Here is a 144179-nt window from a genome sequence, read left to right on the forward strand (position 1 = left end):
GAACACAAGGCTTGAAAGTGGCAGAGTCAGGATTTGAACCCAGGTCTGTCTAGCTTCCTGCCCTGAACCCACAAAGGCAGTCTGGTGGGCAGGCCATGGCGGGCAGCCATTCCAGGGCCCAGGCATTTGGAGGGAACCCAGGAGGGTCCAAATCAAACATCCCACTTCACAAGGGGAAGAAGACTAGAAGCCTCATCAGGTGGGGAGCCTGCATTTCAAAAGTTGTGGAGGCTGCTGAGTGCCTCACGGACAACAAGCCCAGATTGGAAGGGTCAGTGGCAGGTCACTGTCACCATCAATCACCACAAGCCCTTTGGCAGGGTGAGTGGAAAGGGGCTGGGTTGGGCACCAAGCAGAGAAGGTGAACCAACAGAATTGAAGGGACTCTGCTGGTGGCAGGAGATGGGGAGGGGCATTCACAATTTTAAGGCAAATCTCCATGGTTTGGGGAGAGAATATGCTGTTTCTAGGTCCCAGAACTGTGATGATGACTGGCATTCCCATAACAACCTAGCTCATCCTGATGTTGAGTCACCCCTTAAGAAGACTAGATTTTTTTAATGTATCTCTCCATCCAGTTTTGAATGCTTCCTTGACCCACATCACCACAGATCTGGAAGTTATCAAGAAATACATTATGATGTTTGCATTCAGAGACACTTACTGTTGGGAAAAATATATACATGAAGCATAAAGTATAATAGTGTGTATATATATGTGCCAGGCACTGTTTTAAGTATATGCATGCATTAGATGGAACTCTAACAAGACTGGCTTAGGTGGGAGCTCCTATTATCCCCACTTCTCATATGAAGAAACTGAGGCACAGGGAGGCAAAGTAACTTGTCCATGTGTCTGGGGAGTGGTGGAGCCAGCATTCAACTCCACGTTGCTTGGAGAAGGTAGAGAGGTGGTGGTACCTTCAAGAATGGGGTGAGGCGTGACTCAGACACCTGGCCTGTGGGAGGTCAGGGAAGGAGGGCAGAGCTGTATGAGTGGGCAGCGCTGTGGGTGGGGGTGGGGGGGACTTGGGCCAGTTGCAGGGTGGGGATCTTTGTGAGCCAAAGCTGGGGTGAGACCGGTTCTGGGCTCTGTTGGGGAGAGACAGGGAGTCTGACTACAGAGTGGTGGGGTCATCAGGGGGCAGGAAGTGTGCAGGCTGGCGGGCCGGCTGTGGGCAGGTAGGTTTGGAGGGCCAGGCAAAGAACTTGGTCCGTTTCCTCTGAGGACGTGGGGATCCCTGGGAGATTTGGAGCCTCGAGCTGGCACAGCATAAAGAACAAGGTACTAGGAGGCCTGAAATCCAGGCCCAGCTCTGCCTTTAGGTGTCCTTGCTCAAGGTCATTCAGCTAAGTCATCTCTGGATTCCAGCTATCTCATTTTTTAAATACAAGGATTAGGCTAGATGAACCCTCTGGCTACAAAGTTGGCGGCAAAACCCAAAGACTCTAGTAGGGTTTTTGAGGAGGATTTTGGGGGGTGGTGGAAGAAACTGGAGGCAGTGAAAACTTGGAATCAGAGAATGTGGAACTAGACGGGATCTAAGAGCCCTTCCACTCACATTTTACAAGTGGGGAAACAGAGGCACAGAAAGGGTGGTTGGTTTTCTTAAGCCACAGAGATGATTATTGCCGAGCTGAGGTGCCAGCCCAGGCTCTGCTCTGTAGTCTGCTAGCCGGCCTGTGCCTGTTCCCTTCAGGTGGGAGCTCTGGGGAAACTTGGCTTGGATCTGGGATGGAAGGGGCTAGCAGGGAGGCTCAGCCCGCATACTATCCACCTGCATTCCTAGCTTGTTTTATCAGCACTGGCTGGGTGACTGTCCCCAAGGGAGCAGAGCTTAACAGAGCTGCTGATCTCTGGTTCCAGTCCTTGCTCTGCTATGGCAAGGCCCTGACTCTTTGGGGGTACTCTGACACGCTCATCTGTAAAATGCCCAGGACTGACCCTGCTCTGGGCTGTGAGCTGAGGCCATAATGTCACAAGAGTGGGGGAAATTGAAGTCTGACGTGGGGCCAAAGCCAGTGGCCAGTGTGGAGGCAGACTCCCAGGCCCAGCGCTCCATTTTTGCTTTTCTGGGCCCAGGGCTCTGTGCCTTGAATGTCCTGTGGCGGGGTGAAGGGGTAGGTATTCTGGCCTGGAGCTGCAGGGCTGGGTGCAGGTGATGAGGCTGTGGAGGGCTGTCTGAGCCTCTGACACTTGAATGAACCTCCCTCCTAGGTTCTTATTAGCGCTGCTCCATGTCAAAGGAGTCTGGTAAAAGTTAACAGGCCTCCCTGCCTCCAGGAGATCAGAGGGACAACTGGAGCTTACTGGGGTCAGGGAGAGGTCATTGAAACCTGCTTGATTGGGTAGTCAGGGAGCTGACCCTGGTCTGTGGGCTTGTCCTGTCCCCTCCCCTGATCCAGCACCCAGGGCTCCTTCCAGAGGGACTGACCTGACCCCTCCTTTGTCTAAAGGCCCCTTGGAAGGTGTCCTGGGCCTTCCGTAAGGCCCCCTCTCTGTTGGCCTGGGACACAGGACGTGTGGGAGGGAAAGGGATGCAGTGGGGAGAGAGTAGTCCAGCTCTGAGGATGAGGTGCTGGGCTGAACTGGGACTGGGCTAAGCCTGGCCAGGTGTGACCCGGCTCCCTGACCCCTGGTGGCCCAGAGGGGGAGGAGGTGAGCTTTGGGGCCTGGAAGGAGGCTGTTGGCTTACATTTACCAGGACCTTTGAAGATGTAAATGCTTCCCCAGGCCCTGTTTGGATTGATGGGGTCAGAGTTCACAGGCATGGTCGCCTGCTTCTCCAAGTAGGCTAGAAATCTTGCAGACAGATGGGTTAGTGTCCCATGTGATAGGACTTTCCCCAGGGCTGGAGGGCTCATGGGAAATGCCATTTCTGGGGCTCTCCTGGATGAGGCCCCCTGGTCTGGAGGCCTTGGGAGGGGCTGACAGAAGCTGTCTTTTCCAAAAGCTCACATTTCAGTATGTTTTCCAGGGCATACTTAGCCCCACTAAGGTCAGTCACTGGGAGAAGGGCTTCCATCTCCTGCCGGTTTCCCTGATTTGTACTTTTGATTGTACAAATACTAGATTGCTTGAGGTTTTCCGTTCACATCCGGCTCTTTTAGGCCTGGTACCCCTCCTGTGCTAGTTTCTCTGCCGGCATGTCCTTCCCCACCTTCTCAGCCTGGTTAACTTCTATTCACCCTTCTGCATCACCTCCTGCAGGAAGCCTTCTGGGAATGGAATCTGCCCACTGTTCTGTTCTCCTGTAGCATTCAATGACTCGTTCAATCAACTACTATTTATGTGATATTGCCAGGCCCTGTTCTATTGGTAATGCATCAGTGCATAAAATAGACCCAAATCTTCCCTCAGGGAACTTACATTTTAGATGGTAATGATAGTGAACCATTGTATGACCCTATTTTAAGTGCTTTACACATGTTAACAAATTTAATCCTCAGAACATCCTTATGATTAGGTCAAGTATTAGCTGCATTTTAAGTATGAGGTTACATAGGTGATAAGGAACATATTTAATTTAATTTAATCCTTACAGCAGCCCTATGAAATAGATATTATTTCCTCATTTTACAGACGAGGAAACCAAGAGAGAAGGAATTGGCCCGAGGTCATCTAACCAGTAAACAGCTGCCAAGAAGGATGGCTCGAAGCCTGTGAAGGATCATATTGCCTCCCTACAATAAGAGTACTCTGTGTTTCTGTAGTGAGCAGCTTCTTTCCCTGTTTAAGTGATCTGCTCATCTTCTCCATTATCCTGGGAGCTCCCCCAAGGCAGTGACCTTGGCTTATTTATCTGTATTTTGAACTGTTGTGTTGGGCACTTAATTGGCTTCCAACAAATAACTTGTCTATTGATTGACAGCTGTATGTGGGTGGAGATGAGAATAAAGCAGCTGACATTTATTGCACATACCCCTGGCTGGGCTGTGCATTGGTCCTTGCTAAGCATGATCTCTTCCAGTCCTTGTAAGAGTTATGTGAATGAGGGGCGCCTGGGTGGCTAAGCCGTTAAGCATCTGCCTTCAGCTCAGGTCATGATCCCAGGGTCCTGGGATCGAGCCCTGCATTGGGCTCCCTCCTCAGCCTGGAGTCTGCTTCTCCCTCTCCCTCTGCCCCTCCTCCCTTCTTGTGTGCTCGCACGCTCTCTCTCTCTCTCTCTGTCTCAAATAAATAAATAAAATCTAAAAAAAAAAGTCATGTGAATGAGCTGTCACTACCCTGAGGCTGGCAGCCAGCACATGTGGGAGATGGGACCCTTTCCTCTGTGCCACGGGAGGCTGATCAAAGGAAAGGTGCCCAGTCTGAAGTCATGGAGCCTGAGTCTCGTGGCCCTTGCTGTTTCGGTGTCCACCTGGCTAGGAGGCCTTGGGGATGTGAAGAAGTGTGGGCCCGCGGTGCTAGGGGCTGCCTCCATGGCAGGTTGAAAGGTATCTGGTGAAGCTGAGGCCTTTGGTTCCAAGATGATTCCTACCTGTTAAGATGTTTGAAGTGGTTAAGGGAGTGATTCGACACATTGAAGGTGTTCAGTGAATTTTTACTGATTGTTGTAGAATTGTTCTCTGTTCCAGAGAAACATCCAGATGCAGACTAAACTGGCAGATATACTGCAAGCGTTTTGCTGTGGAGGGAGGAGGATTATTGCAGAGCCGACTTCTGTCTTCAGGCCTGGAGCAGATATGGGAATATTCCTGCTCTACATACGTTTGGTTCCTTTCTTCTGACATCTGTTTTTTGGTTTTGTTTTTGTTCTTTTTGCTTTTCCAGTTAGGAGACTAGAGTCAAATCTTCTGACTCACCTGCCCACATCATAGGGCTTTGCAGAGTGGCCAACTGGGTATATGTATGGGGAGGGGAGTGCAAGGGATGGACTCAGGGTTACCCAGCTGAACAGGGGCCCAGAGCCTGCACTCAGGCCTCCCACCCTCTCACTCATGCCATCAGCCTCGTTCCCTTCCGGAGCCCTGTCTCCCATGGCAGGTAGCGGCCTCAGGTCCCCCCAGCCCCCTTTGATGAATCCCCTATTTTGCTTGACTAAGAGTCAAAATGCAGGACTGCACCCAAAAGAACTAAGCTCACTTAAATCCCTGGCAGGTAATTTGATAGATGAGTTGGCTGGCGCCCACTGTGGGAATTAAGCAAAGCCCGAGCTGTGGAGACAGTGGGAAACAAGCTTGAGCGACTGGTAAGCGGGTGGCCTCATTTCACCTGGGGACAGCCCCAGCCCCAGCCCCACAGCTCAAGTTGGAAGGCTTGTGTGTGCCACGAGGATGGTTGCCATGTCTCTCTCAGCCTCTTCCTCCAAAATTCGGGACCAACGACCCTGGGTCCTCGCTGACTCACCTGGCGTTTGGGTCTCTAACTGAGTGTCCAGGAAGGAGTGAGTACCAATGTGTTCTTAAAGCCCATGTCTCATCTCCTAGAACCCATAGGGTAAGAACACCAGCAAATGATCTCGTTTGGTGAGTTCACTTGTTTGTTGAGCGAACTCAGAGGGAACAAGGGTCTTTCAGCAGATGGAGCCGTGTTATACAAATGGGTGTCTCCTGGGCCACGTGCGGGAAACTGACCGCTTGCCGAAAGCTGCAAGCCCCCCCCCCCCCCCCTCTGCAGAGGGGCCAGTTGCAAGGGGGAAACTTGTAGATCCTTTCATCATGATGGGGATTGCTAGCTCTGACTTCAGATAAGCAGAACAAACAAGCCTCAGCCCAAGTGGGAACTGGTTCTGCCCCCTGTCTTTGCTTTTCTAAGTCATCAAAGCCAAGTTCCTAAAGCCTGACTGTCTCACGGTACTTTCTGATGGTTTCATTGTTTTGTTTATTGTGCTTATGACAAGTGCTAACAGACTGCTTTCAAAGTGTGTTGATATTTCGGTTGTTTTTGAATGGACCTTCTGTTTTTCTGCATCTGGACAGCATTAGAGTCTGGCCCCAGGGAACCACAGGTTCCTATAAAAGTGTACCAGGTCCCCTTCTGCAGAAAACCTTGGCCATGGCAAGATCAGACACCCCATCTGGGCAGGAACAAACACCAAAATGGAGAGCAGACTCATGAGACAGGATTCAGCAGCCAGGGAAGACAGGCCTCTGCTGGCAGTGCTCGCTGGCCCATGGGTGTTCTGTCCACGGCCGCACCGTGATGTTCCCGCTGGAGGACGTGGCCTAGCGGAGGGCCTGGCGTAGGGCAATACCACTAAACGCTGGTGGTCATCGATGGGTTCCCACTCTGCCTTCTCCGGGCTTGCCTGCTCAGTCACCAGCAGAGTGTCTGACAGGGGACTCCTGGGGACTGGACAGGGAAGAAGGAAGAGTGAGAACAGCATGAAGTCCTGGGGAAAACCAGAGGAAGCACCACTTCTCACAGCTCTCCTGGGGCATCTTTGCTACACTGTCCACGGGTGCTGAAGTGGGGAGAAGGTGGAAGAGTCCTCCTAAGACTTGTCTTCAGTTTTCTTTTTTTTTTTTTTTAAAGATTTTATTTATTTATTTTAGAGAGAGAGAATGAGAGACAGAGAGCATGAGAGGGAGGAGAGTCAGAGGGAGAAGCAGACTCCCCGCCGAGCAGGGAGCCTGATGCGGGACTCGATCCCGGGACTCCAGGATCATGACCTGAGCTGAAGGCAGTCGCTTAACCAACTGAGCCACCCAGGCGCCCCACTTGTCTTCAGTTTTCATGGACTTTCCCTTCCTACTTGTCCTGCTCTGTCCTGTCCCCAGGCCCCGCGCCATCCCGCATTAGAACCAGCTTCCTCCAGCGTGAGGGCACCTGGGGGTACAGACGGGCTCAGAGGAAGTAAGTCCCACATACAATCTCATGTGAGTTTAGCGCAGACTCAAATTCATTTCTTCAAGGTCATCTCTGATTTCCTCCTTCAAGCCGGCTGAGATTTTCTGGAACCCACGTACTTTACCGGCCTGTAAATGGTGCTCTCTTGTTTGGTGTCAGGAGTGAAAGGGCTCCTTTCTGCCTGACCTCCAGTGACTCTGGGGCTCCATGCGTGGCCCTGCCTTCACTCCCAGATATAGCAAGCCCCTGGACCTTGCTCTCAATGTCAAATGGGGTGGAGATTGAGAGGAGCAACAGTGAGCCCTGGTGCCTCAGTGCTACAGTTCCAGGGGCCCCAGCATTGCCGGGGAGGGGAAGAGTTAGCTCTGTTGGTTAGATCTCAGATGGAACCATGGGAGGCCTGTGTGTGTTCATGCACACACCTTGGGGGTGGTGGTCAGGGGCTGCACAATCTGATCGACTGGTGATGATTGGTCTCTACCCGTGGTATTAGGGCTGGACACACACTAGGCCTCAAAGTTCCTGACTTTATGACAACAATCCCTAGCATTTCCTTCTAGGTATACACCATCAAGTGAAAAATTCTCATTGATACTACTTGTCCTGACCTGGATCTTTCCCTTGAAGTTTTAGCATCCTTAGAATTGCATATGTTTACCACACTTCGCTTAGTGGGGATGTCTGATAAATCCCTCAGTGGCACCATTTTGTTTCTCAGGAACTGCACTGGCCCTTGATTCCAGCAAAGAGACAGAGAGCGACTCTGGGTCCAGGGCTGGGCACATCCCAATGGGCTGGGCTGATTGGCCTCTGAGAAGCTGAACGTGCCCTCCACCAAGGCAAGAATATTCCCTAAGGATGCTTGCTGGTTCCCAGTGTGATTCTCTGGGTAGGTGAGAAAGAGAACTGGGGCCTTTTGTCTGCCATACAGTATGTGTGTGTGATTGTGAGTGTGCGTGTGTATGTATGTATGAGGGTGTGTGCCTATGTGAGAGTGTGTGTGTGGATGTGAGTGTATATGTGTGTGTACGTGTGAGTGTGTGTGTGCGCGCGTATGTGTGTGAATGCTTGTCAGTTTGAAAAATTTCAAACTTTATGTAGCAGTTTCTTTCTCACCAGGGTCTCTGCTTGTGTGAAACTTTAATTTTATAGCTTTGGCTGTTAATTCATCATGGGCACCGCCATTAATAAATATTTATTGAGCTTTCACTGAGCATAGCATGTTGAAATAAGAACTATATATTTGACTTAAGAGGAGTCAATAGCAGGTGGGGGTAGATTTGCGGAGGGGTGGGAGAAACAATCTTTGAGGTTTCTTTCAACCTTGAGATTTTATGACCTTATAACTAAAGCGACAGGATCCACTTGACACCCGTGGGGCAGCCAGCTCGGACAAGAGAATGGGCTACCAGAAGCCAGGCGCCTTCAGAAATCCCACCCAATACTGACAGCACACATCTGCAAGCCTCATGTCTGTTTTGGAATTCAGGGCTGCAAAGGGATGAAGTGAATCTTCTTGGCCTTTCCCATGGTGCCCTATAGAAGTAAATATTTGCTGATCGAGTGATGGTTTGCCATTTGTCTTTGGAATTTACAAGAAGCATAGACTTCGGGGGAAGTTTGGAGCCCACTGATGTTTTGGCAGGAAAGGACCAGTTTTCTCCCGTTTTACGGGGTGTCAGTGGCAGCCTGGGGAAAGTCTCCATTGGAGAGAACTCCAGAATGGTGGGGGCTGAGAGCAAGTCTGGAGGGAGGGTGCGTGCCTCTCATGGAGCTCAGTTAATCAGACCAGAAGCAGTCTGCCTGCCACAGCAGTGACTCAGGCCTCCTGGGGGGTTTTCTTCAACATTATGAAGATGAACATGGCTCCGAGAATTCCCTTCGGACCTGGGCTTCGTGCTAATTGCCTCCATATTTATGGGAAGATGGGCGGCCCATGATGGGAACCTCCGGCATGGCGTCTGGGGGTGTGCTCAGGAGAGTGGCCGGGCTCTAGAGGAGTTGGGAAAAGGTAGATCTGAGCCTGACAGGGTTAAGGCGCTCCTGCTGTCAGGTGGGTAAGCTACTATGATGATGATCACTACTCCCTTTTCCCCAAAGAGAAACTGAAACAGAAACCAGGAGTGGTTCCGTGCCCAAGGTAACACTGTCAGAAGGGGCCTCAGAGTCAAGGTAAATAGCAGATGTAGAGTCCAGATCCGTCACCTCCCAGTTCACAGATTTCCCCTGCCATGCGTGAGGGGTGGTGGGGGGGGAGGCAATCCAGCATTGCTGAGTCACATAAAAGGTGATGTTCAGTGTCTTGCAAGCTGCTTTTCTCCTGAGTTAAACTGGTGGTATTCGGGGTGGAGACAGCTCATAGAGAAGTGAGAAACTAGGGAGTATTGCCTGCTTTTACTTTTACTAGCAGTTTAACTGTATGGCATCAGTTTCCCTGTCTGTAAAGTGAAGATAATAGTGGTAACTATCTCATAAGATTATTGGGGGGTTAATAAATGAAATAATACATGTAAGGAGATTTGCATCATGCCTGGAATACAAGTGGGTGCTTACTATCAGGTGCCATGATATGGAGGTAGTCTAGTAGTTAAAGATGCAGACTCAGGGCCCGAAGACCTGAGCACAGAGAGGTTTAGGGACCCACCAGGTCACACAGCTGGTGAGGAATACAGTCGTGGCGAGCTCCCTAGTTCAGTACAGGCAAACCTCGGGATGTTCCGGGTGTGGTTCCAGACCACAACAATAAAGCAAGTATTACAACAAAGCAAGTCAGATGAATTTTTTGGTCTTCCAGTGCATATAAAAGTTACGTTTATACTCTACTGTAGTCTATTAAGTGTGCAATAGTATTGTGTCTAAAACAAGTACAGAGCTTTATCGCTAGAAAATGCTAATCATCACCTGAGCTTTCAGTGAGCTGTGATCAGTGATCACAGATCACCATAACAAATATAATAATGATGCAAAAATTTGAGATATGGCGATAAAATGTGACACAAAACACAAAGTGAGCAAATGCTGTTGGACAAATGGTGCCGAAAGACTTGTTTGACACAGGGTCGCCACAAACCTGTGGTTTGTGAAAAATGCTATATCTGAGAAGTGCAATAAAATGAGGTACGCCTGTACTCTTTCCAGACTTCTCCATGCTAGAACCTTTGGTCTGGGCACTGGGATGGGGCTCTCTGAGCACTAGTGCTGGTCACAGGAGCTGCCTATCTTGGAGGCTGGGGTGATAGGACTCCCGGGTTCCCCTGGACAGCTGCTACCTGGTGAGGGGCAAAGCACTGCAGGGACTCCAAGGGACTGCTCCTTGCCTCCCTCCCAAGACAGCTCTGGGGTAAGCTTAAGCAGCTGCCCTTGTCTACCCACAATCCAGTGGGGGTAGGTGCCTCCAGGCAGAGCGGAAGCCACACGGTCCAGGCAGGGTGGGGGTGCCCCCGGCGCCCTGGGGATCTCAGTGTGGCTTTCTGTCAAGCCTCTGTTGGTGCCTGGTTCCCCCATAAAGCCATTATGTACTGGGAGAATTAATCATGCCGTTAGGTAAGCATTATGGCACTTTTATGGCAGCTTTGAAGCTAATCTGTCATTAATGCCTGCTGGATTATCATGATTTCTTGCAGTTGTGATTCATTAACTCGAAGCCTAATAGTAATTCTATTAAACATCTCCCATCACCGTTTGCCCCAACATGTCCCCACTCTGTTCTATTGTGCCGCTGCAGCGGTGTGACTGGCAACCTGTGTGGTCTCCAAAGAGACGGACAGGTCCCCCTGCCAGCGAGAAACTGCCCAGCCAGGCATCCATGCCCTCCCCAACCTCGGAGCACGTCTCCTCCCACGCCAGCTGGACTCTTCGGTCCATTCTCGCTTTTCTCCCAGAGGTCGCCGCGATGCCTTTTCTGAACCACCCATGACTGCATTCCAGAGGCCAGACTGGGCAGAGTAAGACAAGCACCCCACGACTCCACAGGTGACTGTCCGGGCCGCGGGGCCAACCGGTGGCGGAAGTGGGTTTGGGGTCAGGAGAGAAACCGGGGTGCTGCGAAAGAAATGTGTTCAGGCGCCCCTTTCCCTCCTTGCTCAGAGCTCATGAAACTCACAAGCGGAGGAGGCAGGCGGCGGGGCCAGGAAGCAGGGGTGGCGCACCGTTGACTGTGGGCCTGCCCGCATGAATAAAAGCCCCTGGTGAGGTTTTTTTGAAAGAAATGGTTCTCTTAGGCTGGCTGTTCTCTGCAAAAGGTCAGCTTCGGGGCACGGTTTGACGGATGGGCTGTGAGTAGGCAAGAAAAAGGAAGTGGGGAGAACGGGCCGCTGGGGGTGGGTCAGGAGGAAGCCGGTGGAGGACTGGAGCTCGGGCTCGTCCCGGTGCCAGCATCTTGCCCCTCGTTTGGCGCCATCAATCAAGCCCGGCACCGATATCTCCGCAATTTGTAATGCCCCGACCCCCTCCGACCTGCCCAAGTGCGCACCGCGCTGACCCTTCTCGCCCTCATTCAGGCTTGTGCTGCTGCCCGGGTGATGGATGGCTTCTCCTCCCCCAGGGCTCGCCTCGCCACAGCTGGGGGAGCACGGGCAGGTAACCGAGGTCAAACCCGGGGCAGCCACAGTGACCCAGTCACCCAGGCCAAGGGACTGTGTGTTCCCAGAGGCAGCAGGTGATGCCAGGGATAGAGAAATAGAGCTGAGAGAGGAAGCAAGAGAAAATTCCAACTATATAAGGAAAGGGGGTGGGGGGAACCAAACCAAAAAACCTCTCTGTATCCTAAGGTCTTCCAAGACTTCTAAAAATCTCCAGCATGGTGTGATGTCTTCTGCGTACAGCTACAACATTGCCTGTTCCACTCCATCTGTGTTTTCTCACGCCTGTGCGCTTTAAGAACCACTGAAATGGAAAACAAGTTAAAAAATACATAGATGTATATATAGTGAGACGGAGAAAGAGAGGGCAGTACTCTGCAGCCTGCACTCGTTTTTCTCTTTCTTTCTCTCCCTCTTTTTTTTTTTTTTTTTTTGCCAGTGTTTGTTGTAGGAAAAAGTGTATAAAAACAAACCCTAGACAACTGGAGTAAATATTCTCAACACATCAGCCGAGGAGAAGTCAGGATCCAATGTTTCCATCCTTCCTCATTCTGGGCAGAGCTGGAAGGAAAAGAAAGGATCTCTGCCCGTTTTCTAACTTGTAGGTGGTGTTCCCTGTCTTTTGTTCACGGGTGAAATGGTTCTTGCGGTGGAGACTTGCAAATTGTGCGAAGTAAGGTGTGGACTGACCAGCTGGCCCGCGGAGGGCTGCCTTGGGAGGCTCCCGCCGAAGGCTTGGAGGGGTTGGCGCATGCGCGTGTGCTTGTGCGTGCAGGTGCGGGAGACGCCTGCGTCCGCTGCCAAGAGCAGCAGGTGAATTGAGTTTCGTGTCGGTGGACCCATCCTTGGCCTTGAGGACCGGGGAAATAGCTCTCGGACAGGCTTCCTCTTGGAACTTCAGGGGCTGAGTAGAGGGTCCAGGAGAGGAGTCTGGGGACCGTGGACTTCCGAGCGAGTGGAACAGAGACTGCGGAGCGGGACTGCCCGGCATGCGATGGAGGGGTTGGGCCTGGGGCTGGCGAAGCCAGGAAATGGAGGAAAACACAAACTGATAGGCGGTGGAAGGAGAGAGGAAGGGACAGGAAAAGCGCTGAGAGAGATCCAAGAGATAGATGATCACGGGACAGGAGTCAGCAGGGAGAAGAGAGGGAGAGCAAATTTAATGAGGGCAACTTGAAGGCCAGCTTTAACCAACAGCTGGCGGGGGGCCGGGTTTGATCTCCTTGTGAGTCAGGCGGCTTGATTAATTGTGGCCTGTGGAGGAGGATGGACACCTGGCCCTGCTGCTGAGCTCTTTGATCTCAGGGTTTCTCAGGGCCTGTGGGAGGGGAGTTGCTCGCCTGACTGGGGGCTCCCTGAGAAGGAAGCCAGGCGGCCCTGGAGAGGCTGGGAGAGTCAGGGCGGTGGGGGTAGGGATGGGGGAGACGGGAAGGCAGAGAGGCAAGCAGTACAAAGGGCAGGCGGGTCTGGAACTGTGAACAAAGCCCCCGGGGGGAAGGTGAGCTGAGGGAATGTAGAAGGAGGCAGCCTTTGAAGGTGAAGTTTCACCCATAATCTCGGGGTGATTCTGTGGTGAGGGTTCCTTCACCCTCTGTTTTACACCACTGTGTAGAGTTAGCTGAACTGTGAGGGAGGATCAGGCAGAGGAGAGAGCCATTTGCACAAAATTGTGTTCTGTTGCTTCTGGCTATGCGGCTAGCTAGTTTAATCAAGGAGTGAGCTCTACAAGGGGCAAAAGGAGAAGGGAGGTGTAGGGCTCCCTGGAACTGGCTCCATTTTATGCATGTTGGATGGAAACAGATTTGAGAGAAGAAAGCGACATATTGCCAAAAAAAAAAAAAAAAAAAAAACCAACCCACCAACCCTCAAAGAAGAAGGAAAAAAGGAACTAAAACCCTAATGCCCTTAAAAAAGAAAACCAAAAAAAAAAAAAAAAAAGTCATATATTATGTCTTTGGACTAAATCCATTGGTGTTCTGCCAATTTCAAATAATAGTGTAACTTGATTAAGAAACTTTACAGGATTTAAAGTTGTTGGCTTTTCTGACTCCTCTCTGAGACTTCTCCGTAAGTCACTGTCTACACCAGGCTAATTTGTTCCCAGATTCCTTAATCTTTTGCAAGTTGGTGATGACGTTTATAACTTGGTAGCCATATTGGAAGTGTTCATGATTTCTTTCGCTCACAACTTCCACGCAGAATTTTTGGGTGACTTAAAACATTACCGTGAAATGTCCTGCTGTTGAAACACTGTGTATGTGTGTGTATCTGTGTGTGTGTGAATGTGTGCTCATAAGCTCTTCAAGCTTTATGTGGCCCCACTCTCCTCCTGGGCGCCAAACTCCTGCTCATAGCTGTTTTAAGTCTGAGACACAAGAATGAGGACAATAAGAATGGCCCCCTAGAGTTCAGCCTGGGACATAGGACTCCAGAGCCTCTGAAGACCAGCTGCAAAGGGAATTCCAGAAGTGAAGGAGGACGATTTTTCTGGCGGGATTCGAGTTTTGACCGGATGACATTAGTGTGGTTGGGAAGGCACTGGCCTCGCCTATGAACTAACGCCCAGCTCTGTACCCAGTCACCAGCAATGCACCTTGGGCCTGCCACTTCATCTCCCTGGGGCTTCAGCTTCCTCATCTGTAACATGGGATAAAAGCATGTTTTTGGGGATGTGAAAGCACCCGGTAAAGGATGAAGCCTTCAATTAACAGCAGACATTAGAATTACTGCTTACATTACAGAAGCCCGGGTCTCTTTAAACACTCGTGTTGACAGCAAGGATGTTTTAATTTCAAACAGGGTTTGCTCATGGAGGACATTAGAAAATGAAATCCCATGTTACCTGCTCTCCCCGGGGCACCTGCTCTCCTATAATTATTATTTACTAATAAGTACATTTTGTTCATAAATGTCCCATAAAACCAGCTGAAATCCTTTCCCCGGCTGGCCTGGTTTTTCTGGGTAGGACTAGGCAGGAACCACTGGCAGTGCCCTCCGGGTGGTGGGGCTCTTGGTCTGTGAGTTGCTGTACCTGGCCCTTCCAGGGAAGGTCTGGCCAGTTTGACCTGGAGGTCTCCACGGTGTGGCGTCATCTGTCAAATCTTGCTCTTCCCGCTTCAGCCTGTTTTGCCTGTTTGTGAGAGGAACATTGTGTTCCTTGAGCCTGGGCTTCCTGGACCTTCACAGCTGTTTCTGTTTGTGGGGCTCTTGCTACCATTGACAGGCTAGGTGCATGGTGCCTGGAGCTCAGGCTCTGGTTTGAATGTGGTTTCTGATGTGAGACCTATGGGACATGGGACAAGATGGGGAGGGCCATGCTTACCCTTCAGTGGTTGCGATGAGGATAAAGACGGTCTATGTAAAACTCCTAATCAACATCTGGCACCTAGCCAATGCTCAGTAAATGATTATTCTTGTAGACCAGTGGTCTCAACCCTGGCTATATATTGAAATGATGAGGGATCGTTTCAAAGCCTGGGCCCCACCTCTAGAAATCCTAACTGGTGTCAGGTTAAACCTTAGCATTAAAACCCTGGTGATTCTAATGTGTAGCCAGGGTTCAGAAATAGTAGTGCTATTTCTGAGATCATGACCTGAGCCGAAGGCAGACGCTTAACCGACTGAGCCACCCAGGCGCCCCTAAAATGCAGCTTCTGAGTCAGTACATGTGGGGCAGCAGAGCCTTTGCATTGCTGACAGGCGTGCCAATGCCTATGCGGGGACTACACTTTGGGTGGCAAGGCTCTAGCCTTCCCCGATCCTCATAGCTCATGCACGTGGCCATGGCCATGGATGGGAGACCTGGGAAGCAGGTGCAAGTGAACACAGGAAGAAATCTGAGAGGCAGTTCCGGAGGCTTGGTGAAGAGTGTTCCCACCAGGTACTGTCCTGGAATCCACAGTCCTCCTCAGTACACACACACGCATGCATGCATGCATGCACGCCTCCTTCTGAATCCAGTCTTGAACACCCATGTGAGTAGCAACCAGATGATGTTTTCCAATATTTCAGTATCTTTTCAGGTTGCCTATTCTGTGAAGACAACCAAATGAATGGAAACATTTGCCATGGAATATTTAGGGCTCAGGTCATGAGTTTAAATACCCATTTATAATACCCAACTGGAAGAGTAATCCCTAACCTGGCCTTGTAAATAGTCAGCCCAAGATGCTTACATGGCCAAATGAAATCCCCATAGGTGAGTATAATCATAGAGCAGATCCCAGTGAGGCTGCAAGTAAACAGCTACTGGTACTAGCCCATGAAACAGGGTATGTATTGGTGGGAGAGACAGAACTGATTAGAACAAAGGGCTTCTGAGTAGTGGGAAAGGGTCTTCCAGATAGCACTCAGCCTGGAAGACTTTTTTCCCCTAATGACAGGCATATATATAAACTACCACCTTCTCCCAACACAGTTGCAGATGATTGGGGTGTTTGGGGGCAGACACTTTTGCAAAAGACCCTGACAGAATGGGTTTTCCATGGGGGTATTAAGCTTACGCCATATTTCATGAGTTTATGGAATAAAGGAATAACCAGAGTTATATGGTTGATGAAGACTCTTCATGAAAGAATGCACTTTGAGCAATTGAGAGTCCTCTCCAGTTAGACTACCAGCTCAGGGCCAGGAAGCGAGCCAGCTGACATGCCCACAGTGGCGTGGGTCTGGGTGTATCAGCCTGGGACCACCCTTGGTGGCATGCATGATCTCATCATCAGAGGCTGAGCACGTAGGACCGCATGGAAGAAGGAAGCCCTAACCTGACCCCTGTTGGAGGATTTCACTAGTCACCAAGGAAAAGAATTTCGCCACATGGCTGAGGGCTGGTGGTTGATGCCAGAACCACATCGTAGCCACCCCTATATTTTTGGTTGGATCGTTCAATTGGCTTAAGTTCACTGTTGAGCAAATAGCATAGAGTGTTTCTGTGGTTTAGGTCAGGACCTTCTCGCAGTCCCTTTCCTGGTCTTTCTAAAGCCAGGTGTTTTTGGAGACCTATGTCAGGACAAGATGAACCCAGCTGCCAATCACTGTTGAGATCCTGGTGCATTGGGCAGTCAGGTAAGGAGCCCCTTTTAGGGGAAGGTGCCTGCACACAGTTTACTCTTGCTTTCAGGTGACACTCATTCCCAGAAATCCAAAGGCTGAGCCCCAGACAAGCTTTAGTGGGCTTACCTGAGCACATCCGCCTCCAAGACGTCTGGGGCCCACTTGCACGCAGAAATCGACATGCACCGTTCCGGAAATCTTATTTTACTGCTCCTTTCCCCGCCAATAGTCCCCCTCCTCTGTCACCTCCTTGTTCACTCCTCTGGAATCCTAGTCCCAGATGTGACTTCTCTGTTTCCTTTGGCTGGGAATTTGCCGTTTTCCCATAACCCAGACGGGTTGCCTGTTAGAGAAACCAAAAAACTCCAACTTTCTGGGAAGACATCTAATTAAATTCCCAAAGAGGGAAGAGGAAAGCCCCCTGTGAAACAGACAGCTAGAACCTCACAAGACATAATCATCCCAGCAGAGAAAGTGCCCGGGATAAGCCTGGTGAACCGGTAACATGGTGTTCTGTTTCTTAATGTCCTCTGCAAAGAAGCTGGCCCTGGGTTTAAAATAGCCCTCTGGTAAAAAGCAACTATTTAAAGAGTATTGGGGTCTGAGAAATGCAAAACAAAGTGTTGTTGATTAAAAACACATGGTTTGTTCTCGAGACGCGAGTAGCCAGCAAAATCAAACGTGACAGTGTTTTGGCTTTTTCTATCCCACAAGACATGATGGTGATTTATTAGAGTGATGTCAGCTGTGGTTAAAAAGAGTTTGCTGTGTTGTCTTAATAAAAAGAGGCTTTACCTTGGCGCTGTCAAACTCCCTCTTCCCCTGGGCTTGAGGCAATGGCTGCTCGGCCCTTGGCCCCTCCTGCAGGGGCTTCACCCCCAAGGGACAATCCTCTGCCTTGGGAAGTTTGTGAGGCCACAGGGCACCAAGTGCTCTTTGATGGAGATGCGGGATGGCCTCGAGGGGCTGCCTGCTCTGGGTTTGTTCAGCTTGTGCAGAGTGCAGATGCTGCACCCAGCTTGGAGCTGGAGTATGGCCTGACTTGGTTGGGTGGTGGGGCCTTTGGTTGGAGGGACCCCCGTGGAAGGGAAGAGACCCTTAGCCCCATGGCCTTCTGCAGGTAACCTGGGCAGAAGCTGGATGATCAGCAGGGTAGATGATCTGCTGAAAACGATGAGAAATTGGGCTCTTAACTCAACATGAAGGAATTTCTTAGTGGAAACTCTTTGGCTATAAGGAAGAGAAGCCCCTCGAACAAAGTCAAATGACCAGGATGCACTGAAAGGACACAACAGTCCTTCTCATAGACATGTAAGAAGAGACAAGGCTATCTGGGGAATAAGGTGGGCAGCCAGGACTGGAGCCTCTTCTTTACCTTCCGTGAAGCCTTGCACCCTGGGGGCCTCCTCTCTCTTCCTTTTGTTCCCAAGGAAACCTCTGAGAAGGGAAGGGAGCTTCTCCATTTTTTACTTCTTCATGGCCTTGGCTTGTAACAGCCGTGCCCAATGCTACATGACCACATTTTTGTTCAAATACCATCATCTTTCTCCACTCAGTCTCGTGTCAATTCCAAATTCCTGAGAGAGTGAATCCAGTTGGTGTAACTTGAATCAGATGTCTATCTCTGGTGCAGGCGGCAGCAGCTTGGGAGCCAGGGCCTGGGTGGTGTGGTTCCAGGGAGCCCGTGGAGAGGCTGGGCTGGGAGGCAACGTTAGGGGGTCAGCCCCAGAGAGGAGTGTGGTACCAGGGCAGTTGAAGAAAGCAATTACAGGTACGTGCTTTTGTCCTAAGATCCGGGACTTTGTGGGAGAATTTGATACTGCGATTTCTGAATGCTTCTGGCTCTTTCTTCTGTAGGAAGGAGAACCATCCCAACGGGAGGATGGAATCCCAGCAGACACCTTTAATTCTTTCCTGGAGACACACCCAGGAAGTGAGAAGATGACATTATTATTTCTTAATATCTGGATTTTTTTTTCTAATTACAAAGAAACGCATAAACGACTGTAGAAAATTTGGAAAACAGAAACAGACAAAGATGGATGTAAAAAGCCCCCGTAATCCAAGTTAACGGCTGTTAACATACTGGTGTATTTCCTTCTATCCTTTTTTTCTTTAAGTAGTAGCCTGAGGCCATGTGAACGATTGGAGCTTAAGATCTATCTTTTGACTTTAATTACGTGTCATCAGACTCTTTAAGACTTTAGGATTGCTTTAAATTTATTCCCATAGTTTTCCTGGAGCGCATCCTTTTCCCCCTGCTCTTTTCCCCTTTCCTGCAGGGGGCAGCGCAAATAGAATCAATGTTTGCTAGTACCTCTGTGCTGCACCCACTTTTGGGCACGGCAGCCCCCACCCCAGCCCCCCACCAGCTTTTCAACCGTCCCTTCCACTCCCTTCTTCCCCAGGGGTGGGAGTGAGGGTTGTGATCTTCTAAAGCCACATATCTGACCTCCTCCGTCCTCGCCCAACATCCTTTACTGGCCGTCCTTTGCATTTAGGGTAAGACAGACACAGCCTTTACCGTGTCCCTCCGGCCCACCTGCTCGCCGTTTGCAGCTGTAACACACCTTCTCTCCGCTCCTGCACTGTCTCAGTCACGTTCCCACCTCCGGCCTTCGCTGACTCGCTGCCTCTTCCCCCTCTTCGGCTGGCTGTCCCGGACTCCGCCTCCAGGCTGAGTTCAATGTCGCTTTTTTCAGAGAAGACTTTTCTCTCTGTGGCACCCTTAGGGTCCCTCAACATCCCCTTTTACCTTTTCTTCACGGCGGATCACACTTCGCAGTTGTACGTGTGTTTGCTCGGTTATTACATAATGTCTGTCTCCCGGATAGCTACGAACGCGCCCTGGGGCAGAGCAAATCTGTTATATACCCTCCGCCCGCTGTCAGCCCCCCACTCGGCTGCCACCCCCACCTCCCCACCCTCTGATCATCCCTGTCCTGGATGAGGGGCTCAATCCGTGCCTGCTGAACGAGTGAATCCAGTGCTCATCTGGTGCATATGCGTCAGTGAAGCGTCACTGTGTTGTAATATATTGGATCGGGAGGTCTGGTTTTCGACAAAGCCTCGGCGTGCCCCGCTTTCACAACCCCAGTCCTTTGTGAGTGCCCCAGAGTCCTCTGAGTGTGCCCGGCACACAGGGATGGGGGCTGTGGTGAGGCCAGATTTTGACTTGTGTGCACTGAGATGCTGATGCGTCAGGTGGGTTCGTGGGCTGGTGAGCGAAGTGGATTTCCAGTGAAGTATCTATACCTTGGCGTGGCTCTGCCACCCTCTGTGACCCACATTCTGTGGGGGGAGAGATCATTCTAGAGCACCTCTAAAGGCTGTTAAACCTCCTGGAATTGAACGCCTCCGTGGGGCAGAGCAGTCTGCCTCTGAATCAGCCCGGCGGACGGCTCCGGCAGTTCCATAGGTCTTGCCTAAGTTAAAGATGGATTTAGCTTCCTTAGAACCTTTATTGCTTGCCTCCTGAGATGTTTCTCCAGAGAATTCAGTGGACGTTTACTGAACACTGGCGCACCGGGCCAGGGAGGGACCCGGCACTGGGTGTACAGAGCTGCTTCTGACACGTGGGAAGCTAAGCCGGGGGGGCAGTGGTGGACAGCACTGCAGTCCGCCATGTGCTGTCACATCGTTATCTTAGTTCATCACAACACCCCTATGACGTGCATGCTAAAGAAATGGAAGCTCCGGGTTTGCACCACTTGCCTGACATGCCACAGTTCGTGCGTGAGGGAGCCACGGATCCAGCTGGTCTTTTGCCTCCAGCCCAGTGGTCCCTTTTACTACCCTAGGCTGAAAATATGAATGTACTTTTGCTTCGTGCAGTCCCTTGGACATGTGAGGGTAGCTAATGTACTCCCTGAATTCTCTCTTTCCCGGGATCTACTTGATCCCCCCTGAACTGGTCTTCCTTGGACTCCATCACACGGTAATGTCCTTGTAATTTGCAGAAGGTCGTGGCTACTCCTGTATGACACTCTTCCATCTGCAAATAGGAGGGTCTCAACCTTGAAAGCTAGATTCCCAAGGGGAACTCGGGGTGGTTACCCCCCACCCCAGGCAATGAAGCCAGTTGCTAAGCCTGGCACCTTTTTCTAGGGCAACTCAGGAGGTGCTTTCCCAGCAAGAATTGTGTAGTGAGAGATGACAGACATACAGACTTCCAGGGCAGTGTCTGACACCTGGGGCATCTTCTTCCCGACCTCCCTGTCTTAGTGACTGTTAAGTCGGGTACCACCCGACTTAAACGGTTCATGTTACGGGACACTCATGACCACCTGAGGAATGTCATTTTACCTACTGACAGATCCATTCGATTTTTGGCTCAACATATAAGGCAAAAAAAAAAAAAAAATCTGGCTCTTTGTAGCTTCCAACGTTGGTCTTCTTGTGGCTGGGAAGCCGGAGGGCAGTGCCTCTCTCACATGGCGGGCTGGCACACACACGAGGTGCCCAGGGAGTCCCAGCCTGAGCCCAGGCCCGGTCAGGCCCGGCTGAGCAGGCCCCGTGATCGGCTGGGGTGGGCCCGTTCAGCCTCCTGGGAAGGAGCTTATCTCGACGGCAGAAGAAGGAACCAGCACAAACAGCTGACCTGAGACCTGAGCTTTGACTGTAGCAGGGCGGGAATAATTCTGAGCCTGGTCTGGTGAATGGCTCACAGCTGGGTTTGGCTCACAACTCAGCCCCCATTGGGCTTCTTTACAAAACCCCTGGAGAGCTGAGAGGCCACACATACAAACGGGAAGCATGTGTAAAGTAACACGTGCTGGTCCCTGGGGAGTCAGCTTTGGGACTTGCCCTCAGAGTAAAATGCACAATGGGGGGGAGACGCTCTCTCCTTCACCGTGGAACCCAGCAGGTTTTGGCCTCAGGGGGCCTCCGGCACCTCTGTGGTGGCAGTGACAGCAGGGCCCAGCGAGAGGTGGCGGTGTCCGGGGTCCTGGTAGAGGGCCTAGAGCAGGCCAAAGGGAATACAGCAGTGGGTGGTCAGAAGACTGTGTCTTGCGCACACATGGGGCAACTCCTAGGGACCTAGACATATGGGGGGGGGTAATTATGGAAGGGCTGACGCCCGGGTGAGCCATTGTTCCTAATAGGATTGTATCCAAGTAGGCCCAGGAGGCCAGGGTCCCGGGCCCCGAACGCCAGCTTCTCTTCCTGCTTGAGCATCCCCGTGTCCTCTGTCCCTTTTCAGAACCATGGTTCCAAGGCCCCCACTGCTCTCCTTACACCTTTCTGGAACCACTCCAGGCTGTGAGAGCCAAAACTGTTTGTGATAAGAATTTTCAGAAATCCTAGAATTAATATGGCCTCGTCTTTTTTTGACTCGATGAAATGAAAGCTCATACAGAAATGAAGTGACTTGCCCCGACTCTGTGTTCCCAGCCAGTAGAAGAGCAAGGACGGTCCCCAAGTCACATAACTATACTTCCCTCTCTGTTTCAACAAAGACCTCCCGCCCCGGGTTGGGGTCTGAGCCGGGGACTGGGAGCACGGGCGCAAACGCACCTTCTCTCGGTTGGACATGGCAGAGCTTTGTCCTCCAGCTGTGAGTCACATCTGGTCCTAACCCTCTAGGAGGGAGGGAAACAGGAACTGTTTTTCACTGTGCAAACCGGGTTGATGGAGGCGACCCCAGTGGGCAGTGCCAGTACATTTCTCGAAGCTAGCAGTGAGGACTCCCTTGTGGAAAGAGCACTAGCCTCCCTGTAAAGAGCAAGGGCTCTGCAAGCAGCTCGAGGCAGATGTGGAAAGTGACTGAAGAGGGTGGGCCTGTGATCCTAAAACAAGGTCCCCCATGGGACAAATGGGACAACTTAATAGTCCTCAGACAGAAAATCCCCCAAGAAAACCTGCCCCGGAAAATGTCCTGCCATCAGCTGAGACCCCCCATGGCTGGGAGGGAGGGGCCCACGAAGCCCCTGGATTTGCTGGGATGTCAGAAATAGCAGTCTGCAAATGTCTGTCTTTTTTGGGGACTGCACCCAAACCCCGAGATGGCCTGCAAATGTCAACATTTCATCCACCATCTTGCCCTTTCTCTAGCGTTTACATCTGTAGTCAGGGTTAGCAAGTAGATTTTGCTTCGAAGCCAAGTCCAGTTGATTCATGTCCGACTGCCAGAAGCATTGTTAAGAAGGGTTTTGAGGCAGACATTGGGATTAGCTGGCCATGTCTTCTGTCACCCCGGCAGGGAGGAGGGCAGGGAGGAGGTTCGAGTACTGTGGGAGGCAGAGTAATGGTCCCCTCAAGATTAGGTCCACATGCTAATCACTGCAGCCTGCAGACAGGTTATAATACGTGGCCGAGGGGAGTGAAGGTTGCAGACAGGCCGACCTTGAGATAAGAAGATTATCCTGATTAAGGATCTGAGTGAGTCCAAAGTAATCCCAAGGGTCCTCATAAGTGAAGGAGGAGATGGGGACTCAGAGTCAGTGATGTGATGTGAAAAAGACTAGTGGATATCACTGGCTTTGAAGATGGAAGAGACCACAAGCCCACAAATGCAGGCAGCCTCTAGGAACTAGAAAAGACATGGAAAAAGATTCTCCCCTGGAGGCTCCAGAAAGGAACACAGTACTGCCAACACCTTGACTTTGGCCCTGTGAGAACCATTTTGGACTTGGGGCCTCCAGAACTATAAGATAACAAATTTGTGTTATTTTAAACTATTAAATCTATGGTATTTTGTTACAGCAGCAAAAGGAAACCCATGCAATCTCTCCCTCCCCCTTCCCCCATTTCCCCTACCCCCTCCCTGTCCCCCTCCCTCTCGCCCCCTCCTTTCCCCTTCCTTCTTCCTTTTCCTTCCTTCCTCCCACTCTTCCTCCCTCCCTTCCTTCCTAGAAGGACTCTGGCCCTGGATTATGCTGAGGACACAATCCAGGTGGCCACAACCACAGGCTAAGTCCAGGAATGATGCTCTTGGGGTGAAGCTTTTTCGTATACCAGGAGCCCGTTGGTGAAACAAGAATAATTCTTCTAGAACACAAGTATCTGTGATTTTGTTTCTTTTCCTGGCTCTCCTGGGGACCACTTCTGTGATTGTGGGTGAGTCTCTTTATTTCTCTCTTGGCCTGTGAAATGGGGAGGATGGACTAGAATCAGTGTTTTCCAACCAGTTCTTTTTAAAATTCATGCCACCTCAGCTAGGGAGATTTTGTTGAGCATTCCTCGCTGACATTTATATGATGAAAGCAATCTATTGTATTTTTAAATTTTGAGGTAAATCATAACTCATTTTCAAATCACACATTCCTCTTTCCCTCTACCCCCTTTCTGGTGTTTTGGGCAAAGCGCTGCTCCCTCCATCCTGCCATCTTGCACACAGTTGAGAATCCTTCCATTTGATGGTTTGGAATTTTGTTCTGGGTATAAGATTATTGGGGTCTAAGGGTATATATATTCTGGAAGAGAGATGGGGCAGGCTTACTGTGTTGCACATCTCTCTTCCTGGGGACCCCCCAACCCATTTTTCTCTGCCCGGGCCAGTTCTCTCTCTGCGCCCCCCATAGGCGGCCCCTTGGCTCTCCTGGGCTCTGAGGCAGCAGGTCGGCGGCCCTCCTGAGCGAGCAGACTGTCTCTCCGCAAGATTGCCAGCATGGTTATCTTTTATTTCTGCCTGGTGCAGTAACACAGTGATCTCAACTTCAGAGATTATCACCTCTCATCTTTTATTCTCTCTTTTCTCCTCTCCCTTTTCTTCCTGCAAGATGATAAAATTACCAGACAAGCCCTCCCTTCCTCCCGGCCCAGTCAGAGCTCAGAGATATTTACTTCTCGGGTAAACAGCTGTAATCTCCCTAACCAGACTTTATCGCAGTTAAGCAAGTTAAATTCTCCTGGTTTAATCCCCCAAGTGCTGTGGTTTTTTTGAGTATAAAGCTTTTGACATCTTCTGATATAATATGGCAACTCTGGGCCGCTGGATATGATTAGGCACCAGGCAAAGAGGTTTCAATGTACCTGAACTAGAAAAGAAGGGAACCTCTGCAGAACAGCTATGGACAGAAAAAAGTATGTGGAAAAGCACATTTGCTTGCGAGAGGAAAGGAGGGGGGTATGCAGGTGTTTTGCAGGGCTTGGGGACTCTCTCTAGTTATGCCAGCCTTTGGTGGCCAGTCAGTAACATGAGGTCCAAGCTGAGTCAGCCCCGGCGTCCATGTCTTTCCGCCTTGTCCCTAAACCACGTGCTGGGCACAGTGGCCGGAAGATGGGAGAAGCAAATGGCACCGTGCCTGAACTTGGAGAACGTGCCATTTCTAGTGGGAGAGACATGATGTACTTGCACCTCTAGAAAGCCTTACAAGGGCAGATGAAGACCAAAGGCTACATCGGACTTGGCTCTAATTATCAAAAATTCCAGGGCGTGGGGAATGGTGAGAGGACAGAAGATCAGTGTTTGACTGAAAGGTGTCTGAACTCCAGTGGAGACTGGAGCGAGCCTGGGAGACTGGTGGGGCTCTGCGTGGGTAGCTGGTGGCGGCAGGGGCTGGGGTGGGGGTGGGAGAGCAGCAGAACCCGGGGCTCGGGAGTAGGGATGTGCCTGCAGAGCGTCGCATCCAGTAGGGAGACCACAGCCCGTTCTTTCTGCCCAGAGGCCACTGTGGCCGCCTCGAAAGTGCCAGAGCCGTGCTCAGAAGCGCTTCTCGTTTCTATGTATATATGCTGCGTGTTGGCTTTTCTTTCTTGTCGACCTTCCAGTCACTCCTAAATTCGGTTCCCGTTCGTTCTCTGCCTCTCCCTGCCTGCCAGTGCCACCCATGCTCTCAGCCAAGCGGTGACATTTTCCCCAAGCACAGCCTGTGCATGTTTAAAGCCTGAGATGTGCTTAGGGGTTTGACTCCTCCTGCCACCCTCCCTTTGAATGTGTGTGTGTGTGTGTGAGAGAGAGAGAGAGAGAGAGAGTGTGTGTGTGTGTGTGTGTGTGTGAGTGAGAGAGAGAGAGAGAGAGAGAGAGTATTTTTGGCCTTGAATCCCCATTAAAAAGAAAAAGAGAGAAAACTGCCGGGGCCAAGGATGGAGAGGCAATTCGTGGATCCTAATAACCTGCCCTCCTATCCCCACTGCAGGCAACACTTTGATGGAGGCAGATCCACCACCAAGTTGGTTGCCCCCCCTGAGAAGTTAGGGAGCTGCAGGGGCTTCTCCTGCCCATCCCCCCCACTTAGGGAAAGACAGGCCCCAGGCGGCCGCTCCCTTCCCTCTGGGTGGCATCTCCCTGGAGGGCCACGGAAGTGTGTCCTACGTGCCATCCTGTTCTCCCGTCTTCCGCTTCCGGCACCTTCCCCTCTCCCAGCAGCCAGGCGCCCTGGGGTCTCTGCAGGGTCAGGACAGTGAAGGGCTACCCAGCCCAGTCTGAACCTGGTACTTGCTCCCGAGGGTCAGAAGCACCCATCAGCTGCAGGAAGGGTTGCAGACCCCTCAGCACGTGTCCTGCGTGTGCTGCTTGTCGCTCCCCACTGCCTGCCTGGGCTCTTCAGCCCTTAAATCTCCATCTCTGTGTCTCTCCTGAGCAGGAGTCCCTGTTGCCATTTGTCAGGGTGTGTGTGAGTGAATGAATGAATGAATGAAGAGCAAGGGTAGGGTGCTTGCTTTAGATACCTGCCCCTGAAGTACCAGTGGCCCCTCAAATTCATCCGTTCACCTCTTTTCCACATTTTGGGGGGGCGGGTTAGGGCTGTGACCTCTTTTGCTCTGAGTGCTTATAAGCTGTTGGGCATTAGCACAAGTGAATTGTCATCTTCAGGGGCAGCTGGGGAGAGCTGAGCTTGATGGAACTGTTGGGGGAGGAAAGAGGAAAACCTGGGGAATCTTGGGGAGGTGCTCTGAATGGCTAAAGGGGTCCCACCACTGGCCTTCTAGGTGATAAGAAGGAAAGCAGGGAGGACACAGTGAGACTGAGAAGGAAGAGACCCTCCTTCCATGGAGTGGCCTTGGGCCAGGGTAATGGGTGTCAGAGGGTGGTGTTTGGGACAGGGCCCCTATTCCATCAGCACCAGCTGAGCTGTCGGCTGGGCCGAGTCCCGTATCCCCCTGTAGGGAGGAGAAGGTGAGGCTTAGCACGTCTTACTCTACCCTGTGGTTGTCTGGCTTGCTTCTGGAATTCTTAACCCTGGTTTGGAGATGCTCCATCAGAAGCATGTACATTTGTTCTAAATGTGGTGAGATACATGTAATAATTTTAAGATTATAAGAGTAAATACTGACAATGCTGTATATAGCTGTTGAAATGACGGAGAAATCAAGTGGCAGACTATTCATAGAGCACCTACTACATCCAAAGCTTTGGACATAACATTGCCCATCATGAGACTATTAACAAAAACAACAGTCATCATACTGATAGATACCATTCTTTGAGTATGTTTTATGTGCCAGGCATTCTGCCATATGATCCTGACAGTAACCCTTTTACTAAGGAAACAGATTGAAAGAGGTTGAGTAACTTGCCCATGGCTACACAACTAGTTAAGAAGCAAGGCTAGGATTCAGGCTCAGCTCCAGTGCCAGGCCCCCAAACCAGGAAATAGGTGAACATAGGAACAGACTAAGTCAACAGAAAAAGGTGTGAGATTAGATGCTCAGGGCTGTGGTTCTGACAATAAATCTTAGAGGAGGTGGTGAAGAGAGAAGGTCTGTGGAAGCTCAGGTGGTGACAGGTTTCTGGAAGGAGTTGAGGCTTGAGCGGGATTTAGGTAAGTAAAGGGGCGTACAGAAGGCATTTCAGAATGGATTTAGATACAGGAGTGAGCATGCCGTGTGTGGGGGTCAGTGAGAAGATGAGTAAGACAGGATGGAGGCTTGGTTTAGGGAAGAAGACACATCAGATTAGCGTGGTTAAAGTCCCCAGCCATTCTGTGTGAATTTGGGCAAACTAATAAACCTTCCCAAGCCCCAGCTCCTCCTCAGTACAACAGGGATCACGATAGTACCTGCTCTGTCATTCTGTGGTGAGGGTCCTGAGGTATTTCATGGGAGGCTCTTAGCACTGTGTCTGGCACATGCCACACACATGCCATCTGAGTGGAGAATGTTCTCTCCACCTGTTAAACTCCCGGGTTTTTGTGTTCTCTTAACTCTTCCCCCTTCTTCGGGGTCCTCCAGCCACTGAGTCATCAAGTTCAATTGATTTTATCTTCATAATATTTGTTCTTTCTTGTCCTCATTCATTGCCACCACACTGTTCCAGAGCCCTGTCATGACATGCCTGAATTATTGCAACAGACTCCTTCCTACTGTCTTCTGCCTACACTTTCTCCACGTCAGTCAACCTCATACATCAACACTGGATTATTCCCCCTGAAACACTGCACTCTCCATCTTACTTCCTTGCTCAGAACCTTCCAGTGACTCATTCTTGCCTTTGAAATTAAATCCAGGCTTTTTAGCTGAATCACCTACAGCCTACTTTCTCATCTGCCTCTGTTTCTCAACATGGTTGCTCTTACTGCTCTACGAACATGCTATGTTCTTTGCCATCAATGAGCCTTCAGCCCAATTTCCTCCTCCAGGAACCTACTCTTCCTCTCCATCTGGCCAAACGCTAATCTCCCAGGCTGGCTCGTCCGAAACCCACCTCCTCTGTGCAGATGTTCTGACTGGTCCAGCTCATGAGATCTCTCTCCTCAGTGGGCAGCTATTACACTCTCCCTGAGCCGTGCTCATTTGTGGCCAAGGGCTGTCTTGCTAACGATCTACTGTCACAAACAACAAAAAAGTCCCCCCAGATGGGCTGCAAATTCTCAAGGGAAGACCGCTTTATCCACCTCTTCTGTCCCCTGTGATTCCCAGCATAGAGCAGGGCTGAACACATAGAAGGCACTGAACACAATTTTTTAAAATTAAGTTTGTTGAATAAAGGTGGAAGTGAGAACCATGATAATGAAGAATGGAAGGTGGGAGAGAAGAGACTCTTCCCCAGGGAAGAAAGGGTGATTTGGGTGCTGCATTAGAAGCTTGTGGCTCAGCTTGGCCAGTCATTCATGTCGCTGGAGACGAGCAGCCTCTCTCTCTGTGCTTCCCCCTGGGCTACACACCACCCCACCCCCGGCCTTCTCCAGCCTTGCTTTCTGCCCTTAGAAGCTGTTCTTTGCCCACATCTCTGCTCTTGGGCTTCCTGGTAGAGCTCACAGCCCTCGCAGAAGGTAAACTGCGCTGGGATTGGTGCTTCGGTGGACATCTTGTAGCTGATACACCAGCCTTGGCCCTGCTGGTAGTTCACCATTGGCTGGGAGGGTTTATTTAATGTCTCAACAGATGAGTCAAGAGTGTATGAATGAAGAATAGCACGCAGCGGAATAGAATGCCAAGTCTTTAACAATAATATGTGGCCCTTTGTTGTATCCTTAATGACAATAACAGCAATAATGGTGATAATCTGATGGGGAGAACAGGGCAGAGTGAATGATGGGTGGGACATAAGAGAACCTGATTCTCATCCTGGGGACTTGGGGTTTCAAGCCAGGCTTTCAATTTTGTTGGGTTTGTGTTCCATGCCCAGCTGGCAGGATGCCTCCCTCTGATTCAAAGGGGAAGAAGAATCCCTCACCCGGGGATCTTGGGGACGTCAAACCACTCCTTACGCAACAGCCTCCTAATGAGTTAAGTGTAAATGAATCAGAAGCAGATGGATTGGATTGTTCTGGAAATACACCCGAGGTTTGAAAATTAAGGGAAAAAGCATTTGGCAAAAGACATTTTGGGGTTTGCCAAGACCCAGAACATTTGAAAAACAGTTCAGGATTTTTTTTCTTTTTCTTTTTCTTTTCCTTCTTTTCTTTTCCTCTTTGGTTGTAAAACCCAAAATGCTGCCTGGAGGCAGCAGAAGAGATGGGCCTTGTTCTCTCAAAGTGAAGTTCCTCCTGCCGCGCGGGTAATGGACCCCTGACAGGAGGCAATGGGCTATAGAATTGTTGTGTCCGGGGCAAAGCACCCTGCCTCCCTTTGCAGGGGAAGGCAGCCCCTTGGGCCTGCAGCTCTCAGGCTGGGCCTCAGTCCCCCGGACCTGCCTGGGGCTGCTACCTCTGCCCTACAGTGAGCCTCTAGCCTTTCGTAAGACTTGCCTCACCTCATCCAAACATAAGGAAGCTCATTATATAAGGGAAATGGTCTCCAATTTGCTAGGCAAGAAACTTTGGAGGTTAGCAAACACTAATCCAATAAAATAGAAAATGAAGTGTTTATTCTAGAAAAAAACCCTTTAAACAATTTTTTTTTTATTAGTCACATTTGGCATCGTCGAACCTTTCCCTGGAGAGACTGTCTTGCTGAGGGAAAAGAGAGAAAGCAACTGTTTCAGCAGAAAACTCAACCCAGCAGTTCCTAGATTTGCTGCTGGCTGGCTGTGTGTGGTACACAAGAACCAGACCTCTCTGTGCTTTGCTTTCCTAATAACCGCCTCTGAAGATTTTCTCTGATCAAAGGCGAATATATGAATGAAAGAGGTCAGGCTCATTCATGCAAGAAAATGAATCCTGGATCACCACATCAAAAACTAATGATGTATTGTATGGTGACTAACATAACATAATAAAATTTAAAAAATTAAAAAAAAAAATTAAAAAAAAGAAAATGAATCCTAATGTCACCGGGGCACGAGTATCACGGGCGTGTCTGACACAGGCATTTACCTGTGGGCCCTGACACACCTGCACACTTTCAGCATCCTGGGCCTTCTAAGCTTGGGGGTGGGGGGGAGCTGGCCCTGCTCTGTGCCATGACTGCCGTGGGGTCCCACCGCAGGATGTCTAGTCACTGCTCCAGAGTCTCCCACTTGCAAGAAGTGCGGTCCTCATCGGTGGCTTTGCCCCAGCACAGTCTGGAAAAAGCAGTATCGCTGTTCCCCTGTGAGCTGTTCTTGTGCGCTTACCTCCCCGGGCTGCTGACTCATCAGCGGTGTTCCTGCTGGATCCTAACCTAGCCCTTGGTCGCCCCGCCCCGAACTGTTCACTGTTTATAAAGAGCTTTCACACATGGGATCCCACAATGCCTCTTCTCCAAAGCCCACAGAGAACGCAGGGGCCTTCATTTCATCTTGTCACCGATATTTTAGAGAGGACAGGTTCTTAACCATAGTCCCACAGCCAGTGGGTGGCAGGGCTGGTCCGGTGCCTTCACTCACCGCCCTGCTTCCTTTTTGTCCTCGAAATCCCTTTGTTCCTGATCAGGATCTATTTTGTTACGTCATCTTGTTACATCACCCCATATGGACTGCAAAGGCCTTTGGGACAAGGATCATGTTTTGCACTTCTTCGTAACTCCCGTAGTGGTCAACTGAGCGTCTTGTGCGTGGAATCCACCTAACCAAAATCTAATGGGCAGGGAAAAAGATGGAGTTGGGTAGAACTGGGGGTAACCCAACCCCAGTTCAGGGCAGACAGACTGGCGTTGGTGCTCTGGGTCTTGGGGATCATCCCCAATTGCTGCCAGACCCCCCTCCACCCCACCCTGCAGTCTGGACCCAGTCTCCTAGTCCTCAGCTGCAAGACAATTATCCTGACTGTCACCATGGTCCCACACAGAGTTCCTAGCGTGGGCCAAGAAGTGTGAAAGAAGGTGTTCACTTCTAGATATTGTCCCAGCCAAATAAATACCAAGCAGAAGCTCTGGAATTGGAGGGAGGAGACAGCCATGTGGGGAGGAAGCAGAAGGACCACGTGATCTACCAACGGCCGGGGGTGGGGGGTGGGGGGTGGGGGTGGGGGGTGGGGCTGGCCCCGCCCCGAAATGCTGGGTTCCATCCTGCCTGGCTGGGTGACCTCAGCGCACTGCCCCTGGCTGAACTGGAGAACAAAGATCCTCTCTGTCCCGCCTACTTGCTTCTGAACCATTTTGAACTCGGGGAGAAAAGACAGCAGTAATAGTAACAATTATCTGGAGGTTACAGCCATCAAACAGAAAACAGCTCCCCGCTAAGGGCAACTGGGGGCCACTTCTAGGAGCCGGAGCAGTCTATCCTCCTGTCGGGCTCCGGGGGTGCGGGAGGCCGAGGGAAGGACAGAGAAACACCAGGGATTCTGCTTCAGATGCATTCATGTTCTTGGCTTCTCTAGGTGCATGGGAACCCTGAGAAGGCCTCCCCGCGCCCCCCGGTTTCTTCCTCCGATCTGTGAATTCTGGCTTCTTCGTGTGACGTGATGATTCAGGGCAAAAGTGGACTTGTCAGAAACAGGAAGGGAAGATAAGATAAAAACAAAACAAAACAAAATAAAAAATTAGCCAGACATAACTTCTTCCCCCCGTCCCCCAACATTCACATCCTTAAAACAGAAATCCCACAGCAAAGCCCAGAATGGGGGGCCAGACTTCGGGCTCCAGGTCAAGGCTGGAGAGCAGTGGGGGAAGCGATTCAGCACCCTGCGCCTGCCCAGATGGAGGAGCAGAGTACCAGGAGGCCCGGCCAGGACGCAGGGCTGTGGGTAGCGGGGCCTGCCTCAGCCTCAGCCCCGCCCACGGTGCTCGGCCCCCATTCACCCCAGGAGCCAGAGAGCTGGGGAGCTGCAGTGTGATTGATGGGCCCCAGCTTGAACTGAAAGTCCAGATCCCAGGGAGACAGCTTAAGAGGTAGGAGGAGAGACACTTCTCACATCTGCAACAAAATTAAAAATTAAATAAATAAAATTTGGTAGTTTACAAATAGAACTGTTACTTGTTACTCATGGTATTAATCTCCTATTTCAATTAAAAAATTTTTATTAAATTTTTTTTTTTTTTTGGGAACACCCGTGAAAGACGTTTGTTTCATGCCAACATTTCTGCAGAACTAATGTGGGTGGATTGTGACAGATATAATTTCTCCGTCCTACAGTTTCATCAACTTGAGTTCTGTTAAACTATACCCGCTGGGCTTAGCTCCTTTTAAAGTTTCCGCTTTGACAGGTAGATTTATTAGTCTTGAAATTTGTACAAATCAGATGTCACTCGTGGCAACTTGTCAAAATGTCAGTCTGGCAAGGCAGCATGAAAGGCTTTCTGGAGAGAGACAGACGCGAGGCAGGCTTTAAAGAACTCCAGCGCGAGCCGGAGGAAGGAATGGGAGGGCTTGCAGCCTCTTGATCCTGAGGGCTTTACTTTATTAAATATCTCAGGCTGTACAGGGGGAAGGGCCCTCGGATCCCGGGCCTCTGAGACATCGCGTCTGACAGCTCCCAAACGATGGCTCCTGTCGGTTACAGCCTCAAATTTCTGGCTTGTTATGTGCACTTAGTGGGGGAAGGCACGGGATGCTTGCATGGGGGGTGGGGGGGGGGGAGAGCAAATCCAGGTCTTTTAGTTTCAAAAACTGCTTGGGTGGGGCTGTGCAGTCAGATGGGTGTTCCAGGGTGGGCACCCTTGGCCAGAAGTACGGGGCGCCTCCTGGCTCACCAGTGCGAATTCTTCTATTCCCCCTGGGGAGAGAAGGAAGCCCGACGGAGAGGGAAGCTCTCAGGTGCAGACCCGTGGAAACAGGTCTGGTCTTTCCTGGCAGAGCAGAGCTGGGGGAGGCAGCGGTCCCACACCAGTCCCAGGAGCCCAGGGCTCCCTTTCCCAGTCTGTGGGCTTCTCAAACTTCCCAGACTTCCCTGTCCGGGGTCAGTTAATCAGGGATCCTGCGATCTGGTAAGCTCCATAATTATCTTAGTTTGACATAGCAGGAAATGTTATTCATAGCCCAAAAATTATCTGAAATTTTTTTCCCCTGGGGAAGGGGGGGCAGTGCTATAGAAAGAACCCAGCCAGGGTCCTGGATGCAGCTTTCTCCAACGGCAGACTGGGGGGGTGCCCTGGTGGGGGCCGTGGGTGGTGTATTCAGGGCTCCCTCTCGGGGACGGGTGGGGCTAGTGCTTCTGCACTGGTGTGTGTGTGTGCGCGCGCATGCTCCGTCTCTCTCACTGGATTATTGCACTGCTTGCTCATCTGTTTGTCTGTCTGTTCTGGAAAGTTGGAAGATACCAAACAAAGCTGTAGTTCTCTGTATTCCTGCCACCTTCCTCTCCCACTCCCCAAGGAGTTCTGGCAGGCTTCACAGTGTTGTCTTCCGAGAGGAGGGGCAAGGGCTCTAGGAGGTGAGGGCACGCTTCCATGGATATGTGCCCACACTCACCGCCCTATAACAGGGTCTTCCCTCCTCCTGCCTCAGGTCGGGGTTGGGGGGCCACCAGGCTGGCCTCCTCGGTGTCGCCTTCCCAACTACCCCCACCCGCTCTGGTCCATCTGTCTGCTTGCAAGATGTCTCCTGGGCATCAGGAGCAGGCACGATTTGCTTTGGGAAGTGTGAAGCATGCTCTCTTCGCCCCATCCATTCCTTCCTCTCCTTTTCATGGTTTTCCACGTGGAATGATTGAAGGCCTTTTTCTTCCTAAGTTCCCAGAAACTCCCGCTAAGATGCAAACACCTCCTTGAGGGGTGACACCCCTCCCCTCACTGGGGATTAGGCGGCACTGCTGAAAGCAAGGGAGTGTTCTGTGGAAAGGAAGCGGGGCCAGGATCAGGGGAGGAGAAGCATGGGGACCTGAAGGGACCTGCCTTACCTTGTTATATATATATATTTTTAAGGATTTTATTTATTTATTTGACAGAGAGAGACAGCAAGAGAGGGAACACAGCAGGGGGAGTGAGAGAGGGAGAAGCAGGCTTCCCGTCGAGCAGGGAGCCCGATGTGGGGCTCGATCCCAGGACCCTGGGATCATGACCTGAGCCACCCAGGCACCTCTACCTTGTTATATTTTTGAGAGTCCAACCTGCTTGATGCATCTTGGTCCTGTCCCCAGAGTGGGGAGCGGGGGAGATCCAGGGGGGCGGGGTGGGGGGGGCAGCCGGCGCTGTCCCAGTCCTCTCATCTGCCTTGCTCTCTGGGGAAGGGAAGGGACGTCCTCTTGGCCCCTCTGTCCCCCTACAGCACAAGTGCTGGTGTTTGTCAGTGGCTGAGTCCTTCTCGGCCAGCAGCAGGGAGTCTGAGGTGTCAGGTGCGGCAGCTTCCTTTCTGTGGCCCGGGGAGGTGTTCTGTTGGCATTCTTCCCGAGGAGGAAAAGAACCAAGCCCACTGTTTGGAGCCTGGCACCGTGAGGAACTCCACTGACCTTGCGAGTGAGTGAGATTATCCCAGGTGAAAAATCTCAGACATTAAGAGGCATGTTAATGATACTGGTCATGATGATATAATAATAGCGGTAATTATCCTAATAATCCCTTAGGATGTGTGCATGTCTTTCCAAGTACTCAGAGCACTTTCCCATTTGTGATCTCACATAACCTTAACCTACTTCTGGTAGAGAGACTGGGTGGAGCAGGCCATCATAGCTACACGGGGAAACTGAGGTACCCAGCTCATGCCTTCCACTCAGGTCTCTTACTTAGCTGCACAAATCCTGCAAAGAGGAATTTTCATTTTTGCTGTCACCCGTCCTGTCCCTGAGAATGAAACACACACACACACATCTGTGGCTTCCAACCCCCAAATGTGCCATTAACTGAAAAGCACTGTGGCTTTGGGAGTTGAGAGACTTAATAGCCAGCTTCCACCCCTGCTCATTCCTCCTGTGCTGTGCATGGGGTTGCTCATCAAAAGGGAGCAGGGAGGAGGCAGATCTGAGGAGCACTTCACAGGGGAAGACTCTTTAGAAGAAATCACTCTGTGTCATAGTGCAGGGTGACTTACTTTCATGTGGCAAATGCATTCTGGCAGCTCCCTGCTCTCACACGCCATAGATCATTAAAGGAGGGGTGGGTCCGGGGAATTTTCCCAGCCCCTCCTCCGAGGACAGCTCTGCCAGTCACCGGGAGGCGCCCTGGGGTCACTTTCAAAGGGAGAGCATGGGGTCCTGAGAGGCTAAGCAGTAGAAAGCAGAGAACAAGCCGTGGGTGCTCACAGCTAGCTGGAGTCCTGTGATTCCATTTACTAAATGTGTCTCTGCTTAGTAATTTCAGGGCAGCCAGCAGGGAGAGAGAATGCGGAGTTGCGGGGATGGGGGAGGCGACGGAGGGGGGAAGGCAAGCAAGAAGAAGAAGAAAAAAAACCCACCAGCCCGTCTGGCATCAGTTCAGAAAGCTCTCCAACTCACACATCTGGTTCTTATATTTCAAAGTTAATTAGTCATATTGAGGCTGTCTGAAGATAAATTTATCATCCAGAAAAAACACAAACAGTTTGAAAAATGAAAGGAAGTGAGGTGACATGGCTTGACGTTTAAATAAATCATTTTAACATGATTAAAAAACTTGTCCTGTCTGACACCTAGCACTTGGGTACTTTGTAAAGACTTTTTGACAAAGACAAGTCCCTGTTTGGTATACAAAAAACCCTTGCCATTAAATTACTCAGAATAATCTTTGGCCAATTACTTTTCTGAGTGACTACCGGGTAGGAAGGCCTGCAGCCGGGCCCGCTCTCTGGGGTGGCAGCCGGGAGCTTGGCGTGGTCAGTGATTATCCCAGTGGAAAACAACAACAACAACAACAAAACAACAACTCAGACGTTAAGAGGTTTGGGTAACTGGAGCGTTTTTCTGAGAGAGGAGCACGCATAAAGTGAATTCGTAATCTGGCTCTCTCTGGATGCCTTGAGTTTGAGCAGGAAATCCTTCCCCAGCCCAAAGAGGAAAGATCCTCTTCAGATGCCCGGGCAAATCCTTCCAAGAACCAGGTGTGTCCTGTTCTTTACACCTCCCGGGGCTTAGGGGACAGTTTGAACTTTGTGACGAATGAAATTAAGAACTGGGGCTCTCTCTGGCCCAGCTAGAATGGGCAGTGGCCAGATGGGGGTGGTAGAAATGTAAATAATCGTGAGCGCGGATGTGTTGGTTTGTTCTTGGAGCAGATGGAAGTGAGCTGGAGTCCAACACTCTACGAACGCAGACGCACCACCGCCACTTGTCCCCCCGCCCCCGCCCCCCCCCAGCCCTGCCAGTGCACCCTGTGTACTTTATAAAGGTCACTGGTTCTTTTTCTTTGTCATGACCCACAGCCCTTCCCCGCCTGGCTCGGCAATGGGAACAGATACCAGAGCGGTGGTTGATCATCAAGGTGCTGGTGGCGTCTGTGGGTGTTTCTAGATGCAATGGAAGGAGGCGGCAGCTGCGGGGGGGGAGGGGGGGTGCATTCCAGGGCTTTCTCCACCCCTGTCCAAGGTAAAATGGCTCTTGGGAGATTTCGATGTGCCTTCTGGTTTGCCCTTTGCTTGCATTCAGGACAGGAGCAATATAATCCAACATGAACGTTTTCTCTGATTAGCAATTTGGTCTCATCGGTTTTGTTAATGGGATAACAAGAGGTGCTGGTTATGGTGCAAAAGTCTCATCATGTTGGTAATTTTCACTGTAACATGTTAGCAATCTGTCACTATTTGTTTCCAGCAATACTGGCAAGAGTCTGCTTACATCAGGGGCTCTAATTCTCTCTCCACACCGCCAGACTGTTCCTCCTTTCTCTGGCTGGGGAGCTTCCCCTGCTTCGATCTGTCTCTGTCCATCTTGCTGGGCCTTTGTTTCTCCCTTCCTATGCTTCTCTCTCTGCCACCTGCCCAGCTCGGATAACTCAGTGCGGTGTTTGTGTGGGAGGGAAACACCGCCCTGCGCAGCCTGCCATGGCAGAGTCCTAGGGCCCGAAACCCCACGCTGCCATTGCCCTCACCCTCTCACCGGTCAGGTGGAGAACCTGAGGCACAGACTGGAGCAATGACTTGCCCAAGGTAGCAGTCCCTTCATTAAAGTCTGAGCAAGGTCAGGCCTCAGGCTCTGGTTTGTGATTTCAAATCCACGGTGCCTTTTACTACGGGATGAACAGTGTCATGTGAAGAAATCGTCCAGTCTCAGAAACCAACTTTCCTGCATATGGGAAAAGTCATCCCAGGGAAGTTAATAAGGTTACAGGGAGGAGAGAGTCTCCTTCACCAGCCTAATGGGGCCTTTCCCAGCATCATGGGGCTGAGCCTTCAAACCAGGTGGTTGGCCGAGGTGAGTCATCCTACCAGCTGCGATGTCTCGGTCTCAGGATCCCTGCTCTGGAATCAGGAAAGGGCATGCTCTCCTTAGTGAATCCTGGCCGGCAGTAGGGTGGATGCAGCTTTCGGCCCCAGCCTTGGTCACCAGCTGTCCAGGACAGAAGCTCTGGCCATAAATAGTCTTTCCTCTGCCAGGTGAGATGCTCCTGCCCGCCTCCGGGCCCTATTCCTCGGCTGAAGCTCCAAGAGACCTTCACCTCGCCCTTGTGCACTTGCTGGGGTGGCCAGGATTCATTCCTCCTGGAAGCGTTCAGTTCCACATGGTTCCACAGCTGGTGCCTTGCGGTGTGGAGGCCGAGAAAAGCCAGAAGCACCACCCTGTTGTACCCAGATAACCAGATTTCCAGTCGGACGGACTGGAGTTCGAATCTTAGCTCTGCTACTTAGTGGCCGTGTGACCTTCCTAGATACAGCAACTGTTAGTCTCCGTTAGTTTCTCTACCAATCACATGGGGATTCCTAATAGTTTGCTGGTAGGTTCGTAGTGGGGAGTAGAGAAAACGTATGCAAAGACCCAGAAGGCTCCAAGGCACAGGGTAAGTCTGCCTCTTCCTCGCGGTGTGGCCCACGTGGCGCAGACACCTGCCTTGGCCATCTTTTGAATTCATCCCTAGCTGCTGTCAAGCTCACAGTTCAGGGTGAGGACCAAGCACGTTGTTGTGGATGTGTCCATGAAAGGGTGCCGGGTTGCTGGAGAAGTGTTCCATTGCCAGGGTCAAGGAGACTTTCCAAGGCAAAGGGATCTGGAACCTGAATAAAGCATCTGTGGAGGGAGCGGAGGGAGAGAACCGAGTGACCCCTGAGTCACCGGAGGTGTTGAAGTTTAGGGGAAAGAATGAGTATTCAAGTTTCTGCCCTGGGGTGGGGGTGTGGGGCAAGGGATGGAAAGAGAAGTTTGAGCTCTGACTTGGTGCTGGGGAGAGCCACCAGGCTTCTCCACATTCTCTCTGTCAAAACCTTCCCACGAATTATCTAAAGCTTCCTTGATTGCTTCTAATGAAACCACCAGCTGACTTTGAAATCTCCGAACAGGCTCAACGTGCCTGATGAATAATAAACACTGTTCATGGGGGCGGCCACTTGGCCACAGGGGCGGGGGGGCAGTGCACTCCCCAGAGAGGCGCCCCCGGAGAGCAGAGCCTGGGCTGGGGCCTGCGGGTGCTCTGGCTGTCTGTTCTGACCATGTGTTCTGACCGTCTGCGTGTCTGTCTGCTGCTTCCTCTGGAGGGGTGTGTGCGTGCGTGCATTCGCCTTTCCTGTGACTCAGGTCTCCTCTTGGGAAATGGAAGGGGAGGGGAGTCACAGCAGGAACAGTTTAAAAAGATGGGTAGGTCTGGTGCAGACCTCGAGACCTGCCATCCTCTGGCTGCAGGAGATAGGCCACGTTTTGACCCTCTTTGGGTCTTGATGTCTATCCGTAGCTCTTCACATGACCAGATCATGCTCCTTCGGAACGTCTGTGGGGAGGGTTCCCAGAGCACAGGGTCTAAAATACCTCTGTCATTTACTCTGCTTTTTGTTTTCTCTTAGCATGGATCAGAATGGTGCCTGTCTTGTTATTTGTGTCCTCTCTGGGGAGGGAAAGCCAGAAGGCGGCAGGGCCTTGGCCATCCTGTTCACCTGTCTTCTAGTGCTAGAACACCACCCTGCCGAGGCCACCAGGCTCAGGTACCTGTTGACTGAATGAGGGAACCTGCAAAGAGCAGCCGTTAAGGACTTCCTCTACCTGCCTCCTAGGGTTTTTGGAAGGGTCAAATGACAGTAGCTGTGAAAATAATTTGAAAAAGCGAAGAGAAATATGCTAAGTGTAAGCCATTCACATTACTCTCCTGGGGTGGGGCAGGGGGACGGGGGAGGAGGGGGTGAGGCAGAGGACATTCCTTTGCCAAAATCTCTCAGTAGCCCTGAGGGGAGCCTGGCAGAAACCGGACATCTTCCAAATTCGTCACTCCCACCTTCACAGGGGTCCTTCAAGCAGACCTCAGATCACAAAACAACTGAACGCAGATTTATTCCCATTCATTGAGTGCCCATGGCCTTGCTGCTCTGGGTGCTAGGAGGCCGAGGAGCCCAAGAGCATAATTCAGCTTCCGCCTGCAGGCAACTCCCCATCTAGGGGGCAGGCCCGCCTTGTAAACCAGTAAATTTCCATACTGGGACACGTGCAAGTTTAGGTACTCATGGTGCTGGAAGGAGTGATTAGTGTAATGTTCTCAGGTCCCAGCATCCTGGAGCATCATCTTGAGAGGCAGGTGGCTCCCCAAGGCTTGAACCCCAGTTTCTCAGGAGCTGAGCAAGACACCTGCCAGGGGTCACATCCTGCCACAAGGTGAGTTTACTCCGTTGTGGAGCCAAGTCTCAAAGCTGTGCTTTCTAGATTCTGTCCTGGGCACTCTCAGAGGCTCCTTTTTTTTAGAGCAGCCTCTGGTTGGGTTGGATTAGCAGAGACATTTAGGCATTCTTCTTTGCACATTACCGGAGAAATTATATCCCTGTCATATTTGAACACTCTGAAATAGGAAAGAATTATTTTATTGGGTGTCCCCCCCTCCCTCCTCCTAAATGTTTGAAGCTCACAAAATGTTTTCAAGCAATTTCTTGCCACTAGATTTGGTGAAACTTACTTCAAGTGTCTTTCCAGAGTCTTTCATAGAAAAGTAATTGTGTAATTAGCTATAAATTAGTAAAAATTATGCTAATTACTTCCAGGTGTGACATATTTTGTGCTTAAAAACAAGTAAGAGAAAAAAAGGGGCTGTCACTGTGGCTCCCCAGTGAAGGTTGGCCCAGGCAGGCTTGACAGGCTGATGTGCGCATTTACCTAATATTATTTTTTTTAATTATGTAATTTCGCAATAAGTACAAACAGACCCGAGAACAAAAGTACAACAGACAAAACTCAGGGGTGGTTCTTTGTGTGTGTGTGTGTGTGTGTGTGTGTATGTGTGCTTAATTAAAAGGAGCCTAAGCAGGGGCTTTTCCAGTACTTTTCATTTCATACTTGTAATGGGGGAACTGGAGGTGGTGGGATGGGGGATGTTGGTATTGGGAGAGATCTCTGGGATTTACAGGGTTACCGTAAGGCAGGAGAGGTCCATTGGTTCTCTGGGGGGTTTGCCCTCTCTTCACATCCCCTTCACCCTTTCAGTTCTCGATACTAAGGTAATGTGGACCATGGCTCGGAGATGGCCGCCATCCATGCTAACGGATGGTCTTCATTTGCGTGCATCTCTTTATGTGGCCCAAGGCTTTATGGTACTGGGTCTTTCTTGCATCTTTCTCCCCATAATCCTGTCAAGTATGTGGGACAGGTGTTGTGGCCTTCAGAGCGTACATGACCACTGAAGGAACACTTTCTCCTGGGATGGGGTAAAGAGAGAAAGAAAGAGAAGGTGGAGTGTCCTTCTTTTTGTTCCTTTCTCCTCCTCCTCCCAGTACTACTCTGCATCCACTAACAATGGTGGTAAAGTACAAACCAACCCATCAGTCCATCTGTCAATCAAACATATTGGGCTTTGTGGTAGGTGCTAAGCATCCTGAGACCAATATCACAGGAAAGCTCACTGGTGGAGAAGGTAGACATGGGGAAACAATTTGATGGAATATGAGCAATACTCTCACTACAGTGATGCTAGGTCTTGGGGTTTCAAGGATAGTGCCACTGTAAAATATTCTGTCTTTCCATAAAAACATTTGTGTGCATGAGACATTGTGTTCCCAGCTTTGGTTTGGAGGATGGGGTCCCCTGAGGTGTAATAGAGGGACATGGCAAGTGCCATAGCTGGATGAGGGTCTTTCTCATGGAGGACAGCATGTCGGCTGGGTATTTGAGGGCAGTGGAAATTTTTCAGGCAGAGGAGGAGGGGAAGAGAATCCTTCCAGTCAGTAGAGGTGATGGTTGGGAAGGACTCTGAGGGATGACTGAGAACTCACCAGGATGTAATGGAGGGGGAGTTGCTGGTAAGGCACACGGCAGGGGTGAAGCACAGAGGCATTACACAGTGTGGTTTACTTGGGGAACTACCAGTAGTTTGGCGTCACTAGAGCATTAAGAGAGAGGAGAGGAGTAGGGACAGGGAGCGGGGTCAAAGGAGAGCCTCGTGGGCTGCACCAAGGAGGATGAACTTTGAAATAAAGGGAAACCACTGTAAAATTTAGGTATAGTTAGTATGTGTGTGTGTGTGTGTGTGTGTGTGTAAGAGGGGTGGGGTGGGAATCAGCAGATCCAAAGTCTGATTATAATGTTTCTGTTTTTTTGACCTTCCCCCCAGAGAGCTGGTTCTTAGTCTCGAGAAATGTTAGGTCTGATTGGTCAGCTGGGCTTGGAGGCAGAACACCCCCCCATCACCTCACAGGAAAGCAGGGAACCCCACTGCTCTGGAGGAGACCTCCTTGGTGGGGTGCCTGACAGAGCGGCTCCCTGGGATGGGCACCCTGTCGCCTCCGCTCACCACCACAGGCCGTGGCCCACATCTCGAGCCTTCGCTGCTACTGGTTTAAGCCGATAGACTGTGAAGGGGCAGCTGATCTGGGAGCATCGCCACCAAACAACGGCACCAGCTTAAAGAGGAAAAGGAATAAAAAGTACTCGTTTGTTCCTTGCCCCCCTTGACATTCTCCACAACCTTCTTGTAAGTTTCTCTTTCCGATCTCCAGATTAAAAAAGAAAATTCATTGAAATATCTTTTTAAAACTGGAAAATAGAGAAATATTAGCCAAGCATAGGAAGAACAAAATAAAACAAACCCCAATAACAACAACGAACCCAAACAAAAAGGCGCGGACCAGGAGGCAGGGAGCTGGGTCAGGTCCTAGGCTCCTTCCTCTTGTGGGATGTGTGTATGTCTCAGCTTGGCTCCAGGCCACAGGTGTGGACGGGCACAGCACACCCACTGGGGCAGGTGGCCTTGCTTGTGGGAGCCCAGCCTTGCAGTTGGATTCATCCTGCCTCTCTCCCCAGGTAGAACTAGGCGTCGGTTCATCCGCTGTCTCATCATCTGTAAGATCAAGTCCAGCCATGGTGGCTGGCATGCGAGCCCTCCCCAGCAGGTCCTGCCCTATGATCTGGTTATAGTTCCTGCTGCCCCCAACTGAGCCCCGCTCTCTGCTCTGATGGCCGCTCACCTTGGTGTTCCCTACAGACAAGGTACAGTGGTCACGTTGGGGCCTTTGCTGAAGCTGCTCCCTTTCCTGAAATACTGGCTTATCCTCATTCCTCCCCCCCCCCCCCCCGGGTGACAGCTGACTCCCACTTCTTTTCGAGGCCCTTCCTGCAGGCTTTTCTTCCTTATGTGAGCTCCTAGGACCTTCATTTCCATGAAATAGTGTTGCTTGGCCATCTGCGTGTGGCTTTTCTGGAGGGCCAGGGATTGGACCATGACTTAGGCCCCCCGCCTTTTTAATACCCTCAAGTTTTGCCTTTTAGACTTGGCTCATAGTGGGCACGTAGGCACTATTTATAGGAGAGAGGAATGATTTAGACTCCCTAAGCCTTTCCTTCTAGATTCCTTTTGTGAACAGTTTGGTTAGTGTTGATCTCCAACGTTGGCTTGACTCTGGGTCTAGGAAAGCACCATGAGTGACTAGGAAGGGTTCAGCGCTTACTGCCCAGAAAGAACATTTACTGGCACACCAAAGCCCTGCTAACTCGCACAGTGAGCAACTCCCACGTCGGGGAGGTCACCTGCTTGACATGGAATCTTGCCCTTGACCAGATGAGAGATCTTTATATACATGCTTTCCTGGCCGACATCACTTGTGGTAACTCCCAGAAAAGGGAATTTTAAAAGTCCACGCATTCTGAAAAGGCACGTGTCAGTGGGTCTTTGGAGATGTGGTCACGACCTGCTGCATAATTTGCCAGGCCAAGTGCGCATTGAAAATGGGGGCCCTTTGTTCGAAAATTATGAAGACTTTCGAGATGGTGACAAGCAGAGCATGAGTCTAGACCCTGGTCATTCTGAGGGCGGGGGTGGGTTGGGGGCAGTGGTTGGGGGTCTGTGCAGGGGCCTCTGCAGGGGGCTGTGTGCGTATGTGCTCTGCCGCGTGCGTAAGAATATTAAGTGTCTAGCATGTGCCCAGCACTATTTAAAACACCCCCGGGGGGTGGTTTTTTTACAAATCAGTAGGGGATAGGGTTCTCCCTGGAGAGATATTTACAAAATTATGAACGAGACAAGAGATATGTTCACTGCCCATGTATCACTGTCAGATGAAGAAGGGGAGGCTCAGATGATTTGCCCAAAGTCACACAGCCACTCCAGGAGTTTCCGTACCCATGAAACGCTTAAAGAATGGTGCACTTGGCGTGGGATGCTAGGAGCCATGGGAGGTCAGAGAAGCAGGGGCAGGTGGCCTTGCTCTTGGTCAGGGCCATGGACAGGTCCTGGCTGACTTGGAGAGGGGGAAGGGTTCAGGTTGGGGGGAAGAGCGGGAAGGGAGGGGGGGAGGGGGCGCTCTTCAGTCAGTGAGGTGCCTCTGGCTTCATCAGGAGGGGGTGTGAGAGGTGGGGATCTCTCCCAGACACCTTCTCCTCCTTAGCGCTCACCTTTGCGCACTCTTTTCCTTCTAAATAAGATACCTGTTCCCCATAGCCATCTCCTTCCCGATTCTAGTTCAGTTTGAAAGTGTTTTTCAAACTCTCTGGATCCCAGTCGACAGCAAAAACTGTATTTTCTGGTGTGGCCCAGTACACTTGTATGTGTATGTGTGTATATGTGTGATTGTGTTTTTGTGTTTCCTTACCCATTAAGGTAAGTAAACAGACATCTGATGCAGTCTGATGTTTTCTTTTATACTCTTTTATGTAATTAAAAATTCAGATAATGACACTCCAAATCGAGGCCTGCCCTGAATATGAAAAACTGCTTTACCTCCTCTCTGCTGTAGCCACTAGACAGGAAGAATTCTTTTGCACTCAAAGCCTGTGTGGAAGGAGGATGTATCTTCAGCTCTGTGAGCCTATAGAACTCTCTCTTTCTCTGAATGCCTAAAGCTCATCCTGTTGGCACCTGCCCTGGGATCTCAGCCCCTCCTAACAAGGATTTAATTGTATTTTTATGCATTTGAGTATGAGGGAGTACAAATTCCTTGCAGAGAAAACACATGCCTGGGTTACCCAATAACACATAGAAGGTAGTAAGAGCTCATCGAGCCCATTTCCTAACCCCTCTGAGGCCCAGCCCTGTGCCTTTTCCAGAGCAGGCATTCAGTAAGAGTTTCTAGATTGAAGAATTGGTTGAGAAGCTCAGAAGCACTTGGGAATTTTCTGGCGAGTTGAACATAAGCTCAGCACTGCTGGTTTAAAAGGCCTCTTGGTGGGGCTGGCATTTGATTGTTTCCCAAGCAAGCTGTTGGAACCCCTTTCTTGGCTGTTCCTTGTCTGGTCACATTTCTCTGCTGACAGCCTTGCTTTCCAGCCTCAGGTACTTCTGGGACTTATATCCCGTTGCTTTTTCCTGAGAGATGCTAACTAGGATGGTGGACGGTCTGACAAGAACCACAGACTTGGCTTTGCCTGCCCCCTGAGCCAGACAATGGAGAGCCCCCAACACCAGCTGCCCTCCTCCCACCCACATAGTGTGGGGAGAACACTGGGCTCAGTGTCTGAAAACCTGGCTTCACGAGTCCCCTTCCCCAGATGAGTGACTTTGGGGAAATGGCTTAGCCTCTTAGAACTTCATTTCTCGGGACGCCTGGGTGGCTCAGTCGTTAAGCTTCTGCCTTCGGCTCAGGTCATGGTCCCAGGGTCCTGGGATTGAGCCCCGCATTGGGCTCCCTGCTCGGCGGGAAGCCTGCTTCTCCCTCTCCCACTCCCTCTGCTTGTGTTCCCTCTCTCGCTGTGTCTCTCTCTGTCAAATAAATAAATAAAATCTTAAAAAAAAAAAAAAGAACTTCATTTCTCTTCATTTGACACCTCTTGGGCTTATTGAGATGATTACGTTAACAAACACGTAGAAACTTTAACTGTATGGCAGCTTAATAATACCTACATTTGTAACGTGCATCTACCTGTCTTTTAACAACTGCGTGAATGGTTTTACGACCAACCTCAACTTAGCGAGGAACTGAGGTTTGGTTGTCCCAGATTACTTAGCTAATAAGCGGTGGAGTTAGAATCCAACTCTGTTTTCTTTTTCTAAAGTCTATATTCTTGTTATTATCATCATTATTTAATGTAATTCTATCAGCCTATTAAGTTAATTATTATTTTCTCCAGCCCAGGGGGGCCTTTAAGAGAGAACATTTCTGTTGATGTGGGGAGGGTTGGCTCATGGCGGGCCTGGGAAGCAGTGGTAGGAAAATGAGTGAGAAGAAAGGAAGGGAGAGGGCATGAGTGAAGGGCTAAGTTTAGGAATCACGTGAGGCTGGTCGTGGAGGGATTCCTGGGTCGCTTTCTCTGCTGTTTCAGCTCCTCGGGTCTCTGGGCAGTCATCAGACATACCATCAGTGATTTTAATCAACAAACCAATGAACCGATATTTACTTGGGGATTTGGAGGCTGACGCAGAAGACTCCTCATTGGAGGCCCCTTGGCACCAGGGTCATTTTCCATGGCCACACAATCCCAGATCGCCAGCTCCAGAGTTTGGAACTGAGGGAGGTGATGGTCTTTGGAGAGTTTGTGGGCACTTGGTGGTTTTCACCACTGTGTCCTGTCCCTGCAGAGGGGAGAGGGTGGTGTCAATGTTTGGGTGGGACCATCCTCTCTGGTGACTCAGCCTCCCCAGTGGAAGGTATACCAGTCAAGGGGGACTTCACTTCCTTTTGTCAGTGTCCAATCTGGTCTTTAAAAAGGGCAATGACATTCTTTTCTCCAGTGAGCCCTCCTGGCGATTCCAAGTAGTGGGTTCTAGCACTACCCCCGTTTTATAGGTGACGAAAGTTGGGTTTTGAGAGCACCCATGACCCGCCCAACGTCAGATAGCCAGGTTTGGATCTAGGTCTTTGATGTCAGAGCCTACCATGATCTTTCTGCTTTCCTTCGGGCGCCTGAGCTCTTGAATCAAGGACTGGCTAAGATGAACACGAATGACCCAAGCAGTCACGGATTGCTATGGACACAGGACCTCCAATTCAAATTCTGAGACTCTCGCCTCCTGGGGGACAGGTCTCTGCTGAAGATTTGGTTTCCCATTCTCAGTTGCTTCCTCTGGAGGATTGCTTTCCAGCAGGTATTAACACAGTGATCTGCATAACTATTAATAAAACCTTTAATACAGGGTCTATCAAAGCAGACCAAATAATTTAGAAGGTCCCAATTTCCCACCCCCTCGTAGTGGTAGCTATTGTTAGTAGTTCCGTATGTGGCTTCCAGACATTTTAAGCATGGATATGTTGTATCTGTATGTGTGTGTTATATATAAAATGCTTTTAAGCATAAGCAGGTTCCTACTCTGCATATAATACGGCAACCGGCTTTTTCACTGAAGAACGTTTTATGGACACACATTCATGTTAGTACCCACAGTCCTACCTCATCCTTTTTAGTGCATGCATAGTATTACTATTTCATTTTATGGATGAACCAGTTTATTTAACCTATTATCTATTGATGGACACTTAGGTTGATTCCAGCTTTTTTCTACTACAAACAGTGCTTCACTGAGCATCCTCATATAGTTGGATAAATTCATATAAATGAAATTTCTGGCATGCAGGATTTGTGCATTTAAGATTTTGATCGATATTGCCACATTGCTCTCCAAAGAGGTTGTCCCTATTTACAACATCAATCTAAACATTGTTTTTTGCATGTGTTCAGTAAATGCTGTGGAAATTGGTCCTGGCACTTTATTCAATTATTGTTGTGATTCAACTATCCACTCTACTCAGGGGTGATTCCATCACATTCTGGGTGTGTGATTTAAATCCTATCTCTGCCCTACTGGCTGGAGGATTGTGGGAAGTTTGCTTGACTTTTCTGAGCCATGATTTCCTCGTGGAGATAACAATACCTCTCTTGAAGAATAGAGTGAGGGACGTTGTGAATATTTGTCAAGCCTCTTGCCCAGGATCTGACACAGAGTAGGTGCTCAATCAATGCATCCTATCTTTATCCCCCTTTATACAAGGGCGGTCAGCTCCTGCCATCTGGCCCTGAGGAGAGAGGATCGCACAGTTTGCCAAAGGACTCAGAGGGGTCACCAAAGCACTGGTTGTTAAGGTCTCTCTAAATTTGTAGGGGCAGAGTAAAAACTCCTAACTTAGTAGACGGTAAGTCCCTTTAGGGCAATGACTTTGTTTTCTACTTTGTGCTGTTAGAGCGCTGAGCTGGTGTCTGGGACGTGGCAGGTACAGTTGGCTATCCAGGGTGAAAGGTGAGCCAGGGTTTTGACCAGGGACCATGAGTATCAGGAGACCCAGTGGAGGCAGAATGTCCCTTTTAGAATCCACATCCACTAGGAGACATAGCTTACGCTTCTTGCTTTTTCCTATTTAGAGAATTTCAGAAAGAAGCCTCAATGGAAGTTGGGGGAAGCGACAAAACCCCAAACCAGCCTAGGCCCAGAAATCCCCTTTGAGAAACTGCCTCTGGGACTTGCTTGTGAAGTGGGAGGCAGGGTCCGATGCTGTCTGGGAAGCCATATGGGTAATTTATAGGTGGGGTGCAGTGGGGGCTTGTTGACTCTGAGTAGCATCTTAGCCGCTCTGGGTATGGTATCTGGAGCCCCCTGTCTCCCACCGGGCTGGTGCTCTGCAGCCGCTGCCTTACTCTCCCGGGGACTTTCCACCTACTCTTCTGGTCTTTTCTCACTCTATTTTTGGAAAGGGCCTTGTCCTTCTTTCCCCCATCAGTCACCCTCCCCACACCACCTGCCTGCTCCAGAGGCATCTGGTGTCAAGAACTCTATCTGAAAGGCTCTATCCCTGGGTCTAGGTCTGTCAGCCACAGCTCAGCACTGGCCAGGGGCACACATGGGGACAGGGAGGAAGCAGGGCCCTGCCCTGGGGCATGGGAGTAAGTTCAGGACAGGCGCCCGGTGACAAGGAGTTAGAATCTGGGTTTGACCACCAACGTCTCACTGTATCACATCTCTCTGTGCCCCAGACTTCCCTTCTGTTAAATGCAGTTATACCTGCCCTTGGCTCATCATGAGCACGCTCCAAGGACAGCTCAGTTGCCTGATACCAAAGCAAGAGAAATCACAGAGGAAATTCCTCTGTGCGTAATTCAAGAAGGTGGTGTTGCGTTCATGTCTCATGAGCCCTTCGGGAAGGAAATGTGCCAAACTAATAATATTCCACGCAGAAGTTGGAGCCTCCCGCCTGCCTGTACCTAGTTTATTCACGGAGGGCTAAGTCTAAATTCCTTCTCTGCCTTTACTAGCTGTATGATCTTGAACAAGTTACTTAACCTCTCTGGGTCAGAGTTGCTTCATATATAAAATGGACATTAGCACCTCATTAGGTTGTGACAAGATTCGATATTATTATTAACTTTGGCTGCACATGCAAATCCCATTTCAAGACAGATAGGTAATACTTGGCCTTTAGTCAGGTAGGCTGTAGACTATGCCATCTGCTTTAGTATGCTGTTGACTCTATGCAAGCCTCTTCCCTGCTTCCAGTAGGGAAGCTTCAGGAAAGGAAAAGTCTCTTTGGATGGTAGTTGGGTTTTTCCAAACTATATTCCATCTATTCCTGTCCATTGCATTCCATTCTATGGCATCAATACCATTCAATAGGCTTTCATTGAGACACAGTAGACTGAGTCAGGAAATCCGATGACTTTCATTCACTCAGCCTGAATCCTAGAGCCAGAAACGGGGACAGAAAAAGCAAATCAGAATCAAGGCTGTGCTGTAGAGCTTCTGAAGAAAAGAGTAATGACCTCTGAGCTCTGGCTTCTAACTTAGCCCCTGTCTGGGCATGGACCAAAGGCATGGGTCCAGAGTTGAAAGAGAAGCCTGGTCTCCAAGCAACCTGTTCATGTTGGTTTGGCTTTGAGATGAAAGTGAGGAATGGCAGCTGGGCCTTGGACATTTGAGAGAGATGAGGTTAATTGTTCCCTTCTTCAACTTGGCCTGGGTCCTCTTATCCCCACTGCAACTCCCTTACAAAAAAAGATCTAAGCTTATACACATGTTACACACACACTCACACACACACACAGAGGAATCCAGAGAAAAACAAATGAGCAAGTTTGCTACCCGGGTCCTATCTGTAGGTCTGTCGTGATGGAGTGAAGACGCCTGTGGCTTGACTGTTGGTGTTAGCACTATCAAGTGTTGATTGAGTTTTGGTCCCAGTAGTAAGAAGCATTTGTAAAATTCAAATACAGAATTTCAAACCCTTGAGCACTTCCTGAGAGTCTCAATGGCTTTAATAAGGGAAGGGCATCTCTTTGATGGCAAATGATTATCCTTCACAGTGCAAGCACAAATTGGATCATAATTAATGATTTTGATATATGTTCTTCCTTGTTGTGGATGGGAGCTGGAGTTCAGTTTCTATTTATCTACATCTCCATAACTTTATATTCCCCTCTCCAAGGAGGGGGGAGGATGTTGCCACATGCAAATGAGAGGTTATGTCTTTGTAAGTACTTCCGTAGCTTAGCGACCAGTTTGGAGCAGCTCCTCTCTCTCTGTCTCCTTCTCTTCCTTCCTTCCTTCCTCCCTCCCCACTTCTAAGTACCATTTTGCAAATTCTGAACTGTACGCTGGCTTCCTAGAGCTGCTTCAATTGCTCTAAATGCCAGAGGTCCTCATACAGGGTGGAGAGAAGGAACACATTGCTTGTGTTGGTCCAAATGTGCTTTAACCATTCTTTACTCTTGATCTCTCCTTTCTTGTCTTTCTTGTCTCCTTCTTTCCTTATGGGGCTGTCCACTGCAGTGGTGGTCGTTGAGCTGATGCTGAAAGCCATCGCTGTGAATGTACACTGGATCTTCCCAGCGCTGAAGGAGCCAGAAGCGCCACCGGATGCCTTGACTTCCGTCCCTCCTTCCTTCAGCAAACATATGCTGATTGGGTGTTCACCGAGGCCAGGCATACCCTCAACACCAGGAATACGGAGACCAGTAAGATACAGTTCTGGCCCTTTGGGAGTTTCTGCACTTGGCCTCACTTATTCTTTATCCTTAACGCATCCTTGGCTGGCGTGGACAGCCTTCTCTTCTCTCCACCTCACGCTGACTTTGAGGCGTCCCAAATGATTTGCTCATTTCATGGGCACACGTGCCCCTACCCTGCCTTCTTTGGCTAGAGCCAAAGCCGTGAATCTGTGCCAGGGAGAGTAGATTTCTTTCTAGGCAGATTGCTATGGATTGAATGTTTATATCCCCTCAAAATTCCTATGTTGAAATCCTAATCACCAAGATGATGGTATTAGGATGTGATTGGGACATGAGAGCAGAGCCCTCATCATGGGGATTAGCGCCCTTGTAAAAGGGACCCTTTCCACCCTGTAAGGACACAGAGAGAAGTAGGGGTCTGTCCATGAACCAAGAAGCAAGCCCTTACCATACACTGAGTCTGCCAGCACCTTGATTTTGGACTTTCCAGACTCCGAAATTGTGAGAAATGTTTCTGTTGTTCAAAACTACCCAGTGTACAGTGCTCTGTTATAGCAGCCTGAAAGGACCAAGCCACAAATGTAAAGAGAAGATAAAGGACAGATACCGTTTCTGAAGGGAGCAAGTCAACAGTGCCTGCATCTGAGGGTTGATTTCAGGGGGCCCAGGAGAGGCAGGGCTACCACACCGCTCCACTCCAGGAACACAATTCATGTCGTTGTCTGCGTGGAGGGCAGCCTCGGTTTAGGAAGAGCATGCATGGGCGGATTTTCTGCAAAGCCAGCCCCCACTCAGCTATTCAGGCAGGCATGGAGTCGGCCTCAGAGGGGTGGGGCGTTCCCTGGGAAAACTGGCCAGAGTAAGGCTTCTAACTCAGATCACTGACTAGGTAGCGGTTATGAAGGTCCACTCAGTGACTGGGGGCTTGGGCTTTAGCAGCCTGGCGCCTGTGTCTGCAGGGAGGCCAAGCCTGCAGGAGGAGGTCAAGGGCTTTCTTGGTGGGACCTGGAGCCAGACATCTCATTATAATGGATCACTGTGCCAGGAAATTGTGAGGCACTTCTAGATCTCAGCCTAGTGCCCTTTCGAAAGAGGCAAGGCCGAGGAGGTGGCCAGTGTGTGGTTAGTTGGGCCAGGGGATTTAATGGGGCCTTGATTCAGGCTGCTCCAATTTCTCCATCAGAGCAGTCCTCTGTTGCCCATTTCCTAGGATTCCCAAAGGACCCACTCTCGGTCGTCTCCTGGCCACTGGGGAGGGGAGGTCCCTCTGCTACCCGTCTCTCCGGGAGGCCGGGATTGGCTGGTCCCAGCCCAGTCCCCGCGCTCTCCTCTGCACGCTCTGTTCTCCCCGCGTGGGGCGTGTGACAGGTTGGGGAGGAAGGCTCTGGCGGGGGCGGGATGGCGGGGCGCGGGGCCTGTCTAGTGGTTGTGACAGGCCGGCCACCTGCCCGCCCGCAGGGCTGCTGCTGATTGGGGAGGCGCGGAGGGTGGTGGCGGGGCTGCGGCTCGGGGGGCTTGGGCTCTGGGGGCCACCACGCGCACCGCAGCCATGGGGAGGGCCTGTCACCCGCCTGCGACAGCGGGGCCCCGCCGCGGGCTTCGTGGTGGCACTTCCTCTTTTAATTTTTTCCCCCCAGGAAAGGAAGGGCGGAAGAAAGCAGGCTGTAATTGGGCTTTGGAAGGTTCTCGCTTGTCAGAGGAGGTGTAAGGCTTGAGAAACAGCCATTAGCATAAGTGTGTTTCACAGGGGGAGGAAGGGGGCTGCGGTGCTTCCCCAGGCCCCGCCCCCGGCACGGAGTGTGTGGGTGCAGCCCCAGGCCCAGGCAGCTGCCTCCTCAGGCGTGGTGGGGCCACTCAGGCCCCCGCGGATGCTCCCCTGCCCAGGTGGAAGATTCTAGAAGAAAGCAGGAGGGATGAGAGGAGACAGTGTGCACTGAAGCTGGGTTAGACGCATCTTCCTCACTCCCCTTCCCCCCCCCACACTCACTCAAGACTTTCAGGGCCCAAGGGGACTCTGGCTCATCTATCATAGCTTTCTCCTGGGCAACTGGGTGGGAGAAGGGGGGGAAGCGGGGGAAGGGGAGGACTTGCCAAGGGTCACACCTGTAGTTAGAGGCAGGGCTAACTGCACCTCAAATCTTAATCTTGGGCTTAGAATGATGGTGGGGATTCTGAGAGTGCCTTTTTACTCTCTTTCCCAGACAATGCCATTTCAGCCCATGGATGTCACTAAAATCACATACTTAGGGATTTATTCATTTGGATTCAAGCTAAGCTCACAATTATACAGCAAATTCTCTTGGTAGAGCTAATACATTAAGCTCTGTCAGTAATTTCTACCTTAGTAAAAATGATAAGGGAGATAAGGTACTGGCCACCTGGGGGCTAGTGTGTGTGTGCATCTGGGGGCTGTTTGGAGGAGGGAGAGACTGACAAGAGGGAACATGAGTCTGGGGACGCATCACCTGGGGGCCAGGAGAGCTGGAGGGGGAGTCTGAGGCCCCTTCAACTAATTGCACCTACTTCAGAATTTGACTCCATCCAGGCTTCCACTTCTGCGCTGGCCCCCTCCCACTCTGTGGGCAGGTCAGGAGTCCCCCATGGCCACGTCCCTCGTGCAGCTGCCGTTCTCCTGGAGTCCGTGTGACAGAATGGGACCTGTGGGGAAGACAGCCACGTCAGCACCCAGCCCCGTTTTGCACTCCGGCAGCTAATTAAAGCCAGGAAGGTAATTTATTGCTGAGGGAGAATGTGCGGGAGGTTTGGCTTAGTTGAAATGGCCCCCAAAGAGTTATGGAAAGCTAAAGTGGGTTTTCAGAAGCAAAAGTTAATTGCTCTTCACTTAGCATTTCGGTGTCATGTGGCTCTGAGTTACACACTTGCTGAGTGGAAGCCTTTACCCAGAGGTGGGGACCGAGGGGAACGTGCTGGAGCCAGGGATTCCAGGGGCATCAGAAATGCCACCCCTCTCCCCACAAGGGATGTGGCTTTGCCTGCTCCAGGAGCCAGCCCCAGGTGAGGGCGGGACTAGAAGGCATTTATCTCCATGGAAGAGGGTTCCTGCGTGGGAGAAAGAACATTGCTCTGGAAACAGGAGCCTCGGAGTGGGGACCTCCAGCTCTGTCCTGACTGCTCTGTGGCTTGGCTGAGTTCTTTCCCGTCTCTGGATCTCACTGTTCCCCTCTGTTTAATGATCACTAAGGCACATCTTCACTCTTGGTGTCTGATCATTTCCTTGATGCTATGGGTTCTTGTCCTTGGGTCTCCTCATGGATGCTATTCATGCTGTGTGACCCATTTGGAAGAGGGAAGACTGAGGTATAGGATATCCCAACAGAAGGTACTGGAGGATGTGGGAATAACTTGACTTTCAGCTGAAAACTGAGAGATCTGCCACCTAGAAATAGGAGATTCTAGGGCACTAAAGTGTTTCTTAGATTTATGGATAATGGCATTTGGGAAGGGGGGTTAAAAGGCATGGATTTGGGGCACTGCAGGAAGAAGGGGTGAAAGATTCTTTCAGCGAGAAAGGGGCCAAACAGAAATGGTACAAAGCTGCTTTGCATAGAGACTTATCTGTATTTAAATGTAGTAATTATCCTGACTACAGATATGCCTAGTATTAGGTACTAAATATTTAAAATGATTTCTACTGTTTATGTTTAAGGAGCTGACTTGAGGGGCTCCCACGTGACCTTCCTAGCTGCATTCAGCAGGGGAAGGGCACTGCGCAATGGTGGCGGGGTGGGGGTGCTGCACTTAAGTGTTCAGTCCGAGGTGGTTTATGGCGAGTAATGAATTCTAGAGATAGAGGGGCCATAGCTCAGGTGGGTGTTGCATTCTCAAGCCGGTGGGCATGGTGAGTCCAGTAAAGTCAGAATTATTTCTGAAAGTCCTTCTATTGTGGGGATCCTGAAAACTCAAAAGTGAAGAACACTTCTCCTTCTTCTTCTTTCTTCTCCTTCTCCTCCTCCCCTCTTCCTTCTTCCTCTTCCTCCTCCTCCTTCTTCTCTTCCCCTCTTCCTCCTCCTTCATCTCTTCCTCCTCCTTCTTCTCTCCCCCTCCTCCTTTTCCTCTTCCTTCTCCTTCCTATTGGTCATCCTAGGTAGAGGGTCTAGTTTGAATGGAGATGGTGAGTGTGATAGAGTATATATCCTGCTGACACTGTATGTACCGAACATGTGTAGTTCGCTGCTCATTCTGTTGTCCCAATAAAGCCAGGCAGGAAAGTCTTAGACCAAAGTGTCTACACTTTAATACGAGCTCATTGAGACTTTTTTTTGAATAAATGAGTGAATAAAAGTTCTTTAAAAATTCTTGTAGTCGTGCTATCACTCTGTATCATGGATAATGGAATTATATAGTTACATGCTTTGTGGATGTGGTTGAATGGTGGTACCTGTGGTTCAAGAACTATACTGAAAATAATTAAAGCTCCCTGGAGACAAGATGTGACAACCCAACAGGAATGCTTTAGCATCTCACGCATATAATATTAGGTCTCAGGAAAAATCACAGCCATGTTTATCTGAGAATGTTGGAAATGAGATCGGATTCCCTTTGCACAAGCCATCTACACGGCAATTTGTAGTGAATCTAAACATTATTGACCATTCTTTTTGAAAGCTTCCTTCTCTTATTAAAAAATGTTTCTGACTCCAGGACTGTTTGACCCAACAGTCCCCATTTACCTCAAGGATGGGCCGGACAGCTCAGAATGAGGCCCGAATCCCAGCGAAGCTCAGAATGGCCTGAACATCAGCCAAGGATGGTACTTAGGTCATGTTCTAATCTGCAAACCCACATTCCCTGGGAGTGCGTTGCTTAGCCAAGGGCTAAAGTACCACTCTGGCAGAGGCCTGAATAAATGGAGATGAAGTGGCCTTGGATTTTGTTGACATGTTTTTAGACCAGAGACGGCATTTAGGACAGTGCCAAGTGCTAAGGAAACACAATGCATCACCCATTCACATATCATGCTGAATTATTGTGAGTGTGAGCAGCATTTGCAAAATGCAGACACCTTTCACTTTGCCTAGTTGGAGGGTAGAAGTGATCTCTGTGGTGATTAGGTCCAAAAGCTATTCTTCTGTTTGAAACGAGAAGCTGGTGTGGCCCACGATTCCCTGTGTCTCCTGCGCCATGATAGACCCAGACACGCTGGATTTACCAGTAAGTGGAGGTGGTGTATAGAATAAGGTGGCTGGGTCCCCACTGGCAGGAAGAGGGGTGGTAGAGTCTGCATTGTGGATGCCTTTGAAAAGAGTTTGGTTTCTGTGAAGAGGAGCTGGAGAGGGAATGGCCTCATTTTCTTTGGGATGCAAGTTCCAATATCTTGTTGGGATGAGGCAAGAATGGAAGTGAGAAGCATTATTTAGGTGAAGGGAGCAGTAAAGAGGGGCGAGAAAGGAGCTGCTGATCATTGTGACTTGTTAGGTAGAGAAAGTCTGGCAGAGGGTCAGAGAAACCCTAGAAATTACCAAATTAGCCTCTGGAAGTCATGGATTTTATTCTTCTGCAACATGGAGGTTCGGGTTCCATCATCCTAAATGACGCAAGACTCTTCTGTCCTTAAGACCTCTGGGGAAAAAGTTCTTGAACCACATGTGTATAGACTATGTCCAGACTCAAGAGCTTTTAAAACTTCATCCTGCAGATGACTAAATGGAATCCCTTGGCTAGAGAGTGGACTGGCCAGGAGGGGACCCAGCTCAGAATGGAGTTTCTTCAACCTTTTAGCCCAAGTAAAGGCTGAGGGGGATGGACAAGACCCCCAGGTATGTCATGGCCTGAAACATCTCCCAACAAGTGTTACATGTTTGAATTGTAGTGTTTAATGTTAAAAAATCATCAACATTTTGTATGTTCAGTCACAATACACTTGTGTTTTAATATAAAAACAATGCTTTAAATTACCATTAGGAAAAACATAAAGGAACATGCATGTTTCCTAGTTATTTCAATTAAAGGCAGAAACACTTTTGAATCCAGGAGTATTTGGAGCTCTGAATTAGAAGGGCAGGGGGTAGCCTATCACTGCCAGTGGACAGATCATTTTTGCTTTCTGAGAACTGATAAAAATGGTGCAGTTTTTCACGAATTTTCAAGGTCAATCAGAGTGGTAGCTAAGTTGAGATGTCCTGAAAACTCTCTCTCTCTTTCACTGAGAATACCTGGATATGGCACATTCATGGTGTACCAGTGCCTGGTTGGGAATCCTCAGGCTTGCCTGTCGTGGTTCGGCCTCCTCTGTGCACAGGAAAGTGCCCTGTGTTCACCTCAGGACGAACCAGGGTGACCAGCCCACAGCTGCGTAAACGCAAGAGCACGACGGGCCCCTGTACAAAGAGCTCAGCATTACTCCATATGGTCCCCTTGTCCAGCCTTTTCAGTGGCACATCCCATCTCTTAAGGAAAATCGTGGTGGTGAATTTCATCCTGCAACCAATCTCAGTCCTTGATTGCCCTTGCAGCCTGCTTCATCATGCTGTTTATGGAGATGTTTCCAAGAATTAAGATGCTTCAGCAAATTCTAAAATGCTGTGGATGATTGTTTGTTTGTCTTCTGATGATGCTCTTGGTTAGGGGGCTTCCAACATGCCAGCCTAGAGACAGCATTTGAATAGCCATGTCTCTACTATCATTTCCTGGACAGAACTGAAGAATGACATGCTGGGGATCCACTTGCCCTAACTTTTTGCCCAGTTCCTCATTGTCCCATTCTCCTTGGATTTTGGTTTCTGTTTAATATGTCTCTTCCTAGCCCTGCTGTTTCACCTAGGTTTTAATCTCCCCACCCCTACTTCCCTAAACAAGGTAATCTGAACAAATAGGGATCAGAGCCATATTACATGCGAGCATTCTGTTAGCTGCTGCAGTGGGTACTCCATGTCCATTCCATGTTGGAGTCTTACACTTGGGTAAATTCATCTTTGGAATGTGACCTTACCAACTCTGAGAAAGACAACATCAGTCCATTATTATCCCACTATTATTGACTCTAAATTCAAGCTGTACAGCAGCTGCTGATGGGGGTGGGGGATGAGAGAAGGAAGAAAATCAGACAGATGTTTCCCCAGTGCCAGCCCCCTCAGTAAATGGAGATAACTGGCAATGGATCTGGAAATAGAGGCCAGTTGTATCTCCAAAACCCAGGGCTTCAGTGCTCAGCAGGGATAGCAACTTCCCCACCCCCTTTTTCTTCCTCTTCCTCTTCCTCTTCTTCTTCCCCTCATCCTCCCTTCCCCGCCACATCGTCGTCGTCGTCCTCCTCCTTCTTCTCTCTCCCTCTCTCACAAACTTGTTGCACTGAGTGGCAAAGAGCCCACAAATAACTGAGCTGTACATTGGAAATGGATTTGATGAGCCTTTTAATAGAAGAAAATCATCATTATTTCCCAAGAGTTCACATTCCCATAATATTTTTATTAGCAGCCTCTCTTCTAAATAAAGTTCAGTAGATTGATTTTGGTTGGGTTTTCTCATTTTAAATATTCCCTTAAATTATGACCGTGGATCTAGTCCCATCATCACCATTGTTATTATTGTTATCAGCATCAGCAGCTCCATTGTTCTATTTATGTCGCACTTAGAAAGCTCTCAAACACTTCAGGTATATTGCTTCGTTTGTCCTCATAGCATATCTGTAAGGACGGGAGGGGACCCATTAGAACTAAATACTGAGTACAGACCTCTCCTCTCTGTGCTTCTGTGAGGAAACCCCCCTTTGGGATGTGGCCAGGAGAAACCCCTTTGGGGGTATAGTCCTTTACCTCCACCTCAAGCAGAGGGCGATTGCTCCAGGATAATTTACAGCCACCCAGAGGCTGGAGGACTTGGCTCAGTGTGGGACGGAGGGTACTCACCTTGAGGGGCTGTGGAATGGGGGCAAAACCCTTGGGAATCACAATGACCACCTGGTCCTGATTTGCCCCCTTGCCTAGCCTTGGCCCTCATTTGGTATGTTGGGCAGTGTCTCTCATAGGGTCCCCAAAGCCCCAAATCCCAAGAGCACAGCACCATGGAACACCATGGAAGACACTGGCCTAGGAGCCAGATCTGAGTTTGAATCTTGATTCTGCCATTGAGGAGCTTTGTTTCTTGGGCCAATCCCTTAACATTTTGGAGCTTCATTTCCTCACTTATAAAAGAAGGGGTATTAATGCCTCCTTTCTGGATTTGTGTGAGGATTTAATATGGTAACCTATATAGAAGTGCCAGCATGATGGATGGGACACAAGCATGCAGTCAATGTTCGTTCTATTTTTCCTTTAATCTTCTCTCCTGGCAAATCCTAAACTGTCTGTCCAGTACAATTTTGAGAGCTAAAAGGAAACATAGAGAGCAACATTTGGATAGGTTTATCATTTTAATCAGTGCCTTGTCAAAATTCACGTATTTTCTTACCTATGTGGAGTAAAAACTGGTAATCAGTAATTAGTGTATTTTAAAGCTTATGTTAGAAATAATGCTGGACGAGAGAGCAGACAGCCTGGGCTTCATCCCCCCCTCTCCACCACGAACCAGAGGGAAGCCCTTGAGCAAATCACTTGGCATGTCTGGGTCTCAGTTTCCTGATCTGTAAAATGAAGAGCTTGGAAAATATGACCATATAGTTACTCATGAGCCTCACAATTCTATAATTTTATAAGAACTGGTTTTTAGGGAAAAAGCCAAATGAGTGTGTGACCTTTGTTCCTTCCATTTCTTGGGCTACCTGTGCCATAGGGAAGAAACTCCACTGGTTGGTCCTGGGATCATTATCACGGAACCCCAGCTGATCTGGGGGCAGTACTGTGTTGTAGGCTCATTGCCCAGGAGGAAATGAACTGCCCTTGGAAGGCTAGGCAGCAAACCCAGACTCTACAGTGGCTGCTGATGTCTCAGACTTGGCACCTATTTGTTGGTCGACCCCAACCTCTCTCCTCCCTCCTGCCTCCCTCACCTGCTCCAAGAGACCTGGGTCTAGCCTGATGGCAGCGCGGATATCTGTGCACGGGAGCCCAGCTGCTCTGATGTCTCAGGGCTTGGGAAGGCCGGTGAGGGGCTGGGTGCTGGGTCCCTGGCTGCTCTGCTGACCGCATCTCCTGGCAGGCTCTGTCTTTGCAAGGTGAGGCGTTAGCTACTGTGCTAATCTCTGCACGTTACGCTTCTCAGCGGAGCCCGTGTGCTCCACAGGGTGGTAGGAGTCTTCCCAGAAACCAAACCTCCTTGAGCATGCCTCAGTTAGGGGGCCCCTGACTCTAGTGCTCCTTCTGCATCATCTGAAGAAGCAGGGGGAGGGTCTTGGAGGATGAATGGTTAGGGTATTTTCTCACGTAGGCTTCCCTGCACACAAATGCATCAGGAAGTGCATAAAACACGGAGAAGACTTTCCTTTGCCGGATTCACCTTATACCTTATTTTCTTTCTTTTACAGAACAAAGCCTAGCCGCATTTCCAGTTTAATTCAATTGAGTACTTACGAGGGCCGCTCAGTATGCTGGGTTGTGAGGCTCTAATGGGGAATATGATTCTGTCTCTACTCTCCAAGGGCTCACAACCAGGGGGAGAGGTAGACAAACACACAATTAACTAGGATAACAAGGCAGACAGTCAGGAGTGCTTTTATAAGTCACTAAATATCGTGGAAGAATTATTCCAACTGGGAATGTCAAGTCTTTTGTCGAGGCTTCTGTTAGGAGGTAGTTCTAGATTTGGACCTTGAATAATTGGAAGGGTTGCAATAAAAACACAGCGGAGGGTGGGGAAGGACATTTAGGATGGAAGGAAATAGTTCTAGGGAAGGCAGGCTGGATGGGAAAGGGAATGCCAAGAACGATTCCTTTATTCAACGTGCAGTCTGTCCTTGATGATGCCCAGACAGGAAGAAAGCACACAAACCAGCTTCTTGCATTCTGGAGTGGGAGAAAGGAAGTGCTGCGCTGTGCACCCTTCCACAGGGTCCAGAGCCTCAGCATTTTCTGATCTTATTTCAGATCCTTTTCTACTTTATCTGGACCCAGAGCACACAGATTCTCGAACGTCCCTTCAGTTTAGTTAGGAAACTAACAAAAATGGAAAACAAGCTCTCAGTTGAAGTATGAATGAAAAACTTACATGTAAATATCACTTTTCAATCAATTCTGAATCCTCTTTCTCCCTGGGAGGTAATATACATTGACGTGGAGCTGGAAGAAGTGACATCTTTCTGACTGTCCCTAAACGGTACTCAGGCCAGGCGTCACCCCCTGAACCAGCACGCCTTCTCCTTGAGCTGGGCTTGTCCTCAGAGTGCCCTGGTGTTCCAGACAACCCCTGCCAATCGACTGGTGGTATTACACCAGATGAATCTTATTTGCCATTTTCTGTTTTAAAGTAGGAGTTCTTCACTGCCATCTTAAATACTAAGTGCATTTTTATGAAACCCAAAGATGGTCTGAAAGCAGGGAAACATTTTTATAACATCTGGTGCAGTGAGAGTCTCAAAATATAAAAGGAAGTGGCTGATGAGTCTATGAGACTAGGAGAAAGGTATTCTCAGTCCTTTCTCCCAATCTCCCTGTGACTTAATGGTATAAATATGAAGTTCAAAGAGACAGAACATATGTGAGAAAGTATAATAAAGTACACACAGAAAAATAACCATTGTCTTAGATCAGTGGTTCTCAACCTAGATATACATCTGAATCTCTTGCTTATTTATAGTGCAGCTTCCTGGGCCTCATTTTAGAGCAAATCACGATTTCTGGTCTTGGAGCTTAGAATTCAGCATGTCCACGAAACCCTCAGTAATTCTTCTGTCTCTGGAGACTCAAACGATAGGAAAGTTTTTGCCCTAGTCTATGTCATTGGATGGTTGGCCAAAAATACCATATTCATATGCCATGGCTGAGATGCCTTATATTCCAGGTTTATTCCAGGTACTGAAAGACTGCAGTCATTTGGAAAATGGAAATATAGTCTCAGTTTCCAAAGCAATTGGTCATTTGGATGAGCTTGAGTCATGGTTTATGGAGATCAGTCTTCAGGATGTATCTGAATTATCATGCATCTATAACATTTTGATTTGGGTTTGAGAGGAATTGAGAGAGAAGAAAGCCAGTTCATGTTGAACAAGAAGACAGATTGTCTTGAAATTTCTGGTTCTATGGTCAATGTTCGAGTCTACCTGATTTTCTGAATGTTATAGTCATATTAACAAATGCTATTGGGGTGCCTAGTTGGCTCAGTCGGTTAAGCATCTGCCTTTGGCTCAGGTCATAATCCCAGGGTCCTGGGATGGAGTCCTGTATAGGGCTCTCTGCTCAGCGGGGAGCGTGCTTCTCCCTCTGCCTGCCACTCCCCCTGCTTGTGCTCTCTCCTCTCTCTCTCCCTCTCTCCGACCAATAATAAAGAAAATCTTAAAAAAAACCCAAATACTAGATATTCTGCATCTATTTGTACTGGACACTTCACTAAGACCATATATACATTGCCTAATGCAGTCCTTCAGATAATCCTATGAAAAAGTTATTGTCCCCAGAAGAGGAAACTGAGGCTCAGTAAATTTAAGTAACTTGCCTTGGGTTACGCAGGCTGTGGATGTGAGTCTTGAACCTACGGGCTGTTTAACTCCACATCTTTTATTCTTATTTACTACACTCTACCCGCTGTTTCCAAGAAATATTCTGTTCTCTGAGATTGCTGGAGCCCAAACCATCATTAATGATGCAAACCCCAAGTGAGGTCTAAGAAGGGCTCCTGCTAAACACACCAGTAGTGGTCTGTAAGACTCTGGTGTTCCCATCGGCTTGATCAAAATTCACCGTTTATTACTGGGTCTTTTATTTGTCTAATTTTGCATGAATAAAGTTTGTTAAACTGTATGAGGATTGTTCTTATGCCCCAAATTCATATTTTTGAGAAGATAAAGGGCTACAGACTTTATCATTGATATTAAAAAAAAAAAAAGAAAGAACCACCAATGTGATCCTTACATATGTGGCTTTTCATGGAACAACCTGGATGCTCCTCCCATATATCCTGGAAAGTGTATGTGGAGAGGACTGGCCCCGTGCCCACCAGACTGGCTGATCATCCAGTGTATGGAGGAGCACTACACAGTAGTCAAGAGGCTTGGTTTCCAGGTAGGTCTTTTATCTTGGGCAAGTCATTTTACTACTTGGGTCCTCTGTTTCCATGCTAATCTGTTGAACTAAAGGCCATAAAATTCTCTTCTGGATTTAAAATGTCCCAATTCTGGAAAACACATCAGCCATGGAGCTGGCAAAGAGATTGATGGGGCTTGTGAGTGGCATCCCTGTCCCTGTCCTCACCCGTTCAGGATGGGCAGAGGGTGACAACTCTGCAGACCAGTCTCCTGAGGTTTCTTTTGTCCCCCTGACCTCGCTGGCCTGCCTCCTTCTTAGGCCTAACGTTGTCAGACACCTCTCCCCTCAGGAGACAGTCATGGCGGGCTCTAGTGCCATATTCTTTGATACTTCCTGTTGAAGTGACTTTAAATCCAGACCTTCAAGCAAAAATCGAAGTAGCCCCTTCGTGCATAGCTTATTTTTCTTGGAAATACTGGTCACCCATTTACACTCGACCCTGGCAGTGGGCTAGGCCTGCCTGGGCTGTGTGTATGACGGCAGACCTCCATGATGCATGGGGATTTGAAGCTCAAGGGACCTTCTTGAGCATCTACTCCAACTCCTTTATTTCCCAGATGAGAACAAAAGGCCCCAAGAGGGAAAGTGACCCAACTCAAAGCCACCCCACCAGTCAGTGAAGGAAATGACACCATGTTTTCAAATTTATACCTTGAGTCTAATAATAAAACTGACCCCGTGGACCTGCCAGGAAGGTACGTAAACAAGATAATGCCCACAAAGCACTTGAGTGCTGTTCTTAGCATGGACAACCATGGGACGCCAAGCTGTTCCCTTCCTTCCTAGAACTCAGATCTCCTGCTCCTCACCGGACTCACGTTCCCATAGAAGTCCTGTAAGTGAGGACAGGCAGACTTCATTATTCCTTTACTCCCCAGCTCACCAAGGCATGCAGAAGTAAACTGAGCTGCCCCACGCTTAATTATTGCCTTAGTGGTGAAATCTGACTTGGCTCATGTGACCTACTCAAAGAATGTTTGGGGTTGCTGCCCACTAGAACTCATCCCTCCTGACTCTTAATCCAGTGCTCTTTCCATTATACCAAGCTGATGGATGCGTGGGTGGGGATAAGCTACTCTGAAATGCTATGAATACCAGCATGGTGACAGATGCGTAAGAACACATGGGGCCGCAATCCCAGTATATCTTAAGTCTGCCAGTGTAATTTTATTATCGAGCATTTATCAAGGCTACTATGTGCCACGAGCTCTGCTTACTGCTGAGATGAATATAAAAATGAATAGGATACAGACCCTGCCCTCAAGGAGCACTTAATTTGATAAGAGAGACAGACTGAGACATAAATAATTCAAATTTGAGGCAGATGGTAATCCATGACTCCTCTAGATAGACCAAAAGGAAGTGTAGGGACTGGGGCCCTCACTTGTTGACATGGTGGGAAGGGGGGTGGGCCAGGATAGGGCCACCCCCAAACGTCTCCGTCCAGGTGAGTGCACAAGGTAGAGGTAGAGGGAGTCTACCCCACCCCTGCTGTGTGCCGGAAGGAAGAGTGCCCCCCAAGGACGCCAGCCTCTGAGCTCCTTGGCCTTCACTTGGCTTCAGTGGAGTGACTGGAGCTGGGCCATTGTCTTGTTCCAAGCCTGTTTCTTCAGCAGTTTTGCAAAATGGGAGAACATCCCCTTTCTTGCTCTGTACTCGGTGGGGACTGGAGTGTTGCTTGGTCTAGACGTCTGTTTTTGGAAAGGACTGCCCTCACCCCAGCAAAGAGCAAAGCATCTGCCCTCCACGCAGAGAACAAGAAAAACGCCATCCTTTTTCTCTCTCCTCTCTGTTTTGCAGAGAGGAGGAGGGTGGGGGTTGGGCGGGGAGGGTGGGGGGGAGGGATGGCGGAAGGTGAGGGGACTTGTAGGTCAGTGCTTGACAAGGGGAGCGGGGTCACTCGGGGAAAATACGGCCCTTTCCTCCCCTGGCAGATTCCCAGGGAAGCTCTAACTGGTCCCCACCTGTCCCGTGCCCCCGCCCCGCAGCGCTGCTGTCCCCGCATGCACGGAGCAGGGAGGCAATGATGAATTTCCCCCGAACGGCATTACAGACAGTCATAAATAACGCTTTGCTCTTTGGTGACGGCACTTTCCATTAGAGCTGCCTGTGCTGGGCTGTTGCAACCCCCAGTCTTCTGCTGGGGACTTGCAGTAAAATTTATCAGTGAGCTCTCTGCACCTAATAAATCATCCCCTCCGGGAGCCATCTGGCAGATAAGGCCGAGAGAACCCACATGCTCTGCAGAGGCAGAGTGGAGTGAGAGCTGGCCTGGCTGGGGCCCAGGGCCCTGTTGAGGGGGACTTTCTCCCCATCAGCCTGGGGCCTGTCACACTCCTTCTGGCTTTTCTCATCAGACTCAGGATGGGGGCCCTGGCTTTGGCGGCTGTTCCAACTCACAGAACTGTTCGTCCCACTCTGGGGACAGGCCTGAAAATCACATCCTTCTCCCGTCTCCCCACCCCACCTGCGCAGGTGTGCAGAAGGTCGGGGTCTGACAGCAGGCAGGAGGAGGGGTGTCCCAGGGCAAAGCGCATGCTGTGATGGGCATGACTATGGCTTAATTGAATCCTCCTTGGCGTCTCCCAGCCACTTGGGTGTTGGCCAACATGGAAATTATCGCCTGGTGATAAGAAACTTCCTGCTTGGATGGAAGACATCTAGGAGAACCTCCTTGCAGTTCAGGGTAAAGCTTCATATGGACATTTCCACTTTCTTGGAGCAACTGCCACCATGATGTTAGCATTTTCTTTCAAGTGTGGATTACTGTTCATTAATACACACTAGAGGACGGACTCAAGCGCACGGGACACAGAGAGAGCAATGCGCAGGTTAACGACTGTGGCTCTTTCCCTAACGCGCTTTATAGCCTGGGCGGAGAGACTGTTCTAAAACCAGTCTCGGAGGCCGCTGTGGCAGTGTCCACATGGGGACACACAGCGCCCGCGTGATGTGATCGTGGCGGCGAGGGACGCAAGGGGTCAGCTCTCCCGGTTTGGCGGTCCCAGGGACCGCAATGGGATGTGGCAGGGAGCAAAGTGCCTGACACAGCCAACGAGACAAAGTAGCATCTGAGAATAGGATTGATAAATAGCAGGATGGAGGCAGCTTTACCATCCCCGGCTTCCCGCAGAGGGTGAACCCCGTCCCTTAGGGCTCTCGAGAGCATCTCGGAACACAACCCTGTCCTGGGCAGGATGGAGTCTGTGTTCGTGTCTCAGCTTGATCAAGGGGTTCACTGAGCCTCAGTGTTCTCCTCTATAAAATAAGAGGAAAAGGTGAGGTAACTTGGGGGGCACAATTTTTCATATTGCTGCTTGAAGAATATTTTCTAATTTTTCCTTTTCTGATGCCCACTGTTTTTGAAAGACAGGAAGCTGAATGGGTAAAACCAGTGGGAACTCCTGCCTTTTCCTGCCCCCTTTTCCCACTACCCAGGTGAGATAAGCTTGTTTAAGGTCTGCATGCGGGGACCCCAGGGGGCTAGAGCTGGAGCTCCCTGAGTTCTTCCCGAGGACTCATTCTGCAGGAGGACACCTATCATGCCTCCTCTGATTGCTGCGGACATATCCGGGAAAACATTAAATGGAGTGTCCCGAAGATGCTTAGCTTAGCTATGCATTTAATTTGATGGTAATTGAAATTTGCCAACAAAGATTTGCATGTAATCTGTGATTTCATTTTTCAATTAAAATTGCTTTCTTCCTGTGGATGGGAAGTACTTGGTTCTTTTCTTCCTCACAGCACTTTGCAAACACGAATCCCTCACTTCCTTGGGGCTGGAGTGAGGAGAGGGGTGTGGGACAGGGAGCTGATAGCTGAGGCCAAGAGGGATGCTCCCGCAGGATGGCAGGGACACTCAGCAGAGGTGCTGGGGGCATGGCTCCTTTATTCCTGGTGGGTTTGGCAAGGAGCCTCCAGCCAGGACCTTTGGAACCTCAGGTTCTAGGGAGCCGGTGGAGTTTGGGGAGTAGAAGATTTAGAGAGGTGAGAAGAGCCAACCAGTTCTCCAATGGCCAAGGCAAGCAAGCAGCAAGAAGCCGGAACAAGACAACAGGCTCAGGTACTGGGGAGCAGGCAGGTGGGCTGATAGGAACGAGATCTTCTCTACGGGGTGAGTGTGGCCTTTGATAAAGGCGAGAAGCAGCACAGCTCCCTGGAGAAGAGAAGTTAAGAGAGCGGTGTGTTCTAAGGACGGAGGGAGGAGTGAGACAAACACAAGAAGCAGAGCCTCTGGAGAACCGCTTCAGAGGGTGTGGAACCTGCAGAATGGGGAGTCCGATGAGCTGGCCCCCAGGTGTGGATTTTTCCTCTGTGGGCTCTGTGGCCTTGGGTTAGTGCCCAGTCTCTTGGAATTCTGGTTTCTTCAACTATTCCCCGGGTATGCAAGTAATGTCTACCCAAGTGGGGGCTGGGGGAAGCAGCCCGTGGGTCTGTGGGCATTGTCCCAAGGTCAGGGGCTCCATCTTAATGCCCTTCATACGCCCAGGGCCTAGCACAGTGCCTGGCACACAGCAAGAGTTTAGTAAAATCGGTTAAAATGGAAAATCGGTCGACCGGGATGATGTGAGTGGAAGAGCATCTTGTACCTTCCAATTAGCCATTTGTGGTACTCTTAGGGCCTTCCGGATTGTGAAATGAGATTAGGTATTTGACTTAAGACCGGGCTGGTTCTGGGCTGAGCCTCGGGGAAAGGACAGGGAAGGGTCGGGGCAGAGGTTCTAGTACAGATTTGGTGCTTCTCTGCGAGCCCGGCATGCAGGTCCCCTGTGTGACCCAGCCGGGGGCTGCCTTCAGGCAAGGGCCCATCGCTAGCATGCGCCAGGCTGGCAATTTCTGCCACGGTGGCCCGGGCATGGAGAGGTTGCCCCCGAAAGGTCCGGGGACAGTGTCTGTGAGAGAGACAGTCTGCTTCCCGCAACCAGATTGGGGACGGGATTAAGAACTGTTTGAAGAATGAGTAGCAATTTTGGCTGCAACAGAAGGCCCACAGCTTTGGGCAGAGCAGGGGTCCTTCCCTCAGCCCGTGCAAGTCATTTTTGGTCTGGTTTCTTTCACGTAGAGATGATCCCTTCTACCTGGCCAGACAGCTGAACTGTTTTCTTTCCTCCTCCTCCTCCTCCTCCTCCTCCTCCTCCTCCTCCTCCTCCTCCTCCTTCTTCTTCTTCTTCTTCTTCTTCTTCTTCTTCTTCTCCTCCTTCTCCTTCTTCTTCTTCTCCTCCTTCTCCTTCTCCTCCTTCTTCTCCTTTCTTTTTTATTCAGTAATAAATCTGCCAACCCCGCAGGGCTCAAGCCAAGGGCTTCACTGCAGCATCTCCACAGAGGTCTCGTAAAAATAGTGTGAAATGAAAGAGAAAAATGAATTTCACACTTTGTCTGTTCTGGGTTATGGTGATTCTCAACTCATCCTCATTCCAAACAGCCGACCTTCCCACAGAGTTCGAGTACCTTCCGCCAGCCTGTCTCCCTCCCCCGCGAACCTCCCTTTTTCCCCAAACACACACATTTTGCCGGGCTGTTGGGAGGCATCCTCGGCTGCTTCAGTGCTTTCCAGGAGGAAGGGGGGCGCAAGAGCCCTCCGGGCACACTGGTAGTGAGTGGACACACACAGGCTGCAGACAGAGGCATCCACCCTCGTCCACAGCCAGCCTTGTGTCTATCCTGGCATCTGCTCCTCTTCCCAAGAGGCAAATGTATGTAAGATAGACGAATATGGGTCTTTCCTTCTATTGAAGGCTGCCCTGTGTTCATTACAGGCGGTTTTTAAACATGACCCGATCTCTAACATCAGCTTGGTTGGTGTTCAGTAGAAACAAACTTTTACCTGCCTCTGTTCTCCTGGGGAGAAATCTCCTACAGAAGCACATCCGCTTATCCGTCACAGTGGCCACTTTCGACTTCCCGAACATGCCATGTTTGTTTCCACCTCCTGGCCTTTACCCCCACACAATCCTCCTGCATCCATGCTGCTTCTTTCTCTGTTCTGCCCAGCTGAGTCCTGTCTACCTTCAAAGCCCACTGCCTCCTTGAAGCCCTCCTGGCTCACCCAGCATATAGGGCTCTCTCTTCACTTGGGATACCGTTAGCACTGACAGCCCGTATCACTGTCTCCCTTGGTCATCGATCGCACACTGCTTTTTGGATTTTTTTTTTTTTTCTGAAAAGCATTGTCATTTTCTTATATCATCATGATTTTCTTTCTTTTTTTTTTTTAAAAGATTTTATTTATTTATTTGAGAGAGAGAATGAGATAGAGAGAGAGAGAGCATGAGGGGGGGAGAGTCAGAGGGAGAAGCAGACTCCCCGCCAAGCAGAGAGCCCGATGTGGGACTCGAGCCCGGGACTCCAGGATCATGACCTGAGCCAAAGGCAGTGGCTTAACCAACTGAGCCACCCAGGCGCCCTATCATCATGATTTTCTTATTTAACGTTTCTTATTCTCCTGTGAGACCACAGGGTCTCACAGACATTTCTGTCTTCTCCAGCGCCAAACATACAGCAGGTGCTTAGCAAATGCATGTCAAGAAAATGAATGAGTGGAAATTCCCACATGGGGTGTGAGTGAGGCTTTGGTGGTGTGGCTTTATCGTTCTCGATTGGAGGAGTGAAGCAAGGCAATTCACACCTCCAAGGGAAGAGAGTCTTGGCTTGCGTGCGGGCTGCCCATTTGATATTTCCCCTTGTCTGGACGGTGCTGGATAATCGGGTAACTGTGGAATGTCAGGACGGCTCCTGTGCTCCACGTAGACCCTAAGATCCCCTTGTCTACGATCACATGGACTGTTGAGATTTTTTGGGGGGGAGTGTGAACAACTTAGTGCTTCTCACTGTGTCCCCCTTCCCCCCATACCTTCCTTGTGCCTTTTTACCTCCCCGTGTGCTCCCCACATGCAGCCTGTATTTCATGTAGAGCTGGGAATTGCGAATTCAGTTTCCTTTCCTCTGTGTAGAGCCCAGCCACTGCCCACCACCTTGTTACGTCTGCACTTTGTGCTTCCCGCCTCAAGGCCACTTTACGGATTTGTTTGATTTGTGGTTGTGGTTTGTAGCTGTTACTGATTTCTTTGTTGTTGTCGTGCTCCTACCTCTGTTCCCTTACAGCTCGATTTTTAGCTGAGTGTTTGAGTAGTAAATACGGTTTACACCAACTCTGCTGGAAATAATGGCATTTATGTGCTGAAGTTATTTCCAAACCTGAGGATATGTGTATACAAATAGATCCACGGCAGGGCCCCTAGACTGCGGAGAGCAGACTCGACAGAGCCTTCGCCATAGAGTATAAACAGGTGTCGGAGACTAGGGCTAGGCCAGGCGGTTCAGAACAAAACGACCTCCCACCCCTGCTGCTGGCTCGAAATTGAAGCTGTACTTGCTTAGCATCGGGGGATGTAGGAGATATTTTTGTGATCCTATTTGTCTGCTAAATGTGCCCTTACATCCTTTAGTGCATCTCACATGAAACTTCTCACTTTTCTATTCGCTCGCCCTCAATGGCTTTAAACCTTAACTACCCTGGATCCTGGCGGGGCAAAAAAATGTGCCAAGAAATACCATGGGATTGGCTGATCAAACTGGCTGCCCTCTGCTTCCAAACGGCTGCTAGTTTGAGGGGATCTTCGGTGTATGGGGTAAATCTAACCTCTTCAGCTCTGTCTTGGAGCTCTACTAATCCCAACCGCGGGCAGGAAATAGAAGCTAGAACTCTCCGAGGGAAAAGCCAGGCTCCTCTTAGCAGCTGTGGCTCTGGCCTCCGAATTTGGGTGGTATGGATTTCCTCAATGCCCAGATTCTTGACCTCCCTCTCTGCCCTCATCTCTGGGAGAAGCACCAGTCCCTGCATCTGACGCATGTCCGTGAGCGGAGGCTGCACCCCAACCCAAGGTGAAGGTCACGTTCACCTAGGGGTCAGGAGCGATCTCAGAGCCTTCTTGGCTCTCTGTGCGGAAGGCCTTGTGACAAAGGCATAGGAAAGGTGTTCAATTGTTCTCCAACTTGTAAATGCCAAGCAGAAATCTTGTTGCAGTTCCTAAATGCCACATTTCGGCGTGTTTATTGTTTCCCCCCCTAACAGGGAAAGATGGTGAATGGACTAATAATTCAGGAGCCGAGAACATGTTTATTTGATTTTTAGAGCTTTAGCAAATACAGTGTGTACAAAACCCGATGCCAACAGCATGCATAATTCCTCCAGGAATGGGGCTGATAGAAACACAAAGCTTGCATGCTTCAAAACTGTAACCAATATTTACACATCTGAGTGACTAATTCTCTACTCCGAGCAGGAGAACAATAGGCATAATAGTCAGGTACATTAATGCAGAGCATGCTCGTCTGGTGGCTTGGATATTTGACACATAAACAAAGTTGAGGGGCTGCCGTGGGGGGAGAAGCAGAGGCTTTTTATCTACCTGTGTAACCATACACCAAACAGCAGGTTACAGACGCACTTGGAAAATGCTGACCCAATGCCGTTCTTGTACCTCACATGCAGGGTTGGCACCTGATTTGCAGCGCTGCGGGAGTTCTGTAGCTGACCTCATTAGCGGCGCATTTCCTGGCTTGTTAGCATCATATTTGTATAATTTACAGCACCTTCGTTTTTATGGAATGTGTTTCTTGTAGAGTGTAATGGCAGCAATATATTTAACCTATCGTATTTAGGAATGCTTTTGCTGGAGGCAGCCTGCAGATATAAAGGGGACATTTTCTCCTCTCCTGCATGGGTCTTTTTTTTTTTTTGCATTTTGGCTCATGTGGTGGCCACATATGTGCGTGTGTGTGTTTGCATGTGTGTGCATGCTTCTGCATGTATAAATATATGTGTGCAAATGCCTGGGAGACATAAAAGGGCCCTGGAGGTGCACCTCTTTCTTCCGAGGATTATCTTTGCTCCCTGGCCATCTCTGAGGCATGGCTGTGGACCGGGTGGCCCTGGAAGGCTTAGATGCCTTGCTTTGAGGGGACAAATTTACGAATTTATGAAATGGAATAGGGAGCCCGGGCAGGTCAGATATTTGGGAATAATTTATGATGGGGGGGACAAAGGTGGTATGAAGATGCTGAGAAGTAAGTTGGCTCATGAAGGTGGGTTTTCAAGTCTCCGTGACCTCTTGGAGGCTTTTGTAGAAAACAATAGGCTGGAGAATGGAAAGCATATGTCCCTCAGGGACTGATCTGGCCCCCAGTGATTTCTTATCCTAGAAAACATAGAACATATGGACAGAGAGGCATATATTCTTCTCCTTCCTGACCGGTATAAAAAAGATAGGAATGGCTAGGAGTAGATGTTTGCAAAGGGGAGAATGTCTTAATTTGGGGGTCTCTCAGGGAAACCCTGGGCCAGGAGCCTGGAGATCAGATCCTAGTCCGAGCCCGCTGCTCACCAAGGCTGATGACCTCGGGCAAATCGCTTCACGTCCTAGGTGGGCCTTCTCACCCACAAATGAAGGGGTGAGACCGGCTCGCCTCTCTCTGGAGTGCGTTTCTCTGTCCCCAGTCACTCCAGGCAGATAAAGACTGAAGGCGGGGGTTCGCATCCCCCACAGTCGTCCGTGCTGTGTTCTTGAGGGTGACTTGCATGACCCAGAAGAGAGAAACACAGCTCTCCAGGAACTGTCAGTGTGTCTTAGTTACATCTGACAGGTGGCAAAGAGGGTGAATAGACCAATGATTCCGAAACCAAGGACATGGTAGGGTGAGTTTCAGAGCTTCAGTAAAAAGTGGTACCAGAACATGTGTAGCTGCATATCTCCTTCCCATAATCACTTCTCCGCCTCAAGGAGAACCTCACCTCAGGGGCAAGATAGATAGGTAGGCCCTGGACTTTGTCAACCCATGATAGAATGAGAAGAAATGAAGGAAATCTGTTAAAATGACCCGAGGCACAGAGACAAAGTTGATCCAACTGGCTAGTCAGGTTAGGGTCCTCTGTATCCTCCTTTCCCCACTCACCACCTCCTAGCTTTTGAAATTTCAGAAATGTTTTCTGCCACTGATATCTTCTGCCATTGCTATAACCTCTTCTCACTGATTTAAGAGGTTTGGGGTGCTTGATTTTACTTAATAGTTATGTCCCTAACATACTGGAGTGGCTAGATTCGATGGTAATAATTCAAAATACTGAAGGTGTTTATAGCCAGAACTCAAATATAAGTTTTTATTCAAAGTTTAAATGCATCAGGGTTACTGGGTAGTTCAAATGTACCTGGTGGTAAAATTGTTGGTAAAGAAAAGTAACTGTTTTGTGAAACCTAGTCTTAACCGAATCCTTGAAATATTTATTGAGCATGTGCTGGGGACACAAACAAAAATTGTATAAAATTCCTGCCTTCAAGAGGCTCTTATTCTAGCTTTCTAACTGGGATTTGCCTGTATTTTGTATACACATATTCATGCGCATAATAAAATGTGGACACTTTCGGCATCCACCATCCACTAACTAGGTTGGCTTCAAAATTCTGCAAAAAAGAGACCGTTATTAAAAATGTTAATTCCTAAATTCTTTATTCGTGCCACTTGACTAATTTGGTAATGCTCATCTAATGTGATGGCAGAAAGGGGTTGTGAACCTTGACTCAGTCTGGTGGAACAGATGTGCGCTTGCAAAACGCTTCCCTTCTTTTTTTTTTTTTTTTTGAGGGAGAGAGACAGAGATAGCGACAGAGATAGCGAGAGAGAGCATGAGCATGAGGAGAGGGAGGTGCAGGCTCCCCACTGAGCAGGGATCCTGACGTGGGGCTCCATCCCAGGACCCTGGGATCATGACCAGAGCCGAAGGCAGACGCTTAATGGACTGAGCCACCCAGGCGCCCCAAAACGCTTCCCTTCTGATAAAATAGAAGCCCTATCCTTTTCTTTCCTCTGTGGCCATTCCACCTGTAATCTAAATCATTCCATTATTCCTCAGCTTCTTATGACCCAGAGCTACGACTTATATTTGTGCTTCCCTTTATCTTTAGCACCGACACATACCCGAATCTCTTCCATCTTAAAAAAAATGCCGCCCCTGCCATAATCTCTAGACTAGCTACCTCGCCCCTGCTCTCTCCAGCCACACTTTCTGAACAACCATGCTCCACTCATCACTTCTGTTGCCTCTCAGTTTCCTTGGGCATTGCTTCTGCTCCCCTCTGTGTCCTTGAAGTTTCTCCCCAAGGTCACCAGTGAGCTCCAAGCCACTGACACGAACAGATGCTAATGTTGCATGCTTCCTCCCAGCACCACCTGCTCCCTTGTGGAGGACCACATCCTCCTGGAGTCTGCTCCCTTTACTGGCCATTGTCAGGTGGCTTCATCAGCTGGGGTTTTAGCACCTGACTCTTCTGTTGGCGTCCTGAGGGTTTTGACCAAGTCTCTGCTTTCTCACCCACTTTCCTCTCTTGCCAAGGCTATTTATTTCTTTGCCATGGTTTCAATAGCTTTTTACGTTCTGAAGATGCTCCAACTTTCCTGAGATGCTCTCTCCGCCTTTTTACCAAGCATTTCCACTGGGCTATTCTGCTAAAACAGAGTGGAAAATGCAGTGGTTCAAATAAGACTGTAATTTATTTCTCTTTCACACCATAGTCCAGAGTTTCTGGGCATTCCAGGGAGGGCAAGTGGTTCTGTTTCATGAAGTTGTCCAGGGATGTAGGTTTTTTCTATCCTCTTACTCCACCATCTAGAACACTGTCCACTCTTCCACAGGGTGAAAAATGGCTCAAAGCACTGTGTTCCAGCATGCATGAAGGGGGAAGAGGAAGCTAAAGGCACCTAGCTCCCTTTCCAGAAAGTGAGCCAGTAGTTGTGTATGGAGCTTACACGCCCAACCCACGGGGCCATACCTAGTTGTGAGCTAAGCTAGGAAATGGGGTATCACCTGGGCAGCCTTGTATCAGTGAAGACCCGGGACACTCTGTTGTGAAATAAGAAATAAAAGATCCTGGATGTCATCACCACCCCCCCAGTATAGAATTTTAGGAAATTAAGCACATTTATTAAAATGACCTAAGGCACAAGGACAAGTTTTATCCAACTGACTAGTCAGACCAAGTTTCTTGGTAGCTTCCCTTCATCCCCTAGCTCCCCAGAATGTAGGCTGGGAGGACGATTAGCAGTCTCTGCCACAGGCACCTCGAACTTAATATTTCCCAAACCCCTTCATTATCTTCCCCTTCCACCCTGCTCCTTCAGTTACCTCTCTGGGCGAGCATCATTGTCATACCCAGTTGCTCAAACCAGAAACTTGGAACCAGTCTTGAGTTCTCTCTTTCTCTTTCACTGCTGCACATCAGTATTTCTCGAACTCTAGCCATTTATATCTCTTACATATTTTAGATCTAGACCCTTCTCTACCCCACTGCCACCAGCTTAGTACGAGGCACCATTATCTCTTCCTTGGATCATTGCAATAGGCTCTTAACTGGCCTTCCTACACTTACCCCTGCCCCTTCAGATCTATTTCCCATTCCGTTGTCAAAGTTACATTATACAAATGAAAATATGATAATATTACTCCTGCTTAAGATCCTCCAATGGCTTTTCATGAACCCAAATTTGTAATGTGCTCTAGAAGACCCTGCCGACGTGACCTCTGCTTGAGTCACCAGGCTGATTTCATGCCTCTTTGATCTTGGTTCTCTCCAGGCCTGACATATCGGTTTGTTTTGACACCTTTTTTTCTTTTTTAAGATTTATTTATTTTAGAGAAAGAGAGAGAGAAAGTGCGTGAGCAGGGGGGAGGGGCAGAGGTAGAGGGAGAGAATCCCAAGCAGACTCCCCACCGAGTGCGGAGCCCCATCCTGTGACCTTGCCAAGATCATGACCTGAGCGGAGACCGAATTGGGCACCAGCCAACTGAACCAACCAGGCACTCCTATTTTGACACCTTTTAAAATCAGCTATGCTATCCCTTGATTCTTGTCTTTCAAACATACTACTCTCTATGTGGGAGCGCTCCTTCTACTTCCCTCCCTGCTTGGTTAACTATTCCTTATCTCCCAGAGCTCAGCTTTGGGATTATTTTCTTACTAGGGCCCTCTCCTTATTCTGTGCTCCTATGGCACCTCTTAATTCTTTTTTACTAACGCTAATTAAACCAATAATTAAATGACCAGTATCTGTACTTGTGACTATATTGTAAGCTCCAAGAAAGCTGGGCTGCCTTCTTTATTTGATGAAGAAAACAAATGAAAGCATTTGGCAAAAATTACTATCTTCGGAAAATTCCCTCACCCTCTCCTGCTCTAGGCAAAGCCTTTCTTTGTATAATGATGTAGTAGTGCTTACCTATTATAATAATAGTAATACCTCTGCCCATGAAAATTATTAGGGATGTACAGTGAAGAAAACATAAAGCAATAAATATAAATGATATGTAATATTTAATTAGAATGATAGCTTATATTAATATATGATTTTACAATTTTAATGCTTTTGTTTATATAAGTTTATTTGAACCTCACAAGACCCTGTTAGTTAGAGATGTCAGGCAAATTATTCCCACTTTACAGATGTGCAAACTGAGAGTCCATGAAGTTAAATGACTTAACTGAGGTCTTTCATTTGGTGAATAAAGGAGACAGAGCTTGAGTCCGATCTCCGGCTCAGGACCAGGGTGCTGTCCACTGTATCGGGCTGTGATAGAGATCATGAAACATCACTGTGCATATCTCTCATTTCTGTGTCGGACACAGGCAGGCATTTGAGGATCATTTGTTGAACAGATAAATGCATGAATAGATACACCAGTAGGTCTAACAATGTGACTGAGATTTAACATCAACCTGGAAGTCAACAATGTGGGATAATGAACAGAAACGATAAAACATGCTATGCTATATAGGAGAGAAGTGAGATCTGGCCAACCTACTAGATAATTGTTTTTGAGTGAATTCAGTGATCATTTTAAATAACTATGTGGGTGTGGAAGGTCTGTATATACTCATCAAGAATCTTGAACCCACTAGGGATGGCTTGACAAAGGAAATCTTATTGTAGCTCAGAATTTGATTGAAATGCAAGATATAAAATGAGTGAATGATACCCAGGTTGACTCTCCTATGCACAGAAAGGAGCAGAGGGCTGTTGACTGTGTCATTGGCTTGAGGGGGCCTTAAATATTTTTCTGTCCAAACTTCATTCTCTCCCCACCCCCCTGAGCCATTTAAATGTATTCTTGAATAAAGGGGGTACCAGGGAGCATTTAGAGGGCCTCTGCCTCTCTAGCTGAGTAGCCAGTGTGTCTTATTCTGGGATTTTGGGGTAGACAGCAACTCCATCAAGGGAAGGTGCTTCCTCCAAGGGAAGACCTTAACTGTGGGTTAGTGAGAGATACCTTAAGGATCTAATAATTCTGATGACTCCATAAGGGGAAAAAGTGACTAGATCCAAGGGTCTTATTATTATTATTATTTATCTTTTGGTTAGTTTCAGGTCTATCTCTGTGTATGTTAAGCACCTAAGTAGTTCTTGGACATAATAGGTCCTCAATAATTGGTGGTTATTCTGGAGATAATGCAGCCAGCTATCAAGGAAGTGCAAAGACATGAGGTTGAAGCCCAGTTATGACACTTATTAGGTGACAAGATAGCTTCCTGTTACAGAGCAAGATAACTTCCTCACAGAGCAAGTTATTTAAACTTCCTAATCTTAAATATCCTCGTCTATAAAAAGAATGGTAGCTAGATGAGCCAGGTTCCATGTTAGGTGTTCTTTTCCTGCTGTTTCTTATCATTATGACAACTTTGAATGCTCAGTTTATAGGTAAGTTAACTGAGGCTTGTAGATGTTAAGCAATTGGTCTTAGGCTGTGGTCATTTAGTTAGTGTCAAATGAAGATCGAAACCTACGCTTATCTAACTCTGACACCTGAGCATTTTCCACCTCACAGCACTGCTCGTATAAACTAGAGATGACAAAGATGCAGGATTCTTGTGATGGTTAGAGCCAGTGCTTGGCACACATTTGACACTCAGAATAGTAACTATTATTGTTAATTGTGCCGCACGTGGTACAGGACAACCTATATATTCATATTAATCAGGGTTGGAAGAGCTTTGAGGTACCCTATCCATTAAGAGCCCTGGTTGAAATTTCCCTGTTTGGCACACAGCAGATACCCAGTAAATGCTTGTTGACACGTTAAAGACAGGTGTAATGATGCATGTTAAAGAGCCAGTCATGTCTGAATTTTTAGTTGGATTCTGTTCCTTTCACACCCCCACCACAAGCACACCTCTTTCACCTTTGAAAGTTTGGGAAAGTTTTATGACATACAGTAGGACAAGGAACTATAAGGGGTGGTCTTATCAGAACAGCTGGCCTTTTCCCCCCCTCAAAATACACTGGGAGGGTTCTACTTCTGGCATGGTCAAGTAGGAGCCTATCAGATGAACCACCTCCAAACAGACAATAACTGTAAGCTCTAGACAAAATTCAAGAAGCAGCCACCTGAAGGCACAGTTGACACCTGGGAGAAGGGATAGTGTAGGATAAGTTTCCCATTATTGTGGCCTTTAGCTGCAATCCATCCCACGTGGGGCAGCTAAAACTCCTCTAGGAAACCTGCAATTTTCCTGGCCTAAAGAATCAGATGACAGAGTTTTGGGCAACTGTGGCTGCTAAATATAAACTGTACCCAAATCTCAGGTTCCAGCATGCATGGGGTAGAATCCAAGCAGCTCAGCTAAAAATAGAAGAATCAGACTGAGATTTAAGCTGCCACCCAAGAGACAGAACTGACAATTTCAGCCCAACCAATCTAATCGCCTTAATTGTTGTTATAACAACAACAACTGCAACAGTAGCAATTTCACACTCTTCAGCAGAATGTAACAAAATTCAGAGTACCCACAACACAACATTCGCCATGTCCAGAATATAATTCACAGTTACCCAGTACAGAAAGAGCTAGAAAAATGTGACTTGTTTTCAAGAGAAAGCACAATCAGTGAAGACTGATCCCTACGTGACCCAAATGTTGGAATTAGTAGAAAAAGGATTTTAAATTAGTTGTTATTACTATACTCATTAACATATGAGAAAATATGCCTGAAATAAATGAAAAAATATATAACCTTAAAGAAGAAATAGAAACTGTTAAAAAAGACCAAACAGAAGTTGAAAATAAAATATTTGAAGTAAAAATTCACCGGATGGACTTAAAAGCAGAAGAGATGATGAAGAAATAGTCTGTGAACTAGAAGGTAGATTAATATAAATTATCTATCCTTAAGAAAGAATGGAAAGGAAAAAGAAAAACAGAAAGAATAGAAAGAAATAATGTGAAGAAATAATGAAAAAATATTTCCCAAATGTGATAAAAGACAAATTTACAGATTCAAGAATATCAGCAGGGGCTCCTGGGTGGCTCATTCAGTTAAGCGTACTGACTCTTGATTTTGGCTCAGGTCTTGATCTCAGGGTCATGAGCTTACTTAAAAAAAAAAAAAGTCTCAGCAAACCCCAAACAAGACAAATATGGAGAAAACAATGACTTGGCACATCATAGTTAAATTATGAAAAACCAGAGGAGAGAGAGAAAATCTTGAGAGCGGTCAGAGCAAAAGGATGCTTTATTTATTTATCTAAAGATTTTTTTTTATTAGAGAGAGAGAGAGAGAAAGAGAGAGAGAGAGACAGCAGGCAGGGAGGGCCAGAGGGAGAGGGAGAGAAGCAGACTCAGCTAAGCGCAGAGCCTGATGTGGGGCTCGACTTGGGGCTCCATCTCATGGCCCTGAGATCATGACCTGAGTTGAAATCAAGGGTAGGTTGCTTAACCAACTGAGCCACCCAGGTATCTCAAAAGGACGCTTTATATATAGGAAGACAATGAGTTGACAGAGGCAAGAAAATCATGGAAGGCCATCTTTAAAGTGCTTAAAAAAAGCCTCTGTCCACCCCAAATTTATAGCTGGTGAAAATATTTTCCAAGAACAAAGGCAAAATAAAGACATTTTTAGCTAAAAGAAAGCCAAGTGAGTTCACTGTCAGCTGACCCGCATGACAACAAATGCTGCAGGAAGTTCTTTGGAATGAAATGATACCAAATGGAAAAGCAGATCTTCAGGAAAGGGTGAAGAACATCAAAAAATGGTAAGTATATGGAGTAAATAAAAAAAATACTATTTTTCGTTTCTTAATTTCTCTAAAATACACATGACATTTATAGCGCATGTTCTAACGTTGTCTTGTGGGCTTTATAACATGAGCAGTTGTGATAAATAGGGCCACCAACCATGGCAGAAAAGATGGGGAGAGATGGTGAACTGACCTATCCAGTGGCAAAGTTTTTACATTTTGCATGAAAAGATACAATGGGAATTCTAAACAGATTGTGAAAAGTTAAGACTATGCATTATAATTACTAGAAAAAACACAAAAAAGATAATACAAAAAGTTATGGCTCAAAAACAAAGAGAGAAATAAAAGAGACTTATTTTTTCTTTTTCCGCTTTCTGCCTGAAATTCATCTTGATTACTAGTTCTTGCTGGGAAAATGGGGAATGCATTCATTTACTCATTCATACATGCATCTAATAGATGTTTGTTGCACAGCCCTTAGATTTTCAAGTACAATATGAAGCCTTGAGGATATTAAAAAAATAGTACACAGTCTTTTCCTTTGAGCAGTTTTGTCCTTCTCCCCTGTGACTTGAGGGAGACTCTTCTGACCTTCATATTGGTGGGGTCTTCAATTTTTTCAAATTTAGGAATAGGGAGAGCAGGGTCCTCAAAAGACCCATATTTCTAGATTCAGGTTATAGTTAAGAGGTGCTCTAAACAGTCTTTCTGCATGGAGAGTATGTTGATCTCTGATTTCATTTCCAGCTCTGGTGTGAAAAACCTCAATGAGGTGGGAGGGGTGGAGAGCTGAGGACTGTGCCCTTGACTCAGAGTGAGAAGACTAGGCTGTAGTCCTGCCGGTGGCCCACTTAGCTGTGCAACCTTAAATAAATCACTTAGCCTCTCTGAGCCTCAGTGTCATCATGTGCAAATTGGGTAGTAATCTCTGTTCTTGCTCTTAAAGGAGATGAATCTAGCTTCTGCTTCCTGAGTTCCGGGTCCAGTATGGCTCAGGGTCCACATGTCAGACTTTAAGAGCTCTTAGAACTAGGTGTTGTAGAACCAGTTCTCCAACTTGAGTCTTGGGGAAGTTGATGGACTATTTTCTTGGAAGTTTATGCGCTGATTTTCTTTTCTTTTCCTGTATAGTTTAATTTGGTGGAGTGGAATAAGCATAGGCTTTGGTGTAAGACACACCTGGATTTAAATTTAGCTCTGACATTATACTCTGTTTCCTCATGTGTAAAATGCTTAGAGGGTGTGGCAGAGATGACCAGCTGTCCATCAAAGATTCTTGGTTCTTCCTATAGCACAGAGGATTTCTTGCTGGGAGCTGCCCAGCTAGGGCCAAGCGGTGGTATCTAAAAGTCCATCTATAGGGACGCTTGGCTGGCTCAGTCGGCAGAGCATGTGATTCTAGATCTCAGGCTTGTGAGTTCAAGCCCCATGTTGAGGGCAGAGCTTGCTTAAAAAAATAGTCCGTTTATGAATACCATCTATAAATATTTCTTCTAGATCCAACGTGAGTGGGAGTGACACAGGCTACTTCCAGGCCTGGCCCATTAGAAACCTCTCAGGGGCAAACTTCCATGATCTTTCCCTTTCAGACTTGAGGCAGAACTTAGCACAAAGAGCTTGGAGCCCCATGGTGAAGACGAGAGCCACAAGATGGAAGGATGCTGGGCCCCCACTACCCGCTTGGAGGAGCACCACCCCACTTGTTAGGGATGATATTCTAGCCTCGTGTAAGTGGGGCACAAACTTCTATTGTGTTGGAGCTATCATACATTTTGGAGTCTGTTTTTACAAATTAATTTAGACAGGGTGAGCTATGTAAAGCGTTATCTGTCACACGGTAGGGTTAAAGGAATAAAAGTGTCCTTCTGCCTGACGACAATATTTTTATCAGGTTGGATGAAGAGTCAACATCATTCTTGCTTATGTGGTATTTTTGTCATCTATGCATGTGACTCTCATTTTCCAAATAAACCCAAACAGTAATAGCAGTCTCCCTCCTGGAATCCCCGAGGGATAACTTAGTCCTATGCAGGAATGGGAGAACATGTGGCTGAGGGCATTTCAGAAGTATCAGATGGCAATGGGACGGGCAGGTAAGATGAAATGAAACTCAAAGCAAGTACTTCCGTTAAAGCAGCAAATGTGCTTGGGTCATTATCAGACAAAGAGGCCCAGGACATGTGTGGGGAAGCTGTTTTCCCTCAGAAGACTTTCAGTTAAGTGAAGTCCTCATTGCTGTCTCTGAGAAATGTATGTTCAGTCACTTGCCCAGGAAGGACAGCCTTTGACCGTGATGGCAGCGCAAGTACGGAGCTGGGAGGATGGAGGACTGCGCGGCACACTCCGGACACCCAAACCCGCTGATCGCCTCCATCCGGGGGCTCCCCTGCAGCCTAGCCAGACTGAGGCCCGTACGTCGCAGGTGAACGTGGTGTTTCTACACTCACCGATGTCTGCCTAGGCTCTGGCGCCAGCCTGGGCAGCCTCCCCCCACCCCCCAACGGAGCTTTGCTCTCCCTAAGCTCATGAGGTTACCCATGACCGCTCCAGAGGGGGTTCATGGCCCCTGGGCCTGGGGACCTCCCGAGCTAGTTAGGTGAGTGGTGGTTACTGCCCCTTGGGGCTGGGCCTGCTTCTATTCCAGCACACAAGGTGAGCCTCCGAAAACGTGGAATTTGATTCCACAGATGCCAAATGGTGGGCAGGCGGCATTCCACCACCAGGCCGGGAGCAGGCTCTGTGGTAGAATTTGGAGGGGTCGTGAAGAGGCCTGGAGAAGTGGGGATCTTCCGGTGCAAGAAGACAGGGCACTGGATGGGAGAGAGAGCAAAAGGGAAGGAGGAGCTGACTGCTGAGGATGTGAAAGGGATGGATCTGACTGGGGTGAGGGGCGGTGCTGAGGAGCAGGGGGTTGTGGTGGCCAAGGTGAGTGGTGCCCGATTCCGGAGGATTCTGAAAGCCAGGCAGAGAAGACAAGGGGTCAGCATGCTTCTCAGGCTGGCACACGAAGGGCACCTTGGAGGCAGGCTTCTTTCCCAGCCCAGCAAACTCCCACCTCCCCCAGGATGCCGAGGACGGAGCCGTGTTGGGTGCTCACGGGGCCCGGGGCTGGCCCCTCGGGTGGGGGGAGCCGGTCAGCTCATCCTGCCGTACCGCCCAGGGTGACCATGCAGCGGGGGCCGCCCGTTCCGCTCAGCACGCTCCTCTCCAGCTCTGCTCAGCTCAGCTCCCCGGCCCTCGCCCGCGCCCAGGCCAGCGCAAACCATTTCTCCAGGCGGAGAGGAGGATGGGGTTCGGGTCTGCTCCTCTCCGTGCTGCTTCCCAACGCAGCCCTGCCTCCCTGGCTTGCAGCCCTCCAAGCAGAGCTTTTCCCTCCCTCCCCGTCTCTCCCACCGAGTGGACCCGCCCAGCTCGCGCTCGGGAGCCTCCCTGTGCGGTGCTTTAGTCCGTCCTGCTCGAGAGGACTCGGGGCTTCCTCCACGCCTCCTTGTTCTAGCTCACTTCTGCTTGACTACCTTGCTTTTGTTACCCCAAGTCTCTCTCTCTCTCTCCCTTTCTCAATTTCTTTCTCTCTCTCGCCCCTTACAAATGGCTTTGCAGCAGCCCGGGGAGTGCACGGCCGCACCAATAATGTCTCCATGGTTCCTTGTTAGCTGCACTCTAAGCAGGAAAGTGACTAGGCCTGACAATATAATTTACATCGCTGTATAAAACTATCTGTGGAAGCCAAGCTAATTTGTGCCAGATTAGGCTATTTGTCTCAGCCACTGTCTAGCAGCACAATCTATCAGAGGGCTGTTTTCAAATATCGCTTTTCAAGCGTGCCCTTGAGAGGCAGAAATTGATTGGGATCTCAGAGAGCAAAATTACAGCAATAACTTAAAAGAAACAATAATTACTGAATCATACCAGTGTCAGCACTCTGCAAAACACGAAATAGCCATCAAACCCCAATCCAATATATTCTGGAGCGAATTTATTGAATGGAAAAAGCAGTTGAGTGAGGGTTTTTCTCCCCCTCCTCCCCTTCCGCTGTACATATGGTTATCTCAAAACCGCAAGTGAATGAGTCGATAATTCTTGTCATTGACTGCTCCATTTTCACCAAGTCAGAGGAGATCCATTAGCTCCCTCCTGCTGCACGGACTCCCTCTCCCCTCTCTTTCCTCCATCGCCTCTATTCATTTGCTAGTCTCTGCTCTTCAAGCAAACAAACATGTATAACTAATCATCTGTTAAAATGCAGAGGGCCCCTAATAAATCTCCGCAGCTGAAATACTTTAATGGGTAATTAATTGATCCTGTTCCAGAGGAGTAATAAGATAATAAATTAGACAATATTTCACTCAGTCGTGTCAGGCTCCTGGCTAATGGCACTGTAGGGCTAAGCTGAAGGATAATAAATTAGCCAGAAATTAACTGCTAAGAGCTTTCTGCAGAGAAATCGGCTGACAAGTGAGTCACGCGTGATTCAGGGCCCGATCGGGGTTGTGGCGATCTCCAAGAAGGCGAACCTGGGCTTTGGGTGGGGGACCCGGGGAATGGGGGGGGGGGTTAGCTTCCCCACTGGGGAGAGCCTGCCTCGCAGAGCTGAGAGTTTGCCCCGCTGACCCAGGACCCTTCCTCGCACACCCAGCGGGTCTCTAGCAGCTGGAAACTCATGCACCTGCACATGCGCACTCTTGAAAATAGTTTTCTCCCACGCCCTTGGACTCAACGAGTTTTTATGGGTTTCGCTCCCTCTGACCGGTATGGGGTCAGAACACCTGTAGCCCCCATGCTCTGTCAGCTGCTCCCTAAGCAAATAGAGAATGAGCCTTTGTGGTAAAGAGACTCATGGTCTGTCCAGGGTTTCACAAAAATTAAGCAGAAAAGGGTGTAGGGAGAAACGGCAAGAATTACATTTTGCAACGGGTAAGAAGTATTTGTTAGGGGGCAGGATGGAGAACAGGTCTTGGTTTTATTAAGGAAGTCAAGTGAGGTGATGCCGATTAATAGGCAAGACAAGAAAGAACTTGACCTGGAAGGTCAGGGGGGCCTTTGCTTGAGAAAACGTGAGGTCAGTTTGTCCGTTAGGAAGGTCGGGGGGCAGAAGTGGGAGGTTGGAGGGGAAGTCAGTATATAATAAAGCATTGGGGATATGAGGTCTTTTGAAGTCTCCCCTGGTCTTACAAGCTATGTGACCTTGTGGAGGTTACTTAACTACCCCGAGCTTTGGTTTGCTCATCAGTAAAGCAGTGTTAGGATGAATAAATGAAATGCATATGAGATGCTTCTGGTTCTGTATCTCGCCCACAGGACGTGCTCTATTAATGTGAGTTATTATATCGTGGGCATGGGGGAGGTTATAATGGACAAGCAAGGGAGGCAGCACCCAAGGAAATGAGGGGGCTAGGCAGTGAGAGACAGCAGGCTGGTCCTCTTGGAATAAGGACCAGGTGCCCTTCCCCTCCACCAGTACTCAGCTCCTGCCAGACCTTTCCTGATTGCTGTGGCACACAGGGGCAGATTAATCTTCTGAGTCATGGTCAGTATGGCAGGATGGGTGGAAGGCATACGCAGAGTTTGATTATTTAAATGAGAAAATGTATGCAGAACACATGGTCAGGGCTCCTTAGCATTACATTACCAATAGCAGCATTATTGGTATTCCTTGCCTGGCGTCTCTCGGCTCTTCATTTTTCTGGGTGGTGATCCACCTGGGAATGGGTCCGGAAGACAAGCCCTCGTAGAATCTCAGATGGAACCATCTCGGGCAGCCCCAGTGCTGTTCTCCTGAGGAGACGCTGGGCATCCCTGAGGACCCAGAGCCCAGAGGGCCACCAGCAGAACAGGATCAGCTAAAAACTGCACTCTGCCTATGTACAAGCAGCAGGTGCTTTGAAGGAGACGCGGCAGGGTGAATTCGCTCCTACGGCAAGGATCCATGAACTGACATTTGTTTTAAAAATAAACATGTGCTCTTTCATTCTTTGTTCTTTTATTGCTGGCTCCCATCAGCCTTTGCTCCCCCTTCTTCCTTTGTCCCTGAGACCTCAGAGCTGGAAGACAGGTTGAGAGCCCCTAGCCTGCCCTCTGTCCCAGGCCACTCACCCCAGCCTTGGATTGCACAGGCCCAGGAATGGCTGAGCCCGGAGGCCCATTTCATGTGTTTGAATCATTAGAAAATTCTTTCTCTCAAAGGTCCTAGCTGGGCCCTGTGGGGCAGCTCTTAGATGATTGATAACCATTATATGACCCCTAAAGCCTCTCTTTTTCAGGCAAACTTGCTTATTTCCTTTAACCATTACGTACATCCTATTTTCCCTTATTTTTCTTGTGAAATACAACACGCACAAAGAAAAGTACCTCAAACGTATATGTATAGCTTGACTAATAATTATAAAGTGAACACCCATGGATGGTAAAATTTTGGTAACTTTCCCGAACATGCTATTCTAATCAGAGCACCCCCTCCCCTCCCTCCATAGTAACCACTATCCTGACTTCTGTGAAACCCATTTCACCACGTTACTTCCTAGATCTATAATTTATATATTCATTCCCAAACCATAGGGTTTAGCTTTGCCAATTTGAAATCTTTGTATGAAGGAAATCATGCTGGAGGTATTCTTTTGTGCCTTCTTTTTGCTCAACATTATGTCAGCGAGATTCACCTTTGTGACTTGTTGCTATATCTCATTCATTCTTGGCGATATATACATTGTATACATTTTATATGTATATATTGATATAAAATAATTTATTGATGATTTCACTCTATGAATATATTGTAATTTACAAAATGAGTTTTAGAGTTGTCTCCAGTTTGGGGCTGTTACAGACAGTGCTGTGATGAGCATTTATCTCAGGATGCACGGGAATGCATTTCACGACGCTACACCCCGAGGATGGAATGTTGGATCATCGGGCATGCACATCTTCAGCTTGATCAAACTGGTGTCCAAAATGGTTGTATTAAGTCACAACACCATCAGTAGAGTGTGCTCGTTCCCATGGTAGACCTGAAGGTGGGCTGCACAGATCCTTCTTCCAGGGCGACTTGCTGACCTGCTCAGCTCCTGCAGGGCCTGTCTCCACCGCAGAGCTGCCTTTGCCCAGGGACCCGCCCTTCCCGGGACAGCCTGGGTCCCAGGGCTGTGGGTAGGAGAAAAATGGCAGGGCCATTCTGCATCACTGTGGGGCCAGTCTGATGAGCAACACTCACTCCCGATCGCCCCATCAGAGCTTTGTCAGGCCTGTGCCTTAGCGACTTTTTTTTCCTGTTTTTTCCACCATCCTTTTATTATGAACTTCTCCCACACCGGGCTCCACCTCAGAGCCTGCTTCTTGACAACCCCGTCTGCGACCGTTCCTGCGGCTCCTCATCCTTGCCAAAATTTGATATCAACAGACCTGGTATTTTGCCAGTTTGGTCCATATTTAAGGCGCTCTCATCGTGGCTGTTTTCTTTAGTTACAATTTCAGAAATCAGATTTATTGAGGTATAAGTTACATACAATAGAATTCATTCTTTCAGAGTGGAGTTTGATGACTTTTGACAACTGTATACCATCATGGGTCACCACCACCATCAAGACATAGAACATTGTCATCACCCTCAAAACTTTGCCCTCAGTCCCCTCCCCCATCATGGATCCGTTTTCTGTCGCTATAGGTTTGTCTCTTCCAGATATTTGGTAAACGGAATGATCCAGAAAATACTCTTTTCTGCCTGGTTTCTTTTAGTTACTTAGCAGAACGCTTTTACAATTCATCTGTGTTGTTGGATGTTAGTAGTTTGTTCCTTTTTACTGCTGAGTGGTATTCTGTGTATAAACAGATCACAGTTTATCCATTCTTCTGTGGATGGGCATTTGGAATGTTTCCAGTTTTCGGCAGTGTTTTTTTTTTTTTTTTTTTTTAAAGATTTACTTATTTATATTAGAGAGAGAGAGAGCACGTGAGTAGGGGAAGGGGCAGAGGGAGAGAGAGAATCATCAAGCAGACTCCCCTCTGAGCATGGAGCCCGATGCGGGGTTCGATCCCAGGACCCCAAGATCACGAGCTGAGCCGAAATCAAGAGTCAGCTGCTCAACTAACTGAGCCACCCAGGTGCCCCTGGCAATTACTAACAAAGCTTCCAAGACATATGCTAAATTATGTAGGAGTGGCATTGCTGGGTCATACAGTAGGTATAATTTTGACTTTATAAGTCAAACCACCAACCAGCTTTATACACAAAAACCACAGGAACCACAGGAATAATTCAGGTTGGATTAAAGAAACCACCAAACAGCTTTCTAAAATGGTTTTACCATTTTGCACTTTTCATACCATTAGCCTGTGAGGGTTCTGGTTGCTTCACACCCTTGTGAGCACTTGGTATATTCTGTCTTTTTAATATTAACCATTGTAGTGTATGCTGTGATACCTTGTATTTTAATTTATATTTCCCTGGTGGCTAATGATGTTGAACATATTTTCATATTGGTCATGTGTTGGCAAAATCATTCATTTCTCATTGATCTACAATGATATCTCTGTCATCTCTCAAAAATCCGTACATGGAGGTCTATCCCTGCATTGATATTATAAAACCTTAATAACTGAAGATTTATGATGTCTTACTATCTGGTAGAGCAGGTCCTCCCACCTTTTCTTCCTCATCTGGAGTGTTTTGCTTAATCTTGTCTTTTTGCATTTTTGTATAAATTTTAGAATCAACTTGTCAAGTTCTAAAAAAATTTTGTTGGAAGTTTGATTTAAATATTACCACATCTACAAAACAATTTGGGATTATTTAAACCTTCATAATATTGACTCTTACAGTTAATGGATATAGTGTAACTCTCAATTTAGATCTTCTTCGAAGTCTCTTGACAAAGTTTTATAATTCTCCCTATAAAGACTCATTCTTAGATACTTTGCTATAAATGGTTACCTTTTAAAATATTTCATTTCCTGTTGCTGGTAGATAGGGATACTTTGAAAAGATTTTGTTATAATTTTAAAATTACAGACAAGTTGTAAGGACGGTACAAGGAATTTCCATATATCTTTATACCAGATTCATCAGTTGTTTACATTTTGCTCCATTTGCTTTATCCCATAAAAATATATGCATATTTATAAATATGCATGTATGTATGTGTATGTATATGTACGTACATATATATATGTATAGACTCCAAAATTATTATATTAAATTACAATACAATGATGATGTATGCACGTTCCTGTGCTAGACCTGAAGGTATGCTGCTGCACAAATTCCCCTTCAAGTTTTTGAAATATATTGAGCCTTGGTTTATTCTGGCGAATGTTCCATGTGGCTTTGGAAAAGTGTATATTTTTCTGTCATTGGTGGAGTGTTCTATAAATGATAATGAGATGAAGACGGTTGGTAGTGTTGTTCAGATCTCCTATATTTCTATTATTTTGTTTAGTTGTTCTATGGTTGCTTAGAGAACAGTGTTAACCTTCAATTTTCATGGATATATCTATTTCTTCCTTTATTTTGTGCGTTTTTGCTTCATGTATCTTAAAATTCTGTTATTAAGTGCATAGGGATTTACGATTGTCATCTCTTCTTGATTAATTGATCTTTTAATCGTTATGAAATGTCACTTTTTATTTCTGGTAATACTTCTCTTGAAATCCATTTTATCTGTTATTAATACAGACTCTCTAGCTTTCTTATGATTAGTGTCTACATGGTATATCTTTTTCTGTCATCTTACTTTCAACCTATCTGTGTCTTTTCATTTAAAACACATCTCTTATGCACAGCAGATAGTTGAAACTTACTTTTAAAATCTAGACTGTCAATCTCTGTCTTTTAATTGGAGTGTTTAGTCAATTAACATTTAATGTAATTATTGATATGGTTTAATTTAGCACCACCATTTGTCATTTGTTGTCTATTTATTCCACTTGCTTTTGCTTTCTTTGTTTTTCCTTTCCTGCCTTCTTTTGGGAAAATCAAAGCCAAGACTCCCTCCCTCCTTTGTTCCTTTCTTCCGTCCTTTCTTCCTTCCTTCAGGTTTGCCTTCCTCTCTCCCTTTTTCCTCCTCCTCCTCCCCCTTTCCTTTTCCCTTGCCTCCCTTTCCCACCTTTCTTTCTTTTGTATCCTTAGAGGTTTCTGTAAGGATTAAAATATGCATCCTCAACTTATCAGAGTATTTTTAGAGTTAATATTTTATCCCTTCACATAAAATTTGCATCTTGCAAGAGTATATATTAATTCTTGCTCCTGAGTCCTTTGTACTATTGATGCTTTATATATATTACATCTGCATATGTTAAGAATCCCATAATACAGTGTCATATTTTGTTTTAAAAAACAGTTACATACTTTTAAAAGGATTTTAAAAGAAAGAAACAAAAATATACTCTGTTATGTTAATCCACTATTAACCTTTTTTGGTGCTTTTATTCTCTCCAGTAAATCCTAGTTTAATATGGTATCATTTCCTTCCAATCTAAAGAACTTTTTACATTTCTTATAGTTCAGGTTCATTGCTGGTTAATTCTTTCAGTTTTCTTCGTCCTAAAAATTTTAGCAGTTTTCAGTTTTGAAAGGTATTTTCATTTGATTTAGAGTTCTGGGACGATAGATTTTTTTTTTTTCCCTTTTGAACATTTAAAGATGTCTTTACATGGTCTTCTGGCTTACATTGCTTTTTTATGAGAAACTCAGCCATAATTCCTATTGTTCGTTCTCTGTATGCAATATATCATTTCCTTCTGCTTTCAAGATTATCAATTTATTATTAGTTTTCAACATTTTTACTATAATTCACCTACATGTGGTTTTCGTAGGAATTATCCTTCATAGGATTTGCTGACCTCCTTAGTAGATGTGTAGATTTATGTTTTTAACATAAATTTGGGAAGTTTTCCTCCTATTTCTTTAAATATTTATTCTTCTCCAGTCTTTTTCCCCTCTCCTTCTGGGACTCTCATTACATGAATGTCAGACTTCTTGATAGTTTCCTGCTGGTCATTGATATCTTAGTCTTTTCTCAAAAATGTTTTCTTCTTTTTTTCTTCAGATTTGATACTTTCTAATGATTTATCCATAAGCTTGTTGGACATATCTTCTACTGTCCCCAATATGCTGTTAAGACTATCTAGTCATCTTTTCATTTTAGATACTGTAATTTTAATTTTTTTTAAAGATTTATTTATTTATTTGAGAGAGCGAGAATGAGAGAGAGTACACGAGAGGGGGGAGGGTCAGAGGGAGAAGCAGGCTCCTTACCGAGCAGGGAGCCCGACGCGGGACTCGATCCAGGGACTCCAGGATCATGACCCGAGCCGAAGGCAGTCGCTTAACCAACTGAGCCACCCAGGCGCCCCTGTAATTTTAATTTTAAATTTTCATTTGGTCCTTTTCTATGGTTTCCATTTCTCTGTTGAGATTCCTATCTGTTTGTTCATTATGAAGTTAGCTCCCTAAAGTCTTTGATTATATTTATAATAATTTCTTTAAGTTTTTTTTTTTTTCTGTTAATGCTAACATCTGGGACGTGTAGAGTTTGGCTTATATAGACAACATTTTTTTTTCTTGACTTAGGTCACATTCTTCTGTTTGTTCCTCCACCCCCCCAATGTCTAGTAATTTTTTTATTGTACGCTAGACTTTGTTAATGATAAGTTGTACAGACTGCATATCCTTTATCTTCCTTTGAAGAATGTTTATTTTTTTCTAGCAAGTAGTTAACTTGGCTGGACTGAAACTCCAAACTGTTTCTTCTGGAGTAGGCAATATTGAAATCCTTGCTCAGGCTCAGTTCTTTCAGCCATGCAGCTGTTGTTTCCCACTGGTCTCCTGAGATTCTTCCCCATATATGTGAAGTTCAGGGGTTGGTCAAGGATTTAGGTGGAATTATGTGTAGATTTGGAGGCTTTCCTCATGCTCCACTCTTTTCCAGAAGTTTCATTTTATTTTTCAGCTGCTGTGGAAGCCCAATTCCTGACTCTTTAAGCCAGTAAGCCAGAAGCTTTCTGTTTGACATCTAGATGTCTCATGTTCTATAGACCGTAGAGTATCCTCAGGCAAAAACAGACTGAGGGCAATTTCCTTATTTCAAAGTTTGATTCTTCACCAGTTTCTGACTGCTTTTGGTTGCCCTCTATACCCTTAAATAGTTGGTTTTTAAGTATTTTATAAATGTTATCTGTGGGAATGTTAGTCCAAAAGAAACTACTGTCTTATTTCAGAGTGGTTTGTATCATTGATTTTTGTATCTTGATTTTATATATATATATACATACATATATATATGAACCTTGATATTTTCTTGTTAATTCAAAGAATTAATTTGCAGATTCATTGAGATTTTTTAATGTACACAATAATACTATCTGTGTATAATGACAGTATTGTTTCTTCTTTTCTTCAGTATCCCTTTTATTTCTCTGTTTTGCCTCATTGCATGGGCTGGCACCTCTAATACAATATTGAAAAGAAATGGTGATAGAAAAATCTTTCATTTGGTACATATCTCAAAGGGAAAACTTTCAGAGTTTAACCCGTAGGTACTATATTATCTATAATTTTTTAAATAGATAAACTTTATCATACCAGAAAAATTACTTCCAAGCACTCAAAGTATTTAAAAAAAATTATGAATGGACATTAAATTTTATCAGGTACTTTTTAAAAATTCATCTATTGAGATTTTTGGATTATATTTTCTTTAACATGTTATTGTGTTGGGTTGCACTAATTGATTTTCTAACATGTAATCAACTTTGCATTTTTGGAATAAATCCAATTTGGTAAGATTTATTATCCATTTTTATATGTTGCTGGATTCATCTTACTAGCATTTTGTTTAGGATTTTTGTATCTATGCTCATGAATGAAATAGAAATATACTTTTCTCTATACAATCCTTGTTGAGTTTGATATAAAAGTTATACTATCTTCATATAATGAGTTAGCAAAAGGTTGTGTATAATTGGAATTATTTTTTCCTTGACTAATTGGTAGCACCTGCCAATGAAACCATCTGGGTTTGTAGGTTGCTTTATAGGAATACTTTTGACTTGTGCTCAAATTTATCTAATGGTCAGAACATAAAGGTTTTCTATTTTTCTTGTGTCAGTTTTAGTAAGACGTATTTGTACTAGTTATTAAGCTGCTGCCTTTGATTTCTAAGTATACCCTTGTAGTTTCTGCTCTGTAATGCCAGGGTTATCACTCTGCTAACCATCTTTCTTCTTTGTCATCTGTGTTCCTATTAGGTTCTGCAGTAGGGAATTCTAGAAGGAGATTGGGAGGTAATTTTGCTTTGTAACTTACACTCTAGATCTGATGTCCAGAACTTAATTTGACTGGGCACAATAGAGCCTTAGCTTCTTACTCTTCAGGCATAAGCCAGGTCACAGAGCCTGAGAATCTTGAATGAAGGGGAGGCTGGTCTCCCTTGAGGATGAACATGCAACCCTGCTACAACCGTATTCTGCAAATATTCCTCTAAGCCTTTCTCAAAGAGGCCTTTGGCCATTTCCTAGACTTAGTGTGCACTAGGTAAATGGAAATCTTCAGACCTTTCGAGGATTTACTACACACAGAATTGGCTCTGAATTGGCACTGGTAACTGGGTCCCCAAATGCCACTGTGATTCACTATTCAAAGTGGGAACTTACTGTGATCAGGTGATAAATGAAGTTTTGGCATAAATCCATCTCACATGGGTGCATCTCTCAGTGCACCCGTGGATCCTCTCCGTAGTTTTCCTTCTTGTTCCTGAATATATAAAAAGAGTAGACATATTTGGCAACTTGGCAGAAACACCACCTTGGCTCCCCAAACTCTGGAATGAGGGCTATTGTTTGCTGCTGCTCTCTAGTAGCTTAGTCTTACCTTCCACATAAACTGTAAGGTCCTGAATATAGTAAATCTTGGGTAGCTGACTCTATCCTGCCAGGCCACTCCCATTCCCTATCAATGCTTGGGAGTGTACTTTAGTATTAGGTACTCAATATGAATGTATTGATAGGAGCTATGTGACATCATGTCAATATCTTGAAGTGTTTAAGAGGAGCAAACTAACTTGGGGGGTGGGTGGAAGAGAGAATGATGTTCCAGACAGAAGGCAAAATAACTAGCTTTAGGAAAGGGCTATGAGTCCTTGCTCTGGTATTTGCTCTTCCAGGGTCTGAGTCAGGTTCAAAAGTGTATTTATAGATACCTACTCTAATATGAGACATGTTATTTATATTTACAGTTTGAAATCTCATTCAATCTTTATGACATCATTCTGAAGTCGATTTTATAATTCCTCTTTTACTGGTTCTCAGGAAGCTTAAGTAGCTGGTTCTGAGTCGGTAAGTGGCTGGACAGAGGTCCAAACCCAGATTTTTTGATCAAAATATTAGGTGTTTTCCACCGTACCCTAGTTAGTTCTTTAGCAGGCAATTTTGTCTTATTTTTCTTACGCTATAGATGGTCACCTTTCCTTGGAAAAGTAAATACTTCTTGTTTCCTCAGCAATGATAATTTCAGCTACTACCTTCACCTGGGGGGATGGGAAGGAGGAAGAAGAAACTATTTGTACTTTCACCCCTGGGTCATGTATTGACCTGAGATCTCTTTCTTTATACTGTAGATCCCACAAAGATAAAGTCATTTAAACATGACTTTACAAAAGGATTGAGTATAATAAATAAAGGGGAGATAAACCTAGAAATTGATATGAAATCTGATAATCTGCCTAGCAAGAAGTGTTTTGCTCTTCATTGTTTCAGGTTGTCTTACCAGAGAATTTCTCCTTCATGCTTTTGGGCCTTTCTTCATGGGATGTTTGTAGCAAGCCCTCATCACTATCTCTATCACCCCTGCCCCCACCCCTGCTATAGGCCACCTCTAAGATATGACACTGAGGGACAAGTAGGGACCTTCTGGTCCAGAAGGGCTTAGGGAAGGAAGGCCTGTGTCCCAACTGCTTTTTCCTGACTGAAGTTTTCCCAGTTCCTTGGTGATCTGTCTCAACAATGGAAGTGTGACCTTGAAGGCCCAGCTGGGAGAAGCTATTCAAGGTGACACAAGAACGCACATAGCTCATGTAAAATCTACATGCACTCTGCAAAGGATGCAGCATTTTTTTTTTTTTTTGGTACCTTGACACACTCTTTGTCACGATATCCTATAAGGGAAACTGTCATTTCTCAAGGTCAAGGTCATTGAAATGGCGTAGTTTGGACCAGATTCTCCTGGAGCATTAAGTTCTTTCCTAAGAGTAAGTTAAGACATATTGGGAGCTGTACTGACTTTTTAGACCCACTAGTGACCCATTTCTGGCTTTGAAGCTTTGATATAATGGATTTAGGATCAGGATACTCTTTGGCCTTATAGACCATCAGTGGAACTCCATGGTGACCTACCTTCAATGCCCTGGCAGGCCCAAGGAACAGGCAAGGGAATGACAGAAAGAAAGATATGGAAAGAAAAATGGGCAGCAAGGAAGAAGAAGGGGAGAAAAGGAGAGAAATAATAGGAATACATAAATTGACCAGCACTTAGTATAGCATAGGGATGTATTCTTATTCTGGTTAGCTCAGTAAAGACAGAAGTACAAGGAATATGAAAAGTACTGCAATAAGCAAAAACAGAGAGTAAGGGTTGGGGAACAGAGTGTTGGATAAGGAAAATTTTCTGCAGGTAGCATAGCAGTGGTGTTTCAAAGAAAGACTAGAGTTAGCTAAAAAGGGCAGAAAATCCTCCAGGCTGGTGATGGGCCTGGGCAAAGGTGCCAAGGCATGAGGGTATGGGATCCTCATTTAATGTGGGATCCATGTGTGGGTGACTTCCATCTCCATGTGCCTGAATGGTGGCTTCTAGCACTTTGGCAGAGACCACTGGTGGCCCACTCAAACATCTATTCTCCCTTTCTCCCTCATAACAAGTCCTCACTTTTAACAGGACATGTTGCTACCTTTCCTGCAGTGATGTGTGGCTCTGTAACGGAGTGCTAGCCAGTGAGATGTAGGTGGCACTTCTGGAAGGGGGTATTGAAGGGGAATGATTCAGTCTGGAGGAGCCCCTTGTTTACCTTCTGCTTTTCCTCCTTGGCTGTAACACAGATGTGATGGCTAGAACTCCACAGCCACCTCAAACCCTGAGGCAGCCTTGAGGATGGGAGTCATTAGCTGGGACAGTGAAACAGGGAGATTGAAACTTCTGTTTTGCTGAACATGGTATGCAAGCTGAGCCAGAGCTGAATTTCTTGGGATGACAGGGTTTTAAAAGGCTGTATGAGACAGAGAAACAGAAAGCTCCTAGGAAATAGCTTGGGACCATCCATTGTTACTCAAGAATGCCCCTAAGAGGACTCATGAAGTGGCTTATTGAGAAACATACTCAAGAAAACAAGATCTGTCTCTGGGAATATACAGTAGGTGGGAGAGATTGTGCAGTGATTAAAAAAAAAAACCAAACAGTTAAGACAATTAAGCCTAAAAACAAGTTTCTGTACCACAAAGAGCTGGGATTTAAACCCAGGTCTGTCTGACTCCAAAAACCATGCTTTCCATAGAAAATACAGGAGGAGGCCCATGTTGATTCAGAGGATGGATGAAAGGTGAGATAGTGCAGTCTCATTAGTGTCTTAGACCTTCCTAGATGACATTAGGGGGGCCCAGCTGAGTTCCAGAGACAGATTAATCTTAGGGAATTTCTAGCTAATTTGATAGAATTATTTTCCATAGCTTTTTTGGTTGTTTGTTTTAGTGATAGGATTTCATACTCTGTGTATTCAAACAGCTCTTCCCCCAACCTCCCAACCAAGTTCCTTGGCCTTGCTATATTCCCCCCATAAGTAACCTGGTGAAATCATGGAAGTCCTAAGAGTTTGCCTCAAAACTTCCAAAAGCAGTGAGGGAGTGTCTTGTCAGATATTCTGTTAGGAACTGATGTGTGTGCATGCACACGTGTGTGTGTGTGTGTGTGTGTGTCTGTAGTGTGTGTGAAATCTATATGAGAGAGAAAGAATCCAAGGAATTAAAAGTCTGCTATGAGAGCAGGAAACCCTGGTCCTTAAAGCCTCTATTTCTGGAGTGCTGGGTGGCTCAGTCATTAAGCGTCTGCTTTCGGCTCAGGTCATGATCTCAGGGTTCTGGGATCAAGCCCCGCATTGGGCTCCCTGCTTGGCAGGAAGTCTGCTTCTCCCTCTCACACCCCCCCTGCTTGTGTTCCCTCTCTCGCTATATCTCTGTCAAATAAATAAATAAAATCTTTAAAAAGAAATAAACCCTCTATTTCTGTTGTTTACTTCCTGGGAGGCAGGATTTGCTATCTTCCACCTCAGCTTGCTAATCAGTTCTGCCAGACCTGTGACTTCTTCACCTTGCAGAAGAGTCTTGCCTGCTCTCTGTCCTTGTTATCTTGGGTCCAGGAAAAACCAAGGAATCAGGACTGGGAGGCTATCCAAGAGCTCCTGGTAACTCACTTTGCAATCATTCTTTCTTTCTACTTTCTTTCATTCTTCCCTTATTCCTGCTTCCATTCTTTGGGTGCTTGTCTTCAAAGGTTGTCTTCTCAGGAAAACTTTCTCTGCTCACCCTCCGGACCTTGTCCATCTTGACCTCCGGACACTGCTAATGCCCTTCCCTCTAGTTTTCTGCATAGCATGCATCAACATTTGACATAAAATATATTTGGCCTGTTTACCTTATTGTCAAGACTCCCTTAACTAGAACATCCCTAGCACCTAGGACAATGCCTGCCACATAAGCACTCAATAAATATTTGCTGAATGAATAAGTTGATAATGAACGAACATCCCATAGTTCTCAAGTATCTATTGGCAAAAGTATTAGTTAATTGCTATTTTATCACAAACCTCTTTGTGAGGTTTCAGAAGAGAAAACAACCTTATAACTTCTAAGATCACATAAATGAGCACATTGGGAAATGAGAAGAGCACTGGAATGAGAGTCAAGAGACTTAGGTTTGCATTCTGACCATGTAAAGAACTAGCTGTGGACCTTGAAGACCTAATTCAACTCAGTACACCCTTGCCATTCATATATTTGTTGTCTGTGAAGAATCTTAAAGATAATTTGTAATTTTTGTTGAGGCATGAACTTAGTTGGCCTGAGTCTTGGGCAGACATTTCTTAATGAGAACTGTTTGCGCTCAAGGAGTTCACTGGCTAGTTAGGAGATAAGACTTCCACCCACATTGAACACCAAGAGTGTGTGGCAGACAGAGTTCACTAGTCCCAGAAGTATTTCATGTTTTTGAGAGATCCCTGTGTCCTGGGGTAAATTCAGGAAGGCTTCATGTAGGGGAAATGTTTTATTTTTTATTTTTTTTCTGGGAACTATAGAGTTTGCATTGTAGATAGAAGAAAAGATGAAGAGGACAAAATGAGCAAAGTCTTAGAGATGTGAATTAATCTGGTAGTGTCGATGAAGAGCAGAAGGATGGCAATAGGGAATTCCCTCTAGAGGAAGGAACCTATATTGGGCAAGAGTGAGAGAGAAGTTGTACCCAACTGGGGAAAGGCTTAAAATGCCAGGCTGATGAGCTTGAACTTAATGGAACAATATGGAGCCACTGTTGATCTTTTTTGAAATTTTAAAACTTTTAATGAAATATTTCATTTATACAAATACACACGTGTGTGTAATTATAAGGTATAAAGAACAAAATAAAAGCTGTGTACCCCCTATTCTACTTAAAAATTAGAACAAAATCAATACCCCTGAAGCCCTCTGTGTTCTCCTTCCCTGTAGTTATCTTCCTTGTTCCCCAAGAGTGACCATTATTTTGAATTTTATATTCAGAGTATATTGCTTTTGGGGTTAATTTTATTACATACATATTACGCTTTAAATTTGTGTATTATATTTTCTATTATACAATGTTTATATTATATTTAAACTATATTTAATTTATACACATATTATCATTTGCATTGCCTACAGTTCCTTCTTTCATTGCATTGGTTTCTGGGATTATTTTATTTCTTAAATTAAGTCTTTCAGTGAGGATATCTTGGCAGAAAACTAATTTTTTTAATCTGAAAGGAACTTGAAATACAAATCTTTTGGATACAGTGTTCAAGATTGACAGTTTTCCCCCCCTACACATTGACTATATTCCATTATACTCTGTCTTCCATTGTCACAAGTGAGGAGTCTGTTGCTAGTCTAATTATTGATTTCTTCTTTTGTATTTTTATTTTTTGGTAATCAGTCTTTTGGATGTTTAAAAAGATGTTTTAATTGGCTTTGCTGTTCTGTAGTTTCATTACAAGGTGCATAGGTATGCATTTCATTTCATTTATACTGTGTATGGTTGTGCTTCCTTTATGTATAGATTTATGTCTCACATATTCTGGAAAAATCTTAGTCATTATTACTTGAATATTGTCTCTCTTTCAATTTCTGTTTCTATAACTTTAATTGAACATGTGCTATGCCTTCTAATTTCCATCTTTTATGTTTCTTGACCTCTTTTTCATTCATATTTTCCATCTCCTAACTGTATGCTAGGTTCTGCATAAATCATCAGCTCTCTTCCACTTAACTGATTTATTCTTCAGGGGTGTCTAGTCTGATGTTAACCTTTGCATTGAGTTTTTAATTTCAATGATTGTATTTTGAATTTCAATTAAAATTTTTTTCCTTGTCATTTTTGAACCTTTCTTGTATTTTGTTCATTCTCCCAATTTTATCTATTTTCTTTAAACACTACATAGTTAGTTATATCATATTCACTCTCTGATAACCCAATATTCAAATTTCGAGGGGGTCATTTTTCATTTGCTGATGTAGGCTTAAGGTAGCTTGTTTCTCCTTTTGTTTGATAATTTTTTGCTTGAGCTCTTATTTGCTTGAACATAATCTATGGGGTCTGTGTTGAGGACTTTTTTTTCAGAAGGGTTTATATTTGCTTCTGTTTGGCACTGGGTCACTACCAAACTTGGACAACTTTCATTTAATTTATCAGCTTAACATCTCTTTTACATGTGGGTAGTATGAATCCAAACGCCTGACCCCAGTGAAAATAGATCTAGGTTATGAATTTTAAGGGAATATTATTTTATATATATAAAAAATGTATAAAGCCACCACAGAGACATTTTTCCTTTGCTAGAAGGCTGTATTTTTTTCTTCAGTTTGTCCTTTCATTGAGGATATAGCTTTATGTGGAAGTCTTGGGTGTAGCGCCTCAACCTTGAATAAGGTCAAGGCCTAGCATCCCATTTCCTATTCATAACAAAGCCACATTAATTAATTAATTAAGGGTTAGAAGATATTATACTTTTAATTTAATTTAATTTTCTATTTAAGTATAGTTGATGCACAATATTATATTAGTGTCAGGTGTACAACATAGTGATTCAACAGCTCTATATGCTATGCTATGCTCACCACAAGTGTAGCTACCTTCTATTACCATATAATAATATTATGATATTACTGACTATATCCTTGTGACTTACTCATTCCATAACTGGAAGCCTGTACCTCCCACTCCCCTTCACTCATTCTGCCCATCCCTCCACATCCTCCCCTCTGTCAACCATCAGTTTGTTCTCTGTATTTATAGGACTAATTCTGCTTTTGGTTAGTTTGTTTATTCATTTATTTTGTGATTTAGATTCCATGTATAAGTGAAATCATATGGTTTTTATATTTCTGTCTGACTTACTTCACTTAGCATAACACACTCCCTAGGTCCAACCGTGTTGTCACAAATGGTAAGATCTCATCCATTTTTATGGCTGAGTAATACAGAAGATATTTTTAGAATGCTTAGTCTGTCATGTTGTCAGAAGTAAAAGTGCCATTGTAGACTCTTATGAAGGGAGATAAAATGAGAAGAAAATGTCCTGAATTAGGAGACATCTTAGTTTAGTCCCAGACACAAAGATCCTAGGAAGCAACCAAGGGGGTAGAGAAAATGTGACAGCAGTGGGAGAAAAGCTGATGAAGGTAAGTTGATTGATGGGTTACTGTTGTGGGCAATTGGCTCTCAATAGGACCCTCTGTGGATCCATACAGAATGCACCTCAAAACTGTCTTCCCAAGGGATGGGCAAGTCTTATATTTATATACCAATTCACATCCCATTGGTGAGGTTGTTCTTTGGGGTGTTAAAGGCCCAGTATCTCTCCTTCTTTGCACACAAGCTAAGCAAGCTCCCAGAACACTACAGAACACCCTTGGGCAGTGAAGCAGAGAGAGGTAGGCTCAGCGGGGAAGATATCAGTGTTCCCAGGAGCTGTCATCTGAGGCTGTAGGTACTCAGAGGTGGGCTAAGGAAATAGGAGGCAGGCCATCAACAATATCTGCTACAGAAGACTAGAACTGCAGTCTTATTTCTAGATCTAATTATACTTTTGCAAAATACCGAGAACTACAGTGTTTAAGGAAGATTAATACAACAGCAATATAAAATATGGGTTGGCAAACCACAGCCCATAGGGCAAATCTAGCCTGGCATTGTTTTGTAAATAAAGTTTTATTAGAACACAGCCACTCCCATTCATTCATATTTGTCTATGGCCACTCTTACAGTACAACAGCAGAGTTGAGTAGTTACAACAGAGACGGTATGGCCCACAAAGCCTAAAATATTTATTATCTTGCCCTTCATGGAAGAGGTTTGCTGTCTTTGATTTAGAAGGATTGACTAGGAAGAACTCCATTGTTAGGGAGACAAATTTGGGAACTCCTGTAGATTCAAATCTGAAATGAGAAGGGCCATGACCAAAGTCTACACCTAGTGCTTCATTTATGCCTATGCTTAGTACTCTTTGAATTTGGAGAATTAGAGTAAAAGAATTTAAGAACAACTGCAGGATCTTGAGTCTGGGAGACCCTGAGAATGATGGGATCATTGTTAGACATGAGGAAGTTAAGACATTTTTGGTCGGGGTACGGAGATGGTGAGGAGAGGATGGTAATGAGTTCAGTTCAAGAAGAAGTCATAAGGGCAATGGAAATGTCCGGTTTCTAAGTCAAAATAGAGCGCTAGTTGAAAGCTGGACAATGACTGGGCCACCCATGGGCCTAAGCATAGGGACAGCTCACCAGAGCACTGGGAGGCAACCCAGGTCAACCTGTTTCAGGGTCTCCACCCTCAAGGCCTATAGCCATTCACCATCTGTGTTTTGGGGGTCCAGATGTGGGGACTCTCCAGAGAGGAGACTGTCTAATTTTAGCTAGACAGCATAAAAGCAACCAGATCTGTGACACTCAAGTGAGCTTGGTTTTTTCCAAGCTTCTGTGACTTGAGAACTTGCCACACTACACAGGGACACACAAGCATCCATCAGGATGAAGAGGGCCCTCTGCTGTGTCTGAGGCCTGTCCTAACGCTGCCGATTATTCCTGTTCTTTAGGAGATGCCGTGGAGATGGCCAAGGCCCTGTGAAGAAGCCCAAGGGATGTAGAAAATCTGGTCTGCTCTTAGCCTCCCGGCCTGTATTTGTCAGTCCCCACAGAGCAAGTGGGTTGGTGTTCTGATCCAGGGCATTGAAAACCAGGGCATCTTCTCAGTATGGCTAGAAAGGATCACACGGGCAGGACATGGAAGGAATGAGAATGTGCTGCCACAATTTCAAAATTTCAAAAACAGTTTTTTTTTTAAGATTTCATTTTTTTTATTTGATAGAGAATGAGAATGAGAGCAGGAACACAAGCAGAGGGAGTGGGAGAGGGAGAAGCAGGCTTCCTGTCGAGCAGGGAGCCCGACACGGGACTCAATCCCAGGACCCCGGGATCATGACCTGAGCTGAAGGCAGACGCTTAATGACTGAGCCACCCAGGTGCCCCCTAAAATAGTTTTAAAGTTTAATTAAACAAACAGTAGGGTTTTTGTTTGTTTGTTTGATATTTATCAGATGGGCAGATATTTTATAAGGAAAGGACACAACTTGGAGGACGACCTGGGTATGAGTCCCAGCTTTGTCATTTGCAAACTGTGTGACCTTATGAAAGTGACTCTGTTCCTTCCCAGTTTCCTTCTCTGTTAGGTGGGGACGGTTGTCAGAGAGAAGTACGATAATGCATGTGAAAGGGTTTTGTGAATGTCAAGTATTTTTCAGACTGTAAGAATGAGAAAGTATGGCAAGGTAGAATGATGATTAACTGTTCTGAGAGGTAACAGTTATCGTGCAAGGCTTTGGTCTAGGTATTTCCATTCATTCTCCCATCCAGTCCTCACGGTCACCCATGGGATGTGAGTGCTACTATATTATCCCTGTTTTACAGATAAAAACTGAAGTGTGGAGATTTTAACCAGCTTGCGGAAAGAAGTAAAACGAGTCTAAAATCTGATCTGGCCCATGAAGTCTTGCTGGTGGCAGAAGCAGAGCCCCAAGTTGGTGGTTCCCTAGTATGGTTGCCAAGATGCAGGACCTCGGCCCCAGGTTGCTGGTATATTCAGGGGTGAACTGGACTTAGGGATCTATTTAACCTAGCCTGACTCATAAGAGATTGATAGATAACATTTAGGAGGTCAACTTATTAATTTGCAAAGAGAAACGTATCTAATACACAGACTGATTCTCATGTTAGCCAACAGATTAGTGAGGCTTTTCTTGTTGGGAAACCAAATTACAATTATATAATCAACAGGTTGCTGGGTAGGGATGAAATCAGAGCACAACAAATTGCTAATAGTAATAATTATAGCAATGACGGCAATAATAAAAGACACATTGATCACCTACTAAGTGCCAGGCACAATGCTGAGTGCTTTTTACAATTTAATGGATTTAGTTTTTATGAGGAACTCAGGTCTGTCCTATTTGGTTCCCATTCTACAGGTGAGGAAACTAAGATACAGCAAGATTAAAGAGTTTACCTGAGCTCACGCATGTCGTAAATGATAGAGCTGGGATTTGACCCCAGCCACACACTCTGCTGCACTGAGGAATGATCTGCTTCCTAGAAACAGTGCTGCATGGGAAGAGTTCTATCCCTCACCCAGAAGGAAAGCCAGGACGTGATGTTTAAGTCATTGTGGAAGGGAGTTGATGATAAGGCCCACATGGGAGGCCAAACAGGGAGAGAGCAGGGAGGGCTCCTGTGATCAGGAAAGGCTGCATGGAAAGGGGGGTGGGATAGATGGGGCTTGAGACTGGCTTGGAAGGGTGAGCAGGAAGGGCAAGATTCATCGGAAAAGACCAAGCAGAGTGGGCAAGAATATGGACATGGGATGTGTAAAGCCCATCTAGATGGAGGACTTGTGTTGGGGAGCAGTGGGAGGAAATACTAGAAGTATTCATGGGGAGAGGTTGTGGGGGAACCTTGAATGCTGACGTGTGCTTTTATCCTGATCTGGGCAAACGTAGATGGCTCTGTGCTTGCCCACATTCCACAATGAGCGCCAGCTCCCTGCCAAGCATCCCACGGAGTGCTGGAGGTAGAAAGGTTGCTGAGGTCCAGGCCCTACCTATAGGGGCTCACAGTTTAGCAGCACAGTGGGCAGGACCCATCAGAAGAGAACAGGAATGCAGGGCAATGGGGGCATCACAGAGCGAGACTTGGGCAGGTGGGGGGGTCCAGACAGTCCAATAACAGGTGCCGTTCCCATGGCGACCTGAAAACCAGGGCTTGAAGAATAAGGAGCCACAGACGGTCAGGGAGCAAGGCTGGAAGGGTATTTTAGAGCCAGTGACAGCAAGAACAGAGGTGAAACATTCAGAATGGGGCTACGTGCCCGTGGAATGGGGACGGTGTGGCGTGGCAGGCTCCAGGGCCCGGGCAGAGAGAGGGCAGATGTGTGGGCAGAGAAGTGGGGTTCTTAATCACTCGCCCCAACACTGCCTGGGCTTCCGTGGGTGCAGAGCACAGGGCTAGATGGGGGTGGGGGCACACAGATAAAGAAGTGAGAGTCCTTGCCCTCCAGGGCCCATCAGTCTAGGAGGGCCAGAAGACCAGATGTGGGCTTCTTGGGGGAAGAGCATCACATCTGGCTCGTTTTGTTTTCTTCTCTGAGGGCAGTGAGCAGCGTGCCTGGCACATACTAAGTGCTCATCTGTTGTTCCCTGAATGAATCAATGGACATAAATAATTTTCACCCAATGTAGAAATGAATACATGCTAACCAGTGGTGCACACAAGGGGAACAGTGGTCAGCTCTGACAACGGGAGTCTGAGATCTCAGATTTAGGGGAGACAGGGAGAGGACCCTGTCCATCTGGGGGAGGCCCCCCATCTGAGTGCTCCTCGCCACTTGCCCTTTGCTTCTCCTCACTCTGTCGTCCTCCCCTTCCTGCCCAAGTGGTCTGGGACTGAAAATCAGCCTGGGCAGCACCAGAAGAGCTTTGCAGATGAGATTAAAAGCAAATCAAAGAAGAAAAATTGTGGCTCGGTTTATGTCTTCCTAATTAAAACCCCGCCAGTCTCGCTTCTTTTTCTTTCCAGCTAATGTTACACTAACGAGCTGAGTTTAGTGGCATTTATGTAGATAAAAGTCCCAATGATTGATCTCAATGGCTTGTTAAAATTAGTTTCAGTCCACCGTATTGATTTAATTCCATTGCTTGAAAGTGCTAATTAATAATGATAATAAAAGTGTCTCGGCCCATTATTATCAGTGGGCAGGAGGGGGCGGAGTGGGGGGGAGAATTGCTGTTTTTAGTGTCACTTACTCTGTCTAAGGGTGGCCTTTGAGAGCTGGCGGAGGGGACAGGAGGCTGGGTGTGGGGGCAGCAAGGGGTGGTTCCGTCTCTCTCTGGTGTCTGGCAGGTTCCTCGTGGTGGTATTCCAGGCTGCAGGAAGGGGTGAGGGAAGGGTGGGTACGCAGGTCCCCGGGGAGCATTGAGCTGCTCGTCCTTTGCTTTCTCTGCCCCTCCAGAGGTGGGGGCGCTGCTTGCCTGAGTGCTTCTTGAAGGAGGTCAAGGGTTCAAACTTTAGACTGTTCTTGAGGGTGACGAAGCTGGAAGGCATCGGGTCAGGGGCTTGTCGTTTAGTTACCATTGAGCAGCAGAAGCTTGGGTCCAGGAACCTCTGTCACCCCAGATCCTGTGCTGCAGGACCCGGAGGAGGGGAAGGAGGGATCTGGCGGCAAGAAGGTCAACTGATGAAGAGTCCCATGGTGGGGGGAGGGAAGAAGGATTTTGGAGAGCAAAGACAGAAAGCGTCCAGGGAAAAGGGAGAGTTACAAGTGTCTTCCAAATTACTTAATTAATTTAATTTTAAAGAAGTCTTTCTGCCTGAGATAATGCCCTATGCCCCTGGAAAGCATTGTCCCAGCCACTCTGCAGAATAGGGTGTAGGGGTGAGGAGAGGGTGGTGCTGGGAATGAAAACAGCGCCTGAAGGAATGAACAGCTCTTCCGAGACAGTGGCAGAGGCTTTGAGGCAAGAAACACCTCCCCAGTGCTGGCAGGAAATGAGAGGAAGGGAGAATGGCCCCTGCCATTTGACTGCCCCTCCCCCTCCCAGCCTCCAATCCTCTGGGGTTCAACTGGAGACCACTTACCAGACCTCTCTCTCCCTCTCTCTCGCTCTCTCTCTCTCTCCACCCCCCTCCCTCTCTAACCACCCCACATCCCCATACACACACATCATGGAGAGGTCCAAGTTTCATTAACTATGCATGATTTGCATTCTGGAACAGGTGAAAGCTTGCTCTTCTTCCTCTGTTGAACTTTATGACCATCGGAGGTCCATGGATTGCACTCTGAGAAGCAGGAAGGGAGGGAAAGAGCTTTCGGGTCCCAGAGGGTGTGGGGGAGTAAGTGGGATGAGTGAGACATGCTGCCTCTAGAGGTGAGGGGCCAGGGACCCACAGAAACTGCCCATGCAGCCCACATGAGGCCCAAGACACCTGACGACCAAGAGGTCACCTTAATTTTGAGGCAGGTTCCGGATCAGCCAGTAGCTGCTCCTTTCCTGGGCTGGCCTGTGGGGTAGGAATACGTCTGTTTAAGACAGAAGTCTGTAGGAGATGCAGCTGCTGGTTCTGGCAATTCTGAGCATCAGAGTCTTGAATGTAATATCCAAAGATCCACCTGATATACGTATATTCCTGGAGACATTCTTTATTGAAGGACCTATGAAGCACCCTCCCTACCCGCAAAAAGATGAATTGAAAACTCAAACTACAGAATCAAGCTATATATGATTTTACTCTACAGTTAACTCAAGTATAATTATATGCAATAATTATACTGTGTAGTTCTGATATTAATTACAATCCATCCTCATTAAGGAATTAACGAAACCATGTGTGGCTGGGGGTAGGGAGGAGGAGATAGTTTTTATTATGCTTTACTCTCAATTTTCCCTCTTTTAGGTTATGCTATTCCCCTGACTCCTGTGCCCCAGTGGTTTGGGTTGGGATATTGTGTTTCTTGTATCAAGATCCTCATTACTAACCACAGAAAATCATCTGTCTCTGTTTATGTGATTCTTCCAGGTTCACTTAAGTAAAGAATCTTTACCAGCCATGCTCCTTAGGAAGGGTGCTTCCTCCAATATAATCAGCCAAATGCCAACTACTAGCTTTACTTTATATGGGATTTCTATTTGAATGATCCTAGCTTTCTGTTTCTCCCTGCCTCCTCCCGCCTGCTTCTCCCGTCTCCAGCACAGTGCCCTGCACAGTGATAGGGTGAAGGGGTTTGAGCTTGACTCATTTTGGGGGAAGAGTAACTTCCAGATTGAGTCCGAGCTTAGAATAGATTGCCTTTGGTAAAAAATATGGGGATCCATATGCTTCCTTGTAACACTGTTAAGCGCCCTCCCTGCTTCAACTCAGGAATATTACTGTTAACTATTTCATACACATGTTTGGATGGGGTAACAATCCTCACAGTTGGAATGTGGATCCTGGTTGGGAATCTTAAAAGTAATTCATCCATTTTGTTTTGTTTCGTTTTTAAGTAGAAGCCATTATTTATGTTTCCTAGGTCTGGAAATACCAATGGAATTTTGGAGAACATGACGCATTCTGTTACCCCTGGTACCCTACTATTCCTTTCTATATTCTTTTTTTTTTCTTTTTCTTTTTCCTTGTCCTCTTTCTTCCTCTGCACTCCTAGCCTACTCATCCTAGCTGTGGCTGACACATGAGAACTATCGGGTGGTCCGAGGGACCATGGGAGCGAAAGCAAGCAGTAGGGCTGGGGGAACCTTATTCGGGGCACTGTGTATGCGGTGGTGGGGAGGGTGTTTTCTCGTTAAGACTCCCGACATTAGGAATGGCCGACTCTACTCGTCCCTCGTGGCAGCAGCTGGTTCTCAAGGGGATTCAGTGATTTCCAGTGGTAAGTTTGGACTGGACAGTTAGGGGTTATCTAATCAGACGGATGGGACACAGAGCAAGATGTTCCAACTAAGAGTCAAGCTCGGAAGTCTGATGGCCTCAAGCCTGGAGATTAAGCATCCCTGACCATACTGAGTGGAGGACACAGTGGATGGTGCCTGGTCCTGGGGGTGGACGGTTGGAAAAACACCAGGGCCTCCTCATGGGGTGGAGGGACTGTTTAATCCTCAGTGGGTGTGTACATGTTCAAGGGGTGTGGTAGAGGGGGAGGGGTTGGGGAAGGGGTTGGCAACAGCCAGAGAGAATGATTTAAAAATATCATCTAATTGTTTATGAAGGTGGAAACTGAATTTGTCACCAGATCCATGGAGTAAATCCTGGGTGGGAAACTGGAGGCAAAGAAGGTGAGAGGCGTGGTTACTACAGAAGTAGAGTGGGAGGCAAGGAGCTGGCAGGGGGTGTGCGTGAGGCAGGATAGGCCAAGACTTCGTGGCCAGAGCAGAGTGATGGGGTGGGGGACAGGGGCACAGTGGTGTCAGCTTGAGTGGATGGCATAGAGTGGAGGTATCTATGGGCTAGGGTACTTGGCAGTTGAACCCCATGGATGTGTATAGTGAATCGAGTTGAGCCGCAGTCTGGGATGTGTGTAGAGGGGATTGCAGCTCAGGGGCTGTGTGAGCCCCAGGGGCTACCGTGGATCCTGGGTGTGGTTGGACATGGAGGGGAATGCAGATGGGGGTGGGGAGGAGCCATGTAGGGAGGAGACAAGAAGGAAGTTCAGTGGGCTAGCAACCGTGGCTGGGCAGTGGGGTCTGGAGCCCACCCTACCGACTCACAGGAGCCTCTGGGCATACCTCTTCGGAGTTCCAAGCCCAGCGACATTCTGTTCACAGCTTGTTAGCTTGAAATCAGCCATGGGGAGGGTATGAATACTGTGGAGTGGCAAATGCCACCAATCAGGGCCTTTTCTCCCCTGGAGAGTTGGTGTTCTATATTTACCAGCACCTTACTGGGACCAGAACCTCTTTCGTGCCTCCCTAGTGTTAGAGGTGAGGGTATGGGTGCAGGCTTTATTCTGTGCAATTAGCTCAGACACTGCCCAGACTGGAGCCTGTGTCTGAGGAGCTGGGAGAGAGAGAAGCAGGGGAAAGGGTCGAGGGGCTGGCACCAGATCTGACAGCTGCAAAAGTTGTTACCTGAGGGGGTGCTAATGAAGGCTGATGAAAGTAGCCATCAGCAGCCCTACTTTTTTTAGCCTTTTGACCAATCGCCTGGCTCTGGGTGTGGCATGTGGGCACTGTCACCCTGTGCTGGGTAGTGAAAATGGATACAGACCTGTTGAAAAACAAATTGGCACCAGGCACCCTGAACTTACAACACGAATACCTTCTGACCCAGTAATTCTCCTTCTGGGAATCTGTCCTAAGAAATTAATCCTAAACACATTCTCATTTTTTTCAAACCTACAGTTCAAAAAAACAGCTTTATTTATATTAGCAAAATTGGAAATTAATTTGAAATTCATCTGAATGTCTCATTGTAACAAAATGGTTAAGTAATCTATGGCATATAGATTACTTAGTAGATTATTATGCAGTGATTTAAAAGGATGTGAAGAACGTGTATGAAAAATGTGGAAATGCTTATGACAAGTGGAATACAAAATTGTAGAGTAGCGGTTTTCCAGAGTGTGTTTTTTGGAATCCTACTCCTGTGTCAAATATATTTGGGAAATGCTTGGTATCATATGCCCCACTCAGGACTTCCTGATGCACATCAACAGAGAAGGTTCTGAGAAGTTCTGTGGTTTGACCTACTGCTTCTGAACTTATTTCACCCCGTAGTCCTTAATCCAACCAACATCTACGATCATCCCTGAGCATGAGAGTTCTGCAGAATGGAGTTTTGGGAAATGACATGTTGAACGGTTATAATGGCATTAAAATTTCCATCAGAATACAGAGAAAAGACTGGAAGAAAAAAATAACAAAATGTAAGTAGGGGCCACGGGTAGTAGTGAATGGGACAGATTTTTAAAAAATCTTTTGTGTGTACATTTGCCAAAAATTCTTTAGTATGCATATATTATTCTATTAAAAAATCTTATAAAGGCCTCTCTCTAAGCAAGACTGTGTCTTTCTACAGTTTTTAACTGCACATTGAGCATTTGTGCTTTCTGCCTGGTGAATAAAATATCCATATAAGCCAGTAGGATATCTGATAAATAAAGAGGCCTACGGCTGGTATTTATGATAGCATAATGACAATCTCAGGGTGTGAATGCGGGTTTGAGATCAACCTCGTTCATCACAATGAAAAAGCAACAGTCTTTAAACAACTAGCAAACATCTACCTAGTAGCTGAAGGTGTGCCTTGCTGGATTCAGAGCATCTGACCCATATTACTTAATCTTCATGGCGACCCCACATGGTAGGTACTACTATTGTCTGCATTCTACAGATAAGTAAACTAAGCCACAGAGAGGTTGGGTAACTTACCTGTGACTCCAAACCTTCTGTCTCCAGAGACCAGATTCTTCCTCAATACCCAGAGCTGTCTCCTGCGAGGGACCACTGAAGACGGACAGGATCTCACTGCTGCTGATTTAACTTAGGCACGAAACCATTCCTGCTGGTGAAAGGGCTGAGGCCCTGTTCCGTTGGGTTGGAAAGTGGGACTCACATAGGCCCTTCCCTTCCTCTGGGTATATTCTCAACTATCTTAGGGTGGGGAAGGTGTAGACACGAGAAAGGGTATTTTGGCCATCAGGTGTCTGAGGAGTGTGGTGGATACAAGTTGCCGTCTACAATCCAGTGACGTCCTGGATGTGAGAGATGGAGGGAGATAAGGCAAGGAAACAGGAGAAAAGAAACCTGTTCCACACAGGTTTAAAAGCCAGCGATCCCAAGGACATGACTGTGGGGTTGGTGAGTCTTTGATGGAGTTAAAGCCCATCACTGGCTCTTTCCCCCTCCGAAGAATGGGGAGGACAGGCTGGGCACTGTGTCTGTCAGAAAGAGCCTCTCATTGGCTTGGAGCCTATTGTTAAGTCAGCTCAGTGCCACTCACCTGCTTCGTCCTAGATTTTCCACTCTGGACTCCAGAATTCAAGGCCCTACTCTCTTCCCCTTGATATCCTGGCTCTTTTCCCATTTCCCTTCAGCTGGTCAGCCCCAAACGGCATGAAGGCCCAGTGGGGGCCAACTCCAGGTTCTCATAGGATGGTTGCTAGCTGGTCCTGTGTTGTTCTATCAAATATTGTCTCATTCTACATTCACACTTAATGTTCTCAACTGATTGGTAACACACAGCAGGCACGATCCCACCACCCAGCAAAGCACTAGACTTGCCTGCTGATTCGCACTTGCCTGTTATGCACTCTGCATCTGCTATTCTCTTCTTAGTAGCTTTTATTCTTTCCCACACTTTCCACTTTTTTATTCTTACCTATTTATTTATTATAAAGATTTTATTTATGTATTGGTCAGAGACAGAGAGAGCACAAGCGGGGGAGCGGCCAGCAAAGGGAGAAGCAGGCTCCCCGCTGAGCAAGGAGACCGATGTGGGGCTCAATCCCAGGACCCCGGGATCATGACCTGAGCTGAAGGCAGACGCTTAACTGACTGAGCCACCCAGGCGCCCCTTACCTATATATTTAATGGTATCACTTCCCTCTCTTCTAATAGGTTTAAAACTTTACACTGATTACCACTGAACTTCATTGGGTTTGCTTTGGACCAAGTACCCAGTTTGTCAAATCAACCTTTGTATTAACTTAAAATTGTGTTCCCTATTTACAGCTCCTGGGCCATTGATCAGTGTTGCTTTCACAGAAGGGTCTTTCTTAGAGCAAAATTTCTCTGCAAGCAATGCATTCTCTGAATTGTTGGTGACTGGATTGACAAGAAAAATGGAGCCAATATTGTGGTAAAGCAGCATCAGAAACATCCTCCAGGTCCTCGTGATACAATGCACTTCAAGAATAATGAGGGTGTCAACTCCCCAGTCCACCACCCTAGAGAGAAGAAAGCTTGTTGAGATTGGAGAGATACCATTGGGTGGCATGGCTTCTGCATGTGAAAGCACTTTGGTGAGGAGTCTCGCCCATTCCTTGAAGACAGGAGTCATAATTTTGGGGTCTGGCCTGGTTGTTGCTTATTATTGTCATCCTGATTTTTAAAAACAATATTGTTGAGGAAAGAGTCTGAAGACCAATTATTGTTGTTTTGGTCACTAAAAAAAAAAAAAAAAATTACATGTCAGTCATTCCTTAGTCCCTCAGTGGCTCTCCCAGCTATGTAATAGTATAACAGAACTATCCTGGACAATCCCATAGGGACAGTGAGAAGATAAAATAGGACAAAATACTAATACTAATAATAGCAACAAAAGCCAATAGTCACGAGTGCTTGCCCTGTGCAGGGCCCCATGTGCTGTGTTTTCAGTGCTCTGTAGTAGACCCAGAGTGACCATGTCTATGAAATAATGTGAGTTACCATGTATTCTATCTCTTACTCTCTCACTCCTTTTCCTTACCAAGTCCTCTGGATTCTCTTTTCAGTATTCTTCCTTCCAGTTCCTGCTGTCCCATCTGAGAGAAGCCCCCATCTCCACTCACTGCTGCAACGGTTCGCTGGCCCCTGCCTCTCCCTGTCTCCCCCTCCTGCAGGTGCTCCCACACTGACCAGCTAACAAAGTCACGTCCATTAAACCACCCCCACCACTTCCCAGTTACAATTCTTCCATGTTGCCCTATTAGCTGCTCTGGTATTTGGGACTCTCTGTATTGACTCCAAATGACCTTTCCTGTCTCCTACTCCTCCTCTCCAGGGCTGCCTCACCTAGTTTGCTGGATTCCCTTACTGTCCTAGACCACTCTGTGTGTTCCTCCCGCCTGTGCTCCCCCTTCTCCACCTGCACGTGCTCACCTCTACACATCCTTCGAGTCCAGCCCAAGCTCTTGTTCCCACACTATGACTTCCCCGAACATGCCTGCCATCTCTTCTTCCACGGATGCGCGCACCAGCCAGCGCTCCGTTTCCCATCTTTGGTGTTGTTGTTTTGGGTTGTTATTTAATTCCTCTCCTTTTTTGAACATGTGGGCATCTATATTCCTCCCTCAACTAGATTATAAATTCCTTGATGATAGGAGTCATGGGGAGATATATATGTATATATTTTTTTACATATATATATGTAGAATTCCTCACAGTATCTAGTCTGTGGTAGACCATAGTAGCCCATTCAATAATGCTTTGACCAATGAAGGAATGCCGATATATAAATGTAGTGCCAAGCTCCAGAGGTATTAGTTTCCTTCTCAGATTTATTAAAAAAAAGAAGAATCTTCCGTATAAAGTGATGGGAGAGAAAGCGGGTAAATGAGGCACGTGGGTGCGAGAGACAGGAAAGTGGCCTGGAACAGAGTCTTGAACAGAAGCTTGGATAAAACCCAGGGCTTTGGTGCTCTATCTAAGATGTTCTGGGGCTTTGCTTAAATAACCCAGAGTCTGGACTCCCCAGAGAGTTGGAAGAGCTAGCCAGTAGCAAGGTAGCAAAGAAATTGCGCAGTGCTCATTACAGTAGGGAACAAGAATAACGATTATGATAATAATGATGATGGCGATGGAGATGCTGATGATTGGGCAGTAGCCCCAGCAAAGCTTCCACCACGGGAGGAGGAATCAGTTTCCTTCTTCTCGTGGAGAGAGAGGTGTGTGGCCACCGAGGTGGCGCGGGGCCCCGGGCTCCCTGGGCCGAAGGGGCAGGGAGGGCCGGGTCAGGGAGGCTGGCCAACAGGCTTCAGGCTGGATGAGGGGAGGGAAGTCATTTCCAGTCTCTTTGGTCTTGACTGAAAACAAAGTGAGAGTCCCTGAGTTCTCCTATAAACGGTAATGATAACACAATTATCATGCAAAACAAAAATTAAGTTTAATGGTGCAAAGCCAGGGTGTACTGGGGAGGTAATTCATATTAATTATGTTTGGATTAAAAGCTTATTTCTTTTGTTAGCATCCGCAAGTAGAAACTTAGCTGTTAGAAAAAAATCCGCATATAATTACGGTCTCTTATGGAGGAGCAGTGTTGGACTTAATGGAGCATCCCTGCTCTCTTCAAGCTCCCGGAGAATGGTAATATTTCACATTTTATGAAACACAGAAGAAATAAATTACAGGTTTAATGATAAGAACTACTTGGACTCATAATGAAATCTGATTGGCCAGTTAATCCACCGAGACTCTCAGATGCGAACCATCCAAAAGGGGTAAAAATGATGAAAAATGAAATTAAATGGAAAACCCTTCACCCGCAGCCTCTTTTGTGAAGGCTGGGGAAGCGCTGAGCAGCAGGAGAGGAACCCCGGGGCGGAGGAGAAAATTCGCTTTCTGGGGTTGGGGGGGAAGAGAGCAGAACAAGGAAGGGGTTTCCCTCCTGCCCTCCCCAGATTTCCTGTGGGAATGAAGCCTGGAGATTTTGTGGGAATAAAGGGAAGGGGACTGGAGGAGGAAGGGAGGAAGGCGGGTTTCCCTGGTGAGAAAGCTGTGCAGACCCCCAGCAGGGCCTGGCCTCCAGTGGGAAATGCCAAGTCTGCATGAAGGGTAACTGGAGTTGGGCTGAGTTGATCCTATTTTCCACCAACAAAGAAATATTTTGCTAGGGGAGGAAGGTGAAGGTGTCCTCTGTTTCTAAGTGCAGGGGGCACTTCTGGGCCTGAGGCATGTTCCCCTGAGGGACTCCAGTCCTCCCTGTAGGCCCAGCTGGGCCCCTGTGTGCCTCTTCTGCCTCTGCCTTTGTTGTTGGCAGTCTCTTCGGCACCTTGGGGGTGAGCCCGCCTCTGTTTGGTGAGAGCTGTGACGACTGTCCATTTCTTTCTTTCTTTCGTTTTTTAATTTTTAAAAATTTTTTAAATTTTTTCTTTTTTTAAAGATTTTATTCGAGAGAGAGAGACTGCACAAGTTGGAGCGGGGAGAGGCAGAGGGAGAAGCAGACTCTCCACTGAGTGGGGATCCCGATACTGGGACTCAATCCCAGGAACCTGGGATCATGACTTGAGCTGAAGGCAGGCACTTAACTGATTGAGCCACCCAGGCTCCCCAGGACTGCCCCTTTCACTTTGAGAGACAGCAGGGCACAGCAGAAAGAATTTGGGCTTTGGAATCAGACAGGCCTGGGTTTCAATTCTTGCTCTGCCAATTATTTGTTGTGTGACCTTGGATAGGATATTTCACTTCTCAGTCTCAGGTTCCTCATCTGGAGACTGGGAGTGTTGTGAAGTTTCAATACGAATGAGAATTATATATGTGTAGGGCTTGAGACGTGCTAGGTGTTCAGAAAATAACCATGGCCACTCCCACTATTACTGTTGTAAATATGAGAAAACCTTCTTGTCTGGGGTGAGGCCTGCAAATCAGCACATGCCCACAAACCCGTAGGATAATCAGAGAAATAACTTTATAAGAACTTAAATGATTGTCCCAAGTGCTCTGAATCCTCGGATCACCAACAGTACCATCTCCCAGCCACGGTATGGTCTTCCTAGATTCCATACATGTAGGAAGTCCTTGAAAGACTCATTTTTAAAAAAATATTTTATTTATTTATTTAAAGAGAGTGGGGAAGGCAGGGGCAGAGGGAGAAGCAGGCTTCGCGCTGAGCAGGGAGCCTGATGGGGGGCTCGATCCCAGGACCCTGCGATCACGACTTGAGCCGAAATCAAGAGTCGGACGCTTAACCGACCGAGCCACCCAGGTGCCCCGAGTCTCGGTTTTGATATCAGGAACTATATGGCACTGTATGATTTAATGGAACCATGTGGGAACTGGAGCTAAATAAGACTTCTTCCATCCTCAGCTCTCCAGTTGTGAACCATCCATACCACCAAGCTCACCGCTGATGATGAAGTCCATGGGTATGGATGGGGGTGACTGTGCAAGGAGAGGGGAGTACTCATGGCGCTAGGTCCCCCTGGTCTTTGCCATCTGGTCATAATGCAGAGACCATGCACAGGGCCAAGGTGGCTGCAGTAAATTCCGAGGACTAGAAGCCATGGTTCCATCAGGGTGTCGGGCAGGGCATACTGGGTAGGAAGTGAGGGTGTGGAATAGAAACTTTGCTGGGGAAAGCAGAAAAGTGAATTCCTAGAGCGCCATATTATTGGACAAGGCAGGTCCCAGCCCAAAATGTGGCTGTTGCACTGTGACACAGCACTGAGCTCCAGGAGTCTCTGAGAGGCTCTGAAGGGCCCTGTGGATTTCTGGAAAGTTCTTGTAGGGCCCCAGTCTCAGGCCCTCCCTGGTGCTGCCTTGTTCCAAGTCTCCCCTGGCTTGGTGGTCTGGGCACAACCCCTCTTAATGGTAGATGCCCAAGCTGGATCTTGGGGATCACCTGATCCTGCCCCTTCATTGAACAAATAGGGAAGCAGACATAACCCATGAACAGTGCTTAGAGCAGGGCCTGCCACATATAGATAATAAATGATAGCTGTCACTTTCCCTTAAGTGACTTGCTCAAGGTTCTTTAGTGCCCAGGCTGGAAATACCATTTGCCCCAGTGTTTGGTTATGTTTTTTTTCTTTTAAGACTTTATTTTTTAAAAGCAGTGTTAGTTTCATAGCCAAGTTGAGAGACAGGCACTAATATTTTTCATATACCCCCTGTCCCCATACAGGCATAGCTTCCCCCATCATCAACAACCCCCACCAGCGTGGTACATTTGTTACAATTGATGAACTTGCATGTGCACATCATCACACAAAGATTCACATTAGGGTTCACTCTTGGCATTGTAAATTCTATGCATTTAGACAAATGTGTAAGGATATGTTTCAATTATCATAGTATCACACAGAATATTTTTACTGCCCTAAAAATCCTTTCTCCAATCATGGCAACCACTGATTTTTTACTGTCTCCATAGTTTGCCTTTTCCAGAATGTCACATAGTTGGAATCATATAGTATATAACCTTTTGAGATTGGCTTCTTCCACTTAGTAATATGCATTTAAAATTCCTCCATGTCTTTTCATTGCTTGGTAGCTCATTCCTTTTCATGCTGAATTGTATTCCATTGTCCAGATGTACCAGTGTTTATTTATCCATTCACCTACTGAAGGACATCTTGGCTGCTTCCAGGTTTTGGAGATTACATATAAAACTGCCACAAACACTTGTGTGTAGGTTTTTATTTGGAAACGGTTTCAACTCCTTTGGGTAAATATCAAGGTGTGTGACTGCTGGATCACATGGTAAGAGTATGTTTGGCTTTGTAAGAAACCACTGAGCTCTTTTCCAAAGAAGCCATGACATGTTGCATCCCCACCAACAATGGATGCGCGGGCCTCTTGCTCCAATTTTCGGTGTTGTCCTTGTTTTGGGTCTTGGCCATTCTCATAGGTGCGTGGTATATCTTGTTGTACCTCTCAGTTTTTGAGCACTTACTGTGCCAAACAACATGCTGGTACTTTTATGCACACTGTTACATTTAATTCTCCCCAAAACCCTTCAAGGGGGTGTCATTTTCAAAGGAGACAAGAATATCCAATGGGAAAAAGACAGTCTCTTCAACAAAAGGTGTTGGGAAAACTGGACAGCTACATGCAAAAGAATGAAACCGGACCACTTTCCTACACGATACATAGAATAAACTCAAAATATATTGAAGACCTAAATGTGTGGCCTCAAACCATAAAACTCTTGAAGAAAACATAGGCAGTAAGCATCTTGACATCGGTTGTAGTGATATTTTTGGGTCTGACTCCAAGGGCAAGGGAAACAAAACCAGAAATAAAGAAATGGGACTACATCAAACCAGAAAGCTTCTGCACAGTGAAGGAAACCATCAACAAATGAAAAGACAACTTACTGAAAGAGAGAAGATATTTGCAAGTCATGTATCTGATAAGGGGCTAATATTTAAAGTATATAAAGAACTCATACAGGTCAGTAACATCACTCTCCTCAGGGCGATGCAGATCAAAACCGCAATGAGATACCACTTTACACCTATCAGAATGGCTAATATCAAAAAACAAGAGATAACAAGTGTTGGTGAAGATATGGAGGAAAGGGAACCCTTGCGCACTGTTGGGGAATGTAAATTGGTACAGCCACTATGGAAAGAAAATAGTTTGGAGGTTCCTCAAAAAATTAAAAATAAGTCATTTAAAAAAATTAAAAATAAGTCAGCCATATGATACCAGCAACACTGGTATCTACCTGAAGAAAAGGAAACACTAATTCTAAAATGTTCATTGCAGTCTTATTGACAATAGCCAAGATATGGAAACAACCTTATGTCCATTGATAGATGAAAGGATAAAGAAGATGTGGTACACACACACACACACACACACACACACACCACACTGGAATATTATACAACCCTAAAAATGAATGAAATCTTGCCATTTTTGACAACATAGATGGAGTTTTGGGTATTATTCTAAGTGAAATAAGTGAGACAGAGAAAGACAAATCCTCCATGATTGCACTTATATGTGGAATCTAAAAAAACAAAACAAACAAACCAACCAAAACAAAACTTAGACTCACAGATACAGAGAACGGATGGGTGGTTGCCAGAGAGGAGGGGGTGAAATGGGTGAAAAGGATTAAGAGGTACAAATGTTCAGTTCTAAAATGAATAAGTCAAAAAAATATAACTTAATCATGGGGATGTGATGTACAGCATGGGAAATATAGTCAATAATATTGTAGAACTTTATATGGTGACAGAGGGTAAGCAGACTTCTTGTGGTGAGCATTTCACAATGTACACAAATGTCAAATCACTATGTATACCTGAAACTAACATGATGTTGTATGTCAATTATACCTTCATAAAAAACATAATATATATTTTAAAAAGTAGGTGTCATTTTTCCACTTTACTGATACGGAAAGGAAGACTCAAAGAAGTGAACGGATCTGATCAGGTAACTCCAAGTCTTCTGACTCCTAGTTTGGAATTCTCTCTACTTCACGGCTGGGGACAACTGTGTTCTCTTTCTTTTTCAAAGATTTATTTATTTTAGAGAGAGTGCACACATGTGAGTGGGGGGAGGAGCAGAGGGAGAAAGTCTTACAGCAGATTCCCTCCTGAGTGGGGAGCCTGAGGTGGGGCTCGATCTCATGACCCATGAGACCACAACCTGAGCCAAAATCAAGAGTCGGATGCTCAGCCAACTGAACCACCCTGGCACCTCTCTTATTTTTTGATATCAACAATTTACTAACTGGCAAATGATTTTCTTATTGTTTGTTCTTCTTATTGCTTTTAATAAATATGGATTGTAAGACATTATAATAAAGTTATAAGAAAATTATAAATAAATAACTTTTAAAAAGAAAAAAAGTTGGGATGCCTGGGTGGCTCAGTCGATTAAACGTCTGCCTTCGCCTCGGGTCATGGTCCTGGGTCCTGGGATCGAGTTCAGCATCGGGCTCCCTGCTCGGTGGGGAGCCTGCTTCTCCCTCTCCCTCTGCTGCTCCCCCTGCTTGTGCTCTTTCTCTCTCTCTCTTTCAAATAAATAAATAAAATATATATATAAAAAGAAAAAAGTTATCAGTTGGTGAGTCTCCCCACCAAAAGGCTTTTGATGGCTTCTGTAAGTGGACCTTTGATCTTATGGTCTATGACATCCCCCCTGTTCACTAAAATGCTGTTAGGCTGACCACAGTGCTTCTCCTAACTTTTCCCAATCTAGCTGGCCATGCCTTGCCCTTGCACTTGGGGTGTTTGTGCTTGCATTTCCATCTGCCTGCCATGCTTTTCCCCCTAGCACCGCTCCCGTTATGGTCTGTCTCAATGCTCAGCTTCATTTTCTGCACGGTACTTATCACTCTGCAAAATTCTCTTATTTGTTTAAGAGTATAAACTTCAAGAAGGCAAGGGCTGTGTTCTTTTTTTTTTTTTAAGGTTTATTTATTAGAGAGAGAGAGAGAGCTCGAGTGAGCAGGGGGAGGGGTAGAGGGAGAGAATCCTCAAGCAGATTCCCCACTGAGCGCAGAGCCCCACGCGGGGCTCGATCTCACAACTCTGAGATCATGACCTGAGCTGAAATCCAGAGTCGGAGGCTTAACCTACTGAGCCACCCAGATGCTCCAGGACTGTGTTCTATTAACTGCCATGTCCACAGGGTTGGCTGAGGGCCTGGCACAAGGTAGAGACTCAATAAATCTTTGTAGAAAGAGTGAATAAATGAATGAGAGAAACCCAATTCTGTCTCCATGTCCATTTTCAGCTGTGCTTCCCGGGTCCTCCTCTTGAATTCGTTCCTCTTCTTGCAGCTACCAAACCCTCTGTGCGTGTGGGTGCTCACGTCTTTGCACGGAGTGGGGGTACCCCACAGAACAGAAACACGCAGTGCCACCCTGCCCTTCCTGAAAAGTGGAAGCCCGGGGAAATTGTCTTTGGCAGCAGTAAGAAGCAATGACCTTCCTGCCTGTGACAAATACTTTTCCAGGTACAGTTCAGGTGTTGACGGGCCTCAGTCGGTTGCTCCAAGCTGAGCTCTTGCTGAGAAGGGAAGAAGTAGGGCTGGCGGGCTGGCACACACCTTCTCCCTGTCTTACCCCTGCCCAGGCAGCCTGTCCGGCTGTGGCGTCCCAGCAGCAGCCCCCGGGCGGGGGACCCAGTTTTCCCCTGGCAGATTGCTCTGCAGGGGCTGGAAGACAGGGCAGGGGTGAGGAGGAGGTCTCCCTTGAAGAAGTAACCTTCATTTCCGAACCTCCTGCTGGGACTCAGATCCCTGGCTCATGGTGCCGGTGGAGGTGGAGGGAGAAAATGCTGGGAACTGAAGAGACTCTGAGTACCCCCAGGATATCGGCCACATGGCCGAGGGCAGCAGAGAACTGTGGGTCGGAGCACAGACTTCGGGAGCCTGGCTGCCTGGATTGGATCTCAGCTCTGCCTTTTGCTAACCATGTGAACTTGGACAAATACCTTGAGCTCTCTGGCCTGGGCTCCCCTCCTGTAAAAAGGGCCGAAGAAAAGAACTTACCCCAGGGTTGTTGTGGAAAGGAAAGAAGTTAATATTTATAAAGTACGTGGAACATTGACTGGCATGTGGTAAGCTCTATATTGTAAGTGTATTTTATTGGTTAAATACGTAAAAATTATCACTATTACAGCTTCCATGTGGATGCTATTACACAGTTTGTACCACGCTCTCCCACAGAGGATGCCATTTGATCCTGTCTCTGTAATGGTGGGGAGTTTATTCCTTTTTCTATCCCTTCTTTCTCTCTTTCTGACTTCTTTCCTCCTCCCTCTCTCCCTTTTTCTCTTTCTTTCATCCCCTCTCTCTTTTCCCCTCAGATGAAGAAACAAATGGGAAGTGAACTGGTTTGTCCTGAACACCTACGTTTGATAGGTCCCTTACGTATTTCTTTAGTCCTCTTAAGACCTGTTTAGAGTGAATAGTATCCCATTTTTATAGATTTGAAAAGCGAGGCTCCTGCTTCTGAGTTCCATCCTAATACAAGTGGAATCTGAGAGGGAAGAAAATCTACTCTGCCCCAACTCCAGGCCGGACAGCTCCTCTCCCTGGGGTGTGTTGTGTCTTATGTCCCCGGCAGAGCTGTTAATTCTGTTCATCTAACCTATCATAAAACCCAAACAATTCAATTCTTTTCAAACTACCAAGCTCTTGGAGAATGGGACCTGCAAACGGGAGAAAGAAACTCTTTTTAAGTATAATTATGATTTACATTTCTCTAAACACTGGCATAGCAAGGCCTTGGCTGGTTTAATGAAGAGACTCATGTCTGGTCCATGAAGGGCAATCCCTTGGCCATGGCATTGTAGGCAACGTCGTGGGAAGAGATGGCTTCAGGGGGTGCGGGAAGACGAGGCTAGGGTAAGAAGATAGAAGGAAATGTTTAGAAGCAATCTGCTGTTAATGGAAATAGCCACATACAGTTTACATAGTCTGCTATAGAAATTTTTCCTTAACTAATGGGTTTGACATAAATTTGGGGGGAAGCAGAATAGGAGCTGATCTCAACATGATAGAGTTTGCATAGAAATGGACTTTTTTTTTTAAGATTTTATTTATTTTTTGACAGAGAGAGACAGCGAGAGAGGGAACACAAGCAGGGGGAGTGGGAGAGGGAGAAGCAGGCTTCCCGCCGAGCAGGGAGCCCGTTGCAGGGCTCCATCCCAGGACCCTGGGATCATGACCTGAGCCGAAGGCAGACGCTAAACAACTGAGCCACCCAGGCGCCCAGAAATGGACTTCTTCATCAAAGACAATGACTCCTACATTTTTTAAAAGCTGGGACAACCCTGCATTAGTTTGTTCAGGCTGAATCCCATAGATGGGGGCTTAAACAAGAGGAATTTAATTTCTCACAGTTCTCGAAGCTAGAGGTCTAAGATTGAGGTGTTGGCAGGATTGGTTTCCTCTGAGGCCTCTCTCCTTGGCTTGCCGATGGCTGTCTTCTTCTGCTACTCCACATGGTTTCCCCTCTGTGCACAGCCCCCCAGTGTCTCTTCCTCCTCAAATAAGGACACCAGTCATCAATATGACACCAGTCATATTGGATTAAGGCCTACGCATACGATCATATTTATCTTACTTCTTTAAAGGCCTTATCTCCAACACAGTTCAGCCCACAACAACCGCTTTTGTTTGTTTAATTCTGATTGTCTGGTTTCATGCCTTCCTTCTCCTAAAAAGCAGAAACAAACACACTTATTTTTTTTAAGTGAAAGGAACGAAAGCACTTTTTATTAAAACATTTTTGAGACTTTCACAGCAAATTTTGAATCAACCAAAGATATACCTGGGAATGCTGCAAAATCCTGGCTGGGAATCATGGCTTTCTGGACAGCGAGGAAGGAAATAGATAGTACAGATATTAGGAGAGGTATATTTGAAACTGTTGAGGGCTTATTATCTGCCAAGTTAAATATATTGCTCAAGAGAATAACAAATACTCAAGTATCGTTGTTAAGCATATTGTCTAAGGTCACACTGTTCGTGAACAACAGTATTGGGATTTAAACCCGGAGTCTGAAACACAAGTCCAGCTTCTGTCCACTATACCGGGCCGAAGCATGACTGGTTTTCATAACACATGGCTATGTCTCTGGACCTATTTGCTAATCATTGTTCTGATGTGTGCAAAACTTACTGGGCAGCCATCCAACACAAACCCTATTAGGTGATCCACATAACAAGAGGGAACTATCACTGTCCTTTGGAGGAGCTGCTCATGTGATTTTAGTGGTCGGCTGACAATTAGACCCTGCCCTCCAGCCACAGGGGTGGGTCCATAGTAGATCAGGCCAATGATAATATCCTATCTCCATGACTACCGTGACTGGTTCAGGCGGTGAGCATGTGACACACATTGGACCAACCACAGTCCTTCTTGAGGATTTTAAAAACTGAAGGTGCGAGAGAGAAATTCTCTCTTTCCTCTGGGAGTGGGAGGGCAGGGCTGCTGGGATGTGGATCTGGGACCCTGGAGGCCATGCACTTACTTTCCCATGTGGAGAAAAGAATCTGCAGAAGGAGAGAATGAAGCCAACACACAGAAGAGCAGAAGCCCGAGATGGAGCAAGAGAACCCTGAAAACACTGTGGTCTCTGGCTCCAGCCATTGTTGTGGTCATGTGCTACCTTCTTCCCCTTATAGAAATTGTCTCTTTGGTCTATTAGCTTGGACCAGGCTTCTGTCCCTTATAACTGGAAACCCTGACCAGCATGACGCTGTTGAGTAGATCCATATGAAAGGAAGTGGTAGCGTGGTGTGAAGAGCGTGGAATACGTGGTTGGGTGGTCTGCTATGAGTTTGGATCTGATGGTTCGTTAAGTCCTTGATTTTGGAAAAGATGGTTTCTCAGAATTTTAGTTTACTGAGTTGTAAAATGTAGATAACATTAATACATGTTCTTTCAACCACCTAGAGTTCTTCCGAAGAGAAACTGAGGTAAAATAGGCAAGAGGGAAATGTTGTAGAATTCTAAGCAGGAGGTGATTAAAGAGTGACTTTGCCTCAAGACCTCAGAGGGGAGCTACCACTCTGGCTACTTGTGAGCAACTTCTGCCACAGAAGACTGACATTCTGAAAAATTATGAAACACTTGAAGAAAGCCTTCAAAATGAACAAGAGATGATAAACAAGTTCTTATGCAAAAGGAAACAAACAATAGAGCCAGCAGCACAGGCTTTTGCTTATTTATTTAATTTATTTTTAACTTTTTTAGAGAGAGTGAGAGAGCTTGAGTGGGGGAGGGGCGGAGGGAGAGGGAGAGAGAGAATCTCGAGCAGGCTCCCTGCTGAGTGCAGAGCCCACGACCCTGAGATCATGACCTGAGCTGAAATCAAGAATCAGATATTTAACCAACTGAGCCAGCCAAGCACAGACTTTTAAAACAATTATATTTAATATCCTTCAGGAGACAAAAGAGGCCACTATATCCATGAAACAAGAACAGGAAATTATGAAACAAGGACAAATTGTTTTTACAAAGGACCTGTCAAGGCACTTAGAAATGAACAATCTGATTACTGGAGACAGAATGGATACAGCCAGATATTCATTAAGAGACCATCAGGTGCTGGGGGCTGGGGATACACTGATGAACAAAAGCAGATAGGAGGGAGAAAGTCATTTATAAAATAACCACTCCAACAAATCTAAAAGGGAATGGGATGCCACCAGAGCCTGTGGTGGGTGGGGATGGGGTTTACTTAAGCAGGGAGAGCAGAGAGAGCACCCCCAGGGAAGTCATATCTGCTCTGAGGTCTCAAGCGTGAGGAGGGCTGACCAGCCAAAAAGAGAGGGTGAGTATTGCCTGCAGAGGGAGCAGACTGTGTGGTTGTGTGAGTAGAACAGAAGGCAGGTGGGCCCGGTGAGCAGGGCCAAGGGAGAGTGTGAGCTGTGGAGAAGTGAGGTTGGGCCTGGGGGGGGTGGGGGTGTGGAGAAGGTCATGCCAATGGGGAGCCATTTTAGGTTTGGGCTTGAAGCAAACTTCAGTTAGGATGGTAGGAAAAAAAAATCTCTTCTGGCTAAAAGGGCTTTAAACCCCTCCTTCACCACCCGGTGTGCAGAATACTATTGCTCTGAGAGAAAAGGCAGCCTTCAAGTTTGAGGAGGAGAGCTTGATCATCATCCATCCTGCTCACAGTCAGAGTTTTACGGAACCCGGGGGAAGTGAAACCACCCACAGAAATCCAGCGACAGAAATGCCCAGAGACTGGGCAGCCGGGGATGGCAGATGAAGTGAGGCCAGATTGAGGCTGGGCGGCCACCAGAAGTCATGTGCACGCTGAAGCTAGACCAAGTCCAGAGCTGGAGGGAGGGCATTAAAGCACCCTCCTCCTAAAGATGCAGGCTTGGCTTAAGCGGAGGGGCGGGGGGGAGGCGGGGGATGGGGAGATTGACGAGAGAGAGAGGGCACACTTAATGTACAATGACTTTTTAGTTCTCTGTGAGGCCTTGCTGAGCTCGTATTTTTCTGTTCTTTAGGTTTCTGTGAACTTCCTTCTATGGGGCTGCTTGTATATTTACAACGAACCCCTTTTTAATCTCCTGAGAAAAGAAAGCAAACTAAAGGGCATGGTAATGGTTTCATACTTAAAGCCTGCCCTGCTCGCAGGGAATAAGTCAGGTCTGAGATTTATAACAAGGGCTTTCAAAGAAGAGGCTTAGGCAATTTTGCCCGAAGCAAGGGGTAGGAGCAGAAACCGGGGGAACTGAGATCTGATAATGCTGTAATCTTGATAGCCAGTTACGGGTCAATATGTCAATATGTTTGGTCCTCTGTGTTGTGTTCAGTTTTCACGGCAAAGCGTGAGCTCAGTCTTTACCACAACCTTTTCACAGCTTCATGAAGACAAGAGAGCAAGTTTTTTAAAGAATTGCCTCTCCTTGGGGTGCCTTGGTGTCTCAGTTGTTAGCGTCTGCCTTCTGCACGGGTCATGATCCCAGGGTCCTGGGATCGAGCCCCATATCAGGCTCCCTGCTCGGCGGGAAGCCTGCTTCTCCCTCTCCCACTCCCCCTGCTTGTGTTCCTGCTCTCACTATCTCTCTCTCTCTCTGTCAAACAAATAAATAAAATCTTAAAAAGAAAAAAAAAAAGAATTGCCTCTGCCTTTCTGTATATCTGTATGTGGAGCAAACCAGAAGGAGGCTAGGACAGTAGGAAGTCTTTGGAATGACAGTGATAGAAGGACTGGTTGCTCGCTCAGGATTGGTAGGTTTGTATATGAGAGACGTGCTCTGGGTGAGTCCATTGCTATTTCTAAGAAAAGGCTAGCCCTGGGAGGGACAGTCTCCCCACAGCCAGCAAGCTTTCTAAGATGTCAATATATGTATACGGATAAGTGTCACATGGATGTATCTGTATATTTATGACACTGAAGACGTATGTCTATAACTTAAGATATCTTAAGGTATATTATACACACACACAACTAAACAATGTGTGAATAAGGACCACTTGGTTAAAAACATTAGGAAACACTCATAGAGATTCAAAATGCACACTAGTACGTTAATATACAGTAAAGAGGTTGATCGAAATGTACTGAACTCAGCATTCCCCAAATTCATTTGATGCTGAAAACTTTTTTATTTATTTATTTGAGAGAGAGAGCGTGAGTGAGCATGAGTAGGGGGAGGGGCAGAGGGGGAGGCAGAAGCAGAGGTGAAAGAAAGAGGTGAAAGGAAAGCCTGAACCAGAGCCTGTATTGGGGTTTCTGTAGGAAAGACAAGGCAGGGGAAAACATACAGTGCAGGCTGGGCTGGTTTGAATACCTGGTGGGCTTTGGCCATAGGGGTGGTCTCTAGTTGTCTGGTACCCGGCTCTGGGGTGCGTTAGAGCAGAGGACAATTGGCTGTGTGAGGGAGTTAGAGGAAGGGTGGCTGGTTTGATGTGAAAGATGTGCTCTGGGTGAGCCCTTTGCCTGCTAGTTCTGGGGGAGGGTTTGGCTCTCTCTGGCCAGCAAGCTTTTTAAGATGTGAGAACATTATAAAACAGGGGTGCCTGCGTGGTTCAGTGGGTTAAGCATCAGATACTTGATTTCAGCTCAGGTCATGATCTCAGGGTCGTGGGATTGAGCCTCGAGTTGGGCTCTGTGCTCAGGATGAAGTCAGCTTGTCCCTCTCCCTCTGCCTTCTACTCTCCCCCAACTTGTGTGACTGTGTGTGCTCTTTCTCTCAAAAATAAATAAGTAAAATCTTAAAAAAAAAATCATAAAATACAGACAATAAAAAACATGATTAATATAGTCACATAGAGACATTTTGGAAGAGTGTACTTGGATTGATTTCTAAAGTCAAGATTTTGGAGACCAAAGTGGGCAAAACCAGCAGTTCCTGTTAATCAGAGTCTAGTGAGGAAAACAGAAGTCAACCTAGGTATTTCAAAAAGAGGATATTTAATACAGGGTATAGATTACAAAGATCTTGGAAAGTCAAAGAGTAAAAGAGAGAGTGAGAGATTAAAATAATTCAGAGATAGTCTAGGGTTGGAGGACTACAGGGTGCTGATGGGGTTTCCAGAAGCTAAGGTGGGTCATTAGGCGGATCACAGCCTCAGAAGCTGGGCTAATGTAAGAAACACTATCAGAGGAAGGCAGGGGATGAGTGGAGAGATTGAGACAGAGGGAGAGGGGGAAAGAGAGAGAGAGAGAGACAGAGGAACAAAGACGTTTCCCCTCCTCTCAGATCTTGATTCTCCTGCCAGTTTGGCAAAACCTAACAGGAAGCCAGCTGCCTGAGGAAGCTGGAAAAAGTAGTTTGCAGACTTCCAGCCCCATTATCGTAGAGGGCAGTTGTGGGACAGAGATAACAGGCAAAAACCTGCCACACTTAACAGAGCTCGATGTCTGGGACAGTTTCGTAGTGAGTTTCACAATTACTAGTTTTTATTATGTGGCTATCGTTCTAGTCTCAATGAATCTTTCAAATAATCACTTTGACCCGTACTTCCCTCTAAATTAAATCAGTCGTTTGACTAATCAGTGTGATTGTTTATTGCCATGGTACTCTAAAGGAGACCGTGTATAAACAAGCTTTTTTGGACTACTCAAATGAAAGGAAAACGTATGTGTACAAAGAAGTTCTTAACAGCAAAACTTATCATAGGAAAAGAGAAACACTTGCAAACAATCTAAATGTTTAAGAACAGGTGATGAGCTAAGAGAATTTTAGTATATTATTTTGATTATTATGTAGCTATTACAAATAATAAGTGTGGGCTTTATGCAACGAAGCCCATTCTTCTAACCAAAATATATTGAGCACTTAGTATGTGCCAGGCCCCATAATTAATGATAGGCATAAAAAGGCAATGGGACGTGGTCCCCTGTTCTTATGGCATCCATAATCCCATGGAGGAGACAGCCTTATAAATATGAAAACGAGTTTACAAATTACATAAGAAATTAGAATGGCAAATTTTTATGTATACAAATTTTCTATAATGAACGTGCCTTATATGTGTAATAAAAGTAGTACATTCTTGTAATATAGTTTTTTTACAACCATGTAAAAAAATACATATATAGTTATTGGGAGAGAACACAAAAGAGTGAGAAGAGTTGTATTAGAGTAATCCTACCGTGAGGGTTAATTGTCTGTGTCTACTTGACTAGAGTACCCAGTGATTTAGTCCAGCACTGATCTAGGTGTTGCTGTGGAGGTATTTTTAAGATGTGGTTCACTTCTACAATTGACCTTATATAAAGGAGCATACTGTTGATGAGGCAGGTGGGCCACATCCAATCAGTTGAAGGCCTTAAGATCAAAAGCTGAGCTTTCCCTGAGAAGTTCTACCTCAAGATGGCAGCAATTAACTCATGCCTGAGTTTCCAGCCTTCTGGCCTGCCTTATAGATTTCGGACTTACAATTCTCCACGATTATGTGAGACAATTCCTTAAAATATACCTCTTTATTTCATATATGTATATGTATAGATATGTATAAACATGCACACACATGTACCTCCTATGGCTCTGTTTCTCTGGAGAACCCTGACTGATACACCACTAAACTTTTCTCTTTTGAACAGTCCTTAGGTTAATGTTGGTTTAATTATATAAATTTTGCTAGTGTTTTCTGTCCTTAGTGTAACTAGACTCCTCTTTGACACCTTTTCTCAGCCCTCCAACAATGTCTTCCTACAGTTAGCCCATAGGGACCACAGGCCACAGTTGGTCTGCGTAGAGGCAGGATCTAATGAAGATGAAGGCCAGACATCTTAGCTCGCACGTTTTCTTTTTCGCCTCTACACTGGCTACTGAGCAATGTCGAGGGCTGCTCTCTGTCTCAAGGCCAGAGCAGCTCATCAAGGGACAGCTGGCCATCAAGGACAGCCTCTTAGGTAACAGGGAGCACAGAAGTCCCAGGAACACTGGTTGGTGTGCCACCTCCGGAGTTCCTTGATCTCATAAAGGGATTGGAGAACGAACTCTGTTCAGTTCTCTAGCTCAAAGCACGATCTGTATTGCTTGAAAGGTAGCGCCATTGGTAGGGGACAGGCTCAACTACTTTCTGGCTGTGTGGCTTTACCCAAGTTGACATAACCCTGCCATGACTCTGTTTCCTCATCTGTAAATGGCTGTTTAGTCAAAGCTGCAGGACTGTACATTTCCTAGCACACAGCCGTGGTCCCACTCCTGGCAGTGGCTCTTACCATGATAAGCCAGAGGGCGAGGGCCAATTTTGGAAAAGACTTCTGGCACATGGCAGCCTCCTCAGAAATAGGGATCTGGGGCCACCGCCACCTCCCAGATCTGACTGAGACGAAAGACACACACAAAGCACAGTGAACCCTTGAAAGAAACATGGATTTTTCTGTCATTTAAAAATCACTACCAGGGGCGCCTGGGTGGCTCAGTCGGTTGGGCGACTGCCTTCGGCTCAGGTCATGATCCTGGAGTCCCAGGATCGAGTCCCGCGTCGGGCTCCCTGCTCGGCGGGGAGTCTGCTTCTCTCGCTGACCCTCCCCCCTCTCATGTACTCTCTCTCTCATTCTCGCTCTCTCAAATAAATAAATAAATCTTAAAAAAACCCCAAAACACTACCATGTTAGCAGACCATAATAGATTACTCAACCCTACAAATAAGTAGAGAAAATTTATCATCACCCAGAAATTTTGTTTTTGGGGTTGCCCGGGGGGCTCAGTCAGTTAAGTGTCCGCCTTCGGCTCAGGTCATGATTCCGGGGTCCTGGGATCCAGATCCTGGTCAGTAGTTAGGGCTCCCTGCTCAGCAGGGAGTCTGCTTTTCCCTCTCCTTCTGCCCAACCCCCATTCCTGCTTTCTTTCTCTCAAATAAGTAAATAAAATATTTAAAAAAATAAAAGAAATTTTGTTTTTGCAATTTTCCCTTTTCCCAGAAGGTACGCAGGCAGTAAATCGCCCTCCCCCCCTTCCTTCCTTAACTTGGCACTTTGTTTTTAATTATCTCGGGCAGGTGAACAGGTGCCTATTTGCACTGCAGTGACCAGATTCTCCTCGGCCAGGGACCCGACTCTAGTCAGTTTTATGTATCTGCATGTGGATTATCCACTTAATGAAGCATCTGCCAGGAAAGTTTTAATCCCAGCCTGGCTTTCTCCTAGCATCCCCCTCTCCCCTCTCCCTCCTCCCCCACTCCTTCAGCCCTCACCCAGCTGATGTGGGCTTAGGAAATGCAAACTAATTTTAAAATTCGCTGGAGCAAAACATGATTAGAATGGTTAAGTCTGCTGCCAAAAATAAAATCAGCTAATGCATTCCATATATTTAGATTTCCAAAATTAAGTTGAAATGATGCTTAGTTCATCCAAAGTTTGGGTTTATGCACATCACCCCATATCTCTGTTAGCTGACCCTACTTTTTCTGGCAGCGATGTTGGTTCTCCTGTAAATGGCATCACCTTTCCCATATTCCACGGCAATGTTTTTACTCTCCGATCCTGCTGAACGTGAGGGTGGGATCCCTTTTCAAGATGGTGGAGAAGAGGATCCTCGGAGCTGGGGAGGAGGACAGGAGAAGAGACCCTGCATCTCCGTCTGAACCAAGGCCGTCCCATTCTCTGGTCCCCTCTTCCCAGCCTGGCCGGAAAGTCAGGAGTCCAGCTGGGGCACCAGGCGCGGGCATTGCAGGAGATCCAGTTAAGACTCTGAAGACGTGTTGCTGCCTTCAAGGAGCTCACAGTCTCTTGGGGGGAGACAAAATCCACATAGCGGCATAGCACACACTACAGAATTGAATTAATTGCCAAAATTTTGTGACATAGACTCTAAGGAGAAACTCAAGGGACAGATCGACAATGAGGCCAGAGTCATTTTCATGATGGAGGAGGTGTCCGAGTTACCAGTAGGCTAGATCGGGGGCAAGGGAAGGCGTTTCTGGCCAAAGAAGCAATCTGAGCCAGTTGGAGAATACAAACAGGAGCAAGGCAGATGTGGGATGGCAAAAGAAGCCAGCCTGACCGGACCAGAAACACCAGGGGAGGGACTTGTGGGAAATACAGGTGTGTCAGGACCCTTAGGTACAAGGAATAGAAAACATCTGGTCTAATTTAAGAAAAAAATGGGAATTTATTTTTTTTTAGGGTATAAGGGAGTCTCCTGGGACATGAGATAGAGTCCAGCTTACCATACTTGGACATATTAAAATATCTTACGATGACTTTTTACCCTTGTAGACTTCTCCTCCACAATTCCTAACTTATTTTTTCCATGTCCTTCCTCACATTTTTTTCTCCTTAAGAAAGAGGTCCATGCTGAACTTCAGTCAGTGGATCCTTACTCCTGGAGAAGTCTTGTGCCCCATACTAATTGAGTGGTGAATGAATGACCATTTATGTGTTCTAAGAGAAAATAAAGTGTTTAAATATGTTAAAAAAAAGAAAGAGGCTCTTTTGGATAACATGTTTTCTTTCTTTATATTCTCTTTGTCCTTCTGTTGACTAACTTTGGTATTTCCCCTCTTTTAATACATTAGAAAAATGCCCCAAGAGTCTTATCTTTTAGTGAAGGCAAGACTTCCTTTACATGAAATTGAAATTCAGCTTTTGTTTGAATAATGGAGAGCTCACAGCTTTGTAAGGCATCCCATTTCATTGTTAGCTTAATTTGTTGGGGAGTTCATTCTAAAATTATAATGATTTAATTGCATGAGTCCCCACTTGTTTATACTCAACTTCAACAGAGAGCTTTGAGTCTGTCATTCTTTTGTTCAAACTCCCCACATGGTGCTCTACCACCTTATAAATAAAGAAAAAAAGAAGGAAAGAAAAGAAAAGGAGTATTTATTTTATTTAGACAAGGGAGTCTCTTGGGACTCAAGGACCCAAAGGGTGCATGGAAAATCGTATCAGGATCCAAGAAGCTCTTCCGAGTCTCTCCTCTGCGCCTCTCTGCAAATGTATCTGCTCTGGCATCTGGGTTTTTGGTTCTTTTTTTTTTTTTTTTTTAAGATTTTATTTATTTTATTTATTTGAGAGAGAGAGAGTGAGAGACAGAGAGCATGAGAGGGAGGAGGGTCAGAGGGAGAAGCAGACTCCCTGCTGAGCAGGGAGCCCGATGCGATGCGGGACTCCATCTGGGGACTCGATCTGGGGACTCCAGGATCATGACCTGAGCAGAAGGCTGTCGCTTAACCAACTGAGCCACCCAGGCACCTCTGGGTTTTTGATACTTAGGGAGGATGATAGCTGCCTCTAGCAACTTAGTTCTCCTTCCCTCTTCAGCCCTCTGGCAGTTATTCTGCCCCAATTCCAGACCCCTGGAAGATAGAGAACCCAACTGGTCCAGGTCTGGTCCGACTATGCTGGGGGGTGGGGCGTGCCGCTTAGTGCAAGTGAAAACATATCTGCCAGTGCCCCTCCTGGGGTGAGGGGTGCGGAGGGCAGTCCTAGAGGGGGAAAGCGCTGATTCCCTGGGTAAGATTAACAAAGACAGGCCTCCAGCCATGTGGTTCTTTCAGAGTCTTTGAGGAAAACCAGGTGAAAATATTTCAGTTGGCTGGGATTCTTGAGGGTCACCTTGCTTCCAGCAAATATTGAAAAATCCAGATTTTTTTTAAAGCAGAGAAATGGAGTTATGATCACTCACTTCATAAAAAGCATTATTCACTTTTGGGAAGACGTACAAGGATTCCTTTCAACTCCAGATGATACTCTCCCATTATACTCGAATTATGCTCATCTTCTCTGCAATGAATCTGCTTCCCTTGATTTTGGGACCTTCCCTCAGTGGGATCCAGGGTCCCTCCCCTGGCACCCTCCGTGCAGGGAGGACCTGGGAGGGAGTGATGCACCCTGCGTTTGGCTGCCGGCTGCCCATGGCTAGAACGCGAGCCTCCTGAGGGCAGGCAGACGCCCTCAGTTCGCCTCTGCATCCATCCGGAGTCTGACACATGCCAATGAATGCTTATGGAGCTGAATGCACAAAGCCAGTTTCCAGATGTAAGCGATCCGTAGCCAAGGAGTAGCTTAAGGAGACTAGAGCTTTGTTGTAAGGGGAATAACAATATTATGTCCCTTCCTACAGAAACATTCCATATGGCACTGCTTCTTCCGGTCCCGCCAGCAGTGTCTCCTGGGGCTGGGTGACCCCGCCTCCCGTTTAGTCTTAGGACACTCTCTGATGATTTGATCCACCTCAAATAATGCCCGTGACCTTAGTTACCTTTCCCTCCCACGGGGGAGCCGGGGCGGGGGCGGAGGGGCAGGAAGCCGGCTGAGGTCCCAGAGAGAAAAACCTCGCCCCGTTCGAGGAGGCCCGGTGGAGGCTGAGTAGCCAGGGGGAGGACCGGCCACCCTCCACCTGCTAGTCCCCAGGCGCCGCCCAGCAGACGGGCCCGGGAGGAAAGGCTGTCCAGCGGACGGCCCACCCTGGCCAACTCCTTGCCTCGGCTGAGGAGAAGGCGACAAATGAGACAAAATGAAAAATATAATGATGCATATTATATTAATCATCCTCCCTTTTTCTGACACAATAAATCTTCTCTTTAAACTCATGGTGGCGATTGCATCATCTCCCTCTCTCCTCGAAACAGTACAGATTAAGATTAAGTGATAGTGCTGTGTCAGAGAGAGCTTTACCACCACACTTGGGATACAAAGAGAGAGGTTAATTTATCATCGCTGGGGAGAACTGACAGAAGAGAGATATACTACCGAAAGGGGATTTAGCACAGGGCCAAGAAACTTCACACTATTTTTACCATCTGTCACATGCTCTAATAAAGCAGGGCAAAATATGAAGAAAGGAAAAATGAACTATCAAACACTGATGTAATGCAGCCCATAAATCTAATTTAATTACTTTGCATGGAGACAGGTCCTCGAGTCTGTGTGAATATACTGGATTTTCTTGGCAACTTAACAACTAAGTGTTTTAATAACATCACACTATAATTTATTCTGCTTGAAACACAAAACCCCTTTTGTGAGAGTTTCATTTTTGAGAGCTGTTAATTTTTTCGGCTAATGTCAAAACTGGCATAAATTCACATGTGAACTTGAAGCCTGACTGTGAAAAAGGCTTAGGTTACTGCATGCCTTTTTATTGTTTGGCACTTTTTCCCCCTTCTGCATGTATTAGAAATAATTGGGCTTTGTTGATGACTTAGGTGAGGAGAGTTGTCTTGCAATTAGATTTTAATATAATGACAAAGGGTGGATGAGGGGGAAATCTTTGTAAAATAGAAAGAGGTAAGGAAATGCAATGGGGAAAAAAAAAAAAAACCCTCAGTTTCCAGCAGAAAAGCAAAACCCGAAGTGCACTATTCCTGGAACCAGGCTGTTCCCAGGACCATGAGAATTTCACTCTGGAGGATGGAGAGGCTCTCAGGGCAAGAAGGACGCTGGGAACGCAGGTCGGCCCTAGAGGGAGCCACCGGGTGCAGAAAATAAATCAAAAATAAAATTAATATTCATCGGGTGTCTTCCCGAATTTGGATGCAGTTACAGAAATTATTGTTAATAATGAAAGCCATATATCAAAGGTTATAAAATTCATCTGTGCTAGGACACTATTTTTTTAGGCTTTGTTCTGAACCATTAAAGATGACATACTGCGTTTGTGTGCCTCTGTGTATAATAAGATACATTTAAGTCTGATTCTAACCTAAACTGGCAATTTTGGCATTGAACTCAAGTTCTTGAATGGGGCCTGTGACACGACTGTCCAGAAGAGGTCGGCTAAACCCATCCATTCTCCCATGACCTCACTCAGTAGGGCAGGATGGATGGGTAATTAATTTGTTAGATCATCAGTGATTCATGTTGGGAAAATAAGACTCCAAGCCTCTTGACAAATTCAATTGAAATATAACAGGGGATAAGAAGATAAAAAACCAAACAAAACCCTATTCCCCTCCTGCCCGCCCCTTTTCCTGTTCCCAAACCCCAAGTGCTCACGCTAAAAGAAAACCTCACTGTACAGATGTACAGTCTGCTGAAATTCATTTATTTATTCCTTCAGCAACACTCACTAAATCCTTCCTATGTGGAAATCTCTGTAGGACACACTTTGGGGGCATACACAGTCTGGTCGCAGAGATGCACAGAAAAATGATTGCAGTTTAGTACATTTTGAGAAAGTTTAACCTGGTGGGCAATCTTGGTGGAGTTCATGCAGAGGGCAGGTATGGAGCTGGTCATGGTAGGGACTCTGGATAAAACAGCAGTGATTCATCTGGAAAACTCTAACAAGTATTAGACCCATCAGGAAACCCACGGTGATATTCGTACTGTTGAATATTTATTGAATGCTACTGGTGATTTGGTATCTGTTAACTATCTAGACAGATTCAGGGCCTTGAAGCCAGGAAACTGAGGGGCAAAGTTTTTCAGAGAAGTGCTTTCAAATAAATTTCCCCTCGTGCTTTTTCCTGACGTTCACATTCGCCTATTTAGACTTGGAAAACACTCAATTCTTGCGGTTTCTTGTTCTGTTGAATTTGTGTGGGAGAAAAATGTACAACCTTGAACTCTGAATGAAGCCCAGTGTGAAAAGTAGTGGTTTTCAGCTGTGCTATTTCAAAGGCTCTCATTGGTATTTTAAAAGACTTCCCACATATTCAGTTACTGACCTGGGGCCTGGAAGAGTGCACATTAAAAATTAAAAAAAGAAAAAAAAAATCAAACTGCCAGTATTTACTTACGAAATGACTTGGTTATATCCCGGCAATCCAACTGCCTTAAAATTAGGGTACAAATTGAAAGTTTGAAGGGTTTCTTTTTTGGCATTTTGATTTCCTCATCTGAAAAATGGGGATATTAATACCTACCTCCTGGGGTTGTCGGGAGGATTAAATGCACTCACATATGTAAAGCATCGAGCACACTAAAATGATGGCTGCAATTATTATTTTATTATTATTGTTTTGATTTCGCTACCCCTCCTTCTCTTCCTCTCCGCATTTCTAATCACCCCCTCTCCCCTCACCCTCCCCCCACCACCCCATTAGTACTTTTTTTACAGACTTGCAGGAATCCACTTCCTTCAGCCTCCCCCTTCTGGTCCAGCTGCAGACTGCAGCCCTGTCACTTTTTTTTTTTAAGTTACCTTTGAAATAGGAAACGTATTAAAAAAAAAAAAATTGGACCCAGGCTGTTTTCTGGAAACGAATCTTACTAAGGAAGCAGTGGGCAAAAACAAAAAAAGCACTGAGCTCCATGTGGGCTCTGTGGCAAAAGAAAGCATTGCGAGGGTCTGTGTTCTCAGAAACCTAGGAAAGAGTCTTTCCAGTCAAGGGGATTAGAGAGGGGGGAGTACCCCAGGAGTTAAAAAGCCTGCAAAATTTATGGTATTGTCTCCTTTAATCGGTAACTGCTAACCCAAGCGCCCGACACAAGGTGAGCTTGACCTTCCCTATAAAACAGTTGTACTTGAACTCTCCATGCTGCTCCACGGCTCTTCATATTCTTCTTTTAAGAGGTACCTTGCTTTAACCTTGCTGGTCAAGAAGACAGATCATTCACATTAACAGATTATGCCAGAATGCTCCAGGTCTAAGCTGGAGGTGCACAGGTGACTTGGGTTGCCAAGGGCAAGGACCCGAGGAGAAGCCCAAACAGCTGACACCCCCATTTGGAAGGAGTGAGGTTTCAAGGAAACATCTTAAAACCACACGGGTCCTTGTTGTGGCACCCAAGAGATGCTGAGCCACACTGAATTTTAAACAATGATCTCCCTCTTCTTCCCAGTTGCTTGCGAATGTATGTTTTGTTCATTTATTCACTTAGGCATCAAACACTGGGTGCGTCATTATTGTATGCCAAGCATTATGGCAGGTGCTGAGGATGATTAGAAGGAACAGATTGACCCTGCCCTCAAGATAGATTGAACAGAGGGGAGGACGCAGACACAAACTCCCTTAACTATAATGTAGTGTGAAAACCACTACATCATCAAAGTCTGAGCGCAGTTCTGTACAAGACGGGGAGACCCCATATAGAGGAAAGGGGGAAGGTTCCCAAGGGTATCAACTGAGCTAGGGATAGAAGGATGAGTTGCATTTGTCTCGGGTGTAGACGTGGGAGGAATGATGTTTCTGGTGGAGGGCACAGCATAAGCAAAGATTCAGGAGCGTGACTAGTGTATGGGAAAGTCAAACTGCTCTTAATCACCTAGTGGCCACAATAATAGTCTGTGATTTGCTGCTAGGTAAGGTCACAGGTAGGTAGGAGGTGAGTGGAAGAGCAGGTAAATCTCTAGCTGCCCTGTTGTCTAGATCTTGTTCTTCAAATCCCAGGGTCCAACGTGCAGAGAGAACGGGTTCTGTTGGGTTCTGCCTATTGGCCCAAGCACTAGCTCCAGAAGGGCTTGTGAATGTCATCTGACCTCCCGAAGGAGACCCCGAGGGTTGGTGGCCAAGCTTGGCAGTGTCCCTTTGCATAAGGAAGAGTCTGTTTTGATGTACCTGGGGAGGGGCTGAAAGTCCTCCCTCATGGCCAGTGTGTTCCTGCTAACCAGAGAAAAGCACTTTGTTGAAGCATCATCTAGGTACCCCCAGGGAAAGGTCACAGTTACAACTGACCTTTACTGAACACTCTACCCAAGCCCAACACTATTCTGAGTGCTTCACTGAAACCTCACAACGAACCTAGAGAGTAGTAGGTCTGTTATCATTTTATCATTTTGCCAGGGAAAAGTCTGTGGCACAGACAGGTGGGGTGACTTGCCCAAGGTCACACAACTAAAAAGTGGCAGAGCATCTTTGTCCTCTTCATCAACTTCCTATATCCACCCAAGAGCGTGAGACCGCCATGACACATTTACTAAGCTGGGTGCTTTGTTCATGTACATCATCTCATGATATCATCAGTGGTGACAACTCTATGAGACAGGTATGACCTTCATGTTACAGATGGGGAAACTGAGGCTCAGAAAGATGAAGTAACTTATTGTCAAACAGCCAGTAACTAATGAAGGTGGCATTTGAACTGAATGTACCTGGCCTCAAAGCTAATGTCCTTTCCACTCTACCACGCTGAATTTCCAAGAAAAAATCTCAGCAGATACTGTTCCTTTTCCTGACACACAAGGAGGTAAGCACTGGCAGTGCATTTCAGTGAGCAACAGCTTCGCTTGTGAACCCCCAGGAAGCCCCTCTCCACTCCGTGCTTGGAATCTTTACTGCTAAGATGTTATATTCTAGACCCCCTTCCCTCTCTAGCTTCTTTCCCAGTAGAGTGGAGGCAAACTCCATGCGGTTACTGTGGTTGGGAGGTGAGTCATACACAGGCACGCTTCAGAAGGACTGTGTGTTTGGTTCCAGACCACCGCAATGAAGTACATATTGCAACAAAGCAAGTCAAAAGAATTTTCTGGTTTCCTGCTGCATATACAAGTTATGTTTATACTACACTGTAGTCTAGTAACTGTACAATAGCATTGTGTCTAAGAAAAGAACGTACATACCTTAATTAAAAAAAATACAGCTCAAAAATACTAACCATCATCTGAACTTTCAGCAAGTCATAATCACTGATCCCAGATCACCACGACAAAGATAGTAATAACGAAAAAGTTTGCAACATGGCGAGAATTACCAAAGACGCAGAGTGAGCAAATGCTGTTGGAAAAATGGCGCCCACAGACTTGCTTGTCCAGGGTTGCCGCAAAGCTTCCATTTGTAAAATATTCGATATCTGTGAAACACAGTAAAACAAAGCACAATAAAATGAGGTACGTTTGTATACAGGGGTACCTTGTTTTGAAGGAACTCAAGAGCTAAAGTGAACTAGCCTTGTTCACCTTAGGGAAGGAGTATTCTTTGACGCTCATGAAAGAGGAAACTCCCTATAGTGTGTTTAGAGGAAGGATCAGCAAACATTTTCTGTAAACGGCCAGGTAGTAAATATTTTGGACTTTGCAGGACACCAGTCTCTGTCACAAGTATTCAGTTTTGTATGAGAGTGCAAAAGCAGGCACAGACAGTACCTAAATGAATCAGCATGGCTGTATTCCAACAAACCCTATTTAAGGACGCTGGGCTGTGAATTTCACATCATTTTCTCACGTCACAAAATATTCTTCTTCTTTTGATTTTTCCAACCATAAAAAACGTAAAAACAATTTTTAGCTCACAGGTTGCACAACTCAAAGGGGGCTGGGTTGACCTGTGGGCCATAGTTTGCTTGGTTTGGTTTATAAGATTTTATTATATACTTGTTAGGAAGTTTACTGTGTAAATTGAAATGCAAGATATATCTTATTAACCATTTAAATACTCACCTACTTTTTTTGGAAAAACAATGCTTTATTCAGTTGAGTCCTCCGAAAATACTTGTAACCTGGAGCACACAGAAAGACAACAGTAATACTCTGTTGAAGATGACTTGACACTTTCCACGAAGACAGACTAAAGACGCATTTTCTTTTTTCTTTTTGTCTTTTTTCTTTCTCAAGTTCTTATTTAAATTCTAGTTAGTTAAAATATAGTGTAATATTAGTTTCGAAGATGGATTTTCGATTATGTTTGGGAATGCTATTTGCTTCCAAGTGTTTGTTCTATGGACGCATTCTGTCTGGCGTGTTCATGACTCTAGATAAAGTGTCATCTGGACAATCTTTAGATTGATTTACAATAGCTCCCTTTGTATCAAACACTTTGTCTTCTCATTAAGGACCTCATGGTCATTTTCAAGGTTTTCTTCCACCTTTTTATATCAAGACTGGAAAGATGTCATCTCTGAAAGTCATTAAGTAGCTCTTGGGGGAGGAGAAGCAGCTCCTTGGGCCCCCATCAAACAAGGAGCCCCAATAGCCAAAGGATCCACGTCTGGAGATGGCTCAAAGAAAAGGCAAAACTTGGAATTTTGGTGTGCTTGTGGGAGAACGGTCCCTCTGAAATGTTCTCCAGTGTCACTTTCTTCATCTGATCTCTGGCTTGGCCTGATGGTTGGCATGTGCTCTAGAATTCAGTGTGAACTGGAGTCCGGTTTCCATAGCAATGGGGTTGCTGGCTCAGCATTGACCCCACCCCCACCCCCACTCCTCTCATCCGTCTTCGCTGCTATTTCCTTATTAAATTAAAAGAGCAGAGAAGTCAAGCTTCTTGGTCTCTGGTGCTCCTGGTAAAGACTTGTTCCTGTCTTGCTGGTATGTGTGCACTGGGCCCAAAGGGTTGAGGGAAGAGCCTTGGAGCCCAGATGCACCCCTCTAAATCCTGCTCTTGGAGGACAGGGCTGGCTTGCTAGGACATGGAGAGTGGCGCTTTGCTGCTGGGCAATCAGCCCAGGAAACTGACCTGCATGCCTCGTCCCCAAAGAGAAGACCTGTAATTCACTGGCCACAGGTGGAGGGGGTGCCACAGGGGCCCGCTCTCCTGGGTCTTCTGTCACCTCTGTAGGAAACCCAATCTATGCCTTTCGTAAGGATGGGAGCTCGAATTTCCTTCTGCAACCCCCACTGCCCCACCAACCAAGGGAGGGCTGGCTGGGGGATTTACCTCGAGTAAGAACTTGGTTTTGTAACTGGAATCTCTTTCTTCTGGGCCACACTGCTGTCTTTGCCCCAAAGCTGGACAGTGCTGGGGGACAGGCAGGGGTGGTCTGGTGGGTGCCACAGGACCCAGTGATGAAAGGGTCAAGCTCTTGGTATAAACTCAGGGGTGCAGCTAACATGGTATGGGAAAGATGACCCTCATTCCCTCGCCCCCCTTTGGTTGTGTGCTGTATTCAGGAACCACGCACGTCGATGGGGGTGGAGGTGGGGATACCTAAAGTCCCTAGATTCTGGCTACATGTAGGTCAGGGGGCAGATGGTTGTAGCAGAAAATAAAGAAGGAAAGATGGCCGTTTTTTCCCTCCTCCCTACAGTACTTCACCTAGGCGGTAGGTTCTTTCAGGCTGGTCCCATCTGTAAGAAAGGGAACTCCATCTTTGGGGTACATTTTGAGAGATACCAGAAGGCTCTTGTATCAGTTAGTCAATGACACAAAAACATTGCATGACAACTACCCAAAAGTCAGTGGCTTAAAGGAACAATCATTTATTCTCAGGACTCTGCAGGTCAGCTGGAGTTCACTGGGGCTGGGTGGATCCGAGCTGGGCTTTCGTGGACCTACTTGGCTCTGCTCCACGTGTCTCTCCTCTTCCTCATGGGAGCAGCAGACTAGCCTGGACATGCCCCTTTCATGGCAATGCCCAAAGTGCGAGAGCACAAGTGGAAATACTCGAGGTTTATTGGGAAAAGCGAATCATATGGCCAGACCTGAAGACAAGAGCCTGGGAAAAAGGACCTGCCCCAAATGGGGAGGGCCCTGCAAAGTTACTGGGCAAAGATCACTGATACAGTAAAAGGACGCAGAATCAGGGCCAAAAACACAATCTACCATATATCCTCCCTCTTCCCAAAATCTCCCTCCACAGACCTTTGACATGGATTAAAATCCTGCTATTAAGATTCCTCCTTTGCATTCAGATACTGTCTGCATAAGGCCCTTGTGAGGGGCAGGACATTTAAGCATAACTCCTTAACCCTCCAGCAGTATTGGCTTTCACCCCACAACCTCTCAGATTCTATTTCTAAAACCTCAGAGCATGTATGCATAAAGGAGATGGCAGACAAAGGGATTCTGAGAGGATGGGGCCCAGGATCCAGGCATTTTGCAGGGAAAGGTGGACCACAAGAGGCGGGGTGAGCTGGTGTCACCCCGTCCTTCGTCCCTACCCACCCTTTTTTTGCCTATGTTAGGAGAGAGCTACAGAAGTTCTTCATCTGCCCCAAGAAACATTCTATCATTTGAGGTGGTAGAAAATTCCTAGGTTGGAAACATTCAGAAAACAGCAGTTAACTCTGTAGGAAACACATCCTCGGGTTTTCAGTGATGTCAGAATGTTTGTCTCTTTTTGTTTCTGTTTGGGCACATGGGACACGTGAGGGTGGGTGGGCGGCGAGTGGGAGTGTTGAGGTCTGTGTTTGTATGCATGTGCGTTGTATTCATGTTTTTGCCAATATGCCTGTCTCAGTCACGCTCAAAAATCTGTCTTTTTCGGCTGGGAACAGGAAGAGGTTTTCATTATTAGACAATATTATCACCAAATAGTTTTTTTTTTTTTAATTTTTATTTTTTTAAACATGAGTTAAGAGGATCGGACTCCTTCCAAAACCACTTAATAAGAGGAGTATGTGTGTATGTGTGCTGTGTGTTAGGGGTAGGGTGTAAGTAGAGAGAGGTCTTTCACCCCACAACCTCTCAGATTCTATTTCTGCTACGACTAAAATGAATTTGGTAAGTTATCTTATAAAATAATGCAGCTGTAGAAAAACCGTGTCTTAATTAATTACGTATGATTTCTAATCGTAGGCTCTCTCTATCCATCTACATAGCCGTCTATGTGTAATGTTCAATCTATTCAGTACTTTGCACGGCTTGTCTTTTTTTTTTTTTTTTTTTTTTAACAGGTAGGGGATGGGGAAGAAGGATTGGCTGATGGTCTTTGGCTGGCTCTAATGCAATGAATCCTCCTGTATTTAAATTCCGTTGTAGTTCATAGCTGGGTAGATTGGTTCCTGGTGAGTACACCACCCCCAGTGCCATCCCCTAAAAAACCTCAGAGCGTGTATGCATAAAGGAGATGGTAGATTAGGTTACTGGGAGAGGAAATGTACAAATGTACCTTCGCAAGAAGATTAACTGATGGTAGCAGCGAGTTGCTGATGAAGGCAGTTTGTGTAAGAGCAGGCCCTAGCTGCCGGGGCCCATCTGTCTCTGCTGTCATTCTCTCCCTGGCTGCCTGTGCAGCAAGCAGGCGGCCCTGGGCTCCCTGTGTCTTCTTCCTTCCTCTTCCTCCCCCCTCCAATGAATCCTGCCTCACTGGGCCCCAGAGGCACGGGCTTCCCGGTGGAGGGGAGTCAGAAAGGAGCTGATAAGGTTGGGGTTTTTCTGTTTGTGCAACAGCGGGGACATCACCCTCCCCAAGTGCTTTTTGTGGTCCTCAGAGGCCCAGAGCCTTCCTCTAGGCAGGCTTAGTGGCCGTGGGCTGTGTCCTTCCTGGTCACTATTCAGCCTGGGCCAACATTGTACATAGAAACCCTTCTCAGGAAATCATGGTCTTCCCCCTGCCTTTGGGAGCCGGCAAACTCAGAAGCAGAAGTAATTCTTTGCTACTTCTGAATCCCCCCCTTCCAGGGTGCTACTCAGTTCTTTGGTCCTCCTCCTCTTGAACTTTGTCTACACACACACACACACACACACACACTCTCTCACACATGCGTACACACACAAAACCCAGTCTCATTCTACACACCCCCACCTCATCTCCCTCTCATTAGAAGCAACAACTGACCTATCCAAACCCTCTCCAAGATAAAGTACATGAGTCCACCTTTTATACCATATCGTATGCAATTTTAAATACTATATACACAAGTTGGGCCCGTGCTGAGTCCGGTGTAGAGTTTGCCTCTATCCTCTGACCTGGGCAGCGGGAGCCCTGCCACCTAGGAAGTACAGGGACACTTCACAGACATGGATTTGGTTCTATGGCCTCACGGTCCTTAGGAGGGACTCGACTCTTTGAGGTGGATGTAACCTTTCCCATGACCAGGGCTCCTTGCTAAATAAGCTAATTTATTTTTACAGGAGAGTCACTGTCCTGATTAACTCCTCCAAGTTCAATAGCTGTACAAAGACACCCCTGTGTTATGCTGTGTGTTTAGGGCTGGACCTTTTTAAAGGCTGACCTTAGTTTGCTATTTCCAGTTTTATTGGGGAAGGAGGTATACTTTGTCTCTTGGCATGTCCCAGTCTCTGCAGCAAGACATCAGAGCATGAAAAGGTTCCACAGCAGTTTGTGTAATTATGCTGGTGAGCAAACACTTCAATTAGTTCTGTGGCCAGCAAGTCTGGGGAGGGAC

General features: G+C 46.8%; 1 long non-coding RNA gene across 1 annotated transcript; it reads left to right on the plus strand.

The window, feature by feature from the left end:
• The first annotated feature begins 10675 nt into the window (after window positions 1-10675).
• On the plus strand, window positions 10676-112041 carry LOC123847931 (uncharacterized). Its single transcript, XR_008506480.1, has 4 exons — window positions 10676-10764; window positions 50250-50434; window positions 109695-109843; window positions 111651-112041. It is a non-coding gene; the product is annotated as an uncharacterized LOC123847931 (long non-coding RNA).
• Window positions 112042-144179: the final 32138 nt, after the last annotated feature.

Source organism: Mirounga angustirostris, unplaced genomic scaffold (genome assembly GCF_029215605.1).
Source record: "Mirounga angustirostris isolate CCGP_5_RB_7025 unplaced genomic scaffold, mMirAng1.0.hap1 SCAF_2, whole genome shotgun sequence".
Classification (NCBI taxonomy): domain Eukaryota; kingdom Metazoa; phylum Chordata; class Mammalia; order Carnivora; family Phocidae; genus Mirounga; species Mirounga angustirostris.